General features: G+C 44.2%; 3 protein-coding genes across 3 annotated transcripts; 1 reads left to right on the top strand and 2 right to left on the bottom strand.

Annotated features, from left to right (window-relative positions):
* Positions 1-2,623: 2,623 nt before the first annotated feature.
* On the bottom strand, positions 2,624-20,790 carry LOC149279246 (calmodulin-regulated spectrin-associated protein 3-like). Its single transcript, XM_089501447.1, has 16 exons — positions 20,718-20,790; positions 20,370-20,623; positions 16,917-17,045; positions 16,578-16,661; positions 15,557-15,589; positions 11,489-11,627; positions 10,625-10,764; positions 10,360-10,435; positions 10,080-10,131; positions 6,743-8,588; positions 5,795-5,940; positions 5,450-5,676; positions 4,442-4,544; positions 3,516-3,634; positions 3,231-3,349; positions 2,624-2,926 (listed from the first exon to the last, which is right to left on the bottom strand). Exons 1-16 carry the CDS (start codon positions 20,788-20,790, stop codon positions 2,624-2,626), a joined length of 3,843 nt encoding a protein of 1,280 aa, XP_089357573.1.
* A 34,109-nt stretch (positions 20,791-54,899) lies between these two features.
* LOC149279245 (uncharacterized) lies at positions 54,900-101,129 on the bottom strand. The gene is made up of 36 exons (XM_089501446.1): positions 101,082-101,129; positions 100,335-100,523; positions 78,756-78,861; positions 78,067-78,148; positions 71,024-71,166; positions 70,585-70,920; positions 70,354-70,476; positions 69,017-69,250; positions 68,739-68,894; positions 67,685-67,870; positions 67,293-67,406; positions 66,233-66,346; positions 65,274-65,507; positions 64,761-64,871; positions 64,375-64,582; positions 64,115-64,263; positions 63,687-63,800; positions 63,334-63,453; positions 62,960-63,112; positions 62,639-62,867; positions 61,855-62,056; positions 61,591-61,744; positions 61,314-61,498; positions 60,977-61,109; positions 60,601-60,852; positions 60,304-60,416; positions 59,645-60,216; positions 59,182-59,514; positions 58,660-58,808; positions 58,272-58,485; positions 58,039-58,123; positions 57,414-57,576; positions 56,971-57,269; positions 56,664-56,811; positions 56,363-56,460; positions 54,900-56,180 (listed from the first exon to the last, which is right to left on the bottom strand). Exons 1-36 carry the CDS (start codon positions 101,127-101,129, stop codon positions 54,900-54,902), a joined length of 7,530 nt encoding a protein of 2,509 aa, XP_089357572.1.
* Positions 101,130-125,393: 24,264 nt separating this feature from the next.
* Positions 125,394-132,129, top strand: LOC149279244 (epoxide hydrolase 3-like). Its single transcript, XM_089501444.1, has 7 exons — positions 125,394-125,636; positions 125,718-125,803; positions 127,165-127,322; positions 127,962-128,090; positions 128,674-128,777; positions 129,357-129,505; positions 131,886-132,129. Exons 1-7 carry the CDS (start codon positions 125,394-125,396, stop codon positions 132,127-132,129), a joined length of 1,113 nt encoding a protein of 370 aa, XP_089357570.1.
* Positions 132,130-142,480: the final 10,351 nt, after the last annotated feature.

Below are 142,480 nucleotides of genomic sequence, written 5' to 3'. Positions count from 1 at the left end.
CAGGGGCATGTAGCAGTATCCGAGAGTCAGCCGCGATTGCTAGTACTTTACAGAGAAAGAGGAGCCGGGGGCCGAATTGCGCTCTACAGATGGGCACGGTGGGTACAGCACTAATGGCAGCACTTTGTTAAAGAAGCATGGGTCATTGGAATATGGTGGGCAAATTGGAAACCCATACAATAACCCCCATGAGGCATACAGCGGTGTGTTGGAAGAGAACCAGCCTTCAATGAAACTTCTCGCTGCCTTGATGGAAGTTTTCTAAAAGTACAGATGGCTGACTGGCAGCTTAGTTCAAAACTTTTTTGTTCATATAGTGAAATGAGGAAAAAAAGTGAATACTCGTATACAATGTATTTAGTGTATATAGGACTCCATTGCATACACCCATGAAGAGTACACTACAGGGTCTCTGCTTCTGGTCGGGTTTTGGCCCTTGGTTTCGATGTATTGATAATTGTATATTTTCCAGGTGCTGCTTTTAATAGTAAAAGCAAAAAAAATACACTACAGGTTTAATCCCTAAAGCAGGAGTTTACATTTAAAATCCCAGAATTTTCTCTGCATTTTAACAGCCAATTTCACTGCAAAAAAGGGATTAGAGCTGGGTCGGCATCATTAATAGTGCAACCAGCGAGACGTCTTTCAAGCAGTTTCACTGATTTTACGTAGTACGGCTCCGGTCTCCGAGCCTGCTGGGATAGAGCCTTCAGAAACAATAGAGAGTTCAAGGCGTTTCAACTGCAGCTCTCCTGCAAACTCTTACTTTAGTGAATAAGCCCCTTTGCGCATGAAGACTAGCGCGGTTGTGTTTTGTTTTAATCACAAAAAGCAAAACGTAACAAAAAAAAGTGTTAATCACAACTGCTACGCTTGGCTGAGGTTGATCAGCGCTGCAGTGCACAGCACCGAGTGCATTGCTGGCCGTACGTGCATATAACATTAAAGGGGGGGGGGAAAAAAGCAGCCCAAAAGAGGCTTACATCCAAGAAGTCATATTTAAGATGATCGTTACCACCATGGGGCTGCTTCACAAAATGCCTATAAAGACGACGGGTGACCCCATTGGGCTCTCTGAGGTTGAAATCGGACAGAGATGCAGTCAACAAATGTATAAAGGAAACCCATTTGGTAATTTTTAAGGGTATTGGGATTTCCCAAAATTCATCAGTATTCTATTCATTCACCAACAAATAACTAGAAAGCCAAGAATATTCTAGAGTTAAAATACAGATGCCACCACCATCACCAATATTAAACGAAAGCAGCAGGGCTGGGGCCCCAGAATTCAAATGGAATCCAGAGGATTCTGAACAGGCATCAAAGGATAGAAGTAAAATACTAAACCGCCTTTTACAAGGGACTCTAGGGTGTCGGGGCTGCCGCCGTCGGGTCATTAAAGAAACGTAATGTAGCATGGGCAGTGTTAAGAAAGAAAAGGAAAAAAAAAAACTACTAAAGTCATGCAGCGTAGAGGCCAACGAGAACATGGGCTCCCAAGGCTTTTCACATGCGCAGAGTGCCTATAAACCTCACTACACGAGGGGCAAAATTGGTGCACCGGTACCAAGCTATGGGCAGGAGGTGACAATAGGACAAAGATCTGCGCAGTGGGCAGTGGTCAACAAAATTAATGTCACATTAAAATAAATAATTCCAGTGTTACCGGCCGCGGGCAGTGTAAGGGGCGACACCACAGGCCGGGCAGTGTCGGGGGCAGCGGGTGACTATTTGATCCGTAAAGCACATTGTTGGATAAAGGACATTATTATCCATGTTCACAGAGGGCAGCAAATTAAAATGTAACAATTTGATCAGTGCCGAGGTTTCTGACAAAGCACTATCCCTGGAAACCAGGAATTATGATGGATAAGGCAGTGATACCCCCACAAAGAACATAAAACTGAAGGGGACAGGCGGAAAGAAGCTTAAGCTTGGCTGAGCGGGCGGAAGCTTGAGTTCAGCAAAAAAAAAAAAAAAAAAAAAAAAAAAACGTGATCTGCAAAAGAAAAAAAAGGCACCTTTTATCAGAAACTGGCAAGAAGTGCTTTAAATGGCTGAGAAGGTGTCACAGAAAGTGGATGTAAAAGTGTTATAAGGCACCAGCTTTGCCTTAGAAAGGAATGGTTACTGGGGACTAGATTGGCACATATGAAGGGCAGTGGGCAATACACAGAGAACAGACCAGTTTCCTTAGCGGAGCAGCCGCCAACATCATAGCATGAGACGTGGGCATAGATTAACATACCAAGAGGTTCATGAGACAGCCAAGGTGACAAGTTTTTGCACCCTCCGGGGCAAGGTGTCCTCGGTAATAGTCTAGGCTGCCGAGTAGGCACCGGCTTCATTTACAATGTGGGGAACCCGTGGGCACAGCAGAAGGAAGACGGGATCCAGCTGACCCCAGGTGAGATGCCGTCAACAAGCTAAAAAGTTAATATGTCCAAGATGAAAGCAAACGGGCCAAAAAAGTAAAGTATACCAGTCTGACCTAAGTAAAAATAACCTGACATCACACGGGCACAAAGTGATAAGACAGCATGTTGACCCCATTTGAGAAGGTTGTAGCCTCCTGGACTACGTTGTACAGAGAGCACATGTCGATGCAGCGACAGAGGAGCAATTACTTGGGGGTGCCTGCCTTCTTGGGCGTGGTAGGCCTCTTGCTTTGCCAGAGGTGGCCCTGGATGGTAAAGGCATCAACGCTCATGGACATGGTCTTGCTGGGAATCTGGGTAAATCGTTTCCGGTCCGAGCTGTACTTGTAAATATCCTCGATCATGGAAAGGTTGATTGATCGAGGACCGTAGCCTGCAAGCCGGGTCAGCTCTTCGGTCTCGGGCAAAAATGTGTAAACTGCTCGGAACTGGCAACTACTGTCGCGGAACAGGATCAGAAAGTGGTTGGATTGGCTCTTCTCAATGTCCTGCGGGGGTAGAAAAGAACGAGTTCATCTTAGTATTTAATGGAAAATCCTACCGGATTTAAAAATCCCCAAGCCTTGTAGAGCTAGAAAGGGTTATCGGCCCTTTGGAAACCAAAAGCTTCGCTTAAACGCTTAAATCCTTCTCCATACCATGTGGAGAAAGAAAATGGAACGCTGCTGAAGGTAAAATTCCAACGCTTCGTGAGACTTTACTCCGGCCCTTTATTTATGCTATGCGCATATCCATTATGCATGAACATGCAACAACAACAAAAAAAAAAAACATGCAACAGTAATGACTAACCTCTAGAACTTTGTTCTTCTGGGGTTCGTTGACTTTGCCCGCAAGGCAGCAGTGAGACAAAGCATTGTGTATGATAAACTTGTTTGATTTGGCGCTTGGCTCTTTATACAGACGAGGACCTGTGTGGGCAGAGGTACGGCTGTTAGACACAGAATGCACAGGAGGAAGAGTCGGTAGACCGCGTCGGTCCCTTGTCGAGAGGCGGTCGGCGCGGTCAGGCCTTCTGACTTATCATGGCAGTTACAGGTTAATACATCAGCCAGTGAAGTGAAGTCGCCGTATTACCTGTGTACTCTGGGATGGAAGCTGGGGATGAGGCGGTGGAGCCGGTGTCCCAATCTTTGTCACCATTCTGAGTAAACAGACCACGACTTGGTGACATCAGACCAGAGGGAGAGACCGCTCTGAAATAATAAGACATCGCAGGTTAGTGAGGACACAGAAATAAGAACGGTGACAAGAAGCGACAATGTCTATTTGCATTTCATTTGTCCCCCCACAACCACAGCATTTATCAGTATTTTAATATAGTTTATAAACTACCAGTCTACCCAAACGCTTAACGTTCGTATCCAAAGTGTTTTCTCACTAGCACACTGATAAAATATTACATTTTAGCAAACACCATTTCACCACTGTTTAAAATTCACGTCAAGTCATCCGTTTAATCACTCATATCCCAAGCGTTATCTCGCCGATTTATTGGATAATCATATCGGGGTTCCCCCGACTGCAAGAAGTCACAGCATTCATTTTAATAACATTTCCAATATCAATCACTGAAACGTTCTGGATTAGAATATACTTTTGCGATTGTGGCGGCAGCGCAATGTGATTTGCGTAGAGGTTTTAAACACATGTCCACAAGACAGGGGATACCTATAAAAAAAAACAAAAAAAAAAAAAAAACCCAAAAAAACGGAACCTTTACTGCCTACAGAGACTCCGAATCAACTTGTGATATTGAGAGGCACCATCTTTCTATACATCCATGGCAGGTGTCAAATGTTACAATAAAAGGACTACTTGTAAGCTTGCGAGCCGGGCTCTCTCCACCTAATGTATCGGTTTGTCTTAGTCTGTCGATTCTCGTCTCGTCGGACCCCTTGAATATATGTATTGTATTAAGTGCTGCGTACATTGTTGGCGCTATATGAATAAAAGATAATAATAATAATAATAATACTTCATTGTCGTGCCCTGTAAATTACCTTGGAGACTTTGGGGACTTCCTCATCGTTCCACTGCCATTGTCATTCCCCACAGTGGAGAGCGACATCGTAGACTGCGAGTAAACTTTACTTAGCTTGGAACCTGAAACCAGCATAGAGAATATTACTTACACAATTTCTGAGCGAGGTATCACCCCCCACAAATAAAACCCCAAAAACCCCATGATAAACCAGCCTTCCTGACATGTCCCAAAGTTTAGTGCAACCAACACAAATATAACGCAATCAATACATTTGGGTAAACCTGGCTGCCATTTTGTTTTCCTGACTGGAGGCAGGCGAGGTGGAGAATGGCTCAGCCAAAGTGCCAAAAACTGATTTTGCGTTGGATGATCTAAAAGATTTACGTTGCAAGCACCGCACCCTGCCCTGGAAGCAAATTCTGTAGGTTAAATGTCAGCATGGTGATGAGCTACGCTACTGGCTGCCACCGGCTACACATATGAAACAAAGGAAATATTCAAGGATGTCTATGTGAGGCAAAGATTTACATGTTTATGTTATCTAACCAATGAGAATTCACCGGTTACCTTTTTACAACCATCTGCAGGTGGGGATTAAGTGAATATATGCTTTGCATGGCCAGTGACCCTATGTGGAACTTATTCTGGCCTGTATATAATGGCGTGCAATAACCAGTTTAAATACATTCTATTCATTAAATTAATTTTATTTATTAAATTTATTTATCCGAGATGGGGCTAATGCATGATAAAAAAGGGACATCAGACAAATTCTGCAAGGCCATCGTCTCCATTTTTTTTTTTTTAGCCTCTCCCACTGTTTTGTAAAACTCTCAAAAAAAAAAAAAAAAAAAAAAAAAAAAAAAAAAGGATAACTCATATGCAACAATATCAAAATTTCACTCTAATATAAAGACACCCTTTCTAGGGCATTTTCGAGGTTTCCACGCAGACCGCTTCCCACGGGATGGAACGCACAAGAGAATGCTGCGGCATCCCTCCTATCATCATTCCACATTCTTACCCAGCAAGCCCCTCACAGGGCTCCGGGAGATGACAGAATCGTCATGGAACACAGTCTTGGGGCGTTGTTTCTTTACTGCGCGGACCGTCATGGGTTTCTGCCGCAGGACTTTGTCCAGATCTTCCATGATCTTCAGCTGGTGCCTGCGCTGGTACTCCATTCTTGTGAAGTCCCCTCTGCGTGACACAACCTCCTCTTCCTTGCGTGATTGTTCCTCTGGCTGTCGGCTAAAGAAAGTATAAAACGTTACAATGTCCATGTTGGGCCATCCTTATGTGCTATTCTAGGTGTGATCTATCATAGAACAAGCTGTGCTGGTCAATGACGATTTCTAATAACACCTACGTGGCTACTGGTTCCTTTGCTTCTTTCTTCTCCTTCTCTTCCTCCTGCCACTGTTTCCTCTTCTTCGCTTCCTCCACCCTCTTCTGTTGCTTCTCTAATAAGGCTGCACGCCTCTGAGCCATTTCTCCCTCTGTCCGCTCATTAGCCTAGAGAATATATCAAATAAAAAAACAAACTATTAAAGAAGTAGAACGGGACTATACCCAAAACCCATCCTTATCCAGCATGAACATCAACTCTCCAGAAAGCTCAGTGACCTTAAAGCGTCAGGGCTAACAATTCATCGAGGCATTCGTCTGTAGGGATCTCAGACATCTGTCAGGCATCATAAGAAGCAGGATGATGTTTGGAGTTAACAGAAACAACTAATCTCCCCAAACACATACGCAGTAAGATTATGGAGAGAATATATTCTAATATTATTTATCACACATTTTCTACAAATCCCCATCTCATTAACCCCTTTGTCCCTGCATATTAAAAGGGTCACTTCTGAAATATCAGAAAGAAAAAAAAAAATATCCCCCCCCCCCCTTTTCATCTATAAAACATATTGTACAGTTATATAAGCTTTAGCAAAAAAAATTAAAAAAATAAAAATAAGATAGATCTGCTTTAGGTAATGAATAGATCCCTAAGGATTTCTTGATTACGATGGTTCTAGTTCCAAAAAGGAGTGATCAAAAATTGTGGAATAATCACCTTCAGGCTTCTGTCTTCCGGTTTTAAGTATGTCAAACTTGTACTTGCTGAACTTAATTCACAGATAGATGCAAAAAATAAAAATGTATTAACTAGCTCAAAGTCACGTCGTGGTACAAAACCAGGTTTCCTCACTTTAACGAAAGTCAAGGTCCCCCATATTAATGTAAGCACTCAGAGGTCAAGAACCAAATTATCAATACATGAACATAAGAAAACGTCAATGCTTCGCCATTGGTTTATTACCTTGAAAAAGAATCCGACTCCTTTCTGTGAATTGTCCTCTCCGGGGGTTCCCTCCAAAGAATCGATTCCCTCCATTTCAGAATCGTCGGTGACTCTCAGTTCAGACAGCGGGATTTCAATTAGACTGCTCCTCTTCTCCTCCGCCTCTTCCTCGGCCGTATTCCCCAAGCCGGTGCTTTGCGGGACAACAGAGGCTACAGGACGGACATTCCCATAGCCCTCGTAAATCGGTATCGTGTTTGTATCTTCCGTTTCTTTTTTCTCTCTTTCTGAGAAATATATGGAAGACCGTGTCTGCATCGGCACTTTGCTTGGGGAGAATTTGCGCAGGTGAGGTATGGTATCCACGTTTTGCGGAGGAGTGAGTACTCGATTGAGAGGGGGAATCTTGAGCTCAACTGGTCTATTCTGCTTGGGACTCTTAGGGGTAAAAGGTAGTATCTGATGAGATCTTCTAGCATTGGGCTGAGGAGACTTTGGAGCCAGGCGCGATGGCGATTGAGAAGGAGATGCAGGAGATGAGGAGCGAGGAGCTTGTATTTCCCTCGTGAGTCTTGTGGGAGGGGAGGATTTTGGCCGATGTGCTGGCGGTGATGGCTTCGGAGCCGGTATGACCCAAGCTTTACTTTCCTTTATCATGAGCTTTTCCTGCTGCTCGGACAATCTTTTCATGTCCGACTGGAGAGACGACAGAGCTGTGTTTAGCTTGGCTACAGCGCGGTTGTAGTCGCCCAGATTATTATCCAGTCCAGCTTTTGCCACCTCTGGAGAAAAGCTAACCTGCTTGTCTCCTCTCGATTTTAACCCTTCTTGCATCTTCTCATCATTTTTATCCTCTTCCCCACTCGGCTTCTGTCTCTCAAGTTCTTCGATTTCTTTTGGAAGGCCATCATCTGGAGACATTTTGTCATCCCCCTCCATACCTTCGTCAGCTTCCTCTAATCCATCCTTCCTTTTTAGTTGGAGGAAGGCAGTCTTTCCAAGTTGTTGACGGTGCTTAGCAAAAATGGCTTCTATTCGCTTCTTCTGGGCCTCAATGGCTCTCCTTTTCTCTTCAAGCCGAGCACCCAGCTGGCTCATCTCAGAATTCAAGGCCGGACTCTTCACTGGAGATTCCTCAGCCTTTTGGGCCCATGTTGTGGTGGAAGGGCTGACAGAAAGCGAAGACGGAGAACCTTCTGACGTAACTTTGGCATCCAGCTTTTTCTTACGCTCTGCGAAACTGGTCATTTTAGTACCTGAACCAGCACAAGAATCTGCTTGAGAGCTGAGTGAGCTTCGACTAGACTCTTGAGCTAACCTGGTTTCCTCTGCATCAGAATCCAAGCTGTTGTCCCTCAGCACAGAGTCATCATCTCTTGAAAGCCTTCTTGAGCTATCGTGCGTCCTGTAGACACCAACATTTGGGTTCACTACCTCCTCATCCACCTTCAACGGTTTAGGCTCCTCGGGAGAATGAAGGTAAAATCCATCTGGAGCACCCTCTGGAAGAAGCCTAGTTTCTGAGCTGTGGATGATTTGTAGTGCTTCTTCAATGGTGGGAAGGTCCGCCTGCACTCCAGAGCCGCTCCCAGATTTCTCCTGAGCTTGAAGGTCAGGGCTGCCCTTTCCAGTGAGTGGAACCTTCTTGAACGTACGCGGCTGAATTGGACTTTCTGCTGGATCTTCAGGAGCGGTATAGGTAGCTCGAGTAACGCTTTTAGGGGACGATGGAGCATAGGCAGGTTGAGTAAGGCTGTCTGAACTCACAGAACGCAGAATATTTACCGGGTTCCCCATCACGATATCTACATCACTGTCCAAACCAAAGGGGATGCTGAAAGAGACAGCTTGGGACAACGGGTGACTGTAGAGAAATTAAAAAGAAAAAAAAAAAAAACAAGTTTACCAATTACACAAGATTACAGCGCAATGCTATTTTAAAGTGAAATTACATTCCTAGTTGGTAACAAAATGTTAATTGTGGTCTAAACAGGGACGTCTGAATGATAAAGACACAAGAGTACTCCTCTTTTTAAACCATATCCTTACTGCAAACTTAATGGGAAGGAATAATCCCAAAGGAGCAAATTTAGCAAAGATGAACTTTCATTGGCTAACGGAATTGCAATACATTGCAAACTATAAGACTACTCGAGTGTCTTCTTCAGGCATATTAGTCATTATTATTATTGGTATACTATGCCTGACCAAAGTAGATTGTTTTTTGGGTTTTTATTCCCACAGCTATTATGGTATTCGATTTATGCAAGAGAAGGGAATTAAGGTGGCCTTTTCTATGTCTTACACATAAGGTGGGTTTTACACATGCATTGCTTATTTTAATTTATAAAAACGCCAATACATGTGTACAGGACTGTAAAACATAGGAATTAGGAACATTACAATTGTCAATTTTAAAAGTATTGATGATATTAGAGTAAAGAAAAAAGTCCTATCCCGAACCTTTATCAAACACAGGACGCTGAAGACATCAATGTGTCTGAAACACCAGGAAGAATTGAGTAATTGTTCATAATTTTGTATGTATAAAGACGCCACTTATGTTCATGTAATCCATTAGTTACCCGACCATAAAAGATTTTTACCTCAACGGGTTTTTCACCCAAGTCTTTCCAAATCCTTCCATGTGGGACATTGAGGAGGAGTGAGGCAGAGACCCTGGAAGATAGCGTGGACGTATTTGAACTCTTCTCCCAATAAGCCATTATGTCACATAGCGGTATGACATCACAAAAATAAAATAAAAAAATAGCTCCCATACAATGGGTCATCAGGGCTAATACCCCCACACAGTAACATATGGGCTTACCTGTGGTTCCAGGTCTGAAATTAAAAACCGGAGAGCCACTGGGAAAACATAAAAGGGAAAGTTTAAAACAGAGCAAAAATGAAGCAGTGTGAAAATTAGGGAAAACAAAAATGTGGGTCTAGGGGAGAATTGCAAGAGAGAGAGAGAGCAGGGACGGGATCTGTATCATGTGAAGGATTAGAACTCTTCTACAAGATGAGTTGATACAAGAAAAACAGGAAAAGTAGTAGTCGCATAAGCTTTTGGGACTTCAGGGAGCTCTTCAGAATCATTTCCATTTGAAAAGCCGATTCCCGTGCTGGTGGCGTGTTTGTTGAGGAACACAAAATAATGACGCCTCACATAACGCGCCTAAACTTCTCCACCCTTACTGTTAGCATTCTGCTTATATTCCTCATATAGCCGAGAGGTATGTATTGACTTTTAGCCGTAACGGAAAGGCTTGGGTTCAGGATATTTGGATAGATGGTGAATGGGGCTTTTGTAAACCAGCTCTTCAACGCTAGCGATACTATGAATACATACCCCCCGCTGTTTGCACTTGTAGGAGTGGTAGTTTCACTGCTCGTGTTCAAGTCTGAAAGAGGAAGACATTAGGATATTAGACCTTGGCTATAAGCATGATAAAGTCTACACAAGCCCACACAGACCTCGTCCTTTGATCTGTCCCTCAACACACAACAGGTGGAGGGCAAAGTGGTAGCACAATCAGCAGGGCTGGAAAGTTTAAAGACCCAATATGAAGGGATGACCCCAAAAGGGGGGGGGTTCAGAATAAACCATCCTATAGCCACTCTAAGCATACCTTTAGGCTGGACGAAGTCCGGTTTAGTCACCTCAAAGCACAGGTACAGTTCAGCTAAGAGAGTGAGGAGATTCACCTATTCGGGCAAAAGACAAATCAAAATAGTGAATTAGAGAAGGGAGGGGAGGTTACGGAGAAAGACAGGAATGAGATTAAGAGGGAAGAGTGGAATGGTCAAGACAGGATGGGAACAAGGAAAGAGAAGGCATTTACATAACGGATTCAAGAGGTGGCTCGGGGGTAAGGAGGCAGTATGAACTATTACCCTCAGTGCCGTGGGCACATACAGTAGATCTTCCAGCGAGAGAGGGCAGAGAGGAGGCAGATGCTGAGTGTAGAACTCTCTGAGGATCTGGAGGTTATAAAGACTATCGGCCACTGACATGGTGTCCTTCAGACAGACATCTGAGGAAAAGAAAGACAGTGATAAGGAGTAGATCTTGGAATCTATGATCTACTGAAGACATCCACCTATGGAAGAATCAACGTTCTGCTGCAGAAGTCAATATAAAGGCCACCTTTAAGGAACCCTTCCGAGACCATGCAGATCCTCCCCTAACCTATGAAAGCCACCGGCAATTCCCTTCACAATCCTCTACGGACGGTCATTTCCAAAGTTGCCAATCGGCCTGAATATTCCATAAATGCAGCGTTGTTTGCACAAACTACCCTTTATATTTGAAACCACTGAAGTTCCCCAGCCTTCCTTGTGCCCTCCAAAGTGTTTCCATGTGAAATGCATATCACCCTGTCCAGACTAGCATGTAACCCTGGCACTGATGGCCAACAGATGTTACGAAAAAAAATGGCCATAAATATCCCTTTAATTAGAGGCTCTCCTCTACTCCGTGTACAGAATAAAAATATATTTATTAACATGGTTAAGGTGTTGCTTTCATTTTACCAATACAGAATTTCCCTCTTTCCCAAATTACAGGAACAATTCAAACAATAGTACAGATTGTAACGCAGATGTCTGCAGATTCAGCCAAAGTGCAAAATTAGTGCTTTTTGGATACCTAGTATTTTTGGAACTTAAATATGTGTGAACTTGATATAATGTTAAAATTGCTTCAAGTAACAATTCATTTTTTAAACTCTGGTTTTCAATGTTTCACTAAGTACTCACCTTGCAGTCGGAGCTCTGCGGGGCAGTAATAGTGGATGATGGCCGCTAGCGCGCTCCCATTAGACAGGTCCCTCAGGGAGGAGACATTTGGGAAGCAAGGAGTCTGTCTCGAGAGCGCCTTATCCTTCCGATAACGAATCTGCCAGAAAAACGAGGGCGAAATTTCTATAATTTAATACATGCACAAGTCTGACTGACACACTCAACATCTACACAAGGATCACACGAGGGAGGCTTTTGGTACTTTGGGCGCCCAAGTATAATCTTCCTTATCCAGAGGCTTTTCTGTATTATAGCGTTGCCAAAATAGGGTCACCACCCAAAAACTCTATGGCTCACCCAGTGATTATTAATAATATTAATAATAATAAATGTGCCCCCCTCCCCCAACATACTGCTTTACAAACCCTTTAATTATAGAGGAGTTAACAACCCCCCAGCATCACATCCAGGGTGTAGTTGTGAAATCTAGATTTATTACCCCGATGCTTATTATCGTTGCACTGGGACCGTCATATGTTAATCCTTACACAAAATGCAAGACATTGTCTGGACTTGACATGCAGCCACTACAAAAAGGTGTGAACGCACAAACAAAACGCTACGCGTACGCATTCAGCAAGCTGCAAAGTAATAGAAATAAAAAAGTAAAAGTGAATGGCGTTTCCAAGTTAATAGATAGATTAATGGAACATTCAGAGAAAAATGGATGCGTTCAACAAATCTGTTTTTCTTCCAATTATATTTATAATGCCGTATCGATTAAAAGCGAGTCTGCGTGTTGTAAGGCGTACCAAAGCTATAAGCCGGGCAGCCCTTAGGTACAAAAGGTATGAATAGAGGGCCCGAATCAGACCGTGGGGCAAAGTCGTTAGAAAAATTAAATTTGCCTTTATTTTAGGGGTGCAACAAAACGGACATCTGCTAAAGCAGGTCAAGAAACGTTGCGATGAGAGCGTCTGATAATGACACTACAGCAAACAAAGGCAAACGCAACATTGACATCCAATATCAAACATACAGGTCCTGTTTTTAATTTAAAAAAAAAAGGAGCCGGTCGATGGAAATTTCCATGATGTCCTAAGAGTGGGGTCAACTCCATTTAGTACATTTAAACCAACCAGCCCTCACTGACGCATCTTGTGGAAGAGTTCTAATGATACAGATTCCCTGTTCTCCCCTAGCAGACACCAAGGGTATATGATGTCACTGCCGGAGCAGAGAAAACAAAGGACAAAAGACAGATGCTATCAGAGGCAATGACCTCATGCTCCCTTCCCTAAAGTCCATCTTCACAACCCATCGATTTGATGGAAGCCAATTGTGTAAAGGGAAAGATGTACGCTTATTGGGTCCGGAATGCCCCGCACCAGCAGAACATGTTCACCAGTTCCACATTGAGCAACCCACTGCCGGCTTCATTTTCACCCTGGAGCAAGGCATTGAGGAGCAGCATGGATCATTATACCTCTCTTTGGGTTTTTTGGTTTTTTTACTATATGAAGAGCTGGTGGTAGAGTTGCTGTCCTCATTTCTTTATGAAGGGTAAACACTGGCAAGGAATGGCCGAGGTGGACCTGTATAATGCATAACTAATCGGGTGATGAGACCAAAAGGAATCTCAACGCAGCAGAAGCTCACCGGCGTTGGTTCTTCATAATGTATGGTGAAGTTAAGGACCTGAAACACAACCCTCCCTTTTTACTGGGATTACACAGCCCAACTTTGCTTTAGGTTAAATTATCACTTGGCTATCCATCGCATTGATTGGTGATTGGAGTGTTCATGACATATAAAGGGTGGACTTCCAATCTTTATAATTCATGTCCATCAAGCATTAAAGATGGAACATATAAACACGCAGAGCAAGGCACACAACAAGACGGGCTGGGTAGTGTGACTGGTGAAAAATCCAAGTAGATCTAAGTATTGCGTAATCTTATTACACGCAGTGGCTGCAAGGACCAAACCCGTCACAAGGTGTCCTCGTTGTACAGCCGGTACATGGGGGGGGGGGGGGATAAAGAAGACCAATGACTAAGAAAGGGTGACCTAACATGTCACTCCATACAACGAGAGGTTAAAATATAAAGAAACCTGTATTCAGGGACCCAATAAGAGGCGGTCATGGTGTCCAGGAAGCCGACGGAAACATGGATGTCACAATCTAGTTGGCGATTTCACTGCTTAAGTATTATTTTTAGACCGTTCATATTAAATTATGACCTAGGTCAGTGCTGTCCAATTATTTTATTTTTATTTTATTTTTTATTTTATTTTTTACGTCAGAAGCTTTGGCTGGTGGTCAAAACATGTGAAATATAATTTTTCCTTTTTTGATAAAGGCAGGGGGCTCCAAAAAGCTCTTCTGTAAGTACAATAATTTGGACAACAATAATCAAGACTATATAAAAAGGAAGAAATACAGGTTTGAGGAAAAAAAAAATGAACATTCTAAAAGTATTTTTTTATTAAAAATAAAGGATATAAAGATTTTTTTTGGAAATGCAGGCGTGCACAATACGTTACCACGGGAGGCTTATTCCCAGACTCCTTTAAACAAAAAGCGATGGCATGCTAAATGCAACGGAAAAGAGCAACGGAGATAGTCAGGGGGGCTTCGGTTAGGGGGAAGGGGATGATAGAATGAAAGACAGAGATGCAGAAAGGAAGGGGTTAAAGCAGTAGCATCTTTTTCTCAAGTACGTATTGGTGGCAGCGGTGGGATCGCGAGACAAAAACGCATCGTCAGGTGGCAAAAAAAAAAAATTGGTATAGATTAAAGATCAAAAGGCGATATTTGGAAAAGGTTGAAATTTGGTCAATGAGACAGAAATTGATGTAACATCAAAAAGAAAATAAGACATATCGCTGCACGTAAAAAAAAAAAAAATATTAAGCACGGCTTTTAATGCAACCATGTAATATGATGAAGGTATGACAAAAATACTATTCATTTTTTAACAAAGGAAATTGGCGGGAAACGAATGAACCCTTCCTCAGGGTTCCTTCTCAAAATGTGCTAGTGTGGTGGAGGCTAAAGAGGCTACAAACTTTAAAAGTCATGTTTTGTCTTTTACAGTAATAAATGTTATTTTCAAGCATTCTGTTTCTATAAAAAAAAAATAAAAAAAAAATCAGTGGTTCTGCCAACAGCTTCCCACTATGTGCTCACTAAAAATTAAAAACAATAAACACTTCAGGGGTGTTAACAGCAAGAGGTCGTTCAATAAAAATGTTGCCATAGCAACTAAAAAAAGATTTTTAGGGCCTGTGTTTAAAAATGAAACCAAACGCAATTTATATACCCTCCAAAAATCTAAAAACATTTTTTTACTAAATTAAAAAAATGAATAACTGCTTTAATGCCCTCCAGTCATCCTCTGAGAAAAATGTTTTCAGAGGGTGGGGGGAATGAAGACATTATGAAATAAGGAGGATTTCAGTCACAGACATGCAGCAATTGAGATACTAAAGGAGGAAAGGAGATGGAATCTCAAAACGCATCGCCTCTTAGCCCACGAGATAATCACAAAAAACTAATCAATCAACCCAAGACCCCAACATATGAAAAGCGGCCATGCCAACACTTGTTAAACATGGGTCCTTTCGAACACGAAAGGGCCATTTTAATCCACGGGCGACCATAAATGTGAATTCTCAATGAACCAAGAGCTGAGGCAGGTCACTAGTAGGGTTGCAAAGGATTCTGGGATATACAGAAGGAAAACATTTTCATATACAGAGATAAACGCAAACACAAAAAAATATATAAAAAAAATTGTAATAAAAAGTTACAAAAACCATGAGAAACAAAAAACAAGAGTAAGAAAATATATATGACAAAGATTACTAGTTACTTATTAAGTAAATTTAAATACATAAAAAAAACGGCACATAACATTGTCCTATCCCACAATCCTTTACAACAGAAATTTGCATGCAAATCCTATGACATTCGGTTTATGTACGCAGGCAGTAGCTCCAGTGATGCGACAAGAGGGGTAACTGCCTGGCACACAAAGAAACGGGGTCATGGAAGAGGGGAAACGAGAAAAAGCCACTTACAGGAACGAGCTTCCAGTACCAGCGGGAAGGGCACTGGGGAGGAAGAAAAATAAGGAAAAGGGAGGAAAGATGTGTGGAGTGAAGTAAGGAGAGCAAGAGAACATTAAAAAGGAGAGAGCGAGAAAGAATGTGATAGAAAAAAATGAGAGAATGGAGAGAGTGAGAAAAAAGAAAAAAGGTCAAAAGATAGAAAAATGTGTGGAAGAGAAGAGAGAGAGAGAAAGAGAATGAAGGGGCAGAGAGGGAGAAGAAAGGGACATAGAAATAGGTAGATTGAATAAATATACAGCTGGTATTACAATAGTAATAATAATAATAATAATAATAATAATAATATTTCTTAACATGGGACAGACTTAATTAGAAGGTGGACACACATTCGGAACATAAGAATTGCAGACGGACACAGGTACTTTGTTAAGGGCCCCCAGAACCCGAATCCACCAGGTGGTGGGCCAGCACTGAACGGGGAAGTGACATGATGTAATCTGCTGGGGTACAATTCGCCCCCTAACTTCTGGACACAACTAGATGGTACATGTTTAATGTGACCTAGATTTCCTATAAAGCCTATTAAAATTTTAATTTGAAAAAGTCTGTGAAGTGTTTCCAGACAGACAGGAGCTGCAGAAGCCAAGCAGGAACGAGAAGACATTACAAAGATCCCCATGGATACGTTACAACATATATTTTACATAGAGACCAGAAATAAAAGACACATAAATGATGTGGGCCTAGGGGGCGACAGAGCATAGTATCTCACTAACCCCAATCAGGAGTCTGAGTTACCCCAAAACTGAACAAGGACACAGTCTGCATACTGTTTGGCCAATTGGAGCGGACTGTGTAATAAGATGGCAACATGTTGGACTGCAAAGGGTGGTACAAGAGAAGATGGAGACGGGTACCTCTGCAATTTAGGGAACGCTCATCAGACTGGTAATACACAATGGTCCACATACAGGTATATCAAGATGTTCTATGGCTGCTGAAGTAGAAAAACATATCAATTTACACTTACCCCAGCTTGATTCTGCCCCTCTGGGGCAGGCAGCTGCTTTCTCCCATGTTCTCTCTCAGCCTCTTCCAGAAGCTGCTGATTTACCTAGGAGCAGCAATATAGAATGAAAAAAAAAAAACCATCAGTGAGCAACAAAAATGAAGACATTAAAAAGGAGGTCTTCTAAAGGAGAAGGACGGGGAGAAACTAATTCAGAATGAGGTCTTCTAAAGGAGGATGAGGAGAAAACAATTCAGAATGAGGTCTTCTAAAGGAGAAGGATGGGGAGAAAACAATGCAGAATGAGGTCTTCTAAAGGAGAAGGAGAGACTTTAAAGAAGTAGTCATGAGAAAGTCTACCTTATCAACCCAAGCAAGAAGTTGTGTCTCCACGCCCCCAATTCCAGGTTCCGCCCCTGGTAGGAGGGGCTGAACACAATGAATGGAGTAAATGGTCATGAGTGCATCAATAACAGCAAGGTGAGCGGCCTGTGAGAAGAAAAAAAAAAATAAAAAAAAAAATAAAAAAAAAAAAGATAATTATTAGAGGTTCTACAAGGTGGAAAGTACTTCTAACAGCTAGAAGAACCAGCTGGTCTAACCCATGCAGTTTGGCCAGAGGAGGTGATGAGTGAAGATGCGAGGAGCAGGTCATTGTTGGATCTTAGAGGGCGGATGGAGTATATTTGCTGATGAGCATACCTGGGAACTTCTCGGCTCCAGCTACTCGGAGCCTTCCCTTGCGGGACGCGACCAGGACCGCTGACGTCGGGGGGGGGGGGGGGGGGGGGGCACACCCAGATGTAAAGGAAAAAATGAGCGTGGAGCGGGCATGTGGAGGATTCGGGTCTTGACCCGAAGAACCGGAGGAGGAGTGCTCACCCGGCAATCTCCGGGCCAAACCCGGAGAGTTCCCAGGTATGCTGATGAGGGAGGATAGGTAGAGGGGAGCGGTGTTAGTGAGAGCTTTGTAGGATAGAGTGAGTATTTTGAATTAAATTCTGCTATGGATGGGGAGCCAGTGGAGGGACTCGCAGAGAGGTGCGGCAGATGCAGAGCGTCGGGTGAGAGATAGATTAGTCTGGCAGAGGCATTGAGGACAGACTGGAGGGGGGATAGTCGGGAAGTAGGTTGTTGCAGTAGTCTAGACGGGAGATTACGAGGGAGTGGATTCGTTGTTTTGTAGCCAGAGGAGCAGCGCAGTTTAGCGGAGCAGGCCTTGACAGAGCTAGGAGGAGGGCTTTAAGGGTTTGTAATGGATTGGGATTGGTGGTAGTTTTTTTTTTTGTTTTTTTTTTATAGGTGGGGTTTCTAGTTTAGGTATATATAGGCGGTCATTTTAGATCCAATTAATTTGAACCACTTACCTGTTTTTGTCCCACCCTCCCTCCCTGTTTTTAGGTTTTTTCTTTTTGCCTCGCTTGGTCACAGCGGCGGGGCTGGATTGGTTAGGTGGGGGGTAGAATGGGGATGTTTTGGTTGGTTATGGTTGTCTGATTGGTTCGTTTGGTAGGTTTCGAGCTGGTCTGTGGCTCAGAACCCGGGGTGGTAGGGGTATCTCGGTATGCCCCTACTGTTGGTTTGGGGTGTTAGTGTGCGCCTCACTGGTATGGTGAGGTTTATGTGTTATAATTTGGAGGTCATTGTCTATGTGTTGACATGTGGGGGATGTGTGACGGTTATATTGTGTGTTATTGGTTGTAGACAATGACTTATTGTTTTGGAATGTTGTATATATGTTTATATCATACATATATGTTAATATATTTATTTTGTTATGGTTTATAATTAAAGCTGTGGACAATTATTTTCCAACATATCTGTGTGGTCTCCGTTATTGGGTTCACGGTGGGGGGAGAATATTTTTGGTGTCCTTTCCAAGCCCTATCTCGATGATGCGCCTGTCACGCGGTGCTGGCAGTCAGGAATGGATGCATTTTGGAAATGTTGCGTAGTTGGTTGCGGCAGGATTAAGAGAGTGATTTGATGTGAGGGATAAAAGATTTGAAGGTTTGAGTCTAAGGTCACTCCAAGGTAGCAGACTCGTGGCATATTATATATATATATATATATATTAAATGTATAAAATTACAAAAAAAGGACCAAGAACAAAAGAGGGGCAACGGTGGGCATCATTAACTGTGAGTGCCAGGAGTAGGCAGCCCCCAACAAGTAAACCTACTAAGTTTATATTTTAGGGTCATGTCACAGACCAGCGCTACTCTTCCGTGGACACATCTGGCCGAGCGACCCAGAGCTCTGAAAATCTTAAAGGGGGGGGGGGGTGTCGGCAAACCCCGGATATCAGGATATCCGAGAAGGGACAGATTGTGGTTTGTTTTTGGAAAATGGATACTGGGCACTGACATTTCTATTCTGGAGGTATTTAGATGTATTTACTATTTAGGTGTACCCCTACTTAAAAGTGGTTAGTGGTTACATGACCACAATGTGCTCCACATGCCGGCAATTTTTTTTTTTTTTTTTATTTTTTTTTAAACTTAAATTTTTCTCCTACACTGAGCCTGGAGGCAAAAAGTGAAACCTGAGCCACCGAGAAGTATACGCTCGTTCTACACACGGCCGAGAGCCTTCTGTGGGTATGACCGGCTTGCTTTTATTTGTTAATAAACTTGGTTTTGTTCTTCCAAACCTTTTAAGAAATTTCAAATAATTCTGTGCGTTTTGAAAGACATTCTGTAGACCCTCTAGCATCTCCAGGGTTAATGCAGAGTTTAGCCTTATTCCAAAAAAAATTATAAATAAAAAAAATGCCAGAGGCCACGGCTTAAGAATTGAATCGTACCTTTCAAGGCTTCAAAGACCGAAATAGGCAACATTTAGCGTAATGAAATTTACATTCCAAAGACGCCACAACCTGTATTGTGTAACCGCTCAGCATTCCTCATGTGACAGTTGTGTTATTTTATGATACACGTCATGTGATGCCGACTGTAAGTCTTATCTCTCCAGCTCGCCATAAAAACTACCCGGAGCTCCCCGTCTTCGGAGAGAGAGAGGCTCCTCAAGGGGCGACCCGAGCCCCATATAGCATTAAATTTTAACTCAGAGAGATCCCAGGTATGAGATTAAGAGGACTGTAGGTTGTTACCCCTACTTTGGGTCACAGCCAGAATATAAAAAAGTCTGAGGACCACCCTATCAAAAGTAAAAAGAACGCGGACAGGTAGAAGAATTATCCCAGTCAGGTTGTCCTCTATCTCCTCTTCTATATTACTGGCCACTTGTATGTGCCATAAGCCGGGTATCCCGTACCAGGGACCTGTTATAAAGTAGAGGTTGCTTTGTACGCTCAGGTGACGTTTCCTGTTACAAGAGACGGGACAGAGCAAAAACAGCAGCAAAGCACAGGGACGCGGTCGGATGAGAGCGAGCAAATAAAAGCGACGGAGGTCACTGCCAGAATTAGAGCAGATCCGGTGTGCAAAGTGCAGAGGGATCTGCAGGAAGCCGTCTTTGTTTGACTATTCCCAGCAGAACTTACTCTGGGACATTTAGAGATGGGGGGGGGGATGTTTGGGATCAGTGGCGTAACACAAATCAATCGCCCTGTTTTGGATTTAAATGGAGGTGTTTTACGGGTGAGCCTTTGGGTTACTGGTACAGGACTTCTTTGGCGCATCTCACCATACCATATCTCAGACACACACGAACACGTAAAGTTGCTTTACACACACACACACACTATAACACCAAACGCTAACACATAAGTCAAAGGGCATCACTAGCACCAGCCCCGAGGGACACATACTTAGACACGGGGTTGCATTGGCCTGTTTTACATTCTCTTACCATACGGATGGGCTTTTCCCTCAGGTCGCTGGTCTTCACGGGCTCTCCCTGCTGCATTGGGGTTAACCCCTTCCGAGTCAGCAGAAGTAGTAGCGCGGCATTATCCCGAGGGGGTGCGGTGTCGTGGTGCAGCGCTTTGCGGTACGTCTTGCAGTACACATCTGCAGACAGCAGGAGGCTGATCACGGCTGGCTTCACGTGTTCCTGTTCATACTGGTCCGTGTAGCAGGGAGAGCACAGCTCCTCAGGCACATCTGGAAGAGATGGACAAAGACCGTGAGTTTGGCTGCCGGCTCACATTCTACGTTCTACACACCGGTACCTGGAACACCAACAACATCTCTATACCTGTCCATTTATACAGAATATCAGACAGCAATCCTGAGTTTTCAGGAAAGTCCTTATATGTTGCATGATACATTAATCTAGCCACCGTAAGATCTCAAACCATGCTTGGTCCTTGCATTACAATCAGGATAGTCTTATACCCATCTCATGTCTTGTTAACTTCTACCACTACTACTGGAAGGGCTTTCCGCTTATCCACCCTCCCCTCAGGAGATCGCTTCCAGTTTTAAAAGCCTCTGGCCAAAAAATCTTACAAGGTGGCGTCCTTTAGTATAAGGGAAACCATAAAATATGTCCGAACCAGGGAATGCTCTCCATACATTCACCTTTAGATACATTTTCGTAAGATTATGACAATTCCAGAGTCTTGCCCATCCACTGAAACAAGGGGCCCCGCAGATCAAAGCGGGCCCCAAACATCTGTTAAGGCCATTTATATGTTAAGGATACCCATGCATGGCGGTCGTAATGGATGTACCTACAGCGACATCGCTTTGGAACCGACATGTGTGTGCCACCAAAGGGTTAATACACCACGCGTGTGCCAGACACAGCTCATTACCCCCGATAATTCAATCCGATGCGATATTTCGTAATAACGTCGGCTCTGCCACAGACACATCCATATGTTTCATTCTGCCGGGGATCTCTTTATAAGCCCTACGCCGTGCAGCAATAAACAAAACAGAGCCCCGCGGCGTCCGGCTCCCGCGGCAGAGCTCCGGGGATATTTGTTTGGGGGGGGGGGGGGTTGATGTCTGGAAAGATACCAGAACGGTCTGTAACGCGTTACTTAGCAATAGGATGCCGGAATCAAAGGAATTAACAGACTGGCAACCGGGGCGACAGATGGTGGGTGGCTCTGAGCGCATGTTCAGGACCGTCGACACAAAAACGCTAAAAGAAACCGTTTTAATATAACAAATATAAAGCATCTCACATAAACCAAAAATATTTGCTTTAATAAAAAAAATGCAATTGGAGGTTGTTTAAATTGGTAAAATAATAGACTGTGATGATACATTTTCATTCACAGCCGGGGGTGGGTTAGCATCGGGCATTTGCCCTACTTGCTACGTGCAATTTCTGTGTCTCCAGTACACAGCGTGAAGCCAGTGCTGGGTGGTGTGTGCACCCACTTCGTACACCTGCCCCTCTTCTACAGCAGTAAAGCCAGCTTCCTCCTTCCTGGCGTGTGATAGGACCGGCCAGTGGTCACATGGTGCAGTCGGTAGAAGCTGCTGCCTGGCCCTCTGCTTTAAGGTAAAGTCTAGGGCTCGAGTTGCTACATCAGGTTCCCCCCGGCCGGGAAGCTGCAGCTGCAGGAACAGAGATACTCTGCGAGGGAGACCTGGTTTTATGGCAGCAGATGTGTACGCACGCGTGCGTGTTTGTGGAGGGATATCCCTCTGTGAACGCATGTGGTCGGGCCTAGTAAGCATGTTTATGCACTATAGATACAGAACTATGCGTCAGTGTATATCGATGTAACGATACAAGGGCGGCACGACTGAGAAAACTTGTGGCTTCTTGGTTATCCATAGGTTAAGAGGTTGTAGCCCTTTAAATACGATTCCTGGGGTATCCGCTAAGAGTCACAGGGGTCCTGCTGGCTTCAAAATGAAGCCATTGGATGTCCTCTTGCTTTTTAAGCACGGGGTGCCAACAGTGTCATAGGGGGGGGGGGGTGTCGGTGCAGCCAGAACCCCTGGAAGCATTTACATGTATTATGACATCATATTAGGGCAAGTATCAATTATGACAAATAAAAAAGAGGTCTTAAAATAAGCAGCTAGCTTACCCCTCCGTTTAATTATCAGATCACATCCAACCTGCTTAGCGTGCAGCTTTTAACACGTTTTATAATAGATGAACAGAATGATGAAACACGCCTGACAGACAGGTACAATTAGCGTTGGGAGGATCAATTTGCTCGGCATGAAGAGACTATTTTTGGAAGGGGAAATACACTTCCAGTGATCTAAGGTATATAGCCTGGCACCAAACCCTGGAACTTTTAATATCTGGCACGGGAATGGTTAAGCACCAGGAATTTATAATCCGAGCGGATTTATCCGACAGGGAGGGGGGAAAACCGTGGAAAGAGGATAATCCGAGTTGGTGATTTTTAACCTTCTGAATAGAGCATGGGAGAAGAGATCCGTGTCACATGAAACACGCACCCTCCCGGGGCACGAGGACAGAGAGCACCGAAACCACACTCACGCCAGAGCTTACCAACGGGGCACTGGCACCACCACATTCACTAAATATATCAACTGGCAACAGTTCCAAAATAGCAATGGGGCAAAAGAATAATATTAATTGAAGTGTCCAATGATCCCGTACAGGAAGCCAAGTCCCCCTCTTTCCTCCCCGAAATCCCTTTTGAATGTTTGCTGGGTATGCGTGTACCGCGGTGTTCGAATACTCCTGACTTAAGACAAGAAACGGTCACATATTGGAACGCTGTATCAGCGCAGGAAACGGCATAAGGGAAAGTCAGAAAAGGGAGGAGAAAGCTATTTTTTTTTTTTTCCTTTTTCCCCACTCTCCATCAAAGGCTCCTTATAGAGAGAGAGGAAAAAAAACAAAAAAAAAAAAAACGTTTCGACCTGTAGTTAATGGGGGGAAATAAATAGGTTCTGTCCCTTCCAATTTAATTAAAAAAAATGTAATAAAAAAATAAAATGATATATTATATACACACACGCACGCACAATTAAACATTTAGAGGATGAAATGGAATGACAGATCTACCGGGGTTTATTTGCTCGACATGCTAGATCCAGCTCTTCCAAACCGATAATGAACACATGCCAGTTTATGATTTAAAAGAAAGAAAGAAAAAAAACAAAAATGGCGTGTGTCATTTTACACACGCAGAACCGGAAAGTAAAACCTCGCCAAACCAGTTTGACACAACCTTTTTTTTTTTTTTTTTTTTTTTTGAAGGCCAAAGTCCGTGGAATTCCAGCCAGAGGGAGAATAAAGACGAAATGTGACCTAGAAAGCGCTTAAAGATTATCCTTTTAATCTTATTTTTTTCCCCACCAGCCTCAAAACAATTCCACTTGGACCTATACTTTCTTGTTCATCGCTGAGCGAAGGGGGGGGGTCATGTAGTTGGAGTAACGCTACATTATTTTCACAATTAACCAATTCTGTAATATTAAGCTAAATCAATCTAGAAATTTATATCCTGCTTATCAGGACTGCCGGAAGACCTGTTGGGCACTATGTGAGCGTAAAAGGAGAGAGATGAAGACTGCGGTCGGACCGTTGTCACCTGAATCACGTGTGACGGGAGAAAGCAGCCGTGTCACACGCTCTGGTGGAAAGCGTGGCAAGTATGTCTTTAGTGTGCATGTGAATACACGTTAAGCTTTAGCACAACTGGAAGATTATTCACTAGGAAAAAACAGGTGCTGCAGGCGGAAGACTAACAAAATAAACTGGAACCCCTCAAAATTGTCCAAAACCACCAAAAATGTACATACAGCAATATATATATTTAATACATTTTATTGGAAATTGTCCCAAAATAATTAGGATAAGTATCTAGTTCCGTAAAAAGAATTGTAAGCCATTTACGGTGAAATGGATGACCGTGGATTTTAGGGACTGAACCAATTACATTCTTTAGGATCGTCTTAGAACATTCAACCACAAACCGTATAATCCAAGCAAAAAATGGCGGACAATGGATGTCCCCGGAAAACAGAGGAATAACACAGATCCTGAACAACCGACAGGGAAAAAAAATAAATAAAGATTCTTTAGAGACATTTCGAGATGGCGATTTATCATAGCTTTGATGCCCTTTAAGATCAAGTTGGCATATCCAATGCAGACCTGATGATGTCATAAGGTTTAGCTGTTCCAGCCTATATTTTCATAAACAAGACACTTGCATCATCAAGAATCTACCTTTATGACACAGTAGGTTCATGAAGACCCAGATTCTAAAAGGAATTATGTTTTGTCTTAACCACCGACATAACAGAAGGATGAAAATGATGTGTCCCCCCCCCCAAGTGATTTGTTACATTTTTGGGCTATTAGATCTTTTACCAAAATCTTATATTAGAAAGAAGGTGAAGAAAACACACTTTAACACGCAATACACAGTGATCATGTGTGAAAAAGCAATCGCTTCATACTCGTAACCTAATGAGGCCACCTTTAGCAGAATTAATTACAATCAGGACACTTCCTGCACTTATTGATCCGTCTCTCACAGAGCCGCAGAGTCATTTAGGCAGAAACCTTTCACGAGGTGGGTTTTCAGGCATGAACTACTTACTTCAGGTTCTGCCACAACATCGCAATGGAGGTCAGGTCTGGATTCTGACCGGGTCATCCCAGAATTTTAAATACCTTGTTCTTCAGCCACCCCGATGCAGATTTACTCGTGTTTCAGGTGATGTCATTCTACGTAATGCAGATGATGGCGGGGCAGCCTGTCATTCTCCATGACGCCACCATGCTTGGCATGAGGATGAGAATGCTGTTCTAAAACTCTTGAGGAGCATTCAGGTCCTTTTTGTTAGAGGACATTCTGTTCTTCTTAAAGGGCAGTGGCTTCTGATTACTACTTTGCTATGAATCCTGTGTCTTTCTAACTGAGGAGTCATGAACATTGACCCGACCTGATCCCGGGATGTTGTTCCGGGATCCAACTTCAAGGAAGATTCGCTACTAGTTGCCATCCCAAAGGGTCTCCATGCAGTCAACATGGCCGTGGAGCCTCAGTAATTGCTTTTGAGGCATATGTTTTCTGGAGGTGATCCGGAATGTCTTTTCAACGTGATTTTGGAACTTTGCGTGCCAATGTCATGGATTGGATTTCAGGAGCCACTGTTGGGCCCGGCTGGCTCTAATAAAATATCTTTTTGATGGGATTAAATGGTCTTGGGGTTGGGGGCATGGATTGGTTACTCAGTAACTTTTTCATTTATAGATTTGAGTACCAAGCACATCAAAAATAAGAAAAAAAAGACCACCAAACGTTGGTTTCTTAAGTTGGATGGGCTAGCCTCTTCGTTACCCACACACTCTGCACGCCAGGACACCATGTGCCACGTGTACCCAGGCCAGTTAAAAGCCCAGCAAATGTGTGCGGCATCTGTCAGACTGGTCACCTATCCGGTTTTGGCTAAATTGTACAGCTGGAGCTGCCGCTACGTCAGATCTTTAAGTAATCTCGACCGGACTCACGTGCAAGTCGGACTCCAGATCATTGAGTCATCGGTGTACACGTTGGAAATCCTGGTCCTCATACGCCAAGCAAAAAAATAAAAGGCAGATTTTAAAAGGTTACCATTCCATGTGTCATTAAATTGTTCCCGATAATTACTTTTTGCTCATATATCAGGCATAATTCTCTCTTATTACAGTCATAGACAATGTCTGCATCTCAAACAGCCCAGAACAGGTCAGGTTGTAAGGACACTATTACCTAGGCATGCGTGAGATTAAAAGGACAAAGCAAACCATTAACATAGCTCTGTAATAATATCCTTAAATCCTGTCCTTTTACTGACCCCAAACAAGTGGATTTTGGAATCAGATCAACATCAGTGGTGCCTTTGTCCGCAGGGAAAAAGCCAAATTGTGGTTTAAAGGTCTCGTTTTGTGTACCCACCGAAAGTCAGGAGGGCAAGTAGAGGGGAACCGTGGCCGTCACAGCTAGTACTACATATATAGGATCAGATATAACAGGGGTGTCCAACCTGCGGCCCTCCAGCTGCTGCAGAACTACATCTCCCATAATCCTCAGCCAGCCCCTTAGCTGAAAGAATTATGGGAGATGTAGTCCTGCAGCAGCTGGAGGGTCGCAGGTTGGAGAAATATACGTTTCTTGGTTTAACAGAAGGTGAGAATGTTTTATGGAAGCAGAGAACTCTGGCAAAAGGCGGCAGAACGAGTATTTCCCTTAGTTTACCCCCCAGATGTATTACTTTCCCTCCACTGAATCCACCAACAACCTGCGAGTTGGCTACGGGGCATCCAGAACATAATGGGGAGGGGAAAAAAAAAAAAAATACACATGCACAGTTATTTGAATCTGTAAGCACCTTTACATAGGTTTATTTAGTTAAGAGAATACTGTCGGGGTTCGGGAAAAGATTGTTAAGATCAGCAGAATTTTTTTTTAGCTCAACATAGTTATAGAGATGACTTTAGACCAGGTAGGTGTCTTCCTAATGACGCCAAGACCATCCCTGGCATTCAGGCTCATACCTGCAAACAAACCCGATTGCTCGTAGCAATGTTGGAGCAATATCCATGGAAACAGAGTCACTGAACAGGTGACACAGTTTACATGTGATGGGTGCACAATACCCCTAAATTAGTAATGGGACCCTGCAGAGGCATATGAATAACCCATACAATGAAACCCAGCATTTATCCCACACACAATATTATTCCGTCTGGCGGCGGAAGAGTTAACAGGACTAATTAGAGCCGTTTGCACAGGAAAGCACTTCGTGTAAAAAGCGGCCGGTGATTCACAGCACCCCGACAATCAGCCACGCAGGCAAGAAAACGGCTCGGAGTGTCACCGCGACCTTGAGACACTTACACGGCTCTATATCTGGGACAGGAGTCAGCGATCATGTGTCTACACGTTAATGTTACAGAGGACTGAAAAAGCGTGTTAAAGCAGAGAAAGGAGGCAGCAGAGCGCAGAGGACGCGGAGGTCCGGGATTCCTAGAGTCGAGGGCAAATTCCAGAAGTCAGCAGGACAATGACCCGAGGCACGAAGCCACACGAGTCAAACAAGCAGAGCATCCCCTTTGATGGGGCAGTCAAAGTCCTGACTTGAATACACACCTTCAGTAACCCCACGTATTCAAAACACCATATAACAGACTCTACTACACTGAGAAATTAAACGAGACTGAAATAAAGTCGGGGTAACCAAGACAACTCTATCCTAGTCAAGGTCCTCTATAAAAGGTGGCAGCCTGGCTTGGAAAGGTCAACCATCACAGGTGGTTTGGGAAGATTAACTAAACTGTAAGAAGCAGGAACTATTATGGTTATATAGTGAGGGTGGCAGATAAGTGGAACAGGCTCCCAGCTGAAGTGGTAGGGCTAATACAGTGAGAATTAAAAAAAAATATGCATGGGATGATCACTGAAATCAAAAGACATGATCTTCTGTATGGACCACCTGTAGTCTACATAGAATGCCAAAAAAAAAAAAAAATCAAAAAAAAAAAAATCAGAATTCCTCATTTGATAATAGGTATTATTAAATACATGAGAGGTATTTTTAGAAGGGTTTTGTTTGTTTGTTTTTTTGGAGGGGGGTGGGTTTGATTGGCCTTCATCACCACCACTAATGTGTGGACATTGGTGGCACCGCTCTTCTACCCCACTTAATAAACCAAACTGTGTCTTGTCGTGGATGGGTGGATTCACAAGACACCCCCCCCACCAAAAAAAACAAAACAACAACAAAAAAAAAAACCATCAAGCTTCACTGCATGATCAGAAACAGCCCAACAAGAGACGGCGTTAAGGTCTACCTTATCCACCACAGCAACCAGGACAAACTTTGCAAGCCACCTTTGGCAAACAATGACTGGCGCTAAAAGCCATCTCGTGAGAGCGAGAGTTCGTAGTTATCTGGACGGAATTTTTTAGTTGACGGATGTTTACATGATATACATTTGTAAATCTCCAATGAAATCATGTGACACTATGACATCATATAACCAAGCTTTATTGATCTGTCTATAGCCTGCGGACAAGCTGGAAACAGAAGGGGACTATAAAAAAAATTAAAAGCCATACTTAAACATGCGCATGTATACATACTGTATATGAAACATACGATTATGTGACTAATAAGATTACTTTCCTCTCCCAAAAGCCTGGTGTCTACTTAAGTAGAAAAGAAATCCGATTTTGTTCTAGAACCGCAAGGAATGCAGCAAATCCTTAAATGTTACAATTCGTTTAGTTAAACTAAAAAGAACAGAAACATAATATTAACATAATATAAATGGAAATTGTAAGGCCCGTTAGATTTCCCCCAAATACTGCCCAGACACCGGCCCTGTTTGGTGGTCATTTTGAAGATCTCTGGTGATCTAAATGCTCCGTACCTACTCCGGGAGTGTAGGAAGCAACTCTGTTTCTTGTGTGCCCTCGGCTCACTACATCAGGAAGTATTACAGATGAAATGGAATACCGTACTAGGTGGAAATTAAGCGAAGTAACCAAAAGAACTGACCGGCCGATCATGTTTTCTGGGCGGCATCCTTATTCATTCTAGGACCTTCATTCTAGATTCTACTTTCGGACACATTTGGGTGAAAGGCTATTCCATGTATCAGCCACAACCTATGCAGTTAAAACTCCAAGGGCCATTTGCATGAAGTTCTCATTTTAGAAGGGTATAGTTAAAGACCGAATAATGAATTATTAACGCTGGAGACGAAGCCTTCTGGTGCTTGGCAGTTCATTCACGCACACCTTGTTTCCTATGCTGGAAACGAAAATCCTTTAGGAACGACGGTTACGCGTCAGCAGTCTTCGCAGTCCTGATTTTCAGGGTAACAAATCACTATCGTGTAAACCCATTACTTAAAATTTATATTGCAGAGTTGCTTCATCAGGTTAATTACAGTAATACAAAAGCTGACAGCCAAGTCGAACAACCCTGATGAAGATAAGGTTGCAAACGCTCCTCTCGGTTGATGTAGCAAGGCCTGCTCGGTGATGTCTCATAAGGGCTGGGCTCCATATACTTCAATAAAACAAGAACTGGGTTTATTGCAAGGTGGGTCCCAATCTCCCATAAGTGTCAAGAGCATATATTAGCTTCAGGCAACGCAATAACTATCAGAGATCAGTACCAACCATCATACGGATCCACCAAACAGCGATCCACCCTAGAACCTGCTCTCAGAAGCAGCCCATAAAGGTTGGAAGACACATTAGGTTCATAGACGTCAAGCTTTCCATTAATTCTTATCTATTAACGCATAATAGTGCCATTGTATTCTGAAGCGCTGTACAACAAAGCAAGCCGGACAGAACACATAATTTGGAGGACCCAAAAGGTTAAGAGGGCCCCGAGCTTACAAACTACAATTACAAAGATATAGATGAAGGCAAAGAAAGACTTGACCTTTTTGGTTGTTGGGGTAGCAACTTGTCGGGGCATTCTTTACCCCGAAAAAGTTATTTACTATGGTATGGACAATACTGGGAATTTGTTTTTATTATAAAAAAAAAGTGTTCCATTCAGAGTAAACTCTGTAAATAGGCAGTTTAAAGCGCACACCTCCTTTGCCCAAAAAGAACAGAGAGGTCTGGGTGTCTCCAAGGGCAGTCAGAGTAAGCCCCGGATCAGCCACTGTTAAGATGTTTAAGTATATAATTATCAGAACCCCACATTTTTAAAGTTCTTTTATCCCCCCTAAAAATAATCTGGTTTTCCCAGAATATAAGTGCCAGTAGACAGTCCTGCTCCACACTTTATTTTGGGCGTCTCACCTCTCTTCCAGGTACAACGGGAACACAGCTTAACCCCTTCGAATCTGTACCGACACTTCTTATCGTCTTGATGATTAGGATAACATGGAACATCATTCTTTTACAAAAGATGACACACCGACAGGTTCCACATACAATAAGAAGCCAATAGCACTGTCATACAGGACGTGATCACTGCGGTCCGACTCATGGCAGCGCTCACATGTTTTAGGGCTATTTATCTTGGCTACACAGGATTTTGGAAGGGATTTTTTTTTTTTTATAAATAGGATTATATATATATTAGGTTACATACTTTTTTCTCATTTTAGGACGGAAAAAAGTAAAAAGTAAAATTGAATGCCTTAGTAAAAAAAAAAAAAAAAAAGGGGAATATAAACCCCTGTTTACAATTAAAAGGAATTTAGCACTGCAAAATAAAAAATGTAAGGATGTTATGGGTGGCTACTAGAATAATAAAAAAATACCACGTTAGTCCACATGCTCATTTTGTTCTACTAAGAAGAAAACAGTTAATTTTGAGTTTGACCCTTAATGATCTAATGAGGAGCGCTGAAGTAAAACAGCAATCATAACACTAGTGACAAAGTACAAAAATATACTATACTATATTTATATACTATATTATAAATACACAACTTTGCCAGTAAACAAGACCTTGAGAAAGATAACTAAATAAACACATTGAATTTTTGTAGCATTTTTATGTTACTTGTGTGGTTCGAGGGAAGGGAGCAGGACTTTCAGGCAACTTTATAAGCTAAATTACGTAAATAAAATGTACAAACACCCCTATCCAGTTCTTAGAAAAGAGGGGCATCAGGATTCCGGTCCTAAACAGGGTACACATAGATATATACTCTTACACGCTATCCCCGCTGCCCAAATGTGAAGCCGCAACGATCCAATGTCCTACTCGTTCCACATTCTATCCTACGTCTCCGTTTACCCGTTCAATTTGACATTACGTCCTCCAAAAAAAAAAAAAAGTAACAAGACACTTTCTAGGACATTTAGCTGAATCGCAACATTTGTCACAAAGAAGCCTTGAGAAAGTTTGGCAATACGCTTTCTGTATGACTCAAAGCGCTCTCGCACCCCGTCATTTAAAGGCTTGGACGTTCTGCCAACATGTTTAATGGCATGCGCAAAATTATACAGCGAGAAATCCAAGGAGCTCCTGTGTAGAGCATTTTATAACCTTCTCGTATAAAATGATTTATAAACTAATCTATTACAATTACATATGCAGAAAAACGTGGGGTGTAATACGCACCTGTGTATAATACGCACCTGTGTATAATACGCACCTGTGTATAATACGCACCTGTGTATAATACGCAGGTATATCTTTACACTGAATTTTGTAGGGGGGAAAAAATAAAGTAGTGCACCCAACAGATTAAGTCACTGGCTGATGATCGGCAAGACTCATCAATGACCTAAAGAGTCTCTAATCAGACAGCAATATATTAAATATGTCAGAAATAAAATATAAAAATCTATAATCATGCGATCACTCGGAAATTTAGGCCACCGACATTGATCAGTGAACCAGATTAATAATCAGTGACCAGACAGTAATCAATAAAACGTAAAAATACAAAATAAATAAAAAAAACGGTTTTGCTTAAAAGTAGTAAAGATAACTTAACAGAGAGGAATAATCATGTAGATCAAATGCTAAGATGTCTACTCCCAATATATACACAAAGGGAGGTGTTAATACATCGGCTATATTTGTTATTTTAATCTGCAAATAGCATTAATTAGGTTTATTTCTTGTAAAAGCTATAGACGTTTTAAATACAAACCTGTGATTCTAAAAGTTGTAAATGTGACCTAGAGAAATAAAACCAATGACGGTATCTAAAGGAATCAGGCATCTGCTTCAAAAGGGTACAGTCTTTAATGGTAGCCTCATTAAGATAATTATTATCCTTCTACAAACTGACAACATCAGGGAACCGCAAGAAGTTGTCTAAATATTTGGGGTTTTGCGCCCACCCTTATCTGTTTGTATAAAACAAGTCAACACCAAGGGAACAGAGCCTTCCTGGGAGCTCCTTACTGTCTGTTCTCAGGGATCCAGAACAATGAAACGTTTCTGAACAGAGAAACCCCAAGGCGTTCATGTCATGGTATGTTTGAGTCTCGTTGATAGGCACTCGCATATCTAACGGTACTTCCTGAAGGGGCTCGGAGAACTTGCACTTGGAGGTTCACAAGGACATGTTAAGAATCTATTGTAATTGACCTACACGCTTCTTCCTATAACCACACACGTTCCTTGATAACCTACAATCCATACAGCTTCTACTTATAGTTGGATTTCCACATAGAAGCTTAGACAAGACGTTTCTCAAAGTCTGTGGATGAGGCGAGGGTCTTCTAAGATGATGATCCTCTAGACTGTAAACTCGTTTGAGCCGGGCCCACAATGAAAAGTTAGACTTGGAAGCATATTCTGGGCACCTCCCTTAAGATTACGGTAGTCACATCAGTCTCTTAAAACAGAGGACCGATGCTGGTGTACCCATATTTTCTGCATTTCTCGAGAAGGTATAGAAAAAGTATAGGGGACAATCTTCTCTGTAGCTTCTCTGAGAAGGTCCTTCGCGCCTCTTGTTTGGAACCATTCTTTGATTTCCAAAATGGTTGGATGTCAGAAAAAAATGAACTTTGGGAGGATGAACCTGTTTACTTTTCAGCATTACTATAAACAGGTTTCATAAAGCTTATCCTGTTCTTACCCAGCTGGTAAATCACTTAAAGCACTATTTTTACACGATAATGTTTGTTCTCGCTCAAGACCTGATTTGCAGGATTTTCTACCGGCGCCAGCTACACAATACCACGGACCTCACGTGACACTGACCTGTTACCAACCATTGCCACCGGAAATAACCTATAAATTAAAACGGTAAAATTAATACCGTAAAGATGAACGTTATGCCCCGGCTACTTTACCTTTTTTCAGACGCTCCCTATCCATGTCCCTCATTCCTTTTTCACATTGGTTCGCTCAGCTCTTCTTTGCTTTATTTGGGGACGTCGCACCCCACGTATAAAGTTCAGCACCCTGATTCTTCCCAAATCTCAAGGGGGCTTGGCGCTCCCATGTCCCCACACATATTACAGGGCTTGCCACCTGTTGCGGGTAGTGGAATGGATGCACTGTCCTTTGCAGAAGCAGTGGGTTGGAGTTGAAAGTGATTTACTTGGTTTTTCCGTGAGGCCCCTGCCCTGGCTAGCTGTGAACACGGCTAAACATCACGCCTCCCCCCACCCTTTCATTTATGCTACGCTCAGGGTTTGGAATTCTTTATTACGGACCACAACCTTATCCACGGTGCCTTCCCCACTCACCCCGGTTCGTGATAATCCCGATTTTCCCCCAGGGCAGGGAGTTGACCTCTTTCCTGTTGCGATGTCGAGAGGCGACCGGACCCTTCGTACCTTTCTGACGGCTGATGGCCTCCGTCCTTTGGAGGACTTGTTAGAGGGGAGACGGGCCACTTTCCTCGACAGGTTCCATTATGCTCAACTCTCCGCCTTCTTCCGCTCATTCCATAGGCGGCACCATATCCTGCGGGACCTTACGACTTTTGAGGCCATATGCGTTTCTTCCATGCTCCCGCCCCATGGTGTGTCTTTACTATACGGACTGCTGTTATCTGTCTTACACACTGTTGCCCCGGTTTTCATGCGTAGATGGGAGGCTTCTTTACAGTTATCCTTTACGGGTGCACAATGGAGGAAGATCTGTAACTTGACGCACCGTTGTTCTATAAGCAACAGGGATAAAGAAATGGCCTATAAATTGCTGGCTTTGTGGTATCGGCCCCCAGCGGTGGTTGCACGCTACAACCCCTCAGTTGCAGACGCATGCTGGCGATGTGGTACCTCACCAGGCTGTTTGATTCATTTGCGGTGGTCCTGCCCGCGAATAGTCCCATACTGGACGGCCATACACTCACGCATTCTGAACTTTACTGATAAGCCTATCCCCCTGACGCCTGAGTTTTTCTTGCTACAACATATGACCTTCTCATACGCATGGTACAAATCCTCTGTGACGCGTCATCTGGTGACTGCTGCCAAGGCGTTGATCCCCCTACATTGGGGCGATCCGGAGCCCCCGACCCTGGACGAATGGGTCCAACGGGTGGAACGTACACGCATACTTGAAGAGCTGATGCACTCAGCTACTGATAGAATTGAGCGGCACTTGTTGACCTGGTTTTATTGGAGTGAGTCCCTTTCTACTTCACGGTCCCGGCGTTCTGACAGTACCTGAAGAGCGGCTGGAGTGGAGTGGCAGGAGGTCCCACTCCTCCCCTTTTTCTTATTAGGTTAATTGCTTTGTTTTTTTTCTCTCCTTTTCTCCCCCCCCCCTCCCATTCCCTACCCTCTCTCCCCCCCCTGGCCCTTCCTTTATGTGTTTCCCTCCCTACGTTCTGCCTCGGTCTTCGGTCTTCTTTGCTCCTGGCTTTCCCCTCTAGGCCCATAGTACCATGCTCCTGACATAGGCGGTGCCCTATACTATGCGTATGTATTGTTCGTCATTACTACAGCCTTGTGGGTTACTACTGCTTATTGCCACTTATACTGAGGGACGTATTGTTTACATGGACTTTATGTGTACTGTTCTACCCCCCCCCTTGTTTTTTCTTTTCAGTATCCCATTTCTCACTTGAAAAATCTCAATAAAATATTGATTTACCACAATTAAAAAAAAAAAAAAAATAAAAAAAAAAATAAAAAAAAAAAAAAAATCGGATTGCCAGCTTAAAGCAAAGTGAACAAGCTATACATTCTACAGTTCCATTACCTTAAACCAGATCTGTGGAATAATAGGATTTACAAATTAAAATAAGCTATAGGTGTTAAAAACGCACCTTATGTCTCTTATATGCATGCGCAGTGCTGGTTTTACACAACATTGCCCAAGCAGTGTCACCAGCAATCGGGATCGCCTTCAGATACGAAGCTGGAGTGCCTCGGCTAACCAGGCTTATCTCAGCATTACGACGGATCTACATTGTCTTACGTTATCCTTCTACAAAATTACAGTCTTTTCATTAATAAAAACAAATTCATCTGAATATAAACAACAAAAGAAGCGTTCATCGCGAGGGTTCTACCCGTGCAAGATTTTACAAGCCCCTTCTTTGTTATGATTAATAAACCATCATCCCCCGGAGCAATATTAATTTATACCAACCCCTACTCTCCTGCTGACACCTTAACCCACTCCACCCTGAGCGATGTCATCGTCGGCCAATAAGAAGTCAGGATACTGAGTGATGACAGGCACGACGGGACTCACCCTGAATAATGTGCCAGTATATACAAACAAGAGAACAATACACCAAAACAAACGCCCTACCCTGAAGAGCTGACAGTCTTACGGCTGATCTATTCAGAATGTCATAATCCGCATTACAGTCTCCCAGTAATAAATGGAAACTGATCCCAATGGAATATAAGCCATTCCCGGTGCCAGTCAGGAGTCCAGGCGGCCAGTAGAGATCTGGGAAAATGGGAGAAGCACCATAGGCCATATCGATTAAAGGAATTCTCAGAATATCTGCTAAAAACATGGAGAAATCATGTTGGACGCCATTTTGTTTTGGCCAGTTGATCCACACGGAGCACCAGAATCCATTCACTTTGGCCTTGATGTGACCTCACATATCCTGAAGACGATCACAGCAAGAGCCAGACACCTTCTCCTTCCACAAATTCACACCGGCGTGGTCATTGGGGTTTATTCAATAAGGACTTCATTAACAGTGAAATATGGACCTTGGGCACTGCACCCAGCCGTCACCTTGAGATATGATGTCCTATTGCAGCGCTCCGTGCCTTGATGGCATGCAGTGCTTGTAATGCATCCTATGGAGGCTGTGCACTCCATGGTGTAAATAAAACCAGAGGAGATCTCCCTTATCAGCCCATCGAGCAACAATCACACCTGGGGGCCAGGAAGGGGAAACGCCGGTTGGCGGGAGCGGCACTGTGCCCCCACTCTCCACCCACTTCTACATTAAAAATTGCGGGGGGGTCCCCTGGATCAGCTACTTACGTCAGTAGGACCTCCTACCCCGCAAGGGGGTCTCCGGATAGCCGGAGGCAGAAAGTTCCCAGGTACTGCAATGTAGTGGAGGGGCAGACTGTCCAAGAGGGTGAACGTCCCCCCCCTCCAGGTTTTGTGACAAAGGGGGGGGGGGGCTGCTATTCTACTGGACTTGCTGCCCTGGGCCAGAATAGGTTACCGCTCAGTGACCAGAGTGTACCTCAAGCAACAATCATCAGGGGGGCTAACCGGTCTCTGGAATAGAATTACAGAGGGCAGCTGAACTTACATACCCTCGGCATGTTAACCCTTTGTCAGGTTCTCTTAAAACGCACCAAGGCCTGTACTACATAGATGAACAGCTTCACAACTCCTGACGTGTGTCTGTAAATGTTTACGTGTTCGCCACCTCATTTAAATACTGCAGCGCTGCGTAAAAATAAATACAAACTTTTTTCTATTTCTATAAAGGACAGGCCGGCGTCTAGACCCCCTACGCCTTTAAGAGCATACGGGACAGACCATCAGCGTTTCCATATAACGCCGTCTCAGCACTTTGCAGGTAAAGGAGCGTCCCGACTCATTCTCTACATTACCGTAAAGATCTATTAAGAGTTCATTACGCTGAATAGGAAAACACTTTCTCCACGGCCTAAAATATCGACTCTCTAGACGTTAAAGCGAAGCTTAATACAGGACAGACAACCTGCACTCTGCTGTGGACTACAACTCCCATTACACACAAAAAAAAAAATATAAAAAAAATCCCTTAACAGAACAAGAAAATAAAATATACCTGTTAAAAAAGCACCAAACACCATTTATGTACAAAATAAGGGACTCGTTTGTACAAAAAATAAAGTTAACGATACAACATTGTGGACACTTCCCGTGCCATTGTTCAATTAAAAAAATAAAAATAAATTGAAATACAAAAAAAATTCCATTTCATTAATAAATTCCATAGCGCTTATAATACGAAGGTATGAAAATTAAATTATAAAACAGACGGCCACTACAGGTAGTAAAAATACAAATATTTTCAATACATTAACAAAGAAATAAATCAGAGCACTCTTAAAAAAAAAATCAAAAAAAAAAAAAATCACAACTTATGTACATTTAAAAAAAAAAAAAAGTAAAAAAAAACAAACAAAAACGAAGCGTCAAATAATGGAGAAGTCTGTAAAAGTCCATGCTTACAATGAAAATATTCAGACTAACTGATGCTAATACAGCGAGGGCCCCCAGACCCCCCCTCCCAGTGCGAGGGCCCCTAGGCTCTTTGAACCCGACACCTATGACATCAGCGTGTTGTGTCATTTAACAACAGATTAGTTAAGGTGTCTTATCGCATCGCTGGCTTATTTTAGTGCAAAATGGGTACCTCGAGTATTATAAATGCACAGGAATACGCACACATGCCACACGCGCAGTGACACACACACACCATTCTGTGCCGCTCAGCAGTTTTCCTCGAGTTTCCGTACAAAAACCCCGCCGGGAAGGAACATGGTCATAAACAACATGAAGATGTGTTTTGTATACAATGAGGACCGGTGGCTGACACTATGGCCGGCGTGTGTCCAGCGGTAACGAGGGGGGGGGGGTGCTCTGTAGTCTGGTTACCACGGTTACACGACGCACAGGTTCCCAAACACGCCAGAGAGCGGGTAGAATCCGCAGTATTTTGGCAAACCTCTCTACCCCGCGTCCAATTAATTTCAGCATTCCTAAAACGTTACATTCGGGTCAGTGATTTCGTTAATTGCTCCACCAGCTTCTCGAACGCACTCAGAAGACCCCCTTCTGTCCGACCTCTGCAGAGCGTCACTTAATTGCTTCCCCGCAGAACAGTGAGACCGCGTTTTGGGCTCAGCGCACGCAAAAGGCCAAAGAGAGACTTACACTTCCCACCACGCACTATTAACTACGCGCTCGTGAGAACGAGAAGGACGGCAAACAAATGAAAGACGCATCCGGCAGCTAGGGAAGCCATATTGGACATATGTTTCCACAACACCCAGTTTTCCCATCCTGCTGAACAGCACACGTAAAGTACTACGCTGTAGTATCTGTGTGTGATACACCCAAGTCCCTTCTAAAAGCTTATAAATCCTACATAAAAGAAAGGTAGCATGGTGAGTAACATATATGTTTCCAGGACAAAATGGCCGACACGGCCACCCACGGGAGACACAAGCGGGTTCAACGAAAGGACATGTAAGAAGGATGCGTGCACTTGAAGGATGTGCAAGCAGGCAGGCAATGCACACCACAGGGATCCGCAGGCAAAGCTCACCCAAGGGCCCACGCGCAAGCAAATACACACAGGCAGAAGACACATTCACGCAACAAGCTCAGAAGACAAGCGCAGTCAAGCCAAGCAAACAGGAGCGTCACTGACTTTGGGGCACGATTTGCCGTTTTATGTTCTCACCAACAAGCAGGCAGGGGCCGCAATCTACTAATACAGGAGCGTTCGTGCAGCCGATGCGATATAATATGTGGGAAGTTATAACCCCCTCCTGACTTCAAGCTGCCTGCAGACGGAGGTTTTGGACCCCGGTTCCCGCTCAGGTAGAAACCCAGGAACTGGTTTCATCAAAGAGCCGTTCCACCCGACGGGCCGGAACATCAAGATCCTCAGCTACAAGGCTCAGGAGCAGCCGCATTATAAAAGACGGCCCCAAAGACAACACAAAGGGGGGGCGTCTGTCCTCCTTAACAGGTAACGAATGGTACGTCGGCGCATTTCAGTGAATTTAGGCACGTTACACAGTCATGTCCACTTCTATGCCGAAAGGGGAACGGTCACATCACCATCTACTAAATTCATTATCGCTGGAGAAGGCTGCCTATGGAAGTCTAGAGAATGCTGGTTTGGCCACAAATCTCATCCGATTCCTCTCCCAATGTTCTCTCCCATCTCCTCAACCACCTTTACAAAGGCTACCTCAATCGAACCAACAATTTAACAACCGGGAGGCATAACTTAATGGGGAGGAATAAACATGCAGATCCTGAGAACAGGAAGTAAAGATGGCTGCACCATGGCATATATGTTGTATGTATACATACAAAATACATATAAAATAGAACTGCTTTATTCACGCTGCATGGTTCCTGGAGCCCCCCCGGCTGATCTAAAGCAAGAGCGGAGCTGTGTATGTCCATTAAAGAGTTAATACGGAAAGATTATGGGGCCAAGATTTGGTTTCTTGCCGAGGATTTTGTAGAATCTTAATCCAGAAAAATGTTAATCCAGAAAATTCTGCCACAAATTCAGCCAATCACAGCAGGCGTTGAAGAGACGGAATGTTTAATTTATGTTTTTGCGGCAATTTTATTTCTTAGGTTTTATAATAAAAAAGATCTTCACATTTATTTCACATTCTATTGAAAATGGTGATTTTTGTGACCGCTCCCCTTTAATCAGCATTTTTTTTTATAAATAATTTCCCTATTAAACGCGCTGCTTGGTATGAATGAGGCCGTTCAGCGGACTCTCTGATCCGTAGTCAAAGTCCATGCAAATTCCTGTTTGTTTAGGGAGGGAAGACCCTGCGCTCGGCCACACGACGCCTGTTTATTCACCTGTGCGTTCAAACTACATTTCCCATGATGCCTTGCTGCCTCACCTGCCGAAGCGTGACGTTGTCTCAGTGATTCCCCCGGGGCCGCGGTAGCACTCGGTACTTCGTCACAGCGTGTGAGCCCCTCGCTGTCTGCAGGTAGCCGGCCTTGTGTCCTCGTCCCCAAATACTGAAGGTCAGCCATGCATAGGAACTGCTTAAATAAACAGTGCTTTATTCACTAAATAGTTGGTAGGAGAGTTGCATTTTGGACTCCCCGATTTCCCCCTACAAGGTGAGGCCACAAGGTCCATGGGGGCAAAAGAGGCAACTTCTCCAGGCGCTGCAAGGCGAGGGAGCAATGCTCTCGCACCATCTTCTGCGTCCTTCTCCGACTTCCAGAAGCAGATGGGATCCCAGCGCAGCCGTACCCCCCAACCCACCCTGGGTACCAAGAGCCCTAATTATGGCTCATTCCCCCAACTGTCTTATTTTCCTCTAGACAGTCCTGCAAAAACGGCAGAGTAAGGAACGCGAGCTTGTTAGGCGGCGTGCGGTTGGGTGACCCTATAGGTACGTTAGGTGGGTGCTGCAGATTGAGACACCTTGGCGGGGTATGTATAACAAATACCCGGATCTCTAAGATTCCTCCAAAGACTCAGGAGAAGACAACGTGGGACGATTGTTTTCTGCGGTCCCATTCTAAGACTCCTCGCCGACTGAGCTCAGTCTATTTGTCACGGGTAACAGAGTTTTATTCTAGAAAAGGAATCATAAGCCAGGCAACCGAGTCGCACAGATACACGTATGCTGCATTCCCCCCATGTGTCATGCGTGCCTCTGGCGTGTGCTTTCAGCATATCGGCCGACAGTCTCGCGTGCGGACGCCAAGGAACGGAGCCGAGCCAGCAAACATATAGTGCAACTCCTACGGTGCTGCATTGTGATGTCACAACTAAGGAGACGCCATCAAACCTCATAAAGCCTCCTATTCCACACAGTTACTTCCAGCTGTGGTAGGACGAGCAATACATATCGATTAGCTGGACTGATCTCCGCAGCCATACCATAAACACACAAAACATAGAATGTGACAGCAGATAAGAACCATTCAGCCCGGCTTCTCTGCGGACCCTAGTCAGCCGTCGGTCTCGTCTTAAGGATAGCCATACGCCTATCCCAGGCATGTTTAAATTCCCTTGCTGTATTAACCCCCACCTCTTCTGCCGGGAGGCTGTCCTGCTTATCTACCACCCTCTCATGATGAGTCCCTTTAACCATATGCTATAATAAACCCAGAGAAGCCTCCAACAATAACCAATGAGTTTCTGCGTGTTCATGTTCCTAACACTGTATCTTTTTCACAATACGCTTATTGTCTCATCGCGTGTAACAGCCGTGCTGCTTTATTCATACAGAGATATTAACAAGCCGTTATCCATATTCAGCCATATCAGCGGCTCATGGCAAGTAGATTATTTTAATCGTCTGCACTCTACTTCACGCGTTCGATCCGTGTAAAAAAACACATCCTTCTCTCGCATGAATCGTTGTTTTTACAAAACTCATACATATGCAAAAGTTTACAGGTTAAAAAAAAAAAAAAAAAAAAAAATAGACTGTAAAAGGGCAAGATATTTCCCCCTCGAGCAGGAAGTTGGTGTAAAACATGGCAGGAAGTTTACTGTGCAAAGCAAATATTCCTCCTCCATTCACATTTTTCACCTATCATTTTTAAATGTTTATGTATATATATATATATATATATATATATATATATATATATATATATATATATATATATATATATATATATATATATATATATATATATAATTATATACGGTATTTGGGGCCGGTCCCGGGCCATATGACACATCAGAGAAGAACACCTTTTGATGATTTAATAGACAGATATTTTTTGCTTTGCTTTTCTAACATTGTGACTTTCAGGGCTGTAGAACACGGATACATTTATACCCGTTCTGAGCTCCTTAAAAAAGGGGCCGAGGGGTTGGAGTCCCAACAGGATGATCGGCCCCATTCTAAAGCGGCTCAAGGACTCTGCCACCCAAAGGAGAATAAAACACATTGTCCAAATATAATTTCCTCTCCCTTTCCCCAAACAGCGTGTTAAATATCCTTTTACTAACGTGTCTAAGCAGGCAAGGAACATCCTACGGATCAGTCAGGTCCACCAAATACTCCGTTGGCAGGACCTCTGGGTGGTCACTCTGTCCACCTGCTGCTTACTCCCTATAGACCGCTGTACATTAAGCTAAAAGCCGCCATCGCCTCAATAGCCCAGAACCAGCCAGCCTCTCGTGGTGTCCACATCATGGGATATTAACACGGCTAATTCTCAGACAATACATACATCAACGCGGAAGCCCTCTCATGCGCGTACAACACACACAGCAGGAAAGTTCTCTCTCACTCTAATACTCCAGAGAGAAAAACATTATTGACTTCCCACCGACAGCCTTTCCCGATCACGGGGTTATAAATCAGTGATGGGGAGAGCCGGAGGGACTGGGAAGAAGCCATGCATACAGAACGAAAAAAAGAAATGTGGCATCCCAGCTTTCAGGCCCAACAAAGGGGGGTTCACCTCACACACTCCATCCCCTCAATGTTTAATTCATGGAGGCAGAACAAAGGCAGGGAGAGGCGCAGTATCACGTTAAGAGCCTCATTGAATGTCACCGGCGGCACCGCACAACACTGCCAAGCGCCTTCACGCCAACGCCGGACTGGCTGCAGCACATAGCTATGCAGAGTATCTCTTTCATAGTAACGGGGATGATACACTGTATACAAACGGGTTCCAATCACCCCATTAAATCATCCAGAATCTGCTACATTCTATGATGTCACAACGGCAACATGGTAGAAAAGGAACGCATCTACAGACACAATATGCGGTTTCAGGAGTAACTGTATTAAGGCGGTGAGGACTATAGCCGTATGGCTGCTGGAGTCAATGCCCATCACCCTCAGCCACCTGCTCCAAATAGCCCAATTATAACATAGTAGAATTCTATTAGTATCGGAGGGCAGGTGTAATTCCTGGCTCGCTCCAGGAATGTTGAAGTCATGCTCTTCTACTGCCGTCCACGGCACGCCAGGCCCTGTGGCCCTTGAGGGCAGACTCACTGTGACTCAGGACACTAGCCTGCCAGGGGGTGGGGTAAGACCGGTTACTTCCAATGTATGGTGTACTTCCTATAAGGAGAATTAGCTGCTAGAACACATGATATGGGTTAACCTAAAACAGGACTACAACACCCATAATCCCCAGACTATTTGTCAAGGACTGGCAAAGCGCCCAGGGAGTTATACGCCATCAAGGTTAACCCTTGCCTTGACATCAATAACGCCATAAAAGAAAATCCTACCCCAATGACAGCTCTCTACCCCAGCCATATAAACATTAATAGCGTGGTTTGGGAGCCCCCATTCTTTGACACACCCTAAAAAAGAAAAACAGACAATAGAGAGAAAAAACACATTTCAAGCCATACAAAGAAAAAAAAGGTGTAAAAAGGTGGGTGGATGAAATAATTATTTTGTTTAAAAAACAAGAAACAAAAAAAAACCCCTTCACTTTAACTACGGCATCAGCAAACAACCCTGGAGGTGTTTGTAAGGTGGGAGAGGCCCCAATAAATACCTTATAACCTAAACCGGGATCTCCACCCCATTTAAAGGGAGACAAGAACAGGGTGTGGGAGCCTGGTGGGGGATTGTGGTCGTAAAAAAAAAAAAAAAAAAAAAATTAAAAAAATATATATATTTATTATATACACACACTTTTTTTTTTTTTAATCATAATTGTAAATTCTACTTATTTAACAAAAAGGATCCCAGCTGGATCTACCAGTTAATAATAATATATTATTTTTAATAAAATATAATAGATGCATCACCTACAGGCCAGGTTAAAAAAAAAAAAAAACCCACAATCTGAAGAATTCGGATGATAATTATTTGTATGGGACCTATGTCACCTTATTTAAATAAATGTAATGTGTCATTAGATCTAATTGTATATAATGGGAAATTGTTTACCATAGCACAAATTACCCTCTAATCAAACAGATTAGCATTTTCCCCATATTTCCAATGAACTCATGAATATATGTATTATATATAAATACACACCTTAAAAAAGTATACTTTTGAAAAGGCATTTCATACAAACAGAAAACAAAACAGCTCAATAAAAATGTTTTGCAAAATATTGTAAATGTTTAATATAATTGTAACAATTCTTACACTAGGAAACATCACAAAATAAAATAGAGACGTCGCCTTGACAGTGATCTGTGTTCTATAAGCCACATGTGTTATTGATCAGGTAAATCATTAAAGGGTTAAAAAAAAAAGTTTCCTCAATAGGTAATATATAGTATTGGGGGTCACGTGGAGGGTCTGGAATCAGATCTTCAGGATTTGGGGTACACAGTATTTATTATCTTGATTAATAATATTATATGCTGATCAGAATTCAGATATAAATACAAGATTCGTGTGGTACTGGGATTTATAATATACCGCAGGATAGGAGATTATTTTATGGGAAGCTAAACACACCCAGAGCCACTAACACCCCATAATGGGGCAATTCATACTAAATATTATATAGGTTTAAAGAAAAGAAAATTAACCTCACCTTTGCCATAGCATTTGTAGATGAGCCAGCTGAGGCTGGCAGATATCCTGGCCTGCTGCACATCATACACATCCAAAGGCTTGATCTCTGGCACCAAAAAGCTCTTTTTCATTATTTTAGCTGATTTCTTCAAGCTTGGTCCACTAGAGAAGATCCATCAGGAGTGGGAGTAGGAGTGTGTGTGTGTGTGTGTGTGTGTGTGTGTGTGTGGGGGGGGTTAATTCAAATAAGGTGTGGGGGGCAAATCCCACAGATTTACACAAACAAGAGGCAGTTCTGGTATTGGAAGGGCAGGCAAGCAGGATAAAGAAGCCCTCTTCTCGCTCCCACCATGCAGGGAGACTGATGAGGTCTGTGTGATGGGGGTCAGGGCAGGAGCTGTCCTTCAGCACTGCATGGAGTGGGCTAGTGGGGGGATCTAAAGGGGGTTCTGCGGCATCCCCGCTCTCTGGCTCTCGCACTCCTTCTCTTCCAGCTGTCTCAGGTGCACTGACTGTCTCTCTCCCTCCTCCCTTCCCCCCTTTTCTCTCTCCTTCCCTCTTGCTATGTGACGTCATCAAAGGGCGGAGCCGTGCCCTTCCGTCTAACAGGTAATTCGCTCTGCACAATGGAGGAAGGCAGCCAATTCCTTTCCGATATTAATAATGAGGCTGATCTCTGAATCACCCAGCATGTCATCACATAAAGAGACTCCATTAGAACACAGATCACTTTAATCGGGTTCCACTCCTGGCAAAGCAAACACGAGTGCCTGATCAGTGAGTGTGGGCTCAGCCATTGTGACGTCACTTCTTTCTGTCCTCTACACTGCATTGTTCTTCATTTAGTGCTTAGTAAATATGCTTTGGATGTGCCAGTGAATTAATGTCAGCCATTGGGAGATTCAATAAAACGTATGTGGCTTAGAGCATCATAATTGTGGTTTATTATATATGTATAGTAGTGGAGGAGGGTTAGATGTAATGGAAGTTTTACTTTACTGAGAGGGTGGTAGATAGGTGGAACTGCCTCCCAGCAGAAGTGGTAGAGGCTAATACAGTGAGGGACTTTAAACATGCATGGGATAGGCATATGGCTCCTTAACCTAAGCCGAGACCAATGACTGATTAAGGTCTGAGGCTTTACATCAGGAGCTGAGAATAGTGAGACTTGTAGTTAATCATCATCTAGAGAACCACCTTCCTGGCTCTGGAGGTAACGCAGGTGAAGCCTTCCTGGGCTTGGGTGACGATCATCTCACCTGTGTGTATTTTTGAATGGAAGAAGAACAGGTGTCTGTAACGTGCCTTGATTGTGCATCAATATCCAGGGCTGGTTATCAGCCTCCTAAGGGGTCTTTGTCTCCAGCAGTCGTTTCTTTTTGGTACTGGAAAGAAGCAGGCTGTGACACTGCCGTCTCGGCATCCTAGGCAGTAGCGTAGCGGGCCTGTCTGCTTGCCTCGTTGAGCTTCTATCCACCTATCATCCAAGTTTCCATGATTTTGCTCAGGTACGTGTGTGGTCTGCAGAGATAGTTGGACAAATCCCTGAATAAAAGGGAACGTTAGTTGCCACCTCAAAGAAAGAGGGTGAAGTGGAGCGGGTACTTAGGGTGGCCCAAACTAATTAGAGGACAGCTTACAGACGTTATCAAGGTGGAAGAAAGACATGCAAAGGTGAAGAGCCTACAGGCAAGGGACCCTGATCTATGGGGCCCATTAGGAAGCTAAGCTCTCATGGACCAGCTCCTTAGGGGCCACATCAGAGGACATGGAAGGAGTGAGGCACGTAATTATATTGATGGTGGGCCGGGAAAGGTTTAATCATTATAGAATAGGTTTGGTACCACGCGCTAGGCAACCAAAGTACGGCTCCTCCGTGCCAATTTTTGGTTGTATATACGGTAAGTCACCGGCTCCAAGAAGTTTGTTGGCTCCATGGAGGATCCACGAACTAAATGCCAGTCAGGCCTCCTCTTGTCAGTCAGAACAGCTGTTTTGAGAAGACCAACCAAACCGGTTTATTTGTAAGGATGGATTTCCCAATGTTCCTTAGGGCTGACAAAACAAGATTGTTTTATACGGTGTAATTGTTCCAATTATCAGAGGCCTCTCCGGCGTGGAAATCACATTGTTTGTCTTTGCACTTTTTAACATGCCTGTTTCTGTTGTAGATGCCTACGAGAAACTTTCCCGGCTCTCGCCAGACGTTCTCCTGCAGATCCAGAGGACAAGAAGCACCATGGTCTTCAAGGAGGTCCAACGTGAGATCCCCTCAAAGATCCCTAATCCGTGATGGAGCCAGAGAAAGGCTTAGCAGGGGGTATTACAGAGCGGACCCCCTGTAGAACTAGAAAGTATCCAAAACTCAATGAACCCCCCGCCTCTAAAAGCTCTAGAAGAAATCCAGCAGGTCGGAGAAAGCCACGCATAAGTTATTTAATTGCCCCGTGGGTTAAGAACACAATAAGATCCCACGATGCACCTGGCTTTACAGTACCGGGACTTTTATAGTATTTAGATTAGGGCTGGGGTTTTAGCAGCCCCCTAGCGGGGCTCAGGGTTTGGAGAGCGTATACAATAAAAGGGAGCCATTTACAGAAGAAAAGGCATCGTATAAATTCAAATACCCAACGGAGACTTGGTGAGGTCCGGCAAACACCCTAACTTATCAGGGCCATCTCAAAATAAAAACTGGTTTGGCTCAGTTGCACCTTGGGGTAAGTTTTCGATGGATTGTCTGTTCCACCAGAAGCTTAGAGCTCATCTGATTCTCATTGACCGCGCAGAAGGTCCTCCATCGGCATTATCGAATCCCTTGTCTGTCCTGCAGTTCTCCCTCGTCTCATTCCCCTAAACGTTACACAGGGTGCCTATACCGGCCTAATCAACAGCAAGCAGTAGCTTAACCATAGGAAGAAACAACTTAATGGGGAGGAATTAGCTTGCAGATGCTGAGAACAGGAATGGCTGCTCCCATGGCATAGAAGGTATTGGGAAAAGTGAAAGATCTGATTTAAGACGTGTTGCTCTTTGGTACGTCTGTAGAAGCAAAAAGTGATTATTCTCAGGTCCAAGTAGGGGTTTTAGTGAGCATTATAGTGAGTAGGAGAGAACGCGTTGGGGATTCCAGGCAGGGGATACACCCCGCGCCCCACAAATATAACCCGTTTATATGTGAAGGTAAATCGGATTCAGGAAAGCTTCCCGTTGGTATTCCTCGCCCGTGTCTGAATCCTCTCTGACTCCATGACGTCATTTAATAAGCTGATGCCAAGTACACTGGCTGGGAAAATAAGAATATCGAAGCGTACCAAGTTCCTTCCTCTTTTTTTCTTGATCTGAAATGAGACAAACAATAAATCCTTTAACCCCGCCATCGCCCTCACGTCAGTCTGCGTAGGTGTTTGGCCCATTGACCATTGGTCGCTGCCAGGGCCGGCCTTAGGGGTGTGCGACCTGTGCGACCGCACAGGGCGCCATGGTTGCAGGGGCGCCTGACCGGGACTTAGATTAAAGCATCGTTTTTTTTTGTGTGTTTTTTTTAAAACTTTATTTAACATCATTCATGTTAAATAAAGTTTTAAAAAAAAAACGATGCTTAAATCTAAGTCCCAGTCAGGGGCGCCGAGCGGTTGCTCGTGAAGTTCTCGGCAACCGCTCGGCGCCCCTTACTCTCCGTGACTCCGTCGCTGTGCCGGCATCTCATGTTGAGCGCCGGACTATTCCGGCTCTCAACATGAAATGCCGGCACCGCGGCAGAGAGAGAAGACGGATGCCTCCCGCTCTCACCGCAGGACTCCGGCAACAAGGTAAGTGTGGGGGGGTGTAGTTTGAAGGGGCAGAGGGGGGGGTGTAGTTTGAAGCGGCAGAGGGGGGGGGGTGTAGTTTGAAGCGGCAGAGGGGGGGGGTGTAGTTTGAAGGGGCAGAGGGGGGGGTGTAGTTTGAAGGGATGGGGGGGTGTAGTTTGAATGGGCAGGGGGGGTAGTTTGAAGGGGCAGAGGAGAGGGGTTGTTTGAAGGGGCATGGGGGGGTAGTTTGAAGGGGCAGAGAGGGCGGGTAGTGAGGGGGGGCGCCAGAGGAGTAGTCCGCACAGGGCGCCACAACGCCTAAGGCCGGCTCTGGTCGCTGCTTAGCACTACGCAGGTATCATCTGATATAATGTGCTTCAGCGACAATGCCTGCTCCCAGCATAATAAAACTACATTTATGTCCTCGTTTCTCTCTTTATTTTACCCCTAGCCATCCAGATCCACAAGTACAGCGAAGGGTAGTCGATGTGTGACCTTTTAGCCATGCTCTGCTCTTATGTGAAATTGCACCTGTAATTCCACACATGGCCATTGGGGGCATCTGGGCTAAGGCAAAGCTGGCTTCCGTGCAACTGGATCCTTTCTGTGCTCATTCTTTTAGGCTTATTTGGGAATGACTGTAGTTACTGTAGCAAATTGTTAATAAGCAGGTATCCCAACCATGTACAGTAATACCGTGCCTTTAATTTCTAACTAAACATAACGGCCCGTCTAGTCTGTCCATTTTTCCTGATGTAAAGATTCTGACCTTAAATAATCCTTGTACCTGTCTTACATTCAGGACAGCTTTATGCCCATCCCATGCATGTTTGAATTCCGTTACTGTATTATCTTCTACCACATCTGATGAGAGGCTTTTCCACTTATCTACCACCCTCCCAGTAAAACGGCTAAAACATTTAATCTTCTTGTTTGTTTTCTCCGTTGGATCGATAGTGGCCTTTAGTGATCCCTTCATCCACCTTGAATTTACCCGGAAAAGGTTATCAGGGGGACTTTTAAGGTTAGTAAACAGAAACCGGCCAAGCTAGTCATTCCTCGTAATTGATCTGACTAATTATAGAATGTGACCTGTTGGTAGCCTTTAAGGAGTAGGTTTGTCCACCACTGATTTACACCAAACAAACCAGTTAGGGTTATCTGTCTCATCCAGCCGAGAAGACTAATCCTCTCACTCACAGCCACGCTGAGATAAGATGGGTGCAGCTGATCGGACAGTAAGCGGGATAATCTTAGAGGAAACAATTACCACGTTAGACAGGTATATGAGCCCGGGCTTATAGAGGAAGTGCCATGGGAAAAATATTTCCTCCAACCCCCAGTGCTGTATACAGTAATAACCCCCCCAGCACTGTATACAATAATCCCCAGCGCTGTATACAGTAATAACGCCAAAGCTGTGTACAGTAATAACCCCCCAGCGCTGTATACAGTAATAACACCAAAGCTGTGTACAGTAATAACCCCCCAGCGCTGTATACAGTAATAACCCCCCAGCGCTGTATACAGTAATAATCCCCAGCGCTGTATACAGCAATAACCCCCAATGCTGTGTACAGTAATAACCCCCCCAGCGCTGTATACAGTAATATAACCCCCAGCGCTGTATACAGTAATAACGCCAATGCTGTGTACAGTAATAACCCCCCAGCACTGTATACAGCAATAACCCCCAATGCTGTGTACAATAATAACCCCCCAGCGCTGTATACCGTAATAACGCTAATGCTGTGTACAGTAATAATCCCCAGCACTGTATACAGTAATAACCCCCAGCACTGTATACAGTAATATAAACCCCAATGCATGTCCTGATGAAAGTCAGTAATGACTGAAACGTCAGCTTTGTTTGAATAAAGAGAAGTTGTTAACTTAAAGACCTGGAGTGCGGACCATCCTTTCAGAGTGCTTTTTTTATATATATATTTGTTGGAAAAGTATCTTTGATCAGACACTAGTAATAAAAGAATGGCGGGAGGTCCCCTTTAAGCAGGATTAGCCTGCATTTAGCATGGCAGGCTGAGCATCATAGGAATTGTAGTTACTTAGCACCCAGAGAGCGACCTGAGAAGCTCCAGCAGCTGGCTGTCCATTCAGGAACTTCAGTGCCAACAACTTTCATTTTAAAGAAAAATGGACCGTTTCCTTTATTACAACATAGATTTTTTGGACTGCATTACGTTCATTAACCCTTCCTACACAAAGGGGTTATCTGAGTCCTGAGCCAGCAGCAAACAGATTAAAATTCTTCCCTGTACCCAATACCCCCCAGGATGTTATATCCGGGGACGTGACGCCGATCCGTAGGATATTCTGTATCAGAAGCTCGTTGTACGGTTGTGTTCCGTGCTTCTTGTTCTGCCCCGAGCCTCGCGCAGTAAGTCCTTTTTATTGTGTGAAAAGAAAAAAAAAAAAAAAAAAAAAAAAAAAAAAAAAAAATCACCATATTTTATCTTTTATTTTTTTTTTTATAGTAAATTAGATGATATGGTAAAAATAACGGTATCTGAAGAAAGCCCTGTTTGTCCTGAAAAAAACAACAATATATAATGTGTGTGGGAGCACGAAATGAGAAAGATGAAAAAAAAAAAGCAACACTGAAAAATGTTGAGCCCTTATCCCAAAATGCACTTATGAGTCTGGTCATTAAGGGGTTAAAGGCTGTTGTACGGCGGGTGACCGTTGTCAGCCTTATTTGCATATAAGTACCCAAAATCCCTTGCGGTGGCAGTTGCAGCACAACAAGTTTGGGATTTCTGTCTGGTGTATTATTGTTTTATATAGCGCCATCATATTCCATAGCGTAGTATTAGATTAGTGATCAATAACGCCTCCGTTACCTTCTCCGCACACATTCGGTCTCGTTATTGCAGGACAGGATGCAGTGTAATTAGTGAATGAAACAATTTACAAAGAACAAGGAAAAAGGTACCTTGTGTGATCTATCAATACATTGCAGTGACTGCGTGTAAGCACAAAGGTCACTCTCCAAAGCGCTGAGGTCATTCATTTAACTGATGACATCACAATACCTTGTATTGTGTTGGCTTCAAAACTCCTCAACTATGCTTCCTTGCAAGTCGTCTTCCATTACTATGTGCGGGAGGACCGTCTGGTATGCGATAAAGGGGGATATCCGTGAGAAGGATACTTTTTGCGAAGGCTACAAGGACTCCTGGGGTGTTTATTCACTAAAAACAGGAGTTGCGGTTTGAACGCCACGTCTTCACCATGCATTATAAAGGGCCAACACCGACAAGTTTCCTTTACAAGAACTGAGCTGGCCCTGCAAGATGTATAGTCAAATCAACTAGAGTCCTTCGAAGTCCCCTCGCCCATTGATCTAGCCACTCTGCGGGGCCAGCTGCCTGCTACTTTCCAAGCCCTTTAAAATGCCGACTCAGCATTCCTGCAAACGTTCTCTTAAGTGAATAAATCCCTATACATCCCCGTACATCCAAAACTGTATCTAGGAAGACCTAATATCCATTCAAAGTCGATAGAGTTAACCCATTAATGACAATGCATTGTGAGCCCGTACATGTACAGGCTTTGTCATGAAGGGGTTAAAACACTCTGCACCGTGTTACCTGTTAGATTGTAAGCTCATAAGATCCAGGCCCTTGTCTCATTACTTCTTATTGGGCCTTTAATCTATGGACAGGTTCAAACTGTTTGTGAACTCTTTCCTATCCCCTTTTGCGTCAGCGCTACAGACCCTGCTGGCGCTATAGAAATAAAAGCAATGTGTAGTTGTAGGCGTTTGCCTGAAGACAAAAAGGTTTCAAAAGTTGTTAAAATACAAGAAAAACTATCCTAAAAAGATTCCTCCTTATTGGCAAATCTTCTGCGTTTTTCAGCCAATAAGAGTCCATTCCAGCTGGTGGGGTTCCCTAGGCGGCTGCGTAGGGGCCACTCCTCAAGGACGAGCCACCCCGGCCTACTGATGGACATCTTGGCCGATCACACACCGCTTTGGTGGTGCCAAGTGACCCGGTAGTAGCCGTACAAGCTATTGTAAGGGAATATATAGCTTTCCATATAAAAAAAAAAAAATCAATCAGAAATTAAAAACAAACAAAAAACCACATTCCATTGACTACAGTTTTTTTATTGAATTAGACACTTTACATGTGAAGAAATTCGTACCAGTTTTATTTACACAGTATAAACCTACATAATTTTTTTGAGTAATTTTATTATTTCATACAAAAACAAGAAAAAAAAAGTTATCTCGAGTAATAAAAATATACATTATAGCCGCTTAATAAAAAAAAAAAATCTAAACATTGTTCTATTCATTAAATGCAAAATCTGTGTATAAAAAGAAGGAATGTTTAACCTTACAAAAATGTATTATTATTTTTTTTGGTCGTGACATCATTAAAAACACTGGGTGATTTTGTAGAGAATGCGGGCGCCAGGCAGTGGTGGTGATGCCCTACAATTACTGGATCTATTGGCGTTTCTATTGGCAGTGCCTGATACGGTGCAGTCATACGTGTGGTTATACCAGGATATACCGTACAACGTTATCAGCGACATGGGCAGTATGAAAAGATCTACGCCAGAGGCGTCCAACCTGCGGCCCTCCAGCTGCTGCAGGACTACATCTCCTGTAACGCTCTTTCAGCTAAGGGGCTGGCAGATGGAGGGCCGCAGGTTGGACATCCCCGATCTATGCAGTGCTATCCTGCTATAATGGATCAGCTGTGGATCTTAAAGGGACAGCAACACTATATAATGATCACAACAGCTGTTCAAATAAGAAAAGATTAGCATGCCTGTTTTCTTGCCGGGGCTCACAATCATATACTTTAATTTTTATATATGCGTTGGAACCATTTTATCGTTACTGTCCCTTTAAGGTAAACAGGATCGCCCAGATAGAACGATGTGAATAACTCCCAAGCCTCTCAGCCGTACAGCCATAGTGAGCAGGTATTATGTGTGAACAGTGACATCTAGTGGTCAAACTGTACATTACACGCATTGTATTTACTTACATGACACAGAGCTTTCGGGATGAATCCATCCAGGATCAAGAGCCTCTTAAGGTCGCAGGCAGTTATTAGACTTAATACAATAAAAGCAAATAAAAAATGCACAAAATTTGCCAGGCAGTGTTATAATTAGACACAAATCATGACATAGATATGTGTATATATATACGTATTTATACCACAGTATAAATAAAAAGTAGAATTTATTATGTCATATTAACCCCCCCCCCCCCCCTGCTTGGGTCAGCAAACAAATTCTTTATTATGTGTTCTATTTGTAAAAATGTTTTTTTTTTTGTTTCTTTCTTTCTTTCTTTCTATGTATACCCAGTACACAAAAATATATATATTTAAATATATATAAACGGCTACAGCCCAAATAATACAATTTAAGTATTACAAAATTGGTAACACCAAAAGTCTTCTCCTTTAACCATGGAGTTCTCGTAAAATCCGTTTCAATTTTCATCATGAAAATTGCATTTGTTATTAAGAATTTAACTAAACATATGGCCAAATTCTGCCTTAATAAACCCTTCACACTCAAAAGGTAAGGCAGACTTATTATTACTTATTTTTTTCTCAAAGATTTTGGGATGAAATTGTCAGTTAAAAAAAATTTACACAAAATCAAACAGTAAGATTTTATGATTTATGGAACAAAAATAAATCTGAAGTTCTGAGTTTGTAATATTTTTTTTTTTAAAGTGTATATTATATAAATTTTACACAAAATTTTGCCAAATAATTGGAAAGTAAAATATATATATTTTTTTAAAAACTGACAATTTATTTCCAAAATAAGTTGATTGATCTGCCCTACGTGGCACTCTTTTTTTAAATTGTACCTTAAGAAAAATAAAAAAACAAACAATTATACCATGTAACACATTTCTTAAATATCTAAGTTTTGTACCGACTTTTCAGACACTATCCATAATAGTTGTCAAATTGTTGCCAAAAAAAAAAAAAAAAAAAAAAAAAAAAAAAAGAGAAGGCTGAGGGGCAATCTCCATATATAAAAATACATCTACAAGTCCATTTTTTCGCCCCAATAATGGAGCAGCGTGGGGCAGTGACATTAGCATTAAAAAAAAAAAAAAAAAAAAAAGAAGAAATCCATCCCCTTCAATTGTAACATTCTTCTTAGTAAATAATACAATATTAATTTGTGGTAAAAAGTACATGTATTTCTCAATTCTGTTTCTTCTGAAACATGGCAAGTCATTAAAAAGTCTTTTAAAATAAAAATTAAAAAAAAAAACTTGGCCCAGATGTAGATAATTGTTTTCTTCATGGTCCCGTCATAAAGCATTCTGATAATTGTTTGAGACTTCATATATTGTGCTGTTTGCTTAGGTTTTTTGTTGTTTTTTTAAGGGAAGATAAAACACTATAGAAAAACTGGGACGTAAAGAAAAAGGGGAATATAAATGAAAGAGAGAATAAAGAGAAATGGAAGGGAAGGGGCGGATGGAATGCATAAGTATTAGACATGGTAAAAGAGGAATGTGGGCTATTTAGTCACAAAAGCAGCTTAGGCAAACACCTGCATATTGTTGGCCTGTTCGGGTAAATGGGCCGTCTGGCCATGCGCACCCACAACCACCACTGGGCTAGGGGTGGCATCGGACCACTCCGACACAGAGTGGGGGGATGGGCTGGACCACTGCTCCGGGGATTCCGGAGAGGGCGTCAGATAGGGATGCTCGCTGGGAACGTGCAGGTAGTGTTTAGGAGCGTCCTCTTGGGAAGGTGCAAAGGTCTGCTGAGGAGGAGCAGGAACAGCTGGGGGGGTCTGGATGGCACCCTCGCTTTGCACAACCTGCTGTTTGAAGTAATTGCCCTCTGGCGGGGTCAAGGACTGAGTCGACCGCTCTGAAACGTGTGGCATGCTTTGCTGCCTCAGGTGAGCGACGTTGGGGGCCACTGGGCCCATCTGGCATTGCTGCTCCATGGTCATCTTCACGGGGCTCTGCATAGCCATCTGATTCTGCAGCATGAGCACTTGCTGGGCATGCAGCTGATGTAAGTTGGAGACAGAGCCCACCGGAGGAGCTCCCGCCATTACATTGCGCGAGGAATGCGAAGGTGCCAGCTGGTTTTGCCAGGCGAAGGGTGCGTTGGGGTTCACCATGCCCAGATTCAGCCCATTCACAACACAGCTGGGTGCCCGCTGCAGGGGAACTCTTCCTTGAAGCGCCAGAAGGGCATTGCCTTGGGACTCCCCAATCTCATTAAGACGAGCCAGGGATACTGCAAAAGGCCCCTCCATAAGCCCATTTACAAGGGGAGTTGAGGGCACTGAAAGAGAGCCAAGGTGGTATGTACCAGGGGCAGCCATCGCTGGAGAGCCAGGGTTGGCATTGTACGCGCGGGGTGAATCGAGGGAGTCGACAGGTGATAGGGTGACCGAACTCTCCAGCAAGCCTCCATTTCCCTGAGGACAGTCCAAGGACAGCTTCTTGCCTCTACTTTTTGCATCCTTGGCCTCTGCCCGATTCAGACTGGCTCCGCCAGCTTTGGCACCAGCTCTGCGGCTTTTCTTGCCCTGGGGAGTCTGCTTGATGTTACCCATGTAGCCATTTGGAGGGCAGAGTAGCGGTGACATAGTGTGACCAAGAGGGCCTTGGGAGCCTCGAACTGTGTTGTGCTCCTCCAGTAGCTGGACAATGTCATGGTGAAGCCTTTCTTGAGCTATGTCTCGAGGAAGCCGATCCATATGGTCAGTGATCTCGCGGTTTGCGTAATGGTCGAGGAGGACCTTCGCAGCTTCGTAACTTCCTTCACGAGCGGCCAAGAACAATGGTGTTTCGTCCTGAAAGACAAAAAACGGAGTCAGAAGGACATAGTATTTAACTGCTCATTTTTAAATGAACGTAATACTGGAGAATCAGCATTTACACAGAGTAGAGGGACTCCTTCCACCTTGTCATTCTGATCGGTCTAGGATACCCCACTGAGCCGTATGTTACTACCTGTCCCTCAGGCCACACTGACCTTGCCATCTTGCATGTCTTTGTTTGCTCCGTTCTTCAGCAAAGCCACAGTAGCCTCTATGTTATTGACAGCAGCCGCCCAGTGCAAAGCCGATTTACCTGTCAAAGACAAATAGGGTTGCTTAAGAAATACATTATTCGCTACAGATGGTTTGCTCTTCTAGCCCTAGGGGCAGTCTGACCGATAGAGCCAGGAGAAAAATCCCCTTACGTTTCTTGGAACGGCAGGAAGAAAGCGGACAGAGGAACCACGAAAAGACCATCCCAGACGGTTAGACTTCACGTGTTAGGTTGTTACTCACCAAGTTCATCCACAGCATTCACATCGGCATGGCAGGCGATCAGCTCCTCCACCATACCCTCTACAGCCAAGCGGGCAGCTAAAATCAGAGCAGTTGACCCATCACCCATTCGGGCATCAAGATCTGTGGACCGATTTCTAATCAGGATCTGCAGAGGGAGAGGAACATTTAAATTGTCAGATACGGAGACATAGAGAGACGCAAAAATACATGTCTACATCCCAAATACACAATCTAAAAGGATAAGGGAAATACAGATAGAAAAGACCTTGGCTGAGCTTGGTAGTTCTAGTAAGTTTGAACTTGCCTGGAAGACACCTTGAGCATCGGAGGCCACAGCCGCATGAAGCGGCGTTCGACCTGTATGGTCCTGCGCGTTGGGGTCAGCGCCAGCATCCAGCAGTCTCTTGGCGGCGTCGGCTCGGGCGTAACGAGCTGCGAGGTGCAGAGCCGTTTCCCCGGTACGGTCAGTCTGTGCCCCAAGTGATGCCCCTTGGCAGATCAGGTCAGTAATGGCAGAGACTTCACCTTCCTCTTCATCTTCCTGTGACTCTGGCTCAAGTCCTCCTCCCAAAAAGGAGGCCAACATAAGAGGGGTGAAGCCATCTATAATTCACAACAGAAAGGACAGCGGGTATTAAAAAACCAAAAAAAACATTCCAGGCAGGGAGAATCAATTCTCTGATGCACCTCTAGACTACCCCTTCTGTATCCTTCTCAACATAGATGTTCTGACCAGCTTCCACTAACCTGGCCCTCTCACGTTGACATCCATGCCATCGCTCTCATAGTCACCCTGTGGGGGCGTCAGAGCCGTGGCCGGAGGCAGTCTGATATCAGCAGCTGCCAAGTGGTGTTGAGTCCAGGGACGGGGGTCCACCGAATCCTGCCGACAAGGGGAAAGGTCCTCGGTCTGTTGGAAAATAAGAGTAGGCAGAACAATACATAAAAAAAAAAAAAAAAACTCTCATTTATATTATGTTTATATATTTGTTGCCAACTTTATTAGGGTGAGAAGTGCAGACGGTTTTTGTTTTTTGTATACATTGTACAGCCAACACACTGTATTTGCAGCATGCTCACACTGTTTGGTAGGCCTCATATTATACATTTGTATTATTTGAGCCTGAGACTAGCTTAGCGCACCGACATTTTTTCTTTTCCCTGTTAGAACAATACATAAAACAAACATATTCAGATTTTTGTGGAGATGGCAAGCTTTTAAGGGAAACGTTATTACACAATGCCGATAACAGGGGAAAACAGTCAATTTACAATGAGACACCACAGTCTTCTTACATCTGGAAGGATGCTGGTTGAAGGCCTATGACTCCATGTCTCAAATCAAGAAAACAAGATTTTGGCGCGTACAAACCTTCAGTCTCTTTGTCTCCGGACATTCGGTCTCCGTCCAATCTTCTGACGGGTCTTCCATGAGACGTTCAGCTTTTGCGATGTTCCTGTAGAGTTTGAGATTGACCAGAAGTGAAATAATGATAAAGAAGAGCACAAAAAGTGAGACAATGATAATGCTGAAGGAGGAACTGATGGCAGGAAGAGATACAAACGGGGTAGATAACATAAAAACAGGATGCAATTCAAGCTTACTTGAGTCCCAGAGCATCTTGTCCCACCGGCTCCCTACGGTCTCTCTCCTTCTTCAGAATAAAGCCCTCTGGGAACCACAAGGTGCTGTGTGCTCTCTTCCTACGAGACACCAGTACTCCAAGTACCCCCACCACCAGAACCAGCAGCCCAGCTACGCCAACCAAGGGCAGGAGACGAAGGGGGCTTATGGGCTCTGGTACATCCAACTTCTCACCTGGGAAGAGACCCATAGCAGCTTCAATATATTGTGCACGATTGGCAATCATGTTCAATTAGTCTATACAGTGCTTGGTTTCCTATTGGTGTAGTGCTTATTAATGCAATCTTTTATATTATCCTAAAAACACAGCCACACTTTCATGAATGCGTTCAAGTCTACAAGACCCACCTCGTACAGATTTCAGCGGGTAGGGGAAGTTCAGCTTCTCTAGGCCGTTCAAAGCCGCCAGATAGTCCGCCGCGCTCTCTGTGTCCGGAAAGCACTCTCCCATTTCCTTGACACATAGTCTGTTATCAATTTCTAGGTTTACGGTGGATCTGTCAAACAAGAGGAGAAAAAGTTACTCGGGTAATACAATGCGCTTTACATTCGCATGCGACATAGGGGTTGGATGGCCTACTAACCACGGCCAGATCTCACATCTCCAAGTGTCAGGGACACAAGTACCCTACGCGGCACTCGGTGGTTGGTACATACACAAAACCGGACAGAGGACATTAGCAGCTTGCACCATAAGTGCGTGGAATAAATAATCAGAGACAGCCACTAATTCCTTTAAACATATTGTGCATGAGCCATAAATTGGCTTCTAGAATGGTTCTAGCAACCCCCAAAGTAATGGCATTTAGTAGAAAATACTTGCTTTATTCTCTCTCTCTATTCTGACGGATAGCTTACTGCTGGCCTTACCCAATGATATCACTGTCCAGCTCCCTCTTCCCCCGCCGCTCGGCCGCCTGATCCCTCCGATAGGGGTAAATCATGTATTTCCCGTCGCTGTCAGTGCAGATCCTTAGCGCCGTGCGCAAAATGGCGCTCAACCTCTGCAGAAAAGCGGTGCTCTGTTTCAGCAGCTCCTCGGGTGGCAGTAAGACCACTATGACCAGTACTCCACTCGCCAGGACCTCGCCTTCAGTACCTCCGGCACAGTCCAGACCATCCCATCCGCATTCTTCCTTGTTGCATCCCTGGTCACAACGGCCATCGCCATAATGGGCCATGCAGTACTCCTCATATAGAGGGCTGATGATGAAAGAGACGACTCAGGAAGGAGAAAAGTACCGAATACCCCAAAACATCTAGAAATATTTACCCCACCACTTTATTATCTCGCTCTGCCTACACCATCCACCATCCACCGATCATCACTTACTTGCAAACGTCCTTCCCCCGGCAGTCGAAGTTATCATACAGACACTCGGCCGAGACACAATCCTTGTCGCACTTTGAATTGTTGAAGAGGCTCCGGCAGTGTTGATTTGGGCATCGCTTCCACGGATCGTCTATTTGCAGGGTGCAGTCCCAGCCATCCCATCGGCACGCAGCCACGTTGCACTCCCGGTCGCAGAGGCCATCTCCCGCCTTCCCAAAGCACTGTGGGACGGTACATTCTTGTGCTGGAGTTGGTGGAGGCAGTGGGCTACGTACAGATAAGTCACAACGTGTTCCTCTCGTGTGCGGTGGACACTGGCAGGTGAAGTAGGGGAAATGGAACGAAGGATGGCATGTTCCCCCATTACGGCAAGGGGACGTGGAACAAGTGTCGGAGGGTGGGGAGCGTGCAATAAGTGGAGGGAAGGTGGCATTGGGAGAAACGGGACAGACGGCTCCAGGAGGACAGATGCAGCGGGGACCCAATGGGGGAGGAAGGCAAGTGGAGCCAGGAGGGCAGGCAAGTTCTCTACAAGATAGGAGGGAACGTTCACATGAGGGTCCTGCGTAGCCCTGCAAGACAAAAGTAAATTACAAATATAAGTGAAGCTGCTGATGGCCACGGAATTTTAGAACAAAAGAAACAGAAGCCGGACTTACGCCGGGACAACGGCAGGTGTATCCAAGAGCCGTGTTCACAGTCACACGGCAGACGCCTCCATTTTTGCAAGGCCTGGATTCACATGTATTCACCACGCTCTGACAGTGGCGGCCTAAAAACGTCAGAAGAAAACAAAAACATTCGTTTTAATCTCAAATTAAATAAAAAAAATTGAAAAAAATAAATAAAAAATTAAGTGTCCAGACTTCTAGGTCACATTCTCTTCCGCCTTAGGTCGAACTCCCAGCTCCAGCCTCATTCGTGGAGCCACGTCCATTCCAGCACGCGTTACTCACCAGTATAGCCGTTCCGGCATATGCACTGATAGTCATTGGCCAGAGGGACGCAGTCCCGGGTGTTGTGTGGATGGCAGGGTCCAGATAAACACTCGTTGATGTCCCCCTCGCACCTCTCGCCTGTATAACCAGGGGGGCAGTTGCAGCGGTAGCCTCCAACTTTGTCCACGCATGTTCCATTATTCAAACATTTGGGGGGCCCAGGGCTGGACAGCATGGAGCAGTCATCTTCGTTAATTTCACACAGCACGCCTATAAAAACCGATGAGGAACGCAAAGTGTAAGAGGGGTAAAAATCTGGAACATTCAAAAGAAGAAGACTGCAATAGAGCGGTAACCGGGTTACAAAATGGCGGTCAAGCGAGGGAAATCTTACCAAGTGTTCCTGGGGGACAGGAGCAGATATAACGACCAATCAGGTCAATGCAAGAGCCTCCATTTTGACATGGGTGGGATTGGCATTCATCGATGTCATATTCACAGTTTTTCCCCTCATATCCCGCTGGGCACTGGAACAAGACAAAGGATTAAAGCGTATTCCCGTAGAACGGAGCATATTAGAGGCAGACGAGCCAACCAATACACACACATGGGGGGTCCTCCAGACCCAAAGACGTGGCTTTTTGGCCATTTTGCACGGTTCCCCTCAAGGTGTTGGGCTCAAACCCATGCTGGTTCACACATTCACAAGCAGTATCAATGTCCTTCCTCACCTCACATACGTATCCACCCAGAAAACTTCGACAAGTCCCTCCGTTGTGACAGGGATCTGGGTCACATTGGTTGATCTGGGTCTCGCAGTAGCTGCCTGTGTAGCCTCCTCTGCAGAAACATTTGTGAGAGCTGCCGGTATTCATGCAGGTACCTCCCGAGAGGCAGAGCTGGTCCGCGCGTACACCTGAGCGGAGAAGAAGACCACCGTTACACTCTCGTTTTCAGACATGCCCCTTAAGAAAAAGCAACTTCTTTCCGTGTGCCGCCATTACTCACCCCTCCTGGCAGCTGCCACCTCACAGGACACGCGTGGGACATCGCAGTAGCTCCCGGTCCATCCCGCGGGGCACTCGCACCGGAAAGTAGGACCTACTTGAGTGCAACGGCCGCCATTCTGACAGGGGGACCGTCGGCAGAGGTCCAGCAAATTCTAGATAAGAGCGTGCGTGGTGTTATTTACGAAGGTATCCCTTTTGGATTGACAGTCCTGTCGACAGCATGTATGATACCCCCTTTACATTGTATCAGGGCAGTCCTCACCTGGCACTGTGTCCCCGTGTATCCGAACGGGCAGATGCAGCGGTAGGATTCTACCCGGTCCACACACGCAGCGCCGTTCTGGCACGGGCGCGAGGCGCATTCGTCCACTTCATGCTGGCAGTGCGAGCCCGTGAAGCCGGCGCGACAGAGACACGTGTACGTGTTGATCCCGTCCACGCACGTGCCGCTGTTGAAACAAGAACTAAAAGGGAAGAGGTCAGAAGAGTTAGCGACAGCACAGGACAGACGCAGACAGCAATTCTTGCTTATATAGGGGCCCCGATATAACGCATAATAAAATAGATGCATTATATAGGGCTAAATAAGCTTTTCCTGCAGCTGAAGCACTGGGGCTGAACCTTCATAATGTATATGGAAGTCTAGGCGTTGAGCCTTACTGATATACTGGCTAGGCACCCTAGGGCATACCTCCTAACCATCCATCTTTAAGAGGGACAGTCCCTATTTTGGCCCCAAATGCCTCTGTCAACAAAAAATGTTCAGAATGTTGGCTGGGTATGAATGTGTTGATGTTCCACAGCCCTAAACTCACGATGTGTGCAGAATCAGAAAGGAATGAGTTTAATTAATAATAAAAAAATGTGAGAGAATGCCTTATTTTTAATGGCTTAATCAGTTATCGAAATAGCCATAAATACCAAAGGTCGCATAAAGGATTTGGTAAAGACCCTAACCGCACGGTCCCTCTTTGGCGCTATGCCCTAGGGGCCCACCTGTTTGATCTATACGATAAGGCAGGTCACATCTATAAGAGCGGGCTCACCTTTCTGTGCAGTCCTGTACGTTTGTTTCGCAGATGGAGCCGGTATAGCCAGGCGCGCAGGTACACACGTAACTGTTCACAAAGTCCATGCACGTGGCACCGTTGCGGCACGGATTACTTAAGCATTCATTAATCTCGTTAGTGCATCTTGAACCGGTGAACCCGGGAAGGCAGGTGCAGGAGTAAGTATTTATTCCATCGTTGCAGGATCCACCATTGCGACAAGGATCTGAGGGTAGGGAGAAGACCAAAAAAGGTTTAAATCTCCTGTTTCTCATAAGGCTTGCATAGATTTGTCGGAAGCAGGAGGGCGCCACTCACTTGGGGCGCAGTCGTCGATGTCCGTCTCACAGTTGGGTCCAGTAAATCCAGCTGGGCATGCGCATGTGTACCCGCCTAACATATTGGTGCAGACGCCGCCATTCTGGCACGGACTCCGGGCACATTCATCCACGTCGATGCCGCAGGAGTCACCTGAGGGAGGACCCAGAACATTTCACTTCTCATATGTACCAATGTATCGGGCATCTGGTTGATGTTAAACTAGCATCTTATGAAATGTATTCTTGTTTTAACAGTCAAGCCTTTTAATTATGTTTCTAGTGCTGTGTAGCCCAAGCCATTATTCCATCCCCAGTATCCCTAACACCAGCTATTACACATGTAGCCTTGTGATTCTCACGTGTTCCCCTTACCTTCCCAGCCAGCATGGCATTGGCATGTGTAGTCTTGGTAATCAGAGGTGGGAGAACAGATGCCCCCATTCTGGCAGGGGTCTGGGGCACAAGGGTCCAGCAAAGTCTCACAAGTTTGACCTAGGGGTAAAAATAGCCAAGCCAGACATCACTCAACTGCAGTCTGTAGCAATTACTCAAATAAAACATTCCTACGGACCCAGAAGACCTACAGGTATGTAACCCCCCCTGCAATTCCTCCCATCCCCTCATAACTACAACAGACCTGCCACAGCTTTAACCTTCTAATTCCAGGCCCAAGAAACACCTTTCTCCCCAACGGTTAATCAATGATTCCTCCCCAGCTCAATCACCTGTATAGGGCAGAGTACACAGACAGCTGAAGCCTGCGATTCCATCCACGCAAAGTCCCCCGTTGAGACACGGAGCAGGGCCGCATTCATCGATATTAATTTGACAAGTGGGACCTAAGCAGAAGAAAAACAGAAAAGTCACAAATTAGGAAACAGGGAGCTGGAAATCTGCATTCTACAACATCGTACGGCCAATAAACCTTAGTAATAATAACTTTCAGTAGAAGCCAAAATTATTTTCCATGTCCTTTTAGAACTTTCAGATAATGGTATCTTAGATACTTAGAGCCTTCTAACAGCTGATGGACCGCAGACGCACGTGATGATGTCAGGAAATGTCTGAGCCAGTCAGCTATTCTGTCAGTGTCTGTATGAACTAGTGTGTTGTGTTCACAAGTATGTGATGTCATCCAGAAATAATACATCACCTCGGAATCCATCTCGGCAGCGGCAGACAGGCCCTCCAGAGCGTTCCGTGCAGGTCCCTCCATTCAGACAGAGGTTGGAGGAACAGCCATCGCCAGACCGTCGATCGCACATTTTACCTGTCCAGCCCGGCTGACATTCACACAGATATCTGGAGGCAAGATGACATGATAAGAAAGGGGACTCGAAGGGAAGTGGAACTTGTAAAGTGATGGGGTGGCGGATTTTTTGAGCAGTTACACGCCATTTCTGAAGTACGCACCCGTCTGTGACCTTGCGGCACGCTCCGTGTACACATCCGGCCATGCAAAGTGCTTTGTCTCGGTCCTGGTTGGGATTACACAAGGAATCACGGGGCCCGCCACCCTCGGGACAGAGGCATCGGAATCCGTTCTGCAGAGCCTGGCACGTGCCCCCCGCGTGGCAGGGGTTGGACGCGCAGGGAGACACTTCTATGTTACACAGAGAACCTGAAACCGGAAGGGGGGGGGGGGGGGGAGAACGTCAGCGCTCCATCATGGATGACAGCATATCATACAATCAATTCACACAAAGACCCATATTACTAAAGTTGCCAGGGCATGAACTTTAGGACAAATTATTTTTGCCGCCAGTCCCCATCTGGCAAGGTGAATAACGAAGCCTCACCTGTGAATCCCGGCTTGCAGACACAGTCGTATCTGTTGATGCCATCTTTACATTCACCGTAATCACACGGGTTGCTGGCACAATCATCGTAATTGTGTTCACAGTTCACACCTAAAAAGAAGATGAGTATGAGTGGTGCAGACACACAGCTACCCTGATCAACACTCGATGGACCAGGACATAAACCTTCCTCTTTAACCAACCACATGGGGGGGGGGGGGGCTCTACCCAAAAAAGCACACCTCACCCACTAAAACCTCACATTATGGCGGTACAGGCGAACATCTCAATCGCCTTCCACTCGGGGAAGCTCAAAGCCATCTATAAATCATTCAGAGCACCAAAGCCTGTCCTAAACCCAATCCACATTACACTAAACATCCTACAAGCTCCGGAATTCATCTGGGTTCCTTTTTGGAATTTTTGTTTCATTTGTAAAGCACAAAAAGAGACGTCCAACCAGAATAAATAGCGATTTTGGAAAACATGGATAAACAGATCACAGCCGCTTACCAGAAGTCCCAGGCTGGCAGTAACACAAGTACTTGTTGACCAGGTCAATGCATTTCCCTCCGTGGAGACAGGGATTGCTGTGGCATTCGTTGATTTGGTTCTCGCAGCGATAACCCGTGTATCCCGGATCGCACGTGCAGGTGAAGCTGGCAATGCCGTCGCGGCACTTACCGTGGTGACAAGGGTCGGGCGAGCAGTCGTTAATGTTACGCTCGCACAGCGGACCCTCAAATCCTGCATTGGGAAATAAGCGGTTGAGTGAAGCTTGAGGGTGGTTAGTCTGAAAATACTAACCAACTAGTTTAATCTAAAAACGGTAGGTACAGATGGGAAACGCTGCTGGGAATACCAAACAAAAGAGCCTGGGGCAAAATTAGGCTAAGCCAAATGATGGGGGCAGCAGAGCGGGAAGGATACGTCCAGGGGCTGGAAGGGACCGATGGTGCAATAAACAGTCAGCAAACAGGTTGGGCCAGAACCTGGTTAGATAAAGTCTCAAGGCTGTTCTAGGTCATCCAAAACACAGGCAGCTCAATCTAGGCAAGATGTGCAGGGGCAAAACGGTACCAAACACAAAGCAGGGAGGGATGCTGGAATAAACAGCTCAGTGCAAGCTGGGGGAACGATCAGGAGGTTGCACCAACGCAGGTCTGGACAAGCAAAGAGGGCTCGTGGAAAAGCAGCAAACAAAGCAACACGATGGACCGACTAGGCACGATGCAATGGCCAAGGTATGGCAAGATGATGGAGCGGAGCAGTCCGAAGAAGCACAGTCCTCAAGAAACCAGAAAAATCAAGGGAGGAAACAAGCAGGAAAACCAGAGACAGTCCAAGACTTACCTCCCTGAACATAATAAGAGACATCCAGAGAGCATGAGAAAGAATAGGATACAGCATCAGAGAGACCCACCGGGTGTAAGGAGACCCTCAGTCGTATAAATGGAAAGGGAAGAACTCACCCTCAGCACAGCGACACTCGTACCCGTTGGGTCTGTCCACACACTTAGCTCCGTTTTTGCAGGGAGTGCTGGCGCACTCATCTATGTCGATCTGACACATGGAGCCCGTGAAGCCTGCGGGGGAAGAAGGTTATTAATACAGTTTGCTGGTCAAAAAGCATCATTCATTTATCATCAGCAGATAAACATAACTTCAAGCAGGGCTTAGCTGAGATAGAAAATCCTACAACAGCATCAATTTCCATCTCCTGAACCCAAGCCTTCTAAGCGTGAGGAGAGCATCCCAACAGACCACCGGTGGTGATGTTTCCACCACATTCTGTCCCGTTTTAAGGACCATTTCTCCGTCGTATGTTATACTGGCTGTTCGGACATTAATATGTGGGCAGTTCCAGGATTTTACAAGCACTATTTATTTACCTTGCCCACAAGCTCCCCGCACCCAATCTGACAACTATACACATTTGCCAGGAATACACGCAGCTTCAGAAACAACCCCGGTTAAGAAGAATAAATACTCTAAACTGTGAAAGCAAATCATGAAAGTAAATCCCTGGAACCTATTGACCGTATGAGAAATATGACTCCGTAGAATATTTTATTCCATCTTTTCACCTCAATCTACCCCAGAGCTTCTCATTCTTCGCCTACACTCCTACAGACTGCGCTTCTTTCACTTGGCTTCGCTCGCTCCTTTGGGAGGCGAAAGGCATTTAGAGGAATAATAAAACCCAAAAGTCTTCTGGCAGGAGAATATTCCAATGTTTCCAGAAACGTACATTACCCCAACCCCCTTATACTGTAAACCTCAGCCCTGTAATAGCTTAGTCCATCTCCGGGACAGAAACCCTCCAAGCCTTTAACTCCTAAATTACTAAAAACGTGTAAGCCTCAGCCTACGGACAGATTATGCCAACTCAGCCATTTGACTGACCAGCCGATACCGCGCCACTGGCACCTCTGCAGCCTTTTTTTTGCCCATTTTGCACGTTTTCTTCCCATATTAAAACATTCTATTGACGTCAATCACATGACTCGTTATTCTGCATCCATTACTCACCAGTTGGGCAGCTACATGTGAATCCATTAACCATGTCCTTACATACTCCTCCGTTAACACAAGGGCTGCTCTCACACTCATTGACGTTAATTTCACAGAATGTACCGCTGAATCCTAAATTAGGAAAAGCAGGATTAATATACATTTTTTTTTTATAACCCAAGAATAAAACTTTACCGGATTCTTTACGGCAATGCCACGGATTTTCATCAATCAGCATCTGGCTGGATGATTAAGACCGAGCCACTCTGTTGCATACAAAAGGCAGCGTCTAGCAGAATGGGCTACAATAACAGAGCTAGATCATGTACAAACGGCTCAGACGTTATTTTTTTGCTTTAAAAAAAATCTGCTTTTATCCAAATTATTAAAAAATGATTGGCATCTCTCACCTGCCATACAGATGCAAGTGAATTCTCCAATACGGTCCAGACAAGTGGCATCATTCTGGCAAGGGGTAGACAGACATTCATTCACGTCTGTCTCGCAACGGGGCCCGGTATATCCCCGGCCACACTGACACTGGAACGAGCCCTGGGTGTTCACACAGCGGCCAAAGTGCTCACAAGGGTTAGCACCTGAAGACAGAGAAGATGTCATAAGATAATGCATCCTAATCCTTTGACAAATCTTCCATGGATCCCATTAACGCCAACACATTCCAAAACCTCTTACAACATCCCCTCATTCACCGCACCGCTTCTCAAACTGATTGACAGCAACACGGAGAGTAACAAGGAGAATGCGTTTAAACCAGTTCGCAGCAGTTATTTGGGGGAAGCAGTTCTAAAAATCCTGTGCGTTACAGATTGTACGTTCCCAGTGTCTAATAAATCAGAGGCCGATCACACGTCTGATGTGCCGTGCCAGGCTAACATTAAGAACGAACAAGCTCACAAAAAAGTGTATGTATATATATATAATATATATATATATATATATATATATATATATACACACATATATCTCTTTAGCCCCCTTGTAAAGAACTAACCAGTCACCCCCACTACTCCTGAGATCCTTCCATCATAGAACCACAGAATTTGATGGTAGATGAGAACAATCCAGCCGTCTAGTCTGATGCAGAGACTCAAACCCTAATCAGTCCTTGGTCTCGTCTAGATTCAGGAACCCTATGCATGTTTAGCTTCACCACCCTCAGACCCTCCGGTTTTAGATTATGTGTTCTAATATTTCTCACCCTTTGAAAAAACCTTCCCCCTGTACTTTATTAAGAGCCTTTATTTCAATGAATACACCCACATATCGATTCCTTAGACTTCCTGCCCTGCAACCACCTGGACGGGCGTCCATCACACCTGCTGATCACTGCTCACACCATCTACCTCCTCCTACAAGGTCCACCACCAAGCACTCATTCTTTCCCCAGTACCCTCCACTCTAATGGTTATTACTGGGCTGTCACAGCATTACTATAGCGCTCACCAATGGAGCACTCGTCCACATCTTGATCACAAGCTCCTCCTGTAAATCCCGGAGGACATGTACAGATTGCCCGACCGTTGACCGGATTAGTGTCACAAATGGCATCTTTGTGGCAGGGATTACTGACGCAGGCATCTTCCAAATGGCACAAGAGACCTGAAATAACGAGAACATTATAGTCATCTCTAGTCACTATAACACAGTTCTCACTATAGCCATCACAAAATTAGGAATGTCGCTATGGACGTCCACCTCACTCCCCAAACCTACGCACGTACCAGTCTTTCCCATCGGGCATTCACAGAAGAATGATGCTACACGGTCATGGCAGGTGGCCCCGTTGAAGCACACTGCAGTGGCACAGTCATCTATGTTCTCACTGCAGCTCTCCCCCGTCCAGCCATTCACACACACACACGAGTGCCCCCCTTGGATATTGAAGCAGGTTCCACCATTGTGGCAGGCATTAGGCTGGAGCTGACACTCATCTACGTCATCCGTACAGAATTGACCTGTGGAAAGGAGAGCCAGTTAGATATTTTTGCAGTCCAAGACCCATGACGTATGCAAGGTGGCAAAACTATCTAAAGATACAGCCTTATGTGATATTTATACAGAACTTCCAGGTACGATAGCATGAGAACAATGTGCAAGAATGATTCGATTAGCACAACACTGCTAGGTCACAGGTACGGTAGACTAGATACCGTAAACACGTGGCGACCATAACTAGTGAGAGAGAGGGGCTGCCCCCACTCAAGTGATTTATGAAGAGGGGTCTAGATTCTCCGGAAATTTCTTTTTCAAATTTTAGAACGGGGCCTAAATTTTGTTTAAACTGGGGGGAGGGGATGAATGAATAACGAATTTACAGGAGAACTTTAATTTGACTATTACCCATTTAAAATAGTTTACATAATACAAACAGACATTATTGTATCTGTTATATGTTTTGTCTGTTAGAGTGTTTGTTTAGAAGACTGGGCTGAGATCAATCCTGCCTCGTGATAAACAATAAAATTGACTCAGTCTTAATCTCTCAGGGTAATGAAAGTCCTTGAGAAGGGACTTCAAAAGTACTTGGGGCAGTATATTGCAAATCTTTTTTACCCTCATTACCTGCAGTGTATGATGCGTTATGTATACATGACAATGTATGTGTATATTTTGCCCATGTTGGACGACAAATCTTTCAATGCATCTTTGTCCAAACCCTCCTTTTAAAGATCGGCATTGGGAATGCGGCACTCACAAAGCTTTTCCAGTTGACTTGGTCCTGAATCACAATTTAACCGAGAAAGCCGGCCTCAGGGCACAGGCATTATTAAAGTTACAATGAATGCTGTTTACGCCAAAAAGGTTCCACGGCTTATTGTGAGAGTCAAATTACCAAATCTGATATTCCCATGGGTGGGATAAGTCACATTACGAGACCCTAAAAGCTCAAACCCAATGAGACTCAAAGGTTCATCCTAACCCGTTTGGGGATTTCACATTTTAGGTCATGTATATATATGTATATATATATATATATATATATATATATATATATATATATATATATATATAAATATTCTTAGACTGAATGTGATTTACGGAGAAAGTTGTCACTCACCAGTCCATTCTGGAGGACACTGGCAGTTGTAGGTGTTCACACCGTCCACACAAGTTCCACCATTCATACACTTGTGCGCTGGACAATCATCCACGTTTACCTCGCAGTTTAGACCTTCAAAACCTGCAAAATGGTAATAAAAAGTTCCAATTAATGTTGGGGTGAAACATATTAAGGCACAATTTGGGATACATTCTCCTAGACTCCCACGACACACTTGGTTCCACTCACCTGGTAGGCAGGCACACTGATAGGTGAGGTCCCCTGTCTGCCTGCATGTGCCCCCATTCAGGCACTGGGAGGGGGCACAGGGCACATAGATGGCTTCACAAAACTGCCCGGTGAAGCCACTAGCACAGCGGCAGCGGAAAGAGCCAGGGGTATTGAGGCACTGCCCTCCATTCTGGCAGAGACCAGGGGTCCGGCATTCATCTACATCCACTCGGCAGCTGCGGCCCTGGTATCCCAGGGGACACGAACAGTTATAACTTCCATTCCAATTGGTACAGCGGGCACCATTTTCGCAAGGGTTTGTGGCGCAGGCATCTATGAGAGAGCAATCTTGCCCTGTGGAAAGGCAAGTAGACATTTTATCAAGAAGAACGGGTGGGAGGTATGATCTGACCGTCAGACTCCCATATTGTTGCCCTGGCCGAAGCCATGCACTCACCTCTATAACCTTTGGGGCAGCTGCACTCATACTGCACAGTGTCACCGCGGATGGAGCTCTGGCACGCTCCGCCATTAACACAGGGTGTCGGGACACAGGGGTCTTTAAACTGGCAGTGCTCTCCGATCCAACCCACAGGACATCTGCGGACAAAGATAAACACGTTGTGACAATCACAAAAATCAGCAAAAACAAATATAAAACAAATTCAAAGTAGTAAAGCAAGCTGCTGGTGAAGTTTTCTTTTAGTAAATACCCTCAAAATATACTTTACAAAATTAACTATTAAGTAAAAACGTAAAAAGGGAAAACAAAATGCTTAATGGAGCCTTGTGTAAGAACAAGCAGAACCGGGGTGTGGCAATTCATTGAGCAGGAAGCTTAGGGCAGGACGACAAAAACAAAATGGCTGCCCGCATGGGATAATTAAAACATTTAAGAATTTAACAAGAAATATTGCATAGGCAAGAATATTAGTGGCCCCTGGTGGCTTGCTTTGGAACCAGGTGGATTTTTATGGGGTATTGTAAGTTCTAGATAAAGGCCAGGCACTTTTTGTTTCAGAACCCACACATGTAGCCGACACGCCGGCCCATGAGGCACCTTTTAGAAGTTTCCATGTGAATGGTTCAAAGCTGCGGTCCATTGATTACAAGGTCTGGTAACCTTCAAAGCGACATTTCACAAAGACATGTTCAAGCATGTGACACAAAGACAGTTAAGCTAATCTGCCATCTTTTTTCCTCAAAACGGTAATCAGACAAGAACACACAAAGCTTTCTGGAAGTCTATTTTGTTGCACTGGCAACGTCGTTCTACAGCCTATCAGTGCCCTGTCATTGTGCCACATAATAGGTTAATTTTAACCTTTTACTGACTTCTTAGAGCTCATCTTAATGTTAGCGTGATATACGTTTCATTAATGTATATGTATTAGCTGCCGCAAGCGACACCGTATGCACGAGTTCCTCTGAAGACTTGAAGCTAGAGGACCACCGTTTTATTTTAGAAGGCACAAAATACATTTCTCCTGGTTGACTCCCGCCCAAGCTGGTGTATAAACTGTTATTTGCGTATTTATTCCCCCCCTGTCATTTGTGACACATTTCAGTAAACCGTTTGATACACTCGGCTGCACTACACGGTTCAGTTTACCGTAGCACAGGACTGCTTAGCTGGAGGCCGCCGTGCCGGATGTGGCCAGAAAAAAAGGCCTCATTTATAGCCCCGGTATGGCTGAGAAGTCCACAAGAATTTATTAAGGGATGACGTTATGCCAGACGGGTTGTGCCCACCAGCATATGAATTTTAAGCATCTATAGCCCACCCAAAATAAAGCACCACGCAGGCATAGAACATTAACCCAAACGCTGGGTGGAAATGTGGTAGAATCACAGAGATGCCTGCGCTGGGGGGGGTCATGTTCTAGAACAGGGGTGTCCAACTTGTGGCCCTCCATCTGCTGCAGGACTACATCTCCCATAATGCTCGGCTAAGGGGCTGGCTAAGGAGTATGGGAGATGTAGTCCTGCAGCAGCTGAAGGGCCACAGGTTGGACGCCCTTGTTCTAGAGTGTCCGTGGCTTGCTGCTGAGAAGCGCGAGAACTTTACAAAGATTAACCTTCAAGCGTATATGGTAACAAAGTATATGTAAGAGTTTCCCCAAGAACTAAATGCCCCCATAAGCTCTTGCCCCAAGTACTCAAGGGCTTCTCTCTGGTATCTAGACTCCTAAGGACTAGGATCTCTTCAGGCCAAAGAGTTAACCTGGTAAAGAAATGTTAAAAAAAGTTGGTGGCGGAAGATTAACCGCCCGCCCAAATTCCTTGGTCCTTGAGACACATCATTGAGAATCCAGAACAAAAAAAAAAAAAGGGGGGGGAGAAAAAATAAATACAGGAAAAAGGGAAATAGAAAAGGTGGGAAAAAAATCATTATAATAAACAGGAACGGAACACGAATAGAGGAGAACGTGTGAAAAAAGACAGAATTAAGTAAACAGGAAAGAGAGAGAGCGAAGGAGGGGTGTGAGGAAGAGCCAGACACGGAACAGCTGGAACATGTTAACGAGGGAACATAGTAACCCGTTACTGGCGCAAAGAAAAATACCATTACTCAATCATTCGAGCCGTGGGCCGCCGCGGTAAAGATGGCTGCCAAGAGACGCCGAGCGGATAGAGGTATTCACTGCGTGTCGCACCCCGACCGCCTCGAGGTCTAGAACGAAATGTTTGGGTTGTTGTTTACGTTGGCGATGTAGATGTGGGACCTGGAGGGACCACTTATTGGCTTCTCACCGCTGCGGGTGTAGGAGCGCCAGAATTGCCGAGGTTATCGCGACTAGCGATACCAGCTCATCATTAGAGGTGTTGGTCAAAAAAGTCATGAATATCAGCAAGAAACGAAAAAGTTAAATTATCACAATCTGTGAACATTTGCCGGTGCTAAAAACGTCCGATTTGGTCAAAAATCAAGAGATTAGAGAAAATACCTCAATGGTAAAATTAAAGAAATTGATAAACAGAGCTCTACCGTATACTGCACTGAATACCTGGAACTGCCGACGTTGCGCATAAAGGGGAAGAGAAAATGACATGAAAAACAAAAACTAGACATTCTAACCCCAAAATGGCAGGAAGAACGTGAGATTAGCACCCAGTGAATAAGCGGGCGCTGCGAAAACGGCAGTTGAGATTGGGTGTCCAGAATACACCGATTATCTGGATTTGAGGTATAGAATAAATCTGCGCGCCAACAAACCATTTCAGAATATCCACAGCGCAGAACGCCGGGAATCCAGAGCGCAATATGCAGCGCAGCGGGCGGCCAGAGTTTACAGAACGCTTTACTCATCCGGAAAACCCTAAAACAAATAAAATGTTCTCCAAATTCCGAGGAACGCTCTGCACGCTGGGAAGCAAATATCCAGAGCACACAGACTACTAATTAGCCATCTTGAAAAGCAGTTGGCACGCCGCAGCCCTCGGGGGATACAGAAGGCGGTGTTTGAGTATTTGGGGTGGGAGGACACACACACACACACACACACACACACACACACACACACACACAAAGATAAAGAAAGGAGAACTAAATTGTATCAAAACTAAACTAAAAAAAATAATAAATAAAATGGGGATATTCATGGGCGACTTTCTAGAACATTTCGGAGCCAGTGATCTAGAGCATAGATAATCAACTGCTTATCCAGAACTATTTATCCAGAGACTTTCATTAAGGTTCTAAGAGTGATCTTATCACTATAGTAACCAACAGAACGAGCCATTCTATTGGTTGCCATGTGGATAAATTGAAACTTTGCACCAAAACCGGAACCAGCGATCCAGAATGCACCGAACCGCACCAATAACCCAAAGCATGCTTGGAATAAAATGATCAAGAAGACACGGAGTGATTTCCACCTCCGAGCCGACCGATCCGGAGACCAGAGACCGCCACGAAATCCAGAAAGACGAGCTAGAGCCCGTCAGACCGCGCGGAGAGGGGCCGGGTGTGCGCGGCTGACACACTCCAGACTGGCAGGGGCAGGTGGTTAAATCTGCCCAGATGAAAACCAGATGTTCCGGCTCACTCTCGATTTCCCACGATCCCCGCAGCTGCCCCCCCCCCCCCGTGAGACAGCTGGAGTTAAAACATAATTCTAGAAGAGGGGAATAAATATTTTAGTTTCACCCCCTCTCGCTCCCATTACCAGAGACCATGCACATCCGGAAGAAATAATAATAAAAAAGGATACATTGAAACTGTCTTGGAGAATACAGACACGGCTGCTGGTCGGTGATGGCATCGCTACAGCAGGACATGAGTCCGTGCGCACTCATACTAGAAAAAATATAAATACTAACTCATTTAATAAAAAAAGGCACCGATTTGACCCAAATTTCTTTTAACCCTCCAAAAATAAAGTACAAATTTTGGATCCCTGTTTTTCACTTTACTGAGAGAGTGGTAGATAAGTGGAGCAGCTTCCCAGCATATGTGGTAGGGGCCAAAACAGTGAGGGAATTTAAACACGCGTGGGATAAGGGTACGGCGAGACCGACGACTGATTAAGGTCGGAGTCTATAAATCAAAAAAAAAAAAAAAAAAGTTAATCGAAAAAGCAGAACACCCTTGACCGGTCTCCAGCTTGACCACAGCTATTATCCATCAACACGCATGTGACGGGTGCCGTATATCCCTTTAAATGAAAGACAAGTCATTTTCTCATATGAAGCGTCTTTTTATTAATCGGTTTCGACGATGAAGGCCACCTTCCACCCGCACCTCCCTGCTTTGCCCAATAAATCCGTCGGGCAATCCCAAGTAACGATGGAACTGGTTGAATCCATCTGTTTCCATAACTAGTTAAAGGGACGCTCCAGCATCATATACATTAAATACATAGAATAGCGGAGGGTTCCATTTAAATATTTGCCGTGCCCCCCTTGCAAATGCAGTGCAGGGATTTATGGTATGACCTCATATGCATTTGACCCTTTCCACAGGTGTGGGGGGGGGGGCACCCTCGCTTCTAACAGCCAATCAGTATTTTTTCCCCAGGACACAGCTAATTTGTACATGTTACAGGGTGCTCACTGAACCCTGCCCAAAAAAATAAAAATAAATCTAATTACTTGAACTATTTTCATTTTTGTCAGTTTGGACTTATTATAGCCTGCTGTCATGTGACGGAACAGAGGGTCCCAATAGGCAAAAAAGAAATCTGTTGCCATTGCAGCAGAATGCCTTCTTCACAAGAGCTTTTGTTTAATATTTTGTTACAGGCATCAAAGAAACACAAGTCTGCTGAATGTTTTAAATAGGACTCCGTTAACGGTGGAAACGAGATGTACACGAAGGGTCTCGATATTTACAGTTTTTATATATAGAAGAAATGCCCATCTCATCTGCCTTCCATTAGTCACAGCTGTTAGTGTACATTCATTCACTGTAGTTACCTAGTTATAGCACATGCTTTTAGTTTGTGGAGATATTTGGTTTAGTTCACCCAATCAATGAATAAGAGAGAGAATGAAAGACATGAAATGAGAGAGAGAGAATGAAAGACATGAAATGAGAGAAAGAATGAAAGAAATGAGAGAGCGAAAGCAAGAAATTGGAGCTTATTTTACTCTGTAATCACCACGCAGGTGCTCAGACATGTGAAATGGGTAGCGTAAGGAGCCATTTTAAGTGTCAGCCCGTCAGTAAAGAGACTCCAGCGAGCAGCGGTGCTCCAATTAGTCAGACATAAGACGTCTTGGGCTGTGCTGGCTGGCATACAGATCTCCTCCCCGCACTCCATTCCCCGCACCCTTAGCCACTGAACCAACCCGTCCGACAAGTTTCCGTCGATTCCCACGGCTGGGTGTTTTAACTTAAGTTATTTGTGCTCTTTGTGTTCCGAGTATTATCGGTTTACTCATAAAAGCGCCTACATCTTCCACGGTGCAGTACAACGTGCAAACACTAACACACAAAAGGAAAGAGGGCTTCTGCTCCGAAGAGCCAACAGTCTAAAGCAAGAGCAGGGGCGGAACTCCAACTCCCACAAATCATAAGGCATTTGGAGAGCAAACTATTTATCAGGGCTGTCCTCTATCACCAACCATCGCTCATGGGGTATGGTCATGGAATCCCTGTGTATACAACTCCCACTACCTCGAGTCAGGTTCTGCTAGCTGTAAACTATATCTACACAGTATTGTAAAGGATTATTAAGGGCACACGTAAATCGATGATACACAAACATACATGTAAATATTAGCACAGACACGCCAAATAAAAAAACACACACACAGACAGGAATACCGGGGGTAAATGGGTAAAAAGAAACAAGGGGGGGGGCAGGGCATAGCTTAATATTGAAACTAAATGTCTGGCACCCGATACCACATCAGTGGTGAGCTACTCCAGGTATCCACTACCCATTCTGTACACAGGAACTACACCTGAGCCCCCTCATGTCCCCCTGTTTGTGGCCCTTCTTGTTTTCTCAGAAACCTGTTGTCTCCCAAATGTTATAGATTTCCTCGCTATTGGCGCAGGTTTCCCTCCCACACGTCTCACCGGCGCGGCCCCCCTCTCTGTACCTGTCGGGCGCTCCCTGCTGCCGGCGTCTGCCTCCACACACCCAAACAACCTGTTCTACTCCTTCTGAGGAGCTTCGGCCTGGGGGGCAAGGAGCATCCGACAGACGTGCGGGTACAGAGCACAGAGAAACCGTACCGTATCAACCACTTCTGCTGAAAGACTGCTGCACTTATCCACCACCCTCTCAGTACAGAGACATTGCATTTAAATAGGTTTACTTCTTCCACGCACTTTAAGGGCTCCCGGTTGGTTTATAACTACGTCTAGCTCCTAGGCATTAATGCCACTTACAACCCCTGCTTCAGAAAAGAGGTCTTATCACCATAGCAACCAAGGATAATTTCCTGATGACAGGACCGTGATAAGGCTCCTTTTAATATCACCTTTATTTTACACAAAGCATTGTTTAGAAAAGCACTTTATGGTACCCAAGATGTGTGGGATTATTTGCCCCAAGTGTATAGCCGGGGTCGGGCCGTCCCGCCAAAACTCTTCACAACGGGCTGGTTCAGGTCAGACTGTCACTGAGTAAATCTGGAGCGGCTCAGAGAGGCAGGAATGTTGTGGGGCCACAATCGTGAATGTGAGAATGAGAGTGAGCATGAATGTGAGAATGAGAGTGAGCATGAATGGGAGAATGAGAGTGAGCATGAATGGGAGAATGGGAGTGTATGTGTAAGTGTGTAAGCGTAACTGGTGTAGGAGGGAGTGTGTGTGAGCACGAGTGTGTAAATGTGTTAGCAAATATACAGTGAGTGTAAGCGTGTGTAAATATGTGTATGTACTGTGTGTGTGTGTGTGTTGAGGAGGGGTAAGAAGCCAGTGTGGCCACTTGGCTATACTTGCCCCTGAGCCAGCCCTCCCCTGCTTATAGGCACTCAATACACTATATAGCACACCAGCACAGACAGACAAGACGCTCGCCTCCCCGAGACGCCATTACTTACTCGCAGATGGCTTCTCCATTGGAATACATCTTGCAGCGGGCTCCATTTTGACACGGTCTGTAGGAATCCGCACATTGAAATCCTGCAACGAGAGGAAATCACGTGATTAAAGACGGTGTTGACCCCACGCAGAAACCATTACAGAACAATTCCCCCCAGCCCCCCCCACCCCCGAGCGCGGGTTCCGTGTGTCCCCCAAGGGGCCGGCGGGTCAGGTTTCAGAGAAACGCCTCAGGAATGAAAACAAGGAGTCCGTTTCATTTGGAGCCGGAATAGCCTCTCCTTTAACCCACTCCATGCCATGGCGGTGAACACATTCGCACTTTCCTGTCTATATGTGATGCTTAGAACACCATATTTCCCAGCATGCACCTGACCAGCTCCCCCTTACAAAATGCAAAAAGTTTAGCCTCTCCATTTAAGAGGAAATATAAACCAGGAATAAAAACGGGGTCGTATTTAATAGGTGGGGGGGTCCAAAAAAAAAAAAAAAAAAAAAAAAAAAAAAAAGTAAGAGTAAAACCGGGAAGCGGATTCCAAAGCCAGGATCGCCGCTATGGTTGGATCGTTAAGATGGTCGGCGACCAAAGTCATCTGCGGAGCTCTGGAAACGCACGACGCGTAAGGTATATCGCTCACGCTCCAGCACTGAACAGGTTAACGCTCGCTGCTTTTATTGCCAAACGCACTTGAAGTGAAGGGTGCGGGGCCCTCTTTTGTGTTTCGCTCTGCGGGATAAAAGAAGCCCTTGTAATGGCACCGGAGCGAGGCACAGCTGCGAACATCTGGACACGGCTAGAACACGAGAGCGGACCATTGTATGGAGATATAGGAGCGACGGGCCAAACGTGGCCCCATCAGATGTGTCGGAGATCCGCTGAAGGCAAGACCAATACGGAGTAAAGGCTTATTGGCTTATTCTATCCCAAGGTGCCGTTCTGGAGTCCAACCTCATCCATCTCATGGACCGTACACCTCTTTGGGACCTGAACCACTCTTCTGCCCCCTTCTTTTCTAGGAGCTCAGAACGTTTGCTGGGTATGAGGGTATCAGTGTTCTACTGCCATAAAAGTCACATAGAACATGGGTTTCTAAATGACCACGTGTAACAAAATGCATTCGATTATATGAGTTTAGAACAATTAGTTGTCAATAGGTCACAAATTCTCAGGTAAGCAACACGTGGCCCTGAACAGGGAGCAAAAAATTACAGAACGTCGGTGTTAGAAGACTGCCCGGTAAACAGAAAACCCGGCTACTTTGGGGCTATAAGCCCACAACTTAATCCAAAAACACAACCCCAATCCACACAAACAAACACTGATTTCCCCGCGTCTGCCTCGGCACTCATGCTAGACGTTTGGGGTAAACGTGTTGGCCCCCCAATCAAAAAATGTAAAGCGAGGGCACGGCTCAGAGACAAAGGACAGCTTTAGTCCCCCAAAAACACGTCATCTAACGGTATATTTCAGGGACGTTCCGAAGAAATCCTCGACATTTATGATTAAACATAATCAGGTTTATTGGTTTCGTTGAAAGGTTTGGGGGCCATACAAAAAAAACAAAAAAAAAACCCCACACTCGAGGCTCCTCCGCAGTGCCTTTCGTAGATATTACTTTTGTATCCGGAAACAGCCCCGGGTAAGCAAAGTCTACATCAGTACTGCGCATGTACGGCTGCGTTCAGATTCATGCTTTCAAGAAAAACCATCTAGAACTTTCAACAAATGTGAAAGTTTAACGCCGGATTTCAGAACCGTACTTCAGGGCGGCCATGTCTTCTGGCCAGTGGGACACTTATTATAACTCATCAGTCCCAACTACATCAGGACAGATAGCACGTATGACCCTGTGTGTTGGCTAGGACGGTAAATAATTGTCAAAATAACATTTGGTGTAGTAGCCAAAGACGATGGCTGCGGCCCTCTATTCACTAACAAGTTGCTTGCCTCCCCCCCATTAAAGCAGCCTCCACTCGGCCCGGACCTTATCTACCAGAACAAATAGACATTAGAAAGGAGGCCAAAGTTTAGGAGGGGGCTAGCTGCCAGATCCCGGCGCTCCACATGTCCGACATGCTTTCTCCATGGGGTCATCCAGGAAATCGGCGGAGATTTATTCCTTAAAAAGGGATTTTAATCACAGCTTTTGCTAAAACGAGGCCACCACGGAAAGTACCGCGTCTGCGAAAGGAGAGATATGCCTTGGATGTGGCGCGTTCGTTGGGCTTTCGCATACCTCGACTCTTGTCTGGCAGACAATTACAGGAATACTTCGTCTATTTGAGAATGTCACAAAAAAAAAAAAAAAAAAAAAAAAAAAAAAAAAGACAAATAGCCGTTAACCAGAGCTGAAAACAAACACAGGACACAGCCTCCCCGCTGAAAATTATTATTATTAGAAAAAATTCAAAGGGTTTTACATTTATTTATTTAATTAAAACAAAAAAAAAAAGGCTAAATAAGTAATAGGGGCAAAAAATAAATAGGGCCAAATAATGGTAATAAGTAATAAATAAATAGGGCTAAATAAAAGGTAATAAGTAATAAATAAATAGGGCTAAATAAAAGGTAATAAATAGGGCAAAACAAACAGTAATAAATAGGGCTAAAAATAAAATAAATAAGGCAAAATAATGGTAATAAATAATAAATAGAGCTATATAATGGTAATAAGTAAATAAATAGTGCTAAATAATGGTAACAAATAGGGCAAAAAATAAATAGTAATAGGGCAAAAAATGGTAATAAATAATAGAGCTATATAATGGTAATAAGTAATAAATAGGGCAAAATATGGTAATTGACAACATAAGAAAAACTTTTTTGTACTTGCAATGCAAGACATAACTCAAACAGAACTAAGAGTTGGTCCGCCGGACTCATTGATGCGGCGAGAAGGATTGGCGGCCGCCGGCGACCCGGATTCCGGACGCTGCCGCCAAACACTTTGTAGGTTGGGTTAAAAAGAAATAAAAATAATAATATTTAAGGAAAGCAGTAGAGACTGTAAGCTCGTTTGAGCCGGGCCCCCCTCACCTGTTGTCTCTGTTTGTCACTTTGTTATGTTACATACTACTTGTTGTTATGTCCGGTCTACCCATTGTACAGCGCTACGGAATTTGATGGCGCTATATAAAACAAATAATAAAACTCCCATAAGGCCAGAATTAAAGCGATATTAAGCATTTTCAGACTGAAGAGAGTGATTGAGGTTGGCACAACGCTTCTCTAAATGACTTCTTGCCACCCGCGTTCTCCGTCTGACAGCACAGGGGCCGGCAGCGTCCAAAACCCGGCCCCAGACAGAAAGTGCGAGGAAGCGATCGGACGCGTGCTACATTTTTCTTGTGTGCGCAAACCTTACTTGCCACGTAAATAAGGTTTTCCTTAACGCCTGCCACCGATTGGCTGCTTCAAGCAGCCAACTAGTGCCAAGAGCCGTCGGACCACAGAGGAGGAGGGCTGCTGCAGCTGCAGAGCTGGAGCTTCTATCTCATCTAAAGTTTGGAAAAACAATCTTAAAGTGCTCAGAGAGAGTTAGGGTTACTCACTGTACTTTAATATGCATTGTTCTTTAAAAGGGGGTGTCTGACCTTTAAATGTAAAAAAAAAATATAGATAGAAAACCAAATAAATACTTTTTCTCCTTTTATGATTGCATACATTTTGCGGGGTGTCTTCTTACCAGACTTCCTATAGAAAAGGATATAGTTCTAGCTGTAAGAATGTCGCCGTGAAGAGGAGCGCATGTTTGAAGCCCTGTGGTTATATTAACACCGCCTCTCTCTAATTGGATCACAATAGGGCTGACGTACTCACGATCCCATCTGAAAGGCAGGTATGTGTCTAGGATTTCAGGTTAACACAAACCACAAAACCCAAACCCCACCCGTAATTTTTTGGATCCCCGTAAATAATCCGAGGAGGTGTGACATTCCCACGGTTCCCCACCCTTAAACAAAACAGAAAAACACAGGGTTTTTTTCTTTGTGCCGGGGGGGGGGGATAATGAAGCCACATATAAGGGTCAGAGTGGTGGCCTATAATGGAGGATTGGCCACATTTTACTTAGCCAATCTTGCCCAATAACATCTACAAATCACAACCAACTAAATGTATCTGGTGTCTAATTCATGCACACAAACACTTTTCGGCACTTTTCTGCTGATCACACTATGGTGACAGAATGCCATTAAGATAAGCAATCATGGCTGCCAGCACGAGGAACCAAAGAGGGTTCCTGCCATGAAAAGAGCATTCACGTTTTCCCAAGAAAACTACCATAAAAAGTTTTTATTTCAACATTTTATGTCGTTTACCAAGTATTAATAGGCATAAAGTTTAGTCTAGAACTAAAGGGGGCACCAGAAACCTCAGCACATATTCTAAAGCAGATGCCAAAAGTTACCAGTCTAGTATTTTTACCAGCAGGCGATAAAAAAAAAATAAAAAATATATATATATTATATATATGTTATTGGTGGGGAGAAGCTTCAAACCAAGAGGAAGGTTATTGAGGGATTAGATGGGGAGGAGCGTAGGATTAAGAAGACGCACTTATAATGAATGAAGAATGATTTTACTGATTATGAATGAAGAATGATTCTGTAACATTAAGACAAAAGTATATGATTTCTTTGCGTCGCGTTACCGTAAAGTCTGCGGGATTTACTATCCGGAGTAGTATCCATAATGGAAAGTAGAAGACATAGGCACAGCTGTGGCTCTGACCTAGACCCACCTTCATGCTATAAGGCTGGATGAGGATGTTCGGAGTGGCAGACCACACTCTAAGGAATGCATAAATGCAGCCTACCCCTTGGCTGGCGGAGGGATTAAATACGTAAACAGTGAATTTTACCCCAAAATTTAAACTTTATAACCTCCTGGAGTCCAAGGCGTGGGCGAATCCCAACACCACAGGCGCCTGTAGATAGCGAAACGTGGTTCCCGAGCAGCTCCTCTCATCGTGGCGAGTCACGAGCGCCCAGTCACGCGACATTTCTTTGTATCTATTTATTTACCAAGACAGATCACTGGGTACACGGATTGTGAGTAAGCCTGGAATAGGATGTGTGCAGCAGACGCACCGCACTGGATGTTGTAATTCATTATGCATATATGCATATATCAGAGCTATTAATACACAAATTATTACATATATATTTAGATTAATCGATTTTCCTTAAAATGCGGGTTACCCAGGGAAGTAAAGTTCTATACGTTAGGTCATATGTAACATAATCCAACCAGTGACTTCAGAAACCGTAATTTAACTTGTCAGCCTCCCTTCCGTAAGAGAGTCCGGAAGTCCGGAGTTCACTCTTTGGTCCACGTATTTAAAGCCACGCCAGAGGCCTCTTATATTTTATTATGTTGCCTACAGCGAGACCCCGGGCATCACAGGAGACGGAGGAAGTGATGGAAAGCCCTCAAAAGTCTTTTTTTGAAGAGGGTGCACAAATTCACAAGGACCCCCAATTCTTGCCCAGTAAACCCTGAAACCGCTAAATCTGTCATCCAATGAGCCTACACTATCAAAACCTTTGTGCTTGGGTTGCGAAGGTGATTTTTCATTTTTTTTATTTTTATTTTTTTTTTTACACATAGCGCCATCGTATTCCACAGCGCTGTACAAACATGCACTGCTGGACATATTCTGAATTTCCATTATTTTCCTCTAATAATGGTGATAAGGAAGGACAGTCATATCAATCCAAATGCAGATGAGTCTTTAATAGAAGGTGGTATCTAGGATCTCAGCAGTCTCTTCTTCAGAGACCTCTGAGGTCCTGAAAGTTTCTGTGACATTGGGGGGTATTCTCCATCTAAGACGCACATATGACGGCCACCACGTTTTGACCCGAAGACCATCATATTATTTCAAAGTACAACGACACATACTGCTGTTATCTGGGTAACTACAGACAAAAAACTAAAAATAAAAAATCAACTGTACTTTTTTTGTATTTGTAGAAAAAAATAAATTAAAAACCAAACTTTATACAGTTACTTCCATCGATTATTTTTAAAACAATTGGAAAAAAAAAAAAATGCAGAACTCAGGACTTTTATTCAATAGATTAAAAAAAAAATAAAAAAAAAATCTTGGTTTAGATTGCAGTACAAAAGGAGATGGATATACATGTATAATTTGTGCAATGGAAAAATGTAATTGTTTGAAAAATAAAATTAATGGAAGTAACATTTAATTTATTTTTTTTTTTTTTAAATTGAACTTAAATCTTATATTCTGCCACAAAAAAAAGTGAGCAGTAATATTAAACTAAATCTTTCATTTTTAGAGTTTGGTGCATCTTCTATTCAATTAGACCCAACTCTAGCAGGTGCAGAAGGATGGAAAGGGGGCAGACCGCGGGGCTCACAGATAAGCTTTGCAAACGCCGTCTCCGCATACATCTGCCCCATTGTTTTAACGGGCTCTGGCTCCCTGGCATATGAATATTCAAAACCAATGGTCCATCCTGTGAACAGAACTGTCCTAGATTGTCAGGGGGCTACGGCCTCCCCATGTGACCCCCTTCTCCTTACATTTGGAAAGAAATGATCAGACAGGCTTGCTAGGGGGGTAGCGGGAATTAGCATACCCCCCCCCACATTTTTAAATGAATCTATTTAATGGAGCTCCCTCCCCCCCCCCCCCATTTTTAAATGAATCTATTTAATGGAGCTCCCTTGCCCCCCCCGCTCCTCTTTTGTGTTTGGGACTGTGATGGAAGGGGGGGAGGCATCCTAGCAGTCTGTACTAAAACCCATCATCCCTCTTTGGGTCAGACACGTCAAATCCAAATGAAATTAAAGGTCTCGGCATGTCACAAAGCAGCGAGGGCCGCATTCCTAAAGTCCAGCTCGACAGAAGAAAAAATATATATAATTCTATACCACATTCAGACAACTGAAGAGAACCAGAGTCGAAATAAAGCCCGTGGCCGTCAGCCTGGAACACTGACCCGAGTTTCACGCTCCAGTAAATCGAAAACTTTTTTTTCTTCATTTTCTCTTTTTTTTTTTTTTTTTTTGTTAAACCATCAAGTCCCATGAGTTTTTCAGATTGTTTCCGTATGAAAGCACTTTGTTGTCTGACAAACCACAAAGGCTACTTGATATGCATACAAGTAACAAACCGAGGGGTAACATTATTAATCACCTATAATAACTATCAGAATTTTTTTATTTTTTTTTTATTTTATTTATTTTTTTTTGTAAAAAAAAAAAAAATACAAAAAAAATGTACCCTCACACATTCCATTATCTTATGCATTAACATGCATATGATAGAGCGTTGGATATCTGAAGCATACAAAGGTCTCAAATAAAGGGCGGTTTATAAATACTTTATTTAATGCAAATTAAAATATTTTATTTTCATGTAAAGCACTATATAGTACAACATTCAGGATGGAAACCGGATAAAACAAGGAACGAATGGGATTCAATGCAAAATAATAAATGACAGTTTAACACAAAAAGTGATTCTGAAACAAATTGGTTGCTATGGTGATAGAACCACTTCGCAGAATCAAACTTTGGCCTTGGTCTCATGTATATAGAGCAAGTCCGATGCTAAAGGAGTAAAAGCTTAGCCCCCGATGTCTGCCCCATTCCCCCCCGCTTTGGTCTCTGAACGCACTTTATAGAGGATCCCCGAAATATTTTGAAACGGTTCACAGGAAATCGTGCGATCGCAAACGGGTTTTCTCTGTTTTAACGAGCGCGAGCGAGCCTCTCATTAGTGACGAACAAGAGGAGCTAAAAAGAACAATTCTTATTCAAATCGGTAAAAGTGTCGCCATAAAAACTAATTGCCCCCGCCAAGTGCTCAACTTTTTTTTTTTTTCTTTTGTCTTTTAGCCAAACGCTACGCCACGCACTACCTTATCGCTTCGAAGAAAGCAAAACGAAAGATGTGTTTTAATCTAAAATGGAAAAAAACCACAAGCTACAGCGTTACAAATAAAAAGACTGAAGTACAGCGAGGCCCGAGTGTCCTGGCGTTACAAGTCACTTCGAGATCTCGCCCTTAGACATGGCGGGCAGCATGCCTACTCGCAAAACCCTTAGTGCCAACGGCTTAAAGGGGCATCCCGGAGGCGCAAGGAATCCCCTCTGTAAGTACTTTATGGAGAAGCTACCGCTCTGTAGCTGCAGCTTCCCACCCTTCCATGCTTTGACTTTGCGCACCACTATTTGGCCGTATGAAGACCCCCCCCCCATTCAGAGTGCGACAGTAAGTATATCATGTGTCAGGAGATGTGTTTGGCCAAGCTGGTCGTTGGTTGGGGGTGGGGGGTGTCTATAGAATCCCTCTATGCATTTGTGAAGGGCACACCACAAAATGTAAAGGCACCTCTCAGCCGTCATTTAATGGTGCAGAAGTTTCCTCACAGACCTTCTGTGGCCAAAAGCCACCCCGACGACGCTCTATTGTTTATTACACGTTTGTGTGATAAGAACTTCACGTGTTTGTACGGTCCTTGAGAATTAGATAACATTCCTTAAGCCAATACCTAAAATAAATATCCGGCTGTCAAAACATATTTCATGAAAACCCTTTTCTGTTAATGTTGCCATGTTGGAGTCTTCAGTCGATGGCGACACCTTCCACCGGGCCAACATAGAAAGAGATCCGAGACACCTCAGAGGTCTCGACAGTTTAAGGGACTCTACAAACTTCTCTAGGCTAACCTAATAAAAGGTATCACTTTTGACCAAAGACCCCCATATAACAAAGTTATATCAATTTTCCATCTGTTGCTATTAATTGCCACTAAAGCCCTCAACTCTGAGATACCGGCCAGTACGAATAACCTAACAGATATAAGAATAGTTTCTGAACGACGCTGTGACTTGGAGACCAGGACACTTCGAGAAGACTTTGATGGGCTTGGGCTACATTATTCTGTCTTGTCTTGCTTGGTATGTCGGAGTCAACCGTATTCTTTATTGAGTAATGGTGCAAATTTAGACCAATTCACGTCTCTCTCTATTTGAAGAACGATGGAAAGGGCATGCGAGGTCCAGTATGTATGTGTAAATCAGCACGGTAGAAGCTCTTGTGCCGAGGGTGGCTTCGTTATGTCTGCCCCATCCTGGATTAAGATTTCTCTGTTGGGTCTGGAGACAGAGTGAAGTAGTCTAGAGGGTACGTGAAGTATGCGTTGAGGGTATATAAAGTATGCTTTGATGTAGCACAAAGCGAGATGAAGCGTAGGGGTAAAGGTTTGGGGGTTTTATGTTTGAGGGTGGGAACCACAATCAGAGAGGCTGAAGAGCTTAGTGGGGTATAAGGAAATGTTTGTGAGGGTAAATAAAAGCACAGGGTACTAATGATAAACTGAACGAGCAGAGAAGCACTGCAGGGACGAGGGCGGTGGGGTAGAACCAGCAGAAGATCTGAAGAACAGGTGGGTTTTTTTTGGTAGAGAGGGAAACATGGTGGTGACACATGGGAAGTACTGGAGGGAACTGGGAGGGGAGACTGGTGAGAGAATGTTTGAAACTGGAAGGGGGGGAGGAGGAAAGTCAAATAGACAATTCATCATGGGGTCTGTAGAACTCTCTCTCCCATACAGTGAACCCGACCCTTTCACCCGAGTCCTACACAAGGGACAGTCTGTGATGGAAAAGGAAGGCTCCATAATACCGACACACACACACACACACACACACACACACACACACACACACACGGCTACTGCCAGGGAACAGCGAGATCTGTGCAACACGCAACATACAGACATGTGTGCAAAGATCTGGGATATGCAGAACTTCATTTACTCAACTGAGAAATAAATAAAAGTGTGTTGGGGTTCGGAGGAGGATGAATTGAGGAAAATAAATGGCTCTTTCATGTGGGATTAGAAATCATGTTGGATAAGAATCAATTGGCAAAGAATAGGGAGGGGGAGAATGGCAACCAAAATTCAATGGAAAGTTGGGGGTGGTAGAAAGGGGGTCAAAAAAAAAAAAAAAAAAAGGAAAAAGGAGGGAGCAATGAGACAGGATGGTGGGAAATTAGAAAACAAAATAGGGCAAAAATGTACATAAACAGGAAGAAAATATAAAAAGAAAATAGGAAATATAGAATTTATATCTTAAAAATATTTAAAGCACCAAGGTAGGAATAAGTATTGAATAAAGAATTTTTTTTAGAATCCCACTCTAAATGAGATGGGGGGGAGGGGTAAATTAGACACAGTTGTACAAAGTATTTCCTTTCTGTAAAAACAAACATTCTCCCATAAGACTTTTTAGGAAGAACATTGAACTTCTGGATTTTATTTTCTGATGCAACGCATTCTATTTTACTCGAAGGATCCCTCGACTCTTTCCTTTGTAGGATTAATATATATATATATTGTGACATAATTGCTAAACCATAAGCCTTTTAAAACGTAAACTTGGATCAGCGAACCCAACGTGCCATTGGAACTCAGGAGCGATGGGAGTGATAAAGGAGTGATGAGAGTGATAAAGGAGTGATGAGAGTGATAAAGGGCCTCTGTACGCCTATGAAGAGATTCCATTACAAATCAGCCATTTCCAGCTATAATAGTCATCTATAACATTAACCCCGTCCGCGCTGGATTTCTCATCCATTTCATTTTATTTTCATGGACAAGGAAATTTCTAAGTGACCCCAAATATATATTTATTACATAAAGAGATCTTTTAACAGTAAACACCAGGTCTTACGGTAATAAATTATTTCATATGAGCACTACACGAAGTTTATAGGAGTTTTTACAGAGTTACGTTTCATGAAGTTTTTTGTCTCAAATCTGGATTTTTATTTATATTTTTACCTCCGCAATAGAAAACCAAAATTAACCCTTTTTAGGTATGCAAGACACAAAATGATTTTAAAACACTTGTTTCTACCTCGAGAATATACTTCCCCCCTCTCCCACACCCCTTTCAATAGGGTCTTTTCTTCCTACCGGCCTTTTCCCCCCTATACCCAAGGTCCTCATTAAAATGCCAGAGGGGGGGGAAGCCATATATATATAAAACCCATCCTCTGCCCCCCTGAGAAATTGGAGTCTCTCTCATTCCCTCCTCCTGCTTTCCCAGACAGACTATTATAGGGGAGGGGAACATTCCCATAGAAAAGGACCCTGTGTATTGTTCTCCGGCAGACTATAGGGGGAGGCTGGAATTAATAAGGGAATAGTCCCCGGCAATCCTTTAACTCCGTGCATGCTGGACAGGGAATTGGGGTGGCTTTCGGGGGGGGGGGGTTAAAAATGAGTTTTCTTTAATGCACCGCTTCAAAAATTAAAAAAAAAAAAAAAACACGATGCAAGAGAATTTTGATAAAAAGGGTGGGGTGAAAGAAGTAAGAAAAAGAGCAAAAGGTCTGAAGGAGAAAGGGCCGAGTGGGCCAACGTTACTCAGGACGAATCCGTGATCCAGGAGTAGCAGGAAAGATTAGGAAGAGCTCCTACAGATTGTAAGCTCCTTTGAACAGCCAACCCCCCCCCCTCCCCGTCACCTTTTGTTTCTGTAAACCCTAATTGTTATAGCCTGGTTACCCATTGTACTGCCCTGCGGAATATGATGGCGATATATAAGCCAATAATAAACGAGACAAAGGAGAACGGAGGAACAGAGATGGTTCTCGGGAACGCGGGATGTAGAGGGGCGAATTTCACGTTCGTAGTACAAAGAAAAAGAAACACACACACACACACACGTGTGCCGACAGGAACACGTCTAATGTGCTCAAGGACAACGCATTTCGCTTTTACAGTCTATTCACGCTACACTCCTGCCCCCCATCTCACCCCGGTTCAAATGTGTGCCCCCCCCCCCCGGCCCCCACTGGACTACGCAAACTTTGCCAGGGAAATGTCGTCATTCATCTAGACAAAATGATGAATAAATATGGCCGATAAACCCCTTCCCCCACGTAATGAACGATAAATCATCCGCCATGCCTACGCCTCTTGGTAGAGCCAGACCACAAGATTACAGAAAAGTCATAAAGTTTTGGGTTTCCTGCAACAATAGCGGGAGACTCCACGCAACTTTATCTTTTATTTCTAGGTTTCAAGCGACCGCCGCGCCAATCAACAGTCCTCGGCTATATGAAGATCACGGCACGATTGCATCATATGTGATGACGCACGCGACACCATTGTGTAAGTGGTGATGTCACACATGGTGTCAGACATCCTTACACAAGCCTTGTATGGCTGGGGGGGGGGGGGGAGAGCAAAACGCGCCTGTATTTGTGACAATTCTCTGGCTCGGCGTGCTGTGAGTCTGATGTCAGCTAAGGTCAGTGCCGTCCCAGAGCGTCTCCTGTCTGGATTTACTACTGCCTGCAATGAATGCACCCCGCAAACCCTCCTTAGGGCACATTGCTAGGTATCCTAATGACAAGAGGAGGAAAAAAAAAAAAAAAAAAAAGCCTTTACGGACAGGAAATTGATTGGACGATGCTGGGTTTGCCACAGGCTGCCACCGACGGCTGCTTCCCAAAATGAACTTTTAAGCAAAATATTGACAAAATAATTAAATGGTTAGAAAAAACAGCAGTGATGCTAAAAGCATTGAGGATGAGACACCTTAAAGAATATTCTGTTCCTTCTGAAGATAATCGCTATCGGGGGGGGGGGGGGGGGGGGTGTCGCATTACATATATGATATATACACACACACAATATAGAGTGACAATGGTCATGGGGGTGGACATGGCGCTGAAGGTCACTGAAGGTAAGGGCGGTGAGTGATAAGATTTGGGCAGTGAGGTTAAGTAAGGATAGAGGTGAAGATGTGGGGGGGGGTGAAGGTCATAAGGTCAGAGACAGCAGATAAAAAGGAGAATTTTACTTTAGAGGAAAAGAGGAAGCGAGTTAAGGGGCAGCGAATACAGGAAGTGCAGAAAGGCTGCGGGGAGAGCTGCAGAAAGGACACACAGCACCATCGGGGGACGGACAGACAGACAATCACAAAAACATAGAACCTCTCCAGATGTAGAGACTCAAATCTTAATCGGCTGTTGGCCTGTCCCATGCGTGTTTCATTCCCTCAACTGTATTAGCCTCTACCACTTCTCCTGGGAGGCTGTTCCACTTATCCACCACCCTCCCGGTAAAGTAAAAACTTAATTCCATTACATCTACGCTTCGGATTCTCTAGTTTAGGTTATGAGCTCTTGCTCTGTACTTCCCTCCTGTACTTTTCTAAATGAGAATCCGTGGGGCAGAGACAAGAGAGGAGAGCAGAGGAGAGAAGAGCAGAGGGAGGGTGCAGATAGCAGCGGAGGGTAAAGCAAACAGAGCTCTGCAAGATTAGGGAAGTAAACAGCACCACGGGGGCGCAGACAGTTACACGCAAGGTGCACCAAACTTTAAAGGGACAGCGATGGCCAGATTTATTTTCACTTTAAAGTACTGCACTGAGATGCAGAAGGCACTAATATATAAACTTGCATACATACGCACACACACATATATATATATATATATATATATATATACATACATACATACACACACACCAGTTGCAAGACTGGCAGGGCATTATGGGAGTTGTAGTCCACAGCAACATACACCAGAGGCTGTATCACTCATGAGAGAGACCTAATAGCGCTGACACCCAGTAAGTGCAAAATTAACAATGATTAAAGACTGGGGAAGCCATGGCAGCCTACAGCGTTTCAAAATGCTGAAATATATATTATATATATTTACACACAGGTTCTATCAGACCCTTTGAACGTATGGACTGTAAGAAGCGGTTATTGCAGGCGCTATATAAGTATAATAATGATAATAAAGCGGATATGAGGCTGGTCCCTTTAAGTGTCCGTGGTGTCATTAATACGGTGACATCTGCTGATGTTCTGCTGCCAATTTGCATCAGGCTTTGATTGATTGTTCGGTTGAGGTTTCCAGGTCACCAAGTTTACAATTATCTCCCCAGCCGTAAATCAACCCGCTATCTCTTCCCAAAAGAAAACCAGCAGCGGGATGGGCCGATGGGCCGCCTAACGAGTTGCCAGTCATAAAGTGAGTCAGGGCATCTCTGAAACTCGTCATAGCTGCCAACAGCCAAATACGCAAGATGAGAGGAAGCGAGGAAAGCCTTTTGAAGGTGAAGCGAATACAGGGAAACAATGGTCCAACGTGGGCAATAAAGCTGAGGGTATTACACAGCTGGGCAACCAGGCAAATCCGTTTCTAATCTGGCCCACTAGTCATGATCTATGTGAAAGCCCTCATCTGAAATAAAGATATCAACCCATTTCCCGTACCCCGCGCTATATATATACGCAAACAAATAAGTCACACAGAAAACACAAGAGTATTCTTTACGGGGGAGAATTGCCTCCCTGGGTTTCAAAAATAGACCATTTAGTTAGACAGAACCATAGAGTTATATTTAGTCAAGCCAATACAAACACTCATCAGTCTTAACCTCACTGCCACTCTCAGACCCGCTGCCACACAATCACACTTACCAGTTTTTGACACACTAATAAAAGCACAAAGCCACTGACCATTCACACACCAAAGTAAACTTAAAACGTACCACTCTCAGCCACACACCCAAAAACACATATCTCTCTCCCCAATACATATGTCAGTCTTAGACACATACTCTCGGCCACACATACGCATGCATATACACACAGTGCCTGGATCAAGAGCTTCCACTCAGGGCTAGCAGCTCCAGAAGAATTTGTTTCCGGTGTATACAACGAGCTGAATGAATTGCAACCTGAAGTTCTAACTATCATTTTCCGAGATACCCGAACGCCAAATTTCATTTCGAGGGCAAGCTGGGCAACTCTCGGGAGATCCTTAAACCCGTAGCCGTGTTGAGTCCCACGAGCTGCTTAGCTTGGTGTGGAAAAAATATATTTTGTATGTTTCAAATATGTTCTTCCTATCAAATTGTTGTTGTAACAAGAGATGTTCATATTGCTGAAACTTTAGCAGATGGAAGCAGAAATGGCGGTCAGTCTCTTTACCGTCGAAAAGCCATCCCAGGCTCCTCCATTTCCAACCAAGAGGAACGTGCCTGTTAACTATGAAGCGGGTAGACCAGAACAGAGACCAGCGGAGGTCCAACTAAAACAGAACTACGGTCTTATCACCAGGGATCCCACACAGCGGCCTTGGGCCCCAGGAAGCGGCATTGTCTCTGTCTCTCTACAAAAACTAAGTAGTGGCCCTCTTCTCCAAGAGCTTAGAATGCTCGCTGGGTGTGAGTGTTCTACAGCCCAAAAAGTCACAACAACTTGTAGATAGAAGAGCAGACAAGTGGTTATCCTTGATAAACCCCCCCATCCCTAAACCAAGAGTACTCAGGGGTTCCATTGGGATTAGGACTGGCACGGACTATAGCGGGACCTTGGTGGTAACTCTCAGCTTCTAGATCTCAGGGAAAGGGGAAAGCGTGATGAATGACACCATCGTAACAGCAGAAGAAGACAAGGAGGAAGTACATAAAGCAGATGTGTTGCAACAGATGTTTGCTTCTTCTAATTGGAAAATTGTCCACTTCACAATATCTCTTGACGGTTTCTCAGCATCGACACCACATTTTAAGAACTTAACAACTCCAAGAAGGTTTAAGAGGAATAGTCACCTCCACAGCCTTGGCCATTAAAAAGGGAACCCCTGCCAAAAAGGTTTTAGTCCTAGAATCCCAATAAAATGTATAATTGTATGTTCTAGTTTTCAGATACGACATTTGTCACGTGTAAGTGTTCTAGCTGTTAGCTAAAACCTCATAGAATGGCTCAGTCTTACTCTCCCAGCCAGACACTCCTCTATGGAGGAACAGACTTCCTTAGCATTGCCATAAAGTATCACCTCAGTGTGGTGATTGAACAGGGAAAGTCACCCAAAATATGACATGAACGACAACAATACAACCAAGTCTCAAGTTTATTTCTAGTTTTAAAGATAGTTTAAAAAAAAAGTGAGTACTTTGCCTTATAACAATATACGTTTCTGTTAGAGCGGCATATACATTTCTTCAAATTCTCTCTCCTTTACAACCCACGCCTGCCACCAAAGAGGCACAGTAGTTTAAATGGGGAGGAATAATCACAGATAGCGAAGATGGCTGCCCCCACGGTATACAAATAAGGTGGGTTTCTTACACATCTATATTATTTTAACGTGCAAACACCAACACGTTGGTCTATTAAGGGAATGTAGGATTTTGGGAGAAGCGACAGGTCCATTACCTAGAGAGTGAAAAATGTCACGCGAGGGTGAGAGTTTGCAGGTTTCGGTAACGTCGTTTATGGGGTATCGCAGCTACAGGGGTCTTAACGACCCGTAATAACCAACCTAAAGGGGCCGTTTAGAGCAGCAGCAACGAACGGATTTGTTTTACCAGACGGATTAAAACAAAAAGAAACTTCCACACAAACTTTATCGGAGTCAGTAGAGACAGAGAATGGACGGCAGATAAGAACCGTCCGGCGCGGCTAGTTTGCCCGTTTTTCCTGATTTAGTGACTCAAGACTTAATCAGTCGTTGGCATCGTCTTTGATTCAGGAGCCATATGCCTGTCCCGTGCCGGTTCCATGCCGGTTTACATTCTCTCACTGTATTAACATCCATGCAGGACATGCACTCAAAATTAAAAGCTTTGGGGACTAGACTGTCCCATAAATAACGAGGCAAAGCCGATAGCCTTAATAACCAGCCGGCCAGCGGGGTCAACGCATCTTCTGCCATTCTAGAGCTTTAACGCCGCAGCTAATTCTTTCACTTCGCTCTCCCAATTCCGGTTAGATATGACGTCTACTTACTGCAACCACGGAATATTTTCTATACCAGCCAGTCACGTGTCCGCAAATTAATTATTTAGGCTAGCCTCCAAACCAATAAAGGGGAAGATCCGGAAATAGCTTCTTCGCAAGAGCTTCTAGAAGATGCGTTTTGGAACACAGACAGAATTCTGGAGCACAATACACAATACTTTTTTTTTTTTTTTTTTACAAGTGAATCACAAAATATATATAAAACAACATTAACATTAGGACATTCCCAAATTCAATTTTAAGATGGCCCGAAACGTCTAGTTTTACGTGGGATTCCCCTTTTAGCGCTGGAGAGCATGGTGGCCGGACCTCCCACCGTCCACACCGCAGGTTCCTTAAAAGAATAGGGTGTTCGGGCTTTGTAACGGAATGTCCCATACATCAGCATTCTAGGAGGAGACCTGCCTGTGGAGTTTAATGGCCGTTTATGGCGCGTGGCCACACGGACTGGTTAGCGGTCACAATACCACGAACTCCTAGAGAGCGTCATCTGACTCCTATCAGAAAGGAACAATACAAAGTGTATGGGAATGGAGGGACAATTGTCTGAGATAAGACCAAGGATAGAGACAATGGGAAGGAGAACCACGTCGTGGGGGATGGGGTGTCTACTGAGTGTCTGAAGAAGAAGAAGAAAAGATATTTGTAGACCAAGAACCAAAAGATCAAACATCAGGAACTCTAGGGCCCCAGCTAGGCCAGGACTTTTGAATAAGTGGTTAAAATTGATGAAATCTCTACAGAATTCCTGGCCGTTTTGATTCCCTCGTGGCCTGGAGGTCAAAACCCTTTGCCTTGGTTTAGCGAGACTTTTGGGTTCCACGGACAGAAGGTTGAAGGTCGTGTGAACTCCAGAACAAGGAGAAAAACACAATATTGAGACCGAATTAGGGTTTAATTCTCAGAACCTCTTAAGATCAGATTTTCTCTTATAAATATTGGCTTTTCTTCAACCTCAGGGGTTGGAGAACGTGTAGAGCTTTGTGGAACATTTGTTTATCACCAAGGATCTAGGTGCACACATTCTAAATTGTGTTAGTCAAGCATTCTCTAGAACTGTTTATTTAGATCAAAGTAAAGAACACATACCCAATGGCTCAAATTTACTCAAAAATGGGGAAAAACGCCTCGGGTATCAAGCTAGCCAGACCACAAGATCCCATCAGAAGAAGACCCATTCAGGGTCTTCTCTATAAGGATGACCACATGGGGCGGGGGGAAAAAAAAAAATCATCATACTGGAGAACGTTTATTTTAAATCACCGGGGAACAACGATATACCCTCAGAACGAATAAGTATTACTTCATCATTATTCAACGGCAGTCCTATAAGAGCCGAGAGCAGCTTGGGGGGGGGGGGGCAGGTTGAGAGGGCCAAGACCGTGAGGCTTGTGATGAAAGCAGGGGGTAGACAAGGATGTCGGGGTAAAAAAGGAGAATAAAGGCTTTGGAATCAATGGTGGTTATGAGGACCAAGTGATTCTGATGCAAAGTTTGAAGTGGTCTTATCGCCATAGCAACTAATAGAATCGTCCAATCAATAGAACATTCGGTGGTTGACCGCTTTCCAAACTTTGTAGCAGAAACGCTTTTATGAGTAAAGCCCCCGTGTCTACAGCTTACCGTTTGTAACGTTTAATGAATACTTAGTAGGTCCTGCCCGCGTAGCAGATGGACGAACCCTAATGGGATATTATGGTGTGGCCCAACTCACACCACGAGTGTAGAAAAGAAATGCCATTGGAGCGTTTCAGCGATTGGAATAAACCTAGGGAAAAATTAGCAGTGTGGGGGCAAGATGTGGGGGTCAGGGGGTCGGGGGGATTGAAAGAAAGTGACCATGAGAACAAGAGAGAAACCCAGAACCACAAAAAAGGGAGTCAGACGGACAAGAAGGGAGCAGCTGACAGAAAACAAATACGTGAAGGAGAGAAGAGGAAAAGCCGCAGGGGGTAGTAGACAGATTTGAGAGGCAGTTTGGGAAGTTAACCCCCCCCCACCCTCCTTTAACTCCTATCCCAATTGTTATCATACAAGAAAGGTTTCTCTCTCTCCCTCCTCTCCATCCACCTCCCCCCCTCTCCTTCTCTATGCCCTGAGGGAGGGAGAGAAGGAGGGGGGAGAAAGGGGAGAGGGGGATGGGTGGGAAAGTTTGGAAAAAGGGATTGTTAGAGGGGAAGAAAAAAAAAAAAAAAAACAGCCATTCTGACGGCTAAGAAACCTCATGCAACGGGACAAAGAAATCTACACTCAGCCAGCGAGTATGAAGCGGGGCCCCCCATAAAACCTTAAAGGGGGGAGATTTACCGCCATCACAAGGGAACCCATAAGCAGCTTAGCGCTACTCATTACGATCACCTAATGCGGAGTCTTTAGTCAAAGTCGCTACCTTTTATTGGGCCAATACACGAAAAGACGTAAAGTTACACAAGCTTTCGGGACCTCGGAGGTCTCTTCTTCAGACGGAATCACCTAATGTGAAATCTCAACATTTGACCGCTTAGCTCCGTTAGATTAGTACGCCATGATTTAACATTTACACGTGACCACAACGCGATGCGCGGCTGCCCGGCATCAAAAATATCAAAAAGTTAAGTTTTTACATTATTTTACGGGATTTGGTCTGCGGCCACTGATGAGCAGAGGAGCTTAATGTCTTTCAGCAGGAAACATCGCGTCTAATCTGATGCTCTGTCTCTGAATCACAGCGTCAGGCTACACCCCGAAAGCCGACGCGTATCTCGCAGATTGTTAAAAATGTAAAAAAATATTAAAATAAAAAATGTCATTGCATCGATCTCGCAGACGGCCGTCTGCACTAATCCTGTGCACAGCGCTGGTTAATTTCACACAATTCTCCGCATTCCTATGCAATCGCCCTTCGTAAACTATGTCAATCTGGAAACTCTAGACTCCCGCAGTACAGCCGGACTACAAAAGCAGGATTATCCCCCCCCCACCGCCCCAAAAAAATTAAATTAAAAGCCGCTCGGGACATTTATTTCTGCGGATTTCACCCCTTTCTGCGCGGATGATCTCCATGCTAGCTGTAAAACGAAGACGTGGCCAGAAAAAAAGAAGAAAGAAAACCAAGACTCTAGAATTCCGATTCTAGATTGTCCTTCTTAACCCGTCAGTCCGTTCTAGTTCTTCCAGACGCTTGGAATAGACGGACTGCAGGAAGCGCCGCGGAAGTTGTCGGCGCTATATAGATAAAAGAGGATGATAAACTTGCGAAGGCACTTTATTAGATCTTGAAAGCTTGCGCGACTCTAGATCCGCTGACACTAAAGGCTGTACATACAGCCCAATAAATAAGGGGTTAATCCCAACGCGCCGCACACCCATCCAATTAAAGAACGGGATCTTACGACCCGGCCGCCGATAATACAGCTTTATGACTCGCGAAATAAATACGCCGGGTCCCTGCGCCGCGGAACGAGACGCTCTGCGGATAAAACTCTCTTATTAGATCGTTAGAGACAGAGCTGGGGGGGCTCGGGATTAATTCCGCACGCCTATTAACCGTTACGCCGCCGCAAGGGACGTTCAGGCTAAATCCGCATTCCTCCGTAGAAACCCTTTCACATGATCCAGGCTGGAGTCCAGTTTACTGAAACCAGTGCTCCCACTATACAGGGTTTATATAGAATGATGGCAACAATGTACACAGCTGGAGAGGAAGGGGTTAAGAGGATACAATATAACACAAATTAATATATATATATATATATATATATATATATATATATATATATATATATCCAAACTCAGCATCTCTTCCAAACGCAGACACCTGCGGAAAAATCTCATCACACCGTTTACAGAACAGTATTTTTTGGGGGGGGAGATGGGACGCTTTCGGATAAGTTTCCGGCATACAATAACGGGTTAAAGTTTTTTTTATGACGGTCAATACCACAAATTTAAAAAAAAAAAAGAAAAATAAACCCTATGAAGCCCGAGTCACGGGACCCGTCACAACCCGCTTTATGTCACGCAAGAAGTGGCCCAGAGAAGATCTTAAGGAGAAGTCCACAAAGAAATTAACCCTATAAATGCCACCAGAATCCTATGTGAGCAATCTAAAGAGGCAGAGGGATACAATGTGTTAAAGGAACACTGATCTCACAGTTACATAGGACTTCACGCAGCGCTCTGTACAGTGTGTGTGTCTGTGTATAGTGGTAGCGAGTATACACACAGCCAAGAACTAAACAGAAGTGAGAATAATACTCATTATATGTTTATATATACATACATACAATACACATACATACATACATATAGCATGATTTCAATGTAAAGGCACACAATAGCCAGCACTTAAACATACTACATATACATGTATGTCAATCAGTGCCGGTGATGTACGGTCCCAGTGATGATGGACAGATGCCATTAGATGCCACTCCGGTAAGTACACGGCCCCGCTGCAGAACGGTTATTAACCCATAGCTTACAGACTGTTCGGAACATACCGTGGACGATTCCGCGGCTCAGCAACACAGCAGCAGCAACCCAGATGAGTCCGAACATCCCCGGCCGCCCCATACTGATGTCCTCCCCCGGGGTCCTCTCTAATCACGAACCTCCTCGCTGGCCGGCTGCCTAAGCCACACTAAGTTGTGCGAGCACACAGAGGCAGACGAGCGGGTACTAGGCCACGCCTCTCCGAAGGAACACAGCCATTCACATAGGTTACGGCAGGGAGATGGGATACCTGCAACCAATCAATGAACGGCACACAAAAAGAGAGAAAAAAGGGGGGGAGACATTGTATATCACGCCCATTATTTTGTAAACACACCCCTTTCTTGTAACTCGGCTCGAGAATCCATCTAACATGTTTGTAGATAGACCGCTCTAACTCCGCCCACACTGTCCAGTTTACTATGTCAGTCATCGTCTTGAAGGCGGAGCTGCGAAGATGTAATTGACAGCGTTCTTTATTGTCTAAGCCAATCAAGCAGGGGGTACGGCTCCGGAATGCGGTGACGTAAGGCGGTACAGGCTAGCTTTATGAATAGGGGCGTAGCTTGGTCCAGATTCCGGCACAGGCGCCACGTGGGGTAGGTGATCCGGTCCGTTTCCGTGCCCCTGCGCCATGTTGTCCGTAGTGCGGCCCTTCCTGGGCCTTGCAGCCTCTTATTACTTTTCCTCAGTGATTTCCGCCATCTTGCTTCTTTTAATGTGTGTGTCAGGTTTCTCATCCACTGCTAGCATGCACCTGTTTCTCCTTACACCTTGCAGTGCATGTAGCTACCTGCACCGTTCCCTTTCATTGTGTTTCATGTGTAACTGACATGTAAATCGCTGCCCAGTCTCATGTGCTGTGTATGAACTCACAGCAGGTAGTCGGGTACGCCCGTGCCCCAGAGTTTAACTGAAAATCCTGACTGTGGTCTACAAACCTCCTCATAGCGCTTCCCCTTCTTCCATTGCCTCACCGCATCCCGGTTCACTCCTATTGAACATGGTCCCCAGAGATTGGCATCTTGAGACCAATGGGAGAGCTTTCGACCCATGCGCATGGAAGTCTGGATAGACCTCCTGCCCGCAGTGCTCTCAAGCCAGCACGAGGTGACGGGAGGTGAGTATATCGCGTGCGGGGAGATGTGTTCGGCTGAATGGATCTCCTGCGTGGAAAGAGGGGCAAAAGCATATGGAGGATTCTGTAGAATTACCCCCTGCTTATGTACAAGGGGCATACCTGGGAACTCTCTGGGTTTGACCCGGAGATTGCCGGGTGGCGCACCGGTTCTCCGGGTCAAGACTGGAATCCTTCGCGTCGTGGGAGCGGGGTCTTGACACGTCCCCAATGTCAGTGGGCACTCCCACCGATGTCATGGGACCGCCCGCTGACATCAGTGGGCAGTCCTGGCTGTGTCCCGCAAGGGAAGGCTCCGGGTAGCCGGAGCCCAGAAGTTCCCAGGTATGACAAGGGGCATCTCAGCTATCAAATGTATTAAAGTGCATACGATGGCCGCAGTGTCTCGTTAATTGGTAGGTTGGCTCCATTCCACCATATATATGGTGTCTAGTAATAACATAACTATGCTATGCACTGGGATAGAGTCAGCGGAGAGCTGGCCCGCAATGGCCTGGAGCCCCCCGTAACCAACATACACACTCGTACTAACATAATCATGCTAACATACACGTTTGTGCTGACATACACCCAAGCACACACTCACTCTCACTGCATGACCACATTCTTGCCCCTTGCGATTGGGCCGGTCCATGTCTACCTGGCCCTGTCTGGTGATTTCCGGACTGGTCGTGTGGCTGCTTCACCTCAAACATTTTTCACCTTGTGTGTAATATACCCCGAAGACCTAAAACATACGTGCATCTGAGCAGAGCCCTGTTCACCATTTATTTTTTTATGTGATGGATTCTTGTACTGGAGCCGCTCTAGGATTTCTAGTTCTAAGTTTGGAAGGAGAGTTTGCAGGGGAGTTGCAGTTTCTTTTCACTGGCTTCACTTAAATGGGAGCTGCCACCGCTGCCCAAAGTTTATATTTTTTTGGGGAGTTGCATACGCTGCATTACGCAAGTGGCGTCTGATGTCACCGGAGGATGTCATCGTCCATGGTCTGGCTTGGATAGCGGACGCTGGAGCCATGTGAAGACAGACTGTGCACACGGAGGGATCTAGGAAGTAGGGGCACTGGTGGGAAACGTCAAACACCTACCTACTAAGCTCACAACAATAGGAAGCTCATTGACTACACGGGCAAACCACAAGAGCTTAGATGGCCCTGTGTAAAGAATATGTACATCTGCGTAATGTCTTGCACTTAATTGCACTTTATGAGCTGCTAACCCGTTTTGCAGAGAGACATGGTGGGGGGGGCCTTATGGCGCATAATGAAATCAACTGTTCCTTGACCTCTCCTGCCGACTTCCACTATAGTGAGTAACCCCCCCCCCCCCCCCCGGTATCTTTTGTCCTCGCGCTCCAGTGTAGGGTTACCATTAAGCAAAATGCAACTCTGTAACATAATTTCTCCTGGAAGAATGCGGATCTGCGGTGCGCTGCGGGACAATTCACAAGAGTGGAAGAAAGTTGTTTACACGGAACAAAAATGTAACTTTTAGACTATTTCTTGTGATAGCCATCAGGACCGCGCGGCCGTGCCTCTCGGTTAACAACTGGTATAGGTGTCATGAATACATCTTCTTCAACAGACAAAGGGGGTATTTGCCCCGGGCCTGTGTACACCTGTATGATTTGACTCTGTTTCCTATTCATCCGATGTCGGATTCCTTCCTTTTCCAGCCGTCTTCTCGTGTGCGCCCCTTCTTCCATAACTTCCAGAGGATACGTTGCTTTATACCAACTTTCTTCTCCTCTAGGTCCACCTTTTGATTCTTATTTTTTACCCTCAAACAGCTACTGGATGCACCGTCCGGAGTTCAGATATTTTCATAGTATTCAAGGTAAAGGTTTTTCTACGTGCGCCCAAAGGGTCTGGCAAGACAAATGACTTAATGAATACTTTAGAGACCTGCCAGCCAAACTCGGGTATGGTACAGCTGCCTGTTTTTCTACACGGGTACGTGCCTCGACCGGATTTCTCCGTTACACACTTAATGTTCAGCGATTGGGGGGGTATTTGTAGTGTATGATGTTACGGGATTTAGGCTTATCCCCGTGTCTGCTCTCATGCTACCCTTCAATATAGCTTGTTTCCATAGAGGTAAATAAGTAGAACGCTCACCAACAGAGCTTTTAGCTTCATTAAAACAGTGTGTGTGTGTGTATATATATATATATATATATATATATGACAGGTTTGTTTTTTTTACCAGCCTGGTAGAGATTTTTAGTGTCCCTGTGCTACAACGTAGCATCCTTAGCCTTTCCCGTATGATCACTGCTTCTCCAGTGCCCTTCTCCTGCGAAGTCTCGAGTTCTCCCATGAGTGTTTTGTTGCCCCCAACCTCCGTTACACGATGTTCCCAACGTCAGAAAGTTTGGTTCCCAGGCATTTGCCGGTCAATTTCCCAAAACAGAATTTTTCCATTCTCAAAACATGCGTGTAACACTGAGATACTATGCGCTATGTTTAACATATGTATTATTATTATTAATAATAATCACCTTCTGTTTATAAGACCATCTACAAATTCTCCAGACTTTCAACATGAACACGAGGTAACCAGGGGTTAAAGTGTAACTGTAGCTTTCGTGACACCAAAAGTCGGTTGGGGAAGTTTGATAGATTAGGGCATTATCTGATTGCGAAGATATGTCGCTAAAACTGACCAACGGTTGGATCTTGAAGAACCCCCCCACTGCGTTTCTATTCCAGTACGCAGCCTCTATATATGTTGTCAGTAGGGGTACCTATCGATCTCCGCAAAGTAGCTATTTTTATTTGAGGCAGAAGAGTAGGAAAGCTAAGAGTTGTTGGGTGTTGTTAGTTCCTATTTTCACCCCAGTGTGACTTGCAGGCAGTAAATCACTGCGCTAGAGTTGAGTGCCACCTTTTCCTAAAAGGACTTCGGACAGTAACAGAAGGTACCGACCTGAGCTGACGTCAGATGAGCTGTATGTGAAGCCAGAGAATTTTGGTAAATACAGGGATGTAAACACAATACGTGGCTTGTGAAAGGATGTCTGATGCCTTTTGCGGCATTCATATTTACATGACTACGTTGTACCCTATATCACATGTGACTCAATCAGCGATGTCTTCCGATCAAGAGGCTACCAGGTCGTGAGAAGTAGCTTCCAAAATAGCCGAGGGTCATGGGTAGGTGAGTACTTGGGGGGGGGGGGGGAACGGTACAAATAAATTCTGAGATTACTACTTATTTCACTTTGTGTGATTAATATTACATATACATTCTTTACAACCATAGGAGAACAGCAAAAGTAAAAGTATGGAGTTCAAAGAGGAAGAGGACATGTAATCAGACAAGTAAACGTTGAAGGGAGAGAGTTAGTTTCACAGCCTTAAGGAACCGACGTCATGTGGAGATCAACAAGGGAAAAGGACCCGGCTCTGCTTGACTTTATGGTAGAAATTACCAGCAAACAAAGCTACCACGAATAGTCTTCGAGGTGTATTCAGGTCCTGACCATGGACCTCTGCTAAGGGTAAAAGAGCCTATATAGACTCAAACCCTATTCAGTCGATGGAACCTCGGTGTGGTAAGGTGGTAAGGATGCGTGGTCTTGGTTGGAGAATGAGGCCCACCTCTGGAAGCTGGTCCTTGTAGCATCTTTCAAAACACAGATCAGGACGAGCCCACGGCTACAATGTTAACTTCTGACTCAAAGCAAGCTCGGTGAACTTATCTAGCAGGCTTCCTTCCACTATGGTCTCCTGAGATGGTTGTTGATTGTTCACGGAATCCTGCTTCTGTCTAATGAATCTGTCACAATCATCCTTTCCTTTTAGTAAGGTCAGGTCTGGGGTTATAAGTCAATCCTAAATATTTCCTGACTGGGACTATCAGTTTCCAAGAGAGCAATGTTGTATTGCAATTAATTAGTTTGAATGCCATAGTTTTAACGAACCCACAACCATTAGTATATCATAATTATCTGTCTTGCTCTAAGTGAAGGGAACAGGTGGCAGGGGAAGATTTGCTTCCTAGAGGGATATACAGTGCTGAGAAACAGTAAATGCCCCTTCTCGATTTTTTGTTTTTCTTCTTTCTATTTTTGCTTATTCATCTCGTTCAGATCATCCAACTTATCTCTATAATAAGACAGACTTGGGTAACTGAGTAAAGCGGTGTGTCATCGCATTGTTTTCAAACAGAAGAGCTCAGTTATGGCAAATTAATGGGAAAATGCCCCCTTACCTTCAAAGTAAAATACATTGTTGATAATAATTGATAACCAGGTCATCCCCTAGAGGCAATTTTACTGGCTTTTGCCATTACTGCCTTGAGACAATTTTACCGACATTGTACTATGATAAAGACGTGTGGTTGTAAGTAGCCTTGTGTATTCATATTCGGGCGAACATAAAAACAAACACGAAGGGTGCGTTTTCGTTGTTCAGCCTGGCGGCAAAACGTCTACGGAGACACAACCGGAAGAATCTTCGTGTTCGTCACGTTTACTAATCTCATTGGTCCCTTCCCCATCTAGCCTACCTTATCTACGCAGAATCACAGGGGTTAACGGGAGCGGAAAGCCGTAGGTTCCTTGTCAGGAGTTAAAGGGCCATAAGAACGACTTTATTGATGCCTTGGTTGATGCTAGAGGAGGCCCCTGCTGGCGACCCATAAAGTCGTTCTTATGGCCCTTTAACTCCTGATGGCGAGCCTACCGATTTCCGCTCCCGTTAACCCCTGTGATTCTGCGCAGATAAGGTAGGCTAGATGGGGAAGGGACCAAGGAGTGCAGGTGGATGGCAGAGGAGGCCCCTGCTGGCGACCAATAGAGTTGCTCATACGGACCTTTAAAATCCTGGCGCCAAAGCTGCTGTGTAGTGCGTACCACGTTAATCACGTATTAACCCCTTCTAAAAAAAAAAACGACCACGAACAATGTACACGAATATTCAAACACGGGAACAGGGGAATATTCGTGGAATACAACGATTTTTTCCCCCCCAGAAGACGGACACGAAGAGTTGGCCGGCGCCCGAGTCTAGTTGTAAGTACGCACCGTGCGTTGTTGAAAATGCCAGGTAATCTCAATGATACAGAACCTGTGGCTGGCGACACTTCTCCTTACAGTAGCATGGATATTATGTCGATTTGGATTTTTCAGAATTTTTCAGTTTTCCTTTCGTTTTGGAACAAAGGCAATTGCCAATATGTTTTAGTTTTGCAATGAGCAGAAACAAGAGTCAGGGTCAGACTTTAAGTAAGGTTGGAATATATTTCTACCAACCCGTAATAAGTAATTGACAATTGTATCTCAGTTTTTCTAGATCTACAGCTGAAACAGCAACGAAGCTGAAAGTTCTTCATTCTCTCACTCAGGGTTGCTTGGTACCCTCAAGTAAAGCAGTTTATTTCCCAACTGGTTTTTACAAAAGGATTTTTGATATCTAAGAATTATCATCCTGGGGTTTTTATTATCTAGTTTTAATAGACGACAAAGACAACGTGAGTACCGTATTTCCCCAAGTATAAGACACTCCCATGTATAAGACGCACCTTAATTTTGAGGCCTGAAATTTAAAAAAATATATATTACATAAAGTTATTGTACTGGTTGCCTGGGCATGATATGAGTGGGATTGATGTTAGCTGCTAGCTCACACTCCTGGCAGCCAGTACATGCACATCAATTTCAGCCTCCCTGTGCCCCCTACACATGGATCCATGCTATCACACACACACACACACACACACATATATTCATTCACTTACTCCCCCACCCTTACCTGAACTGCAGATATTCTGGTGCCGCTCGCAGACTTCCGTGGGGGCGCTGTTTCCCTCTGCGTTGCTCGAACTGGAACAGGAACTGAGCGGAGTCATGTGATGCGAGGTACATTCACGTGACTCCACTGGGTTCCTGTGTCACCTCTATGGATCAAGAGGCGCTGCTGAGCAACACAGAGGTAAGCAGCAGGTCCCCTTTCCGGTAAAAAAAAAATCTACCACCACTGTAAGACGCACCCGGTTTTTAAACCCTAAATTTTTCTTAAAAAGGTACGTCTTATACATGGGGAAATATGGTAAATACAAAATGCAGCTTTGAAAAGATCATTTCGTTTATTGAAGTTAAAGAGTTAATCGAAACCTATATCACTCATGTGAAAGAGTAATTGCCCCCTTACACCTGATAATTGGCATCACTGTGGAGGATTTTTGATCACCCTTCTTGGCGGAATTGTTTTAATTTAGACACATTGGGAACTGGTTGTTTTAAGGTCATGACATGGCGTCTCAATCGTAAATCAGGCCTCTCCAAAACCTTCATTTTGTTTCTTTTGAGCCATTCAGAGGCGGACTTTCTTGTGTGCTTCGGATAATCGTCCTGCTGCAGAACCCAACTGCGCTTGAGCTTTAGGTCACAAACCGGTGGCCAAATATTCTCCTTCAGGATTTTCTGGAAGAGCAGAATTCATGGTTCCATCACATGACCATCACCGTGTTTAACTGTTGGTATGTTCTTATTGTGGATGTCCACTTTTGACTCACCAGTCCACAGAATATTATCCCAAAAGTCATGGGTCATCAAGAGGCTTTTTAGGAAATGTGAGACAAGCCTTTGCGTTCTTTTTTTTTTCTTAGTGGTGGTTTTTGCCTTGCAACTCTCCATGGATGCTTTTTTTTGCCCTGTCTCTTTCTTATTGTGGAATCCTGCAGTTCTTTACATGTTAGCCTGGGTTTTTTTGTGACCACCTGGATAAGTCGTCAACGCTCTCTTAGAGGAATTTTGGCATCTCCATTTACAGATCTCACCGCAGTTCGCTGGAGCCCCAGATCCTTAGAAATGGTTTTGTAACCCTTTCCAGACTATTAGATGTCAATGACTTTTGATCTTCTTGAATTTCTTTAGATTGCAGCATCATTTTCTGCTTTTTTGAGACATTTTACATAGGTCTACATAGATTTGCAAGACAGGCTCTCTCTCTCTCTCGCTCTCTCTCTCTCTCTCTCTCTCTCTCTCTCTCTCTCTCTCTATATATATATATATATATATATATATATATATATATATAATGTGCGTGTGTATATGGCCCTGCCCACATATATATATACACACGTGCGCGCACACACACACACGTGCAGCCTCCTCACTTTGGGTCCGTGACGTCCAGCAGTCATCCTCCCTCACCAAGGCAAGTCAGCGCATTGCGGGACCCGATTGTATTGCCACTGGGGTATGGACCCATCAGAACGTTTGGGACCCTGGAGCGGTTGGCGCGGGGCCCTTTAGAAAGCCGGGGCCCTACAGTAATTGCTCCGTGAGCTCCTCTGTTAATCCAGCCCTGTCTGGACCTTAGAAAGTTGTGGTTACCTGTTGGCACCATGGATTAAAGTATCCTCAAGGTAGGCATTAACATACTTGGTCTTAAAATTAGATCGATCATATGTTAGACTGTGACCAGGACACCATGCAAGCCAAATAGTATTAAAAACGACCATTAGCTGTCCTATTTATTCTGTAAGGTGAACCTAAAAGTGTAACGTTTTACACCACTTCATCTACAGGCACGGAATAAGCTGTTTGACATGCGATAATCATTACCAAAATAGATGATAGCGGCTTAGGGGTTAAGGCAGTTGTTCTATTCAGGAATTTATCAGAGCTTCAGGCTTATTCCTTCTCCACGCTCAGTACAAATATTATTCTGAGTTACATTAGTTCCCCCCGTGTATTTGTAGAAAACGCGTCTGCATTTCAAGAAACAAATCTAATAAGTTAGTTTTTGTTATGTAGAGTTTTGCCGTTGAACACCATTTAGCACCATGGGGGTAAGCGGCAAATCTGCTTTCCAGAACTTTCCTATCTTTAGGTCTCATATTGAATACTTGATGTATCTTCCTTCCACCTGGCTGGTTAAACTCATGATATACATTACCTATTCCGTCCATTGCTTCATCGGACTATGTCATTCTTCTAGGGACTTACTCTCTACGGTAAGAACAAGTACTCTAACCCCGGGATTAAAGGTACAGCTTCTAGCACTTCTGTTGATTTTCCTGAGATATGGGATCCCGAGACACGTTCTACCTCACTTCGGCAAGGAACAGACTCATTTTTCCATGTCTAGTAGCCCCTAGACTGGTGGCCATATATCAACTCAAATATGGACTATCCAGTAGATGCCTGCTGGACTTCTCTAGTAGAAAACATTAAGCAGGACAACACAACGTCTCAATCATTGACAATCAACCATCTTAGCATACTTTTTACTATTTTATGATTCTTAGATCCTCTGTGAGGGGTTCCCTTGATCTTTTAAGGATCGCTTTAGGAATAGCTACATAATACATTAACTCGAGAGTCTTGGATATAATGGAAGGATGTATACATAATAATCACATTAAACCTTATTAAGGCGTACACTCAATCGTCCTTATACTCTCTTAAATTAGCAATTTAGGCTCTTTTAGGAATTTTTTTTTTTATTCCAGGACTTAAGCAAACCAAGGGAAGATTTTTTAGATCCTGTTCTGTTTTTCTATAATGTCACGCTAATGGGGTAATTTGTGTAAAATCGGCAAACAAAACAGTTGGCATTTGAGAGGTATTTTTGGCCGGTAAGTAACTTGGCTTGTACATCCTATAATGTTGTGGTATATCATAGTACTGATGCACGCGTGCAGGACACCGCTACAAATATGGTAGTTGCCAAAAAGTCCCATATTTGCTAAGACGGTCCTGGCATTTTTCTAAATGTAGTTTTTAATAAGAAAAATTTTTATGTCCCAGCTGTCTGCTGTCCAAGAAAGCGTCACTTTGATTGGGGCTGCTGGGACCTTTTCCATGGGCAGCACCCTGCTTGGGAAAGCAGAAGGAGATTGGGCGTTCTGTGGATGGGAACACCAGGGGGCGTCACATTCTGCCCATATGATGTAGATGGAGTATGACATGCAGTCGCGACAACAGCCTTCCATTGTTTGGGGTGACAAGTGCTCTGATGTCCTGATGTGGGACATCAGTGGGAAAGTTGGCATGTGTGTCTTGTGTGGGGCACTGATGCTCGACGACGTTCACATACCTACCAAAATCCTGGCACATCAAGAGAACGCCTGCCCAAAATACACGAGCAACGCTGCGGTGTCCAAAGAGTTCCAGTAGTAACCAATTAGGACACTTGGCATCCATACCTGCCAGCAGTCCTGATTATCGAGGTACTGGTCGAGATGATACTATACTGGCAAATCTGGGACTGCTGGCAGCTATGCATTCAATTGCGAGCCTGGGACTACTAATAGCCCCGGGCACCTCTGCTGTCACAAGGTTACTCGCTCATGTGGAAGTAATATTATGCAGCTTTCGCCTGTGGTCCATGATAACCGTACGATACGTGTCTAGCCATGCGTGTAACAGATACACACCCCGGCAGAGTGTGTACGCACAGAGCCCCAGCTGCTAAAGAGTTAACAGGCACTTGCTGTGTATTTATTTCCACACTCCTGTCTGGAGAGATAACAAACACAGAAAGCACTTAACAGTAAGTAAATAGCCCTACAGGTATGAAGGAACTGAGATTAGAGTTAGGTGTGTGTAGCGAGGGGGGGAATCGGTCTCATGTAGCGTATCGCCGCGCCGTACAGTGATATCAAGTATTAATAGAGATCCCGAACTATATCATCCCAGCCACTTCTAGTCTACGATGATAATCTATGTAGGTATTAATGAAAAAGTGGTGCAAAGTTCCGAAAGTGGTCTTATTGCTAATCATATTCCTGCAGATTGGACCATTCCATTGATGATAAAACCACTATAACCCCCAATAGTAAACATTATAACACAATCTGAATGGTATAGTTGTTATTACTCATTGATGATAAGTGTATGATGAATGTAAAGTTGAGAGCAGATGGTATAGCTGCTAATTTACCCAAATTAGAAGGGACAGTTCTGACAGTGGGACCCTCTGGCTGGAGTTGCCGTCACCACAGCACGTACAGGAGAAGTTCATTATGATTGTGAGGTGTGACATCACAGCGCTACACTATAATGCACGTGAATATGACATCACTGTCATTCTGGGCAACGAGGGTCTGCGCTATACATGTATATATGTGTTTATATGTAGAGGCTAATAATCACCACGCTGTAATGTAAAGGTTATAAAGCATTCCTGTGTGTACACAGCAGGCTCGGCACTATATGATGATGCTGAGTATCTGCACCCTCCATGGCATGGATGGCTGCATCCTGAAGCTTCGGGCTAATGCCACTTTCATGTGTGTGACAATAAACAGAGTGCCACGTGTGCACCTGTGCGCTGAATGTAGCGTGACTGTCTCTGTAGCTGCTCTGTACGCAGCACTCTGACAGCCCAGCTCTCTCTCTCTCTTCTCCCTCTCAGTTGAAATCACAACTGTCCTGCCAACTCTCTAAATAAAGCCCTTTGTGAGCATAAAAATGGGCCTTAAAGGACCAGAACCTCCCCGTCATTGTCAGTCTGGCCCGGTATCTTTTTGTTTAAGGCAAGTGGACTTCGGAGTTAGAATGGGATAAAAGGTGGTTTTCAGACCGCGGGTGTATTGGATGTATTTGCACTTTAATAAATACGTGCTTTATCGTGTGCATGAATGAGAAGGGTTAAGCTAAATAAAAGACCGCCGCCTTTTGTCATGTAATATGCCTTTGTATGCTTTTGTTATTATGTAAGTTATTGATTGTCATTGAGATTGTCTCATACACGCGTGTGTTTTCCCAGGCACATACTTGGACTCCTGCGCCGTCTCTCTGTCCGGCCTGTCATTCCTCACTCTCTGTCTAGTGCTCTACCCTCCCTGTCCCATCGCACACTCACATACACTCTCTTCTCATTCTCTAACACTAACACACGTTATCAGCTACTCGCTGTCACTCGGTTGAATAATGTTGCCATTTACCTTTTTTTTTTTTTTTGCTTTTTTTCTCACACTTACGTAGCCGTCTCTTTTTCTCACTCTGTTCTGCGTTTTTGGATGCGTCTATTATTCCTCTTTGTCTCTCTCAAAATACATACCGTTACTCACAAACACATACATTGACACTAGCACACACACTGAATGTAACACACAATGTGTCACTAACACACACATGCACACATTCACCCAGACACCAACGCACTCACACATTAACACACATACACACTAAATGTAACACACACTATGTCACTAACACACATACTGAATGTAAGACACACTGTGTCACTAACACACACACAATCTGGATGTAACACACACTATGACGCTAACACACATACACTGAATGTAACACACTGTGTCACTAATACACATACACTGAATGTAACACGCACTATCTCACTCACACACACACACTCTGGATGTAACACACACTATGTCACTAACACACACGTGCACAGATTCACTCAGACACCAACGCATTCACACACTAACACTCACTTCTCTCCCGCCTTACACATCCCTCTCGCTAACTGTCTCGCTCATTAGTGTGGCTGCCTCGTCACCTCTCTCGAGCTAATCGTGTGTCATTCTTTTATTTTTACTCGCTGGCTCTCTCTTCAGTTCCCAGTTTTTTTCTTTCTCCCCTCACTCTCATACTAGCCTCTCTTTTTCTCTCACACTCCCCAGACGGACTGTCTCTTTATCCCTCTCTCCTCCCCTCTTTCTCTCTCAGATTCTCCCTCTCTCTCCTTCTTTCACACATTTCACTCTGTCATTAATCACAGGGCTTAGCTCCAACAGTGGGAAAAATAAACAGTTCAATATATTAATCCTCTCAATCAACAGAAGTGACAGCCCCTGGGGGAGAGTCACAAATGGAGGGAAAAAAGGGCGACAAGGAAGGGGAGGGGGCAGGTACCTTATTGCCCTTCAACATAATATTTACATTAAAAATGTACAGTGCATTATTGGCCCTGTAACATTTTAATACAATAACCCAACTTCTTCAGCTCCTGAGTGCCTTATTACCCCAGTAACATTTATTACAGTACCCCGGCTCCTGGGTGCCTTATTACCCCTGTAACATCTTATTACAGTAACCTGGATTCTGAGTGCCCTTTTACGGTAACCCTTCTCCTGGGTGCCTTATTACCCCAGTAACATCTTATTCTAGTACCCCGGCTCCTGAGTGCCTTATTACCTCTGTAACGTATTATTACAGTAACCTGGCTCCTGGGTGCCTTATTACCCCTGTAACATTTATTACGGTAACCCGGCTCCTGAGTGCCTTATTACCTCTGTAACGTATTATTACAGTAACCTGGCTCCTGGGTGCCTTATTACCCCTGTAACATCTTATTACAGTAACCCTTCTCCTGGGTGCCTTATTACCCCAGTAACATTTATTACGGTAACCCGGCTCCTGAGTGCCTTATTACCCCTGTAACGTATTATTACAGTAACCCTTCTCCTGGGTGCCTTATTACCCCAGTAACATCTTATTCTAGTACCCCAGCTCCTGAGTGCCTTATTACCCCTATAACGTATTATTACAGTAACCCGGCTCCTGAGTGCCTTATTACCCCTGAAATAGGTTATTACAGTAACCCGGCTCCTGAGTGCCTTATTACCCCTGTAACATTTATTACGGTAACCCGGCTCCTGAGTGCCTTATTACCCCTGTAACATCTTATTACAGTAACCCTTCTCCTGAGTGCCTTATTACCCCTGTAACGTATTATTACAGTAACCCGGCTCCTGAGTGCCTTATTACCCCTGAAATAGGTTATTACAGTAACCCGGCTCCTGAGTGCCTTATTACCCCTGTAACATTTATTACGGTAACCCGGCTCCTGAGTGCCTTATTACCCCTGTAACGTATTATTCCAGTAAGCCAACAATCTTTCTTGCCTGCTGTTGTCCTCCTTTCATATATATAGCTTATTTTTCGGATTCAAGTCTCACTGTCCTGTTTCCACTTTCCTCTTCTTTCCTCGGGATTTACGTACAGGGTGACGTTTCATTTGTGGGATTTAAAGTATTCTCATCCTTTTGGTATCTATATCTGTCTGTTCTCTCAGGAACCAGGGTAGGGATCACGAGTGAAACAAACACAGATAGATCATTCTTTTTTCATAATGAAGAAACATGAGAATACACATTTATATATAGGCACAGTTACGCTGTCACTATGAACTCATAAGCCTGGACACATATATAAATGCATTTTAATATGAGTGAGTATACAAAGATGCTATATGATGTTATAACATGGTAAAGATGTTAATTTGGTGAAACTAATGAAATCAGAGGGAACATATGTATGTACGAGAGAGTATGATGACATCAGAAGGTGAAGGAATGAGAGCTGTTGACGTAGGGCATAGGATGAACAATGGCGGGCAGTGTTGGGTGTACTCATACAGGAGGATAATGACTTATGAAAGCGGGAATAGATGATCGAGAGGCAATGACATAAAGGGCAGAAAGTACAATGAATGATGTTTATGGATGGGAGCATAATAGCTTGGAAGATGGAAGAGCTTGGCTAGCCCTGTATAATGCATAGTTAAATCAGTGAGAGTTTATCAAAGTCTTCTAACCCATTTAATTAAACATTATACAGTGTCAGCTGAAACATGGCAGAATTGGCCCTTCATTGAAGGAAGAGAGTTGAAACCACAACTAATGCCAAGTTAGTGAGTAGACCTCATGCACAAGTGACACTATGCGGCAGGGGGTCTGCTGCCCCCCCCCCCCCAAAGAACCTGCCATCCTAACCCAGAATACATCACTGGTGAAGATATAGGCAGCCATTAGATTAACAAAGAGGCCATGAACATTGGAGGGTGAAAGGAAAACGGCAGAGGGGGGTAAGATAAAGACATTGCAAGGTGATATACTGTACCTACATGAGAAGAGGGACCCTTAGTCGGGGACAACTAGACATAATCCAGGAGAGAATGTTTTCTACTTATAACAGTCATGCCCCCCCCCAGTTGAGCCTCTGGGTACTGTGACCCCCCCAGGACTTTGCTGTTTTCTCTCAAACACAACCTAGGGGCAAACCTAACTCAATTAACAGGCAAAAGGGTCAGAGCAGCCTGAGAACGGGCATGATCAAAACCGTGCAATCAAATAACAATAAATGCACTCAAAGATCACCAACAAAGCTCGCTACATGGGGGGACGAGTGCAGTTAGTGTCAGGATTAAAAAGGCATAAAGAAGCAAAACACCACATGCAAGCATGACATCACAACGCCAAATTGTGCAAAGAGTAATAAAATAAGGCATCATCAAAATAAGTGACTGCCCATGTACGAGTGCAGAAATGCATCCAAGAAGCCATCAAAGGCATGGCAACACGAGACAGCATGCAATTTATGGTGTTTCATGCTGACAGACCAGAAACTCAAGGTAAGATCGTGAGGGGTTAAAATATAGACATGGAAATATAGCCACACCGTAGGGTTGAGATGCTAACATGACAATTGGGAATTAATGGAAAAATAGGTGAATAATGATATATATGGGACTGGAAAGTGTTAATTATGTCATCAGCAGTGACATTGAGGACATATAATTGAGTAGGATCTAGAGAGGACCCATCTAATTTTGCAAACATGGCATCTGTGTGTTGTATCTCATGGTATGTTTCATTCTTTCCTTTATATGTTGTCAGTGCCACAAAGATTGTCATTATCCATAGAGGTCTGGTTGAAAAAATCCGACCGACTCCTCAACTTTCTACAGTGAGACCACCCAGAAAAGGCAGGACTTGTTCATTCAATCACTACAACTCGGTTGTGTTTCTTTCAACACAAATGTGCCTCTGGCAAGGAAGGAGTTGAGCGAGACTCTGTAGGGGAGAGGTTAGATGCCTTTGGGCCTTGGCCAACATGCTTATCTGTCCATCTAAACTTGGCTTTTACCCTCATGGACTCCACTGTGAGAACATTCCATGCAAGGATTAAAAAAAATGTGGCTAAATGTAGCTTTAACCTCTCCCAGTTCCACATCTTCACTCACATCATTTTTTTCCTTGCCCCCTCTTCCATTACCCTCCCTCCTCTGATTTTTCATCTTCTTGGGACCTTTCCTATTTTCTCTTTATGCTATTAATATCTAATCTCCGACGTTTCTGTTTCATTTCCTGTAATTTTGGCTTCACCGTTTAATCCTTTATGGGATTTTTCTGTTACCCTCCTCCTTTTACACTCCCTTTCTCCAAGTTGTTTGTTTTCTCTTTGCTGTCTTTCTGTTTCCCTTGAGGTTCTTTCCCTTGTCCTTTTCATTCCACCCTATTTTGTGCCACCTTCTCCCACTTCTATATTCAAACAACCTTCTAATGAGAATCAATACGGCCACGTTTCAGTAACAATCCTTTACAGAGTTATTAACCATACAGATGCCTGGAAGAGTCTCCCCTTAAAAATGGGAATCTGAATGAATGTCTGGTTGCTCATTATGAGTCATGGTGTTGCAGTGACACAAAGTGGCCACTAGAGTCAGACTGTGCTTTCTATAAGCGTTCAATAGTGACATCTAGTGGTCATCTTATGTAAGGTTCATGTATTATTATTACATCTGCAATCTACTTTCTAAATACACAATAGGAGATACAGAGATGCCTTGATAAAGTGAAGAACTTTCACACAGTTTCAAAGTATGTTCCACTTTCAGTTTTTAAAAAACTATTGCCATGCTTTTTTTGCCGATATATAAAAACATTTTTGGATATATTTTATTTTTTATTATTATTATTTGATTTATTTTGCACCATCATACTCTACAGCGTTGTGCAATGCTTTAATACAATTAGATATGTTTTAAATATTATAATGTTTGAAAAGCTTTGCATTAACTATAAGTAGCTGTTTTGCTTCGCTTTATCTACCAGAGCCACACTCCTTATCAGACTGACGTGATAAGCAACACAATGGAGGGGGGTGAATAAAATATGGGGAAGATGCACTGCCCATGAAGCTGCCGGTTAGCACAACCACCAGATTCACATATATAAAGGCAGCTGCGGCAAGTATAAGAAGTGAGTGCTACAACACTGGGACCACCCACACTGATCCCGAAAAGGGGGTCCACCTAAGGCTCCGGGTAGCTGGAGCCTGGATCTTCCCAGGTATGTATAAAGGTAATGAGGACTTAATGAAATAAGCAGGACTTCATTAACATTGCCATAAAGAATCAGCCCAATGCAGTGCTGGGTTGGGAATGTTGTCCAAATATCACATGACTGCCCATAACGGTATCCTCCACGTCCGCATCTAAGTTGAGTGATAACTGATATTTTCTTCATTGCTACACATTGTGACTGTGTTTAATGTTTAAAGGAATTCTTCAAAGTGTGAGAAGTGTGCTAACTCCCCTACTTATTTCATAGCGCTGTCCACATCCCCCATATGTGTACTATAGTTATAAATAATAATAATAATAATATGGATATACAAGTTATAAATGTGCATCATTTAATAATTAATTAGCAAATATGCAATTAGATCTCTCCAAAGTGTACCACTCCTGTCTCCCTTTTGAAAAAAGTGAAAACTGCATTCTAGTCGTGTGATAAAGTTCCTTTTCACAATAACGTTCTTGAGGGACCGTGATCTTAGGACAATCGTCATCAGAAACAAAGAAAGAAAATTAAAACGGGAATAAAAATCAGAAGAGAATGTAAAAGAGCAAAAAATGGTCTATCAACCCCTTCCCCTTCAGGAGACCTTGTTGTAGCACCCCCGTCCCCTGCCGCGTTGGGCAAAACATTCATAATTGTGTCTGGAATAGGAGCTGCTGGCGCCATAAGCTGAGGAAGCTATCAGAGATCCCAAGTCCATTCTTCTTAGCTATCCTGGTCCAGGCGATGTCCAAATGAATGAATGTATCGGACACTAGACAGTCTCTAAAGGAACGCTCATGGAAGTCCTGTTGTTGGTGTGGAATTCAGACGCTACCTGTAGAAGAACTCATTGTTTCATAAGTCGTTTAATGACTTAGCCAAGAGGTAAACCCAGCCTGAGCTGTGAATCGGCCTCACACAGGTCTCCGTTCCGTGCCTGCTGTCCTCTGGAACGTGGTGTTCTTGACATCACCGGTGACAACACCTTGGAACCTGCTGGGAGGAGGCGTACATTATTATCGTTATAAGTTATTGTTTTATATAGCGCCATCATATTCCGTAGCGCTGTACAATGGGTAGAGAGGGGGGGAGGGAGAGAGATGGGGGAGGGAGAGGGAAAGTGTGTGCGTGTGAGAGATTTTTTTTTACTAAAGTATTATCTCATCACTGAATAGGAGGTAACTGTTAATGATGAATTAGCTGTTTAATATGAAATATGTCGCGTTCTGTTGCGCTCTCTTGGTCAGCATACGATCCCACACTCGGCCGAGACAGACATATCAGGTAACGGCTTAGTGTCCGGACCGATGCAGGAAGTTAGGGGGTGGGCGAGACTCTGTGAACATTAAAATACATTTATTAAATGTGGATATTAAATCCCCAAACATGTTTTTTTTTTAATTAAATTAAATTCCACCTTGTACTGTCCTGTATATTACTGTTTATTTTCTAGTGGGTGGGGCTTATTGAAGAGTTTTATGTTCCTTTATGACCTATTCATATAGATTTATTTAACTAAGTGAGACATTTGGGAAGAATGTTATATTTTATTTCCACAACTCAATTTATGTTCACATTCTCTGCTGCAACTTTCGGGGCTGTTTACGGAGATGCCCTCATACCCATCAAACATTCTGAGCTCATAGAAAAGATCGACATCCGGGGAGGAAAAAGGAACAGAGGGATTTGGATTACACAGAGGACCTCCCTCTTCCCTTTAGAAGCAACATTTGGGGATACGGAGGCACTCTCCAGAACCTGATCGGATTTCTGATTACCTCTTCCTGACTCGTAACTGGAACTGTGATCAGGAATGGGGGGCTGCAGCCTCCTGCTTTCTGATCATTCTGTGATCATCTCATGGGGGGGCGGGAATCATTATATGCCAGTGATGTCACCATGATGTCATAAGGTGTTACAAAAGAGATCCCTGAGGACCCCCAAAGGGGAGATTTAAAATGAAAATATACAAAAATAGGACAATGACGTTAATATATAATAAATCATCCCGGTACCGGGGCAGAAGACGCAGTCTGGTGATACTTTGGGAATGTGTTCAGCATACACCGGCTCTTACCCCCGGATCACTGACCTGACGTTTGTTTAAAATGTTTACTTTCTGCCCCCTAATCTAATCCTTACGCCAACAATCTAATCTGTTCACAGTCACGCTTGGCACCTTTTCTTCTAGTATTTGCTTCCATCAAATATTTTGGGTATGCCACATATGTGCCGGTGCCCACGGGCGCCCTGACATCCACACAAGCCTAGCGGAAGAATTACACGGCGATGCCAAGCATCACTCTGGGGCTTATTCACTAAGGTGGGAGTTGGCAGGGCAAGTTTGTTGAATGCTTGCGGTGTCAGCTCCCTGAATTCACCGCTATAAAGGGGTAACGCAGGGAAAACATTTTGTGCCGGCAGCCAGTCAGTGGCAGGAAAGAGTTTCCATGCACATGGGGGTCTTGTTAGAGCGCCCCCCACTGGTCATTCTCTAAACATATCACATGTAAACAGATCACATGTCAGGAGATATTCTAACCAGGGGGCTGCCATCCCCTCTGCCGCGTTACATGGAGCCAGATCAACTGGAGTCAAGCTATCAGACACTTTCAAATCAGTGGTCATGCCATCAGACGCTTTTTCTTTAGATTAGCAAAAGGTGCATTAGACCTGCAAACGTGATAATAATCATATAATGTTACAATTCTGGGTGGATTTTGCAGAGTTCTCACACAAATATATCTCCCTGCAAAATTAGATACGTTTATTAAACAAATTAAAGGTAAATATCCGCTCATATCTAGCAAATTACCTTTTATAACATTTCTGCATATATTACAAAATTCCACCGTTGGACCAACACATTTACACTGCACATATCTCACACACACACACCCCTATATAATATCTTACAATATGGTGCATTTTTACTGTGGAAATTTAAAGATATAGCACCCCAAATAGCAGCGCAGTACTTGATAAATGTCATATTTCAACATTCTACATGGGGTTAAAAAAGATTCCCCCATTGGACCAATACAGTTACACTGCATATATCTCAAACACATGCCCCTCTATTATTTCTGAGAATATAGTGCATTTTTACTGTGGAAATTTAAAGCTATAGTGCCCCAAATATCAGCGCAGTAGACAGCAACTGACATTTTTCAACATTCTACAGGGGTTGAAAAAAATTCTCCCGTTGGACCAATACAGTTACACTGCAGATATCTCAAACACAACCCCCTCTATTATTTTTGAGAATATAGTGCATTTTTACTGTGGAAATTTAAAGCTATAGTTCCCCAAATATCAGTGCAGTAGACAGCAACTGGCATTTTTCAACATTCTACAGGGGTTGAAAAAAATTCTCCCGTTGGACCAATACAGTTACACTGCAGATATCTCAAACACATGCCCCTCTATTATTTCTGAGAATATGGTGCATTTTTACTGTGGAAATTTAAAGCTATAGCGCCCCAAATATTAGCCCAATACATAGCAAATGGGATTTTTCTAAAATCTACAAGGGTTAAAAAAAATTCCCTCATTGGACCAATACAGTTACACTGCGGATTTCTCAAAGACATGCCCCTCTATTATTTCTGAGAATATGGTGCATTTTTACTGTGGAAATTTAAAGCTATAGCACCCCAAATATCAGCCCAGTAGACAGCAACCGGCATTTTTCAACATTCTACAGAGGGTTAAAAAAAATTCCCCCATTGGACCAATATATTTACACTGCACATATCTCAAGCACACCCCCTTCTATTATTTCTGAGAACATGGTGCATTTTTACTGTGAAAATTTAAAGCTATAGCGCCCCAAATATCAGCCCAGTAGACAGCAACCGTAATTTTTCAACATTCTACATGGGGTTAAAAAAATTCCCCCATTGGACCAATACAGTTACAGTGCAAATATCTCAAACACACCATCCTCTATTATTTCTGAGAATATGGTGCATTTTTACTGTGGAAATTTAAAGCTATAGTGCCCCAAATATCAGCTCAGTAGACAGCAACTGTCATTTTTCCACATTCTACAGGGGTTGAAAAAAATTCTCCCATTGGACCAATACAGTTACACTGCAGATATCTCAAACAAGTGCCCCTCTATTATTTCTGAGAATATGGTGAATTTTTACTGTGGAAATTTAAAGCTATAGCGCCCCAAATATTAGCCCAATACATAGCAAATGGGATTTTTCAAAAATCTACAGGGGTTAAAAAAAATTCCTCCATTGGACCAATACAGTTACACTGCAGATATCGCAAACACATGCCCCTTTATGATTTATGAGAATATGGTGCATTTTTACTGTGAAAATGTAAAGCTATGGCACCCCAAATATCATCCCAGTGGACAGCTAATGGGATTTTCAATATTCTACATGGGGTTAAAAAAAATTCCCCCATTGAACCAATACAGTTACACTGCAGATATCTCAAACACATGCCCCTCGATTATTTCTGAGAATATGGTGCATTTTTACTGTGGAAATTTAAAGCTATAGCGCCCCAAGTATCAGCCCAGTAGACAGAAACCGTCATTTTTCAACATTCTACATGGGGTTAAAAAAATTCCCCCATTGGACCAATACAGTTACACTGTATATATCTCAAACACAACCCCCTCTATTATTTTTGAGAATATATAATGGAAATTTAAAGATACAGTGCACCAAATATCAGCCCAATACATAGCAAATGGGATTTTTCAACATTCTACAGGGGGTTAAAAAAAATTCCCCCATTGGACCAATACAGTTACACTGCACATATCTCAAGCACACCCCCCTCTATTATTTCTGAGAATATGGTGCATTTTTACTGTGGAAATTTAAAGCTATAGTTCCCCAAATATCAGCACAGTAGACAGCAACTGGCATTTTTCAACATTATACAGGGGGTTAAAAAAAAATCCCCCATTGGACCAATACAGTTACACTGCAGATATCTCAAACACATGCCCATCTATTATTTCTGAGAATATAGTGCATTTTTACTATAAAAAAAAAAACATTTGCTATATATTGGGCTGATATTTGGGGCACTGTATCATTAAATTTCCACAGTAAAAATGCACTATATTCTCAAAAATAATAGAGGGGGTTGTGTTTGAGATATATACAGTGTAACTGTATCGGTCCAATGGGGGAATTTTTTTTAACCCCATGTAGAATGTTGATAAATGCCGGTTTCTGTCTACTGGGCTGATATTTGGGGCACTATAGCTTTAAATTTCCACAGTAAAAATGCACCATATTCTCAGAAATAATAGAAGGGGGGTGTTTGAGATATGTGCAGTGTAACTGTATTGGTGCAATGGGGGAATTTTTTCTAACCCTTTGTAGAATGTTGAAAAATGCCAGTTGCTGTCTACTGGGCTGATATTTGGGGTGCTATAGCTTTACATTTCCACAGTAAAAATGCACCATATTCTCAGAAACAATAGAGGGGCATGTGTTTGAGATATCTGCAGTGTAACTGTATTGGTCCAATGGGGGAATTCTTTTTAACCCCCTGTAGAATGTTGAAAAATCCCATTTGCTATGTATTGGGCTGATATTTGGGGCACTATAGCTTTAAATTTCCACAGTAAAAATGCACCATATTCTCAGAAATAATAGAAGGGGGGTGTTTGAGATATGTGCAGTGTAACTGTATTGGTGCAATGGGGGAATTTTTTCTAACCCTCTGTAGAATGTTGAAAAATGCAGGTTGCTGTCTACTGGGCTGATATTTGGGGTGCTATAGCTTTAAATTTCCACAATAAAAATGCACCATATTCTCAGAAACAATAGAGGGGCATGTGTTTGAGATATCTGCAGTGTAACTGTATTGGTCCAATGGGGGAATTCTTTTTAACCCCCTGTAGAATGTTGAAAAATCCCATTTGCTATGTATTGGGCTGATATTTGGGGCACTGTATCTTTAATTTTCCACAGTAAAAATGCACCATATTCTCAGAAATAATAGAGGGGGGGGGGGTTTAGATATGTGCAGTGTAACTGTATTGGTCCAATGGGGGAATTTTTTTTAACCCCATGTAGAATGTTGATAAATGCCGGTTGCTGTCTACTGGTCTGATATTTGGGGCACTATAGCTTTAAATTTCCACAGCAAAAATGCACCATATTCTCAGAAATAATAGAGGAGGTTGTGTTTGAGATATCTGCAGTGTAACTGTATTGGTCCAATGGGGGAATTTTTTTTAACCCCCTGTAGAATGTTGAAAAATCCCATTTGCTATGTATTGGGCTGATATTTGGGGCACTGTATCATTAAATTTCCACAGTAAAAATGCACTATATTCTCAAAAATAATAGAGGGGGATGTGTTTGAGATATATGAAGTGTAACTGTATTGGTCCAATGGGGGAATTTTTTTTAACCCCATGTAGAATGTTGAAATATGACATTTATCAAGTACTGCGCTGCTATTTGGGGTGCTATATCTTTAAATTTCCACAGTAAAAATGGACCATATTGTAAGATATTATATAGGGGTGTGTGTGTGAGATAAGTGCAGCGTAAATATATTGGTCCAATGGTGGAATTTTGTAATATATGCAGAAATGCTAGAAAAATGTAATTTTCTGGATATGAGCGGATATTTAGCTTTAATTTGTTTAATAAACGTATGTAATTTTGCAGGGAGATATATTTGTGTGAGAACTCTGTAAAATCCACCCAGAATTGTAACATTATATGATTATTATCACGTTTGCAGGTCTAATGCACCTTTTGCTAATCTAAAGAAAAAGCGTCTGTTGGCATGACCACTGATTTGAAAGTGTCTGATAGCTTGACTCCAGTCCAGATCACCCCACTGGGGAATCAGCATACTGGTACCATCCTACCCGATGGGCCGTTTAAAAGGGCCATTAACAAATAACAATATCGAGGGCAGTGCTAAGTGGAGCGCCGGGATATGACGTTATATCCTGCGGCGTTGCCCTCGGTTACGGTAAATGTGCCAGCGCCAAACAAAACTCTTGCTCAACTGGGGGGGGCAGATGCTCATTGGGGGGATTCTGCGGACCCCTCAATGCATTTGCAAGACGGACGCCCTTAAAATGAAAGGGCCCGCACAGACATCCACAGAGAGTGGCTTATCTGCTAAGTACCATGCTTCTTAAATCAATTCTATACTCACACATAAGGGGAAGAATTAAAGAAGGGACAACTCTTTTATTCCAACCCAAATAGCGAACCCCTGGCTGGCTGAGAGTGATGGCAGTCACGATCCACAGACTTTGATCTCTCTCAGAACGTCACAGCTGACTAGTTGGCTCAGCCAATCAGCGCTCACGCAAGCCACACCCACTCCCGTGAACTTTACTCTACTGCGCAAGGAAGCTATACTAGCTCAACCTACCCTGCTGTGGATAAACACCGACCAATAAAAAGCCAGAACAAGCTCTTTGTTGTAGGTTGACACTTTACTTATCCAATGACGTGTTTGGAAAGATGAAAGGGGCGGGGCTTCTGATGTGTCCTCTGGAGAATAGAACACCGAAGACAGAATTGCAGGTGATATAAATCGCAATATTTACAAATGTGCGGGATATATAGAATTCTGAGTCAGAATGTGGAAATTTAGCTCTGTAGATGAGCATTTCCGGCATAATAAATGTTCCTTATAAAAAGGCAATTGTTGAATGCGTTGGGTAACTGGAAGTGTCAGAACAGGAGGTCAGGATCTAGGACTGGAGGGTCTGAGGCTCTGACGTAATGAAGGGAATTTGATTTTGCTGAGAGGGTAGTAGATAAATGTAATAGCTTCCCAGCAGAAGTGGCAGAGATGAATACAGTGAGGGCATTTAAATACACATAGGATAGCCATATGGCTTCTGAATCTAAGGCGAGACCGACGACTCGGTCTTTACGGCAGGAACAGGCAGTCCGGACGGGCCGAATGGGTCTGATCCGCCGGCAAGTTCTAGGTTTCGATATTATGTATATTTGTGCAAAAATAAATATTATCTGTGTATGTGACAGTAGAATGTTCTTTCCGTTCTGGAACCCGTGTGCGTGTTTCATGCTGCGGCTCTGTTTGTTTCCTTATGGATGATGTGTTGATACGTGGTGCCCAGCGTGATGCATGAAAGGGGTCGTATACGGTCACCCTAAAGCTTTAAGGGGCAGATCTGTGCCAGTGATCCATATATATATATATATATATATATATATATATATATATAAATATAAATATTACATCCTTATTTCTGACCCTGGGCAATAAGTGTGTCGCTGCTGGGATCCTTTTGGATCTAGTGGGTACCTGTGTAGATCCTCCGGCCTTAATGCCGAGTAGGGTTCATGAAGCCCGCAGTATGACTTCTGGTTTGGTCGGCCAGGGCACCGGCCACGTGTTTTGTGTAAGTGTGCGGGGGGCTCGTTTCTTAACATGGGCTTGTAGATTTCACCCGGACCCCTCACTTAAAATATGTCCTGGCATATGGCCGGTGTGTGTGTGTGTTCGGGGGCCGGATACGGCACGCCAATCATGTTTCACGAGCTCTTTTTTTCTGGTGGGAGGCATATCTGGAGTCTTCAGTGGGTCTGCTCTTCGGAGGAGACCCTACAAGATCTGGAACGCCCCGACTTCGGTCTGGGCTCTTGCAGGACGGGGCTGTGGAAGAAGAAGAAGATCTGGAACCTGGTATCCCTGTGGCCTTAAAGCCACTTGGCGCTCCGAGTCACCGTTTCTTCCCCGTGGAGGGGAGCGCTCAACTCCCGAGCTTCACAAAATCCCACCAGTGTTGCAGGCCGCAGCCTCGCTTTCACCCTTCTTTCTTCTCTCCCTCCGTAGGAACCTCCGGTGTGGTCGCCATGCAGTTCTACGTATCTCGTCTCCTCCTGATGGTGACCAGGGCCGCCCTGCGGGTGTCCGGGGTCATGTTCTGGATCCTGGTGTACACGGCTGCCCTGCTCTCCGCGGCTTCCTACCTCCCCGATGCTTTGAGGCTGGTGATCAGAAGACCCTTGGGAGCGTTTCACTGGGGGCCCCGTAAGACGGCACCGCACTGCTTAATGAGCAGTGCCCACGGGCAGCACGGATACATCAGGATCAAGGTGGGTTTGGCTGGTGGGCGAAAGGGGGGACGGTCGGCAAAAGTCGTGGAATTACCTTAAATTCTTTCTTTTTCTGTGCAGAATTCCGGGATCCGGTTCCATTATGTGGCTTCTGGAGACAAAGGGAGTCCGTTAATGTTACTGCTGCATGGGTTTCCAGAGAACTGGTAAATGATTCCCCCTCACACAGCAAAGCTGCCTTTACCAACACGGGGGTATTCTGCCAATGCAACTGCCCCTTCCCTTGCCCCCTAGTTTGCGGGCAGATGCATTATATAGTCTAGGGAGGCACCGAAACAGAAAATTCAGGATTCGCTTGACCGAAACGGAAAATGACCCCCTTCCTTAAAAAAAGAAATAACCGCACTTTTAGAAAAAGTAAGTAACACACCAAAATGGGACAAAAAAATGCAATAACAATATTAATATATATATATGATTGTTAACAGTAATAACACTGCTATCGTGCCCAGACAACCAGTACATGCCAGAACCTGGGCATGATAGGAGTGTGATTTCAGTAACAATATTACTTAAATGATTGTTAGCAGGAAGATTGCTGGAATCTAGGTATCCCTGGGCATGATGGGAGTGTGATTGCTGTTAACAGTCACACATATATATATGCATTTTGCATTTTTTTGTAATTCTTTGGGTGTGTTTAATTTTAGGAACAACCTTTAAATTGACTGGATCTACCAGGTTTATTTCACATAAAAAAATATTCTTTACCGTCTCTGCCCTTCTCCTTATATTATATTTTTATTATTATTTAATAATTTTTATAGCGCCAACATATTTCGCAGCCCTGTACAATGTGTAAACAGGACAAAACAAATAGGTGAAGCAAAAGGTGAGGAGGGGTACGCTGTAACATTGTAACAGTAAAAATATATACTTTTTCAAAGTGAAAATTTATATAATAAATCATCCTGCGATAGAAAAAAATCTTAAAAAGGGGCAAAACCCACAATATTTATTTTAATCGAAAAATCTATTTTTGGTATTTTAAAATATATTTGACTTTTTTTTTCTAAAAGTTAACGTTACAGAATCTGTTAGAAGAAGAAAAGTAATATAGTGGACTCTCTGGTGAGATAGAAACAGAATTTCCGGTCCATCTAGTCTGCCCATTATTCCTGATGATGTAAAGATCCCCATGCATGTTTAAATTCTCTTTACTGTTTTAGCTTTTACTGCCTCTGCTGAGAGGCTGTTCCACTTATCTACCACACTCTAACAAAACAAAATCCCACACAACGGTAAATGCATGGTAAAGACTTGTTGCATTTATTTTTTTTTTCCCAACTAAAATAGGATTTTATTGGTTTTCATCAAAATGAGTACATTTGATTAATAGAAACACTATTATAGACGGTTTGGTACCAACAAGAAAAAGATTAACATAGAAAAGAATATAGTACAGACCCCCCTCTAAAAAAAGAAAAAAGTTCCTCTGTACCCCCTGGCGCTCTGCTCCTTCTCTCCTCTAGTGAGACGATGCACTTCTATTCCTTTTCTATTCTAGGTACTCGTGGAGGTACCAGCTTGATGAGTTCTCGCGCGGCTACCGGACAGTAGCTGTTGATTTAAGAGGTTTTGGCAGCACGGACGCCCCGTCTAACCTGCAGGATTACAAAATAGAGACTCTACTGCAGGACGTGCGAGATCTCATTTGGGGTCTGGGTGAGTGCCAGCTCTGGGGACAAGAATTTGACTTTTTGCTTCATTTGCAGTACCTGCTGCTATGGTGTGCCCTGCGCGCAGCCCATGATTTCCACTCGGACGTAACATTCATCGTGTGGTGTGTTAAGCAAATAAACATCAGCAAAATCTGTCGTTTTGTTCATTTTCCTGAAAGTTTACTTGTGTAAAGCAAAACAGGATATTTTAAGAGATTTCTATGGCAACAACTTGATGATTAAATGTATATATATAATATATATATATATTTTATATACACACATAAAATGACATAGCACGTTATTAATATAATATTTCTTATTACCAAAATCATGACGTTTCTGCGCTATAATGTAGCGTTGCGGCTTATGTATAAGAATGATTCTGCCATTGTTAGCAACCAATGGAATGTTCATCCTGTTGGGGCAACTCCATTGGTTGCTATGGTGATAAGACCACATTTGATGTAAGTTCGTGTTTTGTTCACATTGATTGGGTTGAATATTTGCACAGGAGGCGGGAATGCGCGTATATATGTATGACATGGACGGTAATATGTTTAGATAAGTCCCATGTCCTGGAGTCTTATGGACAGACTTGGTATGATCCATTGTGACGTTTTTGCTTCTTTCACGAGGACAGGTTACTCCAGCTGCGTTCTGGTCGGCCACGATTGGGGAGGTACTCTGGCGTGGACGTTTGCTGTTCGCCACCGTAATATGGTTACCCATCTTATCGTCATGAATGCGCCTCACCCCTCGGCCTTCCATGGTGAGCAAAATATCCTCTGAGTATTGTTTGACTGCTTGATTGTGGCCCTATTGTGATTATTAAACTATTAAAAATACTTTAGTTATTACTTATAGAGTTTAGAAGGGAAAAAAAAACGCTGCCCTCAAAAGTAGAGGAACTGACTGTGTCCATAAAGCTTGCATGGCTCCTCACTTCCATGGCTCCTCACTTCCACAGCCAAGTATGGTTTTTGGACACGGTCACCACGGTCACCTCCTCCTATAAAGTTTGGGTGTGCACTATAAAGTGCAGTGAATACCAGGGGCAAGACGGCAGACAGAAGTCAGCATCTCAACATCAAGTGAAAAAAATATAATTTTGGAGTCTTACTGAAGAGTTCATCTTGGAGTTTGAAGATGAGACGTGTCCCATGGCTGTGCTTGGATCATGGTCCACGTGTAAATAAAGGAGGCAAGTAGGATCTAGTTACAGGGCATCCATGGATCTGCTTATGGATCTCGAGACTATACGCCGTTCAGGGACTGGTGTATTTAGATCACAGCTGTCTTGACATGTTGGCCGTGACTGAACTAATCCAGTGATCTGGTGTCTTCCTCATCAGATTATGTGCTGCTGCATCCATCCCAGCTCTTCTCGTCCCGGTACGTCTTCCTCTTCCAGTTGCCGTTCTTGCCCGAAATCCTGCTGTCCATGGGTGACTTTGAGGTGAGATATAACCATGTGCATGAAAACCAGTAAGGATTTCATCTTCAATACTGACCCAGGGCAGTCCCCCCTGCTGCCTCCCCTCCATGACTGGCATCCTTACTGCTGATCTCCCTTATAACGTTGAGCAACGAGGAGCCTGGTTTGGTGGCAGAGAGGCTGCTGCCTCGCCTAAAGGGAGGACATCGATGTAAGGCAGCCTCGCCAAGAAGAATAATCAAAATTCCTGCTCAAGTACATATATAGAGAGCAGCAATCAACTATAACCCAGCTCCATAATAGGGGTATGTGGCTATAAGGAGCCCGGGGCAGGAAGCTACAAAGTGGTAGTTGGTTGTTCAGTGCCTCAGGTAAGAAGCCACCCAGTGGTAGGTGGCTGTAAGGAGCCTGGGGAATGAAGCCACTCAGTGTTATGTGGCTGTAAGGAGTCTGGGTAGGAATCCAGAAAGTGGTAGCTGGCTATTCAGTGATGTTGTGTGATGTGCAGTGAAACCGGTGACAGATGGCTGCATGTTGGGTAAAAGGACTGTTACACCTGGCTATGCAGCGGCTGACCATTGTCTTACGCTTTTTCCACAGTACATCAGAAAGCCGATGACAGATTCCATTCTGGGGATACAGAGCAGGGAGCGGAGGCTGAGCAAAGAAGAGACAGAGGCATTTATATATTACATCTCCCAAAAGGGCGCTCTGACACCCCCGCTCAACTACTACAGAAACCTGTTTGGGTGAGAACTGATACACAACATAGCACTGTGTCGCATCAGGGATTTAAATAGTAAGACCCCATTATTAGGCAATAATACTGATGGACAATATAAACATGACCAGAAGAGTGCTTGCATCTGGCAGCCCAGTGAGCAAGAACAAGAAAGATACACTCAAAGTAAAATAACATGCATATCTCCGCTACAAAGAGTGGCAATGAGGGTCTTAAGAGGGGATATGATATCGCCATGTAGATCCATACAGGGCCAACAGCTGCCGCTCTCTGATGACCTGTTAATTAATAGAACTGTACGACAAGAGGTCATCTATACAGACTTAAAGGAATGCATTTTCCCCTAAAGCAGGGGAAAATATTCTTTAACCCCTACACGACGAGGAAAAAAATTCCCGTTGGCGACAACTGACTTGCCTAGCACGTCATGACTTTAATAGGGTGATTGACGTAATACCTCGATAGTAAGAGCGCGATCACAAGCATCACTACAAGAGATTTTTCCTCTCGCAAGATGGCAGCGTCCATTACATAAAAATTCTCAAGAGGGTCTCTCCAGTGGTTCCCCCTGCAAGTTGAATACAACTACTGCATTCAACCATGCAAATCAATGGAGCTCAGCTTGCTAATCACAATGTGAATAGTCAAATATATATAAATAGTAAAACAAAAAATGTAAAAATAATTCCCCCATGATACCACCATCCAGCTCCAATAAAATGTAAAAAAAACAAAAAACCCTTGCATGGAAAGAGTTAAAATACTGGCATTTTAAATCGAATTGGCCCAGTTCAAAGATGTCTCCAAAATAGGACATGGGCGCAGACTGACCAGATGTCCTAATTTATAAAAATGCACACTGCAAAAGGTGGCCTTTTACCTGCCAAATAACCCAACAAACCCATGCATGGGGAGGGTATCGCTGTACTCGGGAGATGTTGCTGAACACATATTGGGGTGTTGTTTGATAGTGATATATACCAAGTGCTGTAAATTCATACCTGAAGTACAGCGTGAGTGGGGGGAAAACGCACAAAAAATACCAAAACAGATTTTAACAAAGACTGGTAACAAAGACTGGTGGTAAACTTAGTGCATGGAAAGGGTTAAATACCAGCATTTGAAATACCCTGTTGTGTCTAATTTTTTAACATATATGGTTTGATGGGGTAAACTTAAGTGCCCGGCTTCAATGATGTTGCAAATAGGACATGGGGACTGAGTGACCATATTTGAAAAAAATTGTTTTGAAATAGCGATATGCTACTAATGGAATGTCCAAACACCCCATATAACCATTGGGTATTTCTAAACTCAGGGCAAATAGTAGAATCTCTTTTCATTAGCTTTTGTAGATGAGTAAAAGATTTTTTAAGTAAAAGTCAGAAAAGGTCTGGGTTTTTTTCTCAATCTTTCACCATATTTTATACTTTTTATATGAGAAGAAAATTACAGAAATATTAAAACAGCCATTGTCAAGAAGGGTACAAAAATCAAATCAGCCATTGTCACGAAGGGGTTAAAGTGAGAACAATAAGGATGTACATTTTTTATTATTATTATTATTATTATTTTTTTAATTTTATTTTTTTTTAGAAAAGACGGATATACAGGGGACTAGGTTACAAGGATACGATTGGTTATAGCTAATCGAAAGGAATGTTCACTTAAAAAAGCAAGCGTTCTTTAAAGTAAGAACGAAAAGGGTATAGAATTCGCTGCCTACAGAAGTGGTGCTGTCAATATCAGTAAATGCCTTTTAATATGGGCTGGATGATTCTTCTTAGTCCAGAAGGATATACAGATGTAGAACACGTTACAAGGACAGGATTAGTTATAGCGTGTTGGTCCGGTGAGAAATCAGATGCCATTTTGACGTGAAGAGAGAATTTTACCCCTTGCTGAGGCACAATTGGAGATCTCTTCCATGTGGGTTGTCTTGCATCTTCTGGATCAACAGCAAGGTCGAACTTGGTGGACCTCTGTCTTTTTTTTTTTTTAACCTAAATGACTTTTTTTTCAATGGGGAGAGGTTTATTAACGTCCTGTTATTGGGATTTGTGATTATTCCTCCTTAAGTTCCCATGTTACTAGGTTGCTGTTTCGCGCATTCTTTGCAAGGCCAGGGTGAGGGTGAAGGCAAGGAAGGATATGATAATGCTGGCTGTGCCATAGGCTGCCACCGGTCTCAGCTTTCCACCGCCTATCTCCAATCTCAGCTTCCCTGAGGTCAAGTTAGGTGTACAAAAACCCTGTCGAAGTTGCTCCAGCTACCAAAGATTAAGGAAGCGCTCCTGACATCTGAAGCAAAGAAGTTCTGTCTCTTTTCTCGACTACGCTCCTAATCAAGGCGGCTTGCTTAGCCTATCTATCTCCTATCTCCTCAGGTTCTTTCCGGTGAAGGCTCAGGACGTGCTCGTGCCCACGCTTCTCCTCTGGGGGGAGAATGACGCCTTCTTGGAGGCTGACATGGTCCCAGAGATGAAGCAGTATGTCCACGCGCCCTTCCGGACGGAGATCATACCCAACGCCAGCCACTGGCTTCAGCAGGACCAACCACAGGAGGTCAACAGAATCGTGAGGGACTTTCTGAGAGATGATGATGTGGATGGAATACAGCAGGCCGCCTAACGGAACGTTGCGTATAACTTTCGGGCTCGTTGTAGACACGCTCGTCATATCAGACGAGGTGTGAAACAATATGATAGTGAATGGCTTTAAGAGCAGTTATGTAGACATAATGAAAGAAGCCCCATTTTATGGCATATTTTAAACACTTTATTTTAATGTTTTTTGAGGTTTGTTTTTTTTAAATCGTGTTTATTTCTGAGGGTTCGTTCTACAGGAATAGGCACTGTGACAAACCCCTTTAAGCTAAGGGCCAGTATGTCACTTTTCAGTCCCCTAGGGTAATATGCCTAGGGGGCAGCTATATTCTGGTGAACTGTGATTTTATTTATATTTACAAATATCCCCCCCAAACCAACCCATAAACTAAAAGCCTAGCTCCCAAACTCAGTCCTCTCTGCATGGCCAATAATCTGCTGGCCCGGACTGACCAGGCGAAACATCTACTCACTTCAGCCTCCCCACCAGGTTCTAGAATGCCTCCCCCAGACAGGCACTGCTACATTTGGCTAAGGGATCCTTCTTCCGGAGAGGCCCTTCTTGCCCTGGCAACTAACTCTAACCTCAACGGTCTCCCTGATCGTGAGGCTTCCGAGACTTTAAATGTCCATGTCCTGCTGCGGACTTCATGAAAATCTCAAACTGGATCATACAAACCCAGCTTGGACATCACGTCCTGCCCTCCAGTTGCTCCACACCAGGGACCCATAGGCATGATTTACGCATCATCTGTGCACAAAAACTCCCCAAAAAACATTTTCCTGGTCAGACGTGGCTCTTGCCGACTGCTTCAGTTACTGAGTGATATCAGGGGTGCCACGAGCAGCTTGGGATCTACGCGATGGAACCCATGGCCTGGGCATTGTATATAGTGGCCCTCAACTAGGCAATATATAGAATACATAAACAAATGAAAAGGGTTTCGGATTACATTTAAACTTAAGTGAAAGTTAAAGATTCTGTTAAGGAGCGTTACACGGGGCGAGGGGTTACAGGAATCCGGCAGACATCACATCTGCCTCCAATAACGACGACGCAAGGAATCGGCGCACACCCAGCAAACCCTATTTAAATATAAAATATGTACATATAGGGATTCCGTCGCACTATATGGCCGTATATTACTTAGCCCACCTACCCCGAGTTTGGAGCCAATCGGTGGGACTGCACTGTTTTTTAACCCACGGAGACTCTCACGCAACTTAAAGCCCCCTCTCTGGACATAATAATAATAATAATAAAGGGGTATTCTGTGGTAGGTGGGCTGCTTAACAGTTAAGTCGGCCAAGACCTCAGAATTTAGACGAATGTAATTAGCTGGGTGTGTGCGTTGTGCGTGTGTACGTATTTTTTTTGCAGCACCCCAAAATTTGAATATATATGCTTTTTAGGGTGTGCTTCGTTGCAGTGATCCCTCACTGGAGATTGCACCGTGTTCACGCAATTAGCTCGATACCATGGAAACTCCTTATATTTATCACTAGCCGTAGATGCCCTCCCGGGTATTTTTGTTTAGGGGGTATCTACAGAACAAGCGATAGAATGAATGGCCCCGGTAGAGTCACATCGACAGAAGATTGAGTGTTTGGTGGAGAAGACAGGTTGGCCCTTCAGGGCTCTGCCCCCTGTTAAAGACGTCAGTGGTTCCCCTCTTCGGAGAGGGACCGAGAAGATAAAGCCCTCGCGCAGGACTTCTGACCGGGGAGGGAAGGAAGGGGTTGTAGATACCCTTGGGGGGGGGGTGCGGAACCAGGAGATGAGGATTTGGGGTCCGTGAGAGGTACAGCTGGTAAATTACTGGGTATGATTCTAGAACTCTAAGCCAGTCCCGATATGTGGACAATACCAACGTGATCCATGTTATATTGCTTTAATATTATATGTCAGGTAAGCCTAGAGGGTACTGCGGTGTAATATGTGTACATTACTGTAAATTATCAATGTACGGATCGGGGGGGGGTCGTATATTTGTATATGTGTATTTATTAAAGTGGATTGATGTGTTTCAGATTATTGGAACTTTGTTTTTTTCTGTAAGATCCAAAAATGTGTTCTTAAAGGTCTTGGTGTATTATATTAACCCCTTCGGCCCCGCACAAGTTATACATCATTATACATATAATAATTATTTGTGATGACAGAAGATTTGTGATCATTAAAATAATGATGTTTTCATTTAACGAACAGGACTGGGTCCTCTAATATTGGACTTCAGCTCCGCACAGGTTAACCTGCTCAGATCTCACAGTGATTTCCCGCAAGCGCTGAGGTCTGCTGCCTATGGAGTCAGCGCACGTTAGGTCATAGTGTGAGATTATGACATCATCCTAAAAACAGCCAGTGTGTTGACCTGGCATGAACTTGCTACATCAGGGTGCGATGTATCCACGTACCTCTATTGTAATGCAAATTAGATATCCCATGAAAACAATAGAAAAGTTACACTCAAATTACCTATTTAGCAGATAATGCCCCAGGTGGGATGTGGATCCCCGCCACTTACAGACTGAATGCTGTGCACAGAAGGCTGTGTGTCCAGCTGGGGGCCAGGCATGTATTTTCTCATCTCGTTGGAGTTTTTACTTGAAGTTGATACAATTTTTCCATAGTTTTTAAAGACGTAAGCGATTTGAAACCTCAGATGGCTCTTCTTCAGATGAAAGGTCTTGAACGTTTTAGATCTTTTTTTTTTCCATTTGGCCCAATAAAAGCAATGAAGAATGAAACAAGAATTAGTTCGGGTTACAAAACCAAAAGGACTTTTTTTTCCATTGACCTTTTCTAAAAATATACCAACTTGAGAAAATAATGTCATTCCTGAAGCTGTGGATTACTGAATGGTATTAATAATAATAATTATTATAATAATAATAATAATTACAGGGGTCCCATATAATGCAAGAAGGAATAGAATTCATTGCCGGACAAGGACGCCATACTAGGGCACGGGCGACTAAGTGCTTCTGGGTTTGACAACTGATCAACGGATTGCCTTCAAACTGGAGGGCTATTATAATTATTATATATTAATTTATATAGCGCCGTCCTATTCTGCAGTGCCGTACAGGACCCGAACCGGCCACCTGGCAAACTGTGTCAATGCCTGTCGTGACGCTGGATATGCCCGGCCATCCTATAAAAACGTCATGTGTAGCTGCTGGCCTTAAAGTGCCACAGCCACCAAATCATCCTCAGTGCGGCCCTGGCCCTGTACCATGGAGAAACAGAACATAGGAAGGAGTGCGTCAAATATCTTTATGCTGTTCAAAAGTTTGGGGTCACTTAGAAATGTCCTCGTTTTTGAAGGAAAAGCACTTTTTGCCCATTAAAATAGCATGAAATGGATGAGAAATCCAGCGCAGACGGGGTTAATGTTGTAGATGACTATTGTAGCTGAAAACTGCTTATTTTTAATGGAATCTCTTCCTAGGTGTACAGAGGCCCTTTATCACTCCCATCACTCCTTTATCACTCCCATCACTCCTGTGTTTCAATGGCACGTTGGGTTCGCTGATCCACGTTTAAGTTTAAAAGGCTAATAATTGGCTATAAAACCCTTTTGCGATTATGTTACAGCCAGAAATGTCCATGAAAACAGCTCAGTGACCCCAAATGTTTGAAGACGTGCGTGTATGCGTGTGTGTATGTATGTGTGTGTGTGTATATATATATATATATATATATATATGCACACACTATACAGAGGCATCCTGAGATATGTCGTACACACAACGACCCAATTTATGGAAAGGTATAGGGTATAGAAGGACAGTATGGGAACGGAGGGCACAAGGGAAATATGTCCATTTGTGGGCAGGAGTGGCCATGAGTCTGTGCTGAGTCCCACTTTCAAATATATTATACAATATATACATACACACTCATACACATATACCGTATATCCACACACACACATACATACATGCTCAAACACATATATAGCCGCACACACACATACATACATACATACACGCATATATATATACCCACACATACACACAGAGACCTGCTACTTGTTATGTTCTGTTTATGTATGCATTTATGTATGTGCAGCGCTAATATGTACAAAGACTCATAAACATGCATGTATAAAACGTGTACGTAGCTATGCACACACACATACATGTATAAAGCGTGTCTGTAGCTATATACGCACAAATACATGTATATAACGTAGCTATATACAAACACATACGAGATATAGACCTAGACGTATACAATGTGTATGCATTGTACCCATAGCAGGACACTCGCTCTGGGTATCCCTCCGCCCCTCCCATTGTCCTGCCTTTCAGCAGAGAGGAATGTGAAAAGGCTCTGAGGGGGCGTGGCTTTCCCGGTATCGAGAGAGGGGCGTGCCAGTTTGTACGTAGGAGTATGCGTATGACGTCAGTTGCGTAGCGGCGGCGGTGCTGTGTGAGGAAGGAACGGAGGGCGAGCGCTCTCGTCGGTGCGTCTCCATTAATCGCTATTGGTGAGCCCTTTGTTGCCCCCTTCGTAGTATTGTTCGAGTCGGTGACCGGATCTTACGTCTAGTCGTCCGCGTCTCGCCTCCCGGAGGGGGATCGAAGGTAAGCTACAAGGCCCCGTTCTCTGTGCCTCTCACGGGCTCTTATGTACGCCGGGCCCGCATTGCGTAGCCAAGGGACCTAAGAGGAATTACGTAATGTTCGTAAAGTCCCTAAGTTATTTGCGCAGTGGCTCTTAGAGGTATGTTTTTTTTTCTGTTACGTGTTTACGCAAAGGTGGGTTTACCCGGTAAATATCTCAGGTAGGCTATCTGTATCACTCATGCTGCTGAATAGGAAGTGGGTGGACTACTGTTTGTGCCAGGATGCATCACTATCGGCCTGGCTTTGTTGCTTGGACAAGGCCAAATGTGCTTTATGTGTTTTATGGAGAGGCCACCGTTTGGCCTGCTTGTTTATGGTGCTGGGCTCCAGCATGGAGGAAGCTGCCCTGTTTGCGTAAGGCCTTTGTACATCGCTGGAGGGAAGCTGTTCTGTCAGCCCATTGCTTGCTCAGAATTTGTGGCTTCACCGCATAAAGCTTTGAATGTTGAATATTGGCTGATTCTGGGTGAGCATCGCTGTTCCTGATTGGTTACGTGGTCCAGGTGAGGCGATGGAAAGTGACCGTTATGTGAATTGGGTGTTACATCAGGAATAGGATATTATGGCTGGGTCTCCAGTCAACAGAAAATGCTGTTTTTAAAGGTAGCGTCCCTAAATGGTGGGCTTTGGAAACAGACGTGCGAGTGATTGGCGATTAAGCAAGTAACGGTTACCTGAACTTAAATGGTTACTTTTTGTGGGTTTTTTTTCTGTTTATTATGCTTAAATCTGTTGCTGGTTACTGGCTGACATTGTCTAGAAGTCTGACTTTAGTTTAAAGCGACCGTTTGATGCCCGCAACGCTGTCGCTTTGTGTATACTTTCATAAAATACTTAAGCGAGAAGCTGCAGCTTCCTTCCTCCTCTGTGGTCCAGCAATTCTCACCAATGGTTGGCTGCTTAAAATCGGTGGGCTCGCTCTCCATGCATGCGCACGGGGGGGATCACGGACTGGGAATGAATAAACTACGCATCAATATTTTGCTAAAGAGATGTATTTTTAAGTGTAAAGAGCCATTTTTAGCTGGTTTAAGCTCTCTGGATGAATAAATGTCTCGGCTCCTTTGCTGCTCTTGTCGTCTATTTCTGATGAGAAAAGGCTCCGTGCCGTTATTGTGTTTACGTGGTCCGCGGGACACGTGGCAAGTCCTGGCCACGTTGTCCGTCACAGGAATCTTAAGTTGTTGTTGATTTCTATGGCACCATCATATACCGCAGGACGTAACAATTTTCGCTAACGGATAAGGAGGTTTCTGCGCAAACGACCTTACTGTTTATTGTTATATAGCGCCGTCCTGTTCCGTAGTGCTGTACAACAGGTAAACAGGAAATAAATATAACATAACAATTTGACTTACAGAAACGGGTGAGGACGGCCCGGCTCCAACGCGCTCACAATCCAGATGGTCTTGTTCTAGTGGGGGTTGCCCAGGCATATATTCTTAATACTTTGTGTAATTTTATAGCATGTAAGTCTGCATTATTGTGTTGGGGTTAGATAGCAGGGCATGCACATGATTAGCTCTTGCTGCCGCCGCTCTCAGTAATATCAGTGGGTTCTCGGCTGCCACTGAGCAGGATCGATACTAAGCGTGTGCAGGAAGTGTACTGGAGAATGCTTCCTGCTTAAATGACAAGCAGCTGGGGTGGAGCTAAGAGGCAGAGGTCACGTGCTCTCATTTGCATAGGATGGAGAGGTCCTTAAACAGATTGCAGGTATGGCTGCGTTTGATACGTCTAGCCACGGGAAAGGCATTTCAGGGCGATGTACGCTGTGTGCATGTCTTACACGTCTCCATGCGGGTGTAATGTATATCCCGACGGGATTGTTTCTAACTGCTGGGCACGGTATCTCTTTTCTGGATATATCTGGAGAATTGCCTGCTGCGTATACACGTGAATCCGCATTGTGCGGGGGCTGCTGGGATGTAGGGAGCGGCGGTGTATGACGGGAAGCCCCCCATCGTTTGCAGCGCTACTTCATTGGTGTTCCCGGACTCACGCTCTTAAGGCTGGGATATGATTGAGCTGTGAATTTGTTGTGTGACGGGCTCATCGCGACTCGATAGAATTTAACATTTCCAGCTGCCGTGTACCGATAAATGCTCCCGGGAGTAGCGTGCATCTTAGCCCCCGTGCGGTTATCAGCGTGATTCTGCGCATGCTAACTAACAAGATGTCCCATTTCCAATGCGGTCCCAGCCCTGCCAGTAGGGGCTTCCCGTCGTGCCGCGGTATTTATTATTATTTATTGAATTATGCGGCAGGACAAGTACTTGCCGAGGACAATCATTGCGAGCTCTCTCTGTCTGCTAAAGGTAACTTCTCTCGGCTCAAAGCTTGTTCTGTCCTTTCCTGGAGTTGGAAATCTTTACACAGCTTCAGCTTTAACGGCTGTGACCGCGTTTTTTCCCGTCGTTGGGAATCGGTACGTGTTCCTAAAGAGATAAATATTCCCCGTAAGCGGGATACTCGCTCTGTGGTGGCCTCTGGTTTATATGTAGAGGAGACTAGAATTAGATTACAAATGCCTGCTCGGGTATCAGCACGGAGGGGCGAGAGGGTCATCTGGGTTCATGTAACTGTCGCCTGCTTCCTGTCGGAGTTTATTGCTTGTGGAGCTGCTTGCGCTGTACGCGGCCGGCTCTGTGGTCAGGTTAGGCAGTACTTGCGGTGGCCGTTTCATTCGCGTCGGTGGAAATTAATCCACGGAAACGTTGGATGAGAGTTGAAATAGTTTTTTGATTTGTTTTTGTTTTTCTATTATTTGTTTTGTTTTTCACAACTCTGGGTCCGAAATGCCGGCCGTACGTCGGACCCGCCAAGGAGAGATGTGACTTGGGGGCATATAGTGTTTTTCTGTTTTATGATGAGAATAGTAGTGGGGGTAAGAGACCGGAAAGGCCCCCCCCCCCCCCCCAGCTTCGTGCATTTATGCCAAAGTTGAATACGTCCAAATCTTTTTTTTTTGTTCCTGTTCCTTAAACGTGCTTCGGACGGCCTCTTGCTGCTCTGCGGTGTCTCTATGGTGGCGGTGCCCCTAGGCCTTGGTTTAGCAGGCCTGGCGTGATGCTGGCAGGGTCCGGTCCTGGAAGAAATCAGAGGCTGACGGTACGGCCTAGCAGCAGGCACCCACTAGCCGCTCTTATAGAGTAGTAGTAGCAGTGTGAGTGAAACGCGTCGGAGAAGCAAACACTGTTTTCTTTGTTCCCCCCCCCCCCCCCGTTTTTGGGATTGTTTCCCTGTAGGGACTCGCTGCCATCCTCCATAAAGTGGAAATGGCCCTCATTTTCTTTGTGTTCTTTATTAGGACGTGACAATATTGTCCTGTGCGGCTGTCTTCTCTTTTGTTGACGTTCTGTTTGTATGGGCATTAAAGCTCGGCTCTGTGCTCAGCCTCTGAAACAGTCAAAAATGTAACGAACGCGTTTGCAAAACCCACGACGTGAACACTTAAAGGGTCCGCACAGCTATCAGACGCATTGATGTGCAGACGTCCGGAGCGTCCCTCTAACCAGATACCGCGGTGCCAGAATATCCTTGGCCTGCGCCCCAAGGGTTTGGGTCTTATTAGCTTCATGCAGTTCTGCGACAGACAAATGAAGTACACGCTGCAGCCGCTCTCACCCGCACAGCACTCCATCTCATCAGTAAACGCGCTGATCCGTTGGACGCGGCTTATTGTGACTTCACTCCTGAGATGCTTGGCACGGAAAGTGAATGGAATGCGAATCGAGGCCGGCGATGCATTCATAGAGCCGAACGCCAGCGAGTAACCCGCGTGCGTCTGTGCTGGAGAGGAAAGTGCCCTAAGGGTAGATTGCAAGCTCATGGGCAGAGTGCTCACCCCCGTTGTGTCTGTGTGAATGTATGTCTGTCCCCCGCTCCATAACACAATTGTACTGCGCTGTGGAATACGCTTCCGAAAAGAATACAGGGAGTGATGTGAGTTGGTGCGCTGCTGCCGCCTGTCCCCTGAGGTCACCCTGTGGTGTATCTTGATGCTGACCTTCGTTGGGGCAATGGAGGGGATATACTGGACATGGACTGGGGTGAGTTGGATTTCTGTGGGGTGACCAAGCCTTACATACAAAATGCTCCGGTTTAATACCCCTGGTCCAAGGGGAAGCGGGGCCAAATAGGCAGGAAAGTACTTACTACCCTCTACATATATATCTAGCGTTGCTTCCTGTTGTAATCCTGCTGTGTTGAATCGCGTGTATCGTGATAGCATTTCACATGTTTAAATTCAATGCTAGAAATGCTGCTCGTAGTTTATTGCTGGGAAACGGTACGCTATTTGCGTAACCCCGCCTGACTATGTTCTCCGCTCGCCCCATTACATTGTATTGCATCACCACGTTCCATCTGCGCATGACGTCACTTCCTCAACTTACACTACGCTTCCGTGAATTAGACTCCCTACGTCGCCAGCGTGACGCAGCTCCCTGCTTTCTCCTGCGTTCAGGTCACGGTCTTCTTTTTCTGTCACGCATTTTGCGTAGCGCAAAGTGCGAATTCTTGTTTTACGGAGGAGGAGGAGGGAGGGCTTACGCAGGTAGCGTAAGGCAACGCTTGGTGAATACGCGCCTTGCGCCGGGGCTCTCCTTGGCAGTTGCCAGCGCTGCGTAGTTTCCGTAGCGCCGGGTCTCCTTGGCGGGCCCTGTGTCGGACGGTAAGGCTGCTGCTGGTGACGCGCTTCGGGCGTGTGCTTGTATTGTTACGGACCGAGGCCGTTAGTTTTTTTTAATGCGGCCGCACAGCCTTTGTGGCTAGCTGCAGGCTGCCGTACCGGAGAGGAGGAGTCCGGGGCCTGGAGAAGAGCCCCGAGCCGGCGCCATTTTCTGGGAGAGGAGGCCCGGGGGTGGGTTGATATACACAACATGTATTCTTCTGGAAATGGCCCGCACCGATACGCGTACGTGTGCGGGGTGAGGGGGATCGGCTCCCGGGCGGTGGCTGCGTGTTACCCGGCTGCATGGGCTGCGTGTTGGGGTCGGGCTCACACGGAGAGCGGGCACCGCAGTGCCAGAGGAGGGGCCGCTGCGCGTTATCTCCCGGTGCTCCGGCCTCTTATTTACGGCTTTTGTTCGGTTTGCGATTCTCTTGGATTTCGCTCCTGCTCCGCATTACAATAGACGGATCGGGCGATAAATCTGGGCGTTTATCTGCCCACTAACACGGAGGCACCGATTCGTTGTACAAAGGCTTGAACCCCTCCCCCCAATTCGGATTGTATCTGGTTTAGTTCGGTTTGACACCATCGCCTGGATGTCGTGTAATGTGGAGTACAAACGGCTTAATGTGCATGCAGTGTATTCATATATACAGGACCGGGGCAATAGCACTTACTCATACATGTTCCCAAAGCCTCATGTACCAAACATGTGAACAGGCAGTGTTATAACTTACACATACATGGTCCCCGGCACTAGGCTTTCCTCCTGACTCTGGTGCTGTTGGTTTTGGCCCGTGGGTGGCGGGCAATGTATTATACACGTGGATTAACCTGCATGCCGTGTATTTATGTATACAGGTGTGGGGCTGTGTGTGAACCCTGCGTATTAACCGTTACTGCTTCACAGGCGTGATGTCATAAGCTGTACGAAACGCACCGTTTACAGTAACGTGCGGCGTATGGGGAGAGATGAGTGGCGGATAATGTTTATAGTCTGTACGCCGGCGAGTACCGCATGTACTCGTAGCTGCCGTGTAAATCACGGGCGTGAAGCCTGAGCCTT

Source organism: Sceloporus occidentalis, unplaced genomic scaffold (assembly GCF_023333645.1).
Source record: "Sceloporus occidentalis isolate IW3139 unplaced genomic scaffold, rSceOcc1.0.p SCAF_174, whole genome shotgun sequence".
NCBI classification, from domain to species: Eukaryota; Metazoa; Chordata; class Lepidosauria; order Squamata; family Phrynosomatidae; genus Sceloporus; species Sceloporus occidentalis.
The sequence above is the reverse complement of the archived record's forward strand: the minus strand, read 5'-3'. Positions and strand labels throughout refer to the sequence as shown.

Coding starts and splice junctions, on each gene's coding strand:
- LOC149279245 (XM_089501446.1), bottom strand. CDS start 101,129: ATGGACCGGCCCAATCGCAAGGGGCAAGAATGTGGTCATGCAGTGAGA. Junction 63,454..63,686: donor GTGTACTCTGCCCTATACAG/GTGATTGAGCTG, acceptor TTTTACCCCTAG/GTCAAACTTGTGAGACTTTG. Junction 57,270..57,413: donor TGTCAACGTGAGAGGGCCAG/GTTAGTGGAAGC, acceptor TGTGAATTATAG/ATGGCTTCACCCCTCTTATG.
- LOC149279244 (XM_089501444.1), top strand. CDS start 125,394: ATGCAGTTCTACGTATCTCGTCTCCTCCTGATGGTGACCAGGGCCGCC. Junction 128,091..128,673: donor TCACCCCTCGGCCTTCCATG/GTGAGCAAAATA, acceptor CTTCCTCATCAG/ATTATGTGCTGCTGCATCCA. Junction 129,506..131,885: donor TACTACAGAAACCTGTTTGG/GTGAGAACTGAT, acceptor CTATCTCCTCAG/GTTCTTTCCGGTGAAGGCTC.
- LOC149279246 (XM_089501447.1), bottom strand. CDS start 20,790: ATGTATCATGCAACATATAAGGACTTTCCTGAAAACTCAGGATTGCTG. Junction 11,628..15,556: donor GGTACTGGAAGCTCGTTCCT/GTAAGTGGCTTT, acceptor TTTTTCTGGCAG/ATTCGTTATCGGAAGGATAA. Junction 4,545..5,449: donor CCCTGTGAGGGGCTTGCTGG/GTAAGAATGTGG, acceptor TGCTGGTTTCAG/GTTCCAAGCTAAGTAAAGTT.